This window comes from Notamacropus eugenii, chromosome 2 (assembly GCF_028372415.1).
Source record: "Notamacropus eugenii isolate mMacEug1 chromosome 2, mMacEug1.pri_v2, whole genome shotgun sequence".
NCBI classification, from domain to species: Eukaryota; Metazoa; Chordata; class Mammalia; order Diprotodontia; family Macropodidae; genus Notamacropus; species Notamacropus eugenii.
This window is the reverse complement of record NC_092873.1, coordinates 171,442,687-171,580,582: the sequence shown is the minus strand read 5'-3', so window position 1 is coordinate 171,580,582 and position 137,896 is coordinate 171,442,687. Positions and strand designations below refer to the sequence as shown.

The following is a 137,896-nucleotide window of genomic DNA, read 5'->3' as shown; positions in this document are numbered from 1 at the left end:
CTTTACACTATCATTGCCCTTCAAGAAAATCTTAATTTCATTTTTTTGGAGATTGAATTATTCCTTGCTTTGCAGACCTACAGCAATACCAGCAGAATATTAGTATAAGCCATTGTTTCAGGTAGAAGCTTGGGATGATTAAAAGAACTGTAGTACTTTCCAAAGGCAATCTAGCCAAATCTATCAAGTGTTATAATAAGGTATCTTAAGGAAATGGGAATTGAATTTCAATGGCATTTCATAAATACCTTCTAATAACTGTATTATCTAGAGATTTCTTTTTGAATAAATTACTGTAATGTGTTTAGCGAAGGATTTATAATAGTAATGGCAAATCTAATTTATACAAGACTGGCATAGTCAATGTCAAGCCAACCTTGCAGTTAGGCAAATCTGCATTCAAATCTTGACCCTGTCACATAGTACCTATGTAACCACGAGCAAGTCACTTAATCTCTCTTGTCATCTCGGGCTGTAAGTCACAGAACAGGTGCCAGGTTACATCAGGAAAGGGAGTTTCCCATTAACAATGAAGTGGGACCAGTCTAGAAATAGTTAAGAGATTTATCTAGATTATATTCCTTGGATTTATTCAATGTTTTCTTTGCCCCAAAGTGATTGTCAAGTATATTACTTCCTTTTATACTAACACTGTGAGGTAAGAAAGGACTATTTTCTCTTTAAATCCCAGCTCTGACATTAGCTATAAGACCCCAAGTCCTTTAATTGTATTTACATCTACTACCTAGAGTTAATCTTCGAAGTCATAGGATGAAAGATTTTTGAGCTAAAAAGGATTTCTGAAGCCATCTAGTTGTTTGTAAAGAAGGTAACAACCACCCAGACAAGCGAATTGTCAACATCACAAGGGTGGCAATTAGCAGAGCTGGAATTTGGACTCAAGTCCTCCTGACTCTAAATCCAGCGCTCTTTCTACTACTACACTCTGCTATCTCCCTATGTGGATCCCAACTGAGAGAACTCCAAGGCAAGGCAAGAAAGCCTGCAACCACAAGCTGCTCTCCCCAACCACTTTGTTCTTTTTTCTCCCTTCCTCTGACTGCTTGACTACTCACATGGTTTGGATGAAATAGAAGACACAAATTCCTATTCAGTTGAAATGGAAGCCTACCAGGCCTCACCATCTGCCTTGCCACTGCCTCCAGCTATCTAGGCTATGACATCTACTCTGTCTCTTATGTCTGGCTTATCCAACTTACTGTCACATCTAACCTACTCAATCTAACCTAAGGATGCCTAGATCTTGCCAATAGTTTCCTTGTTGAACGATTGGAACTTCTGTATTTTTTCCATCTGCCTTGCTGCTGACATTGCTTTTATATATTGTCTCCCCTATTAGAGTATAAGCTCCTTTGAAGTTTAGCTTTTTCTAGTTGTATCCTCAAGGCTTAGCAAGTGATTGTCAAATAGAAAGCATTTAATCAATACTTTTTCTTTTTCATTCAGAGATTATCAGTCTGTATTGGTTGAGATATCTCCTACCTGGGGAATGCTCACTCTTAGAGATTATGCTGAAGAAATCATAGATCTTTCAGGTATTTGTAAAATAAGATAAGATAGAGCATCAGATCTAGAAGGGACTTAATTAGCATAGGTTTTCAATAAATGATCTGCAAGAGTAATATCCTCAGTTAATACATAAATTGGAATTAGTACTAATGAATTTTGAGATGGTCTGTACTATGTGCATGCAAAACATTTCTTATTATATGAGAATATTTTGTGTAATATTATAAATCAATTCTATGAGAACTTCATTTTAGGGGACATTCTTTGTCAGCCATTACAACAATACCATAAATGGAAGATATGCTCCTAGGCAACCAAAATTGCAATTATGAAAGCTTAGAATCAGAGATTCAGCATGATGACAGAATAGAATAAGAACTGGTTAGGGATGGGGGATTCTTGAATACCTTAGAAGGCAAATGGTATAAAATCCAGGCTTATCAAATTATCAATCTCCCCTGAAATTATAACTAGTCACCAATTAAATTGGGATTGGGTTTGGGATAGAGTAGGGGTGGCAATAGTTAGCTTAAGGATAAGAATCAAAAGGAATGGGAATAGGGGCTGTCTTTCCCCAGAAGTCCTCTTATTTAGTGTCTAACTATATGTAACTTTCAAATCAGTTTGGACATTAACTTTTTTCTTTTTTGAGTTTATTTTTAGTTTTCAACATTCATTTCCACAAGATTTTGAGTTCTAAATTTCCTCCCCATCTCTCGCCAAGACACCATGCATTCTAATTATGCCTTCCCCCAATCTGCCCTCCCTTCTATCACAGCTCTCTCTTCCCTTATCCTCATCTCCTCTGTTTAGGAGGGCAAGATAGATTTCTGTATATACCCTATTACCTGTATTTCTTATTTCCCAGTTGCATGTAAAAACAGTTTTTAACATTCGTTTTTAAAACTTTAAGTTCTAACTTCTCTCCCTTTCTCCCTCCCTACCCATCCCCACTGAGAAGGCAAACAATTTGATATAGGTTATACATGTGTAGTTAAGCAACAGACTTCCATAAAAGTCATGTTGTGAAAGACTATATTTCCTTCCATCCTATCCTGCCCCCCATGTATTCCATTCTCTCTTTTGACCTTGTCCCTCCCCAAAAGTTGGGGTGTAAGGTATGTTCAGGGAGGACCAGTACCTTTGGTGTGATTGCTGCCCAGTCCATTTCTGGGCTCTTTCCACCTTTGGTGTCCATCTATGGCCCAGGCCATAGGGTCTTTTCTCAATGGAAGTGGCAGTGAGACTTGGCAGTACCCTGAGTATCTGAGCAGCCTTTTAAGGATCACACTGTTCACCTTCTGGTGTGAGGAAGGGGGCTAGAAAAGGTGCCCTAAACAACGTCTGCTTACCCAACCCTGGCCTGAATGGCGCGGCAGGCAGGGAATCCCACTTTGTGGTCAAAACACAAAAAAATATACAAAATATACGAAAACATCTGCAAAGATGATTCTACTCATCATCAGCACATGGAATGTGCACACACTAATAGACAACACAAAATCCAGTAGACCTGGAAGAAGAACTGCTCTTGTTGCAAGAGAACTCAATAGGCATTATATCGAAATAGAAGCTCTGAGTGAAACTAGGTTGGCAAATGAAGGCCAGAGTACTGAAGTTGGAGCTGGATGCACCTTTTTCTGAAGTGGGTGCAGTGAAGGAGAGTGCTGTGAAGCTGGCATGGGTTTTGCAGTCAAAAGTAATCAGCAAGCTGGTATGCCTGCCAAAAGGAGTGAATGAAAGACACATGACAGTGCAATTTCCAAACACAGGAAAATGCCATGTCACCATCTTCAGTGCCTGTGTTCCCACTATGACAAACCCTGATGAAGTCAAAGAAAAGTTTTATGAAGACCTAGAGACTGTTATTGTCAATGTGCCAAAAGAAGACAAGCTTATAATTCTGGGTGACTTTAATGCTAGGACAGGCTCAGAGTACCAGACTTGACAGGGAGTCTTAGGGAGGAATGGAATTGGAAACAGCAACAGCAATGGTCATTTACTGCTGAAGACTACTGTCTTGCATTTACCTAAACACAACAAAACTTCATGGATGCACTCTCACAGCAAACATTGGCATCTAATAGACTATGTGATTGTAAGGACAAGAGACAGACAAGATATGAGAGTGACAAAGGCAATGTGTAATGCAGAGTGCTATACTAATCATAGACTTATCCTTTCCAAGCTAAATATTTGCATTCATCAAAAGTGCCACCCCCAAGGCAAAATGCTACCAGGAGAATTAATGTCAACAAATTAGAGCTCTTCTCTAAGTGTGAACAGTTGGTTGCTGACTTGGCGGGAAAGTTGAGGCAACACATAGTTGGCAACAGTGGAGTAGAAAAGGAGTGGACAACTTTCAGAGATTTGATATACAGCACTACATGTGCTCATCTGGGTCAGAACACTCACAAACACCAAGACTAGTTTGATGAAAATGATGGGGAAATTCAGAACCTGCTAAATGAAAAACACGAACTCCACAGAATTTACCAGCAGGATAGCTCATCCATCTCTAAGAAGGCAGCATTTAATTCCATCAAAAGCAAAGTAAAAACAAAGCTTAGAGTTGCAGGATTCCTGGCTCAGTAACAAGGCAGATGAAAGTCAGTTTTTTGCTGATAGTAACAATCCAAAGGTCTTTTGTGATTCTCTGAAAGCTATTTATGGACCAAAAACCTTTGGTGCATCACAATTACTCAGTGCTGATGGAGCCACATTGATTAATGATAAGACACGATCCTAGAGAGATGGACTGAATACTTCCATGGTGTTCTCAACAGACCATTATCAATCAATGCTGAGGCCAATGCCCATTTACCTCAGTGTTGAAGTCAATCCCTCCTTAGCTGAACTTCCAACTGAAGAAGAGGTTTTGAGGGCCATTAGGCTCCTTTCATGTGGCAAAGCATCTGGTGCTGATTGTATTCCAGCCAAGATTTACAAGGTAGGGGGACCATTGCTCATACAAAAGCTGACTGAAATTTCCAGGTTATATGGCAAGAGAAGGTTATCCCCCAGGAGTTCAAGGATGTCTCCATTGTCCATCTCTATAAAGGTAAAGGGAATAGATTGTTCTGCAACAATCACAGGGGGATCTCTCTCTTAGTCATTGCTGGCAGAATTCTTGTTAGAGTCCTCCTTACTAGGCTGATCCTTCACCTGGAAGATGGTCATATACCTGAGAGCCAGTGTGGCTTCAGAAAGGGACAAGGAACAGTCAATATGGTGTTTGCTGCCCCACAACTCCAGGAGAAATGCCAGGAACAGAATAGAGGTCTATACACAACATTTGTACATCTGACCAAAGCCTTTGACATTGTTAGTAATGAGGGCTTAATGGAAAATTATGTCAGAATTTGGTTGCCCAGAGAAGCTCATCAATATTGTATGTCAATTTTATGATGTCATGTTTGCCTGGGTTCTGGATAATGGACAATGCTCTTGTGCCTTCCCAGTCACCCATGGAGTGAAACAGGCCTGTCTGCTTGCTCCCATGCTTTTTAGCATGATGTTTTCAGCCATGTTGTCCAATGCTTTCAATGAAGATGAACATGGCATCAAGATCAACTGCCATACTGATGATAAGTTCTTCAATTTGACAAGGCTACAAGCCAAGACCAAAGTGGAGGGAGTGCATAGTTTTCTGTTTGTGGATGATTGTGCACTCAAGGAAGCCTCTGAAACTGAGATGCAACAAAGTATGGATCAATTCTATACTGCCTGTGCTAATTTTGGCCTGATAATTATGACCAAGAAAACAGGTGCTCCATCAGCCACCACTGCACCATCCATATGTGGAACCCTTGGTTACAACAAATAGAGAAATTTTGAATTCTGTGGATAAGTTCATTTACTTTGGTAGTGTACTTTCCAGGAATGTACACATTGATAATGAGGTTGATGCACACATTATCAGAGCTAGCTCAGTGTTTGGGAGGCTCAGAAGAAAAATTTGGGAGAGAAGAGGTATTAGACTGACTACCAAACTGAAGGTCTTACAGAGCCATTGTGCTGACCTCATTGTTGTATGCCTGTGAAACATGGACAGTCTACCAGTGCCATGCCAGGAAACAGAATCCCTTCCATTTGAACTGTCTTAGGAAGATTCTGAGGATCACCTGACAAGATAAGGTACCAGGCACTGAAGTCCTTGCTCAAGCTGAACTGCTAAGTATTCAAACTATGCTTCAGAGAGCGCAACTCAGATGAGCTGAACACATTGTTTGAATGCAAAAATATATGTTTGCCAAAAAGGCTATTTTATGGAGACCTTGCATGGGCCAGGCGATCACATAGTGGTCAGAAGAAGTGATACAAGAACACTCTCAAAGTCTCTCTCAAGAATTTTGAATTTGACTGTGCAACATAGGAGACACTGGAACAGTGTCACGCTCAGCATGGCGTGTCCACATCAGAAAGGGTGCTGTGTTCTTTGAGCAAAGCAGAATTGAGACAGCACAAAGTAAATGCAGGATGCATTTGGGATCCCAATTTGGGATATCCACCCCAAATATTCACATGGACTATGTGTGCCCAACCTGTGGTAGAGCATTATGAGCTATATTGGTCTGGTGAACCACAGTCAGACACACTGAAATTTCACTTTATCATAGTGATATCATTATAGTCCTTTTAGAAGAGGAAGAACAACAACCACCACCACCCCTAAAGTATTTACTTCTAATTCCTCCCATTTGCCCTCCCTTCTATCATTCCCCCCTACACCGCACATATCCCCTTCTCCCCTACTTTCCTGTAGTGTAAGATAAATCTTCATACCAAATTGTGTGCACGTTATTCCCTCCTTAAGCCAAATATGATCAGAGTAAGGTTCACTTTATCCTTCTCACCTTCCCCCTTTTCCCTTTCATTGAAAAAGCTTTTTCTTGCCTCTTTTTTGAGAGATAATTTGCCCCACTCCATTTCTCCCTTTCTCCTCCCAATATATTGCTCTCACCCCTCAGTATAATTAATTAATTGTTAGGTATCATCCTTTCCTATTCAACTCACCCTGTGCCTTCTGTCTATATGTATATAATCCCTCCAACTACCCAAATACTGAGTAAAGTTTCAAGAGTTACAAATATTGTCTTTCCATGTAGGAATGTAAAGAGTTCAACTTTAGTAAGTCCCTTATGACTTCTCTTTGCTGTTCACCTTTTCATGCTTCTCTTGATTCTTGTGTTTGAAAGTCAAATTTTCTATTCACCTCTGATCTTTTCATCAAGAATGCTTGAAAGTCCTCTGTTTCATTGAATGACCATTTTTCTCCTGAAGTGTTACATTCAGTTTTGCTGGGTAGGGGATTCCTGGTTTTAATCCTAGCTCCTTTGACCTCTGGAATATCATTCCAAGCTCTTCAGTCTCTTAATATAGAAGCTGCTAGATCTTGTGTTATCCTGATTGTATTTCCACAATATTCGAATTGTTTCTTTCTGGCTGCTTGCAATATTTTCTCCTTGATTTCTGGAATTTGGCTACAATATTCCTAGAAGTTTTTCTTTTTGGATCTCTTTCAGGAGACAATCAGTGGGTTCTTTCAATATTTATTTTACTCTCTGGTTCTAGAATATTAGGGCCATTTTCCTTGATAATTTCATGAAAGATGATGTCTAGGCTCTTTTTTTAAATCATGGCTTTCAGGTAGTCCCATAACTTTTAAATTGTCTCTTGTGGATCTGTTTTCCGGGTCAGTTGTTTTTCTAATGAGATATTTCACATTGTCTGCTATTTTTTCATTCCTTTGGTTTTGTTTTATAATTTCTTGATTTTTCATAAAGTCATTACCTTCCATCTGCTTCATTCTAATCTTTAAGGAATTATTTTCTTCAGGGATCTCCTTTTCCATCTGGCCAATTCTTCTTTTTAGTGCTTTCTTCTCCTCATTGACTTTTTGAATATTTTTTGCTGTTTGGGTTAGTCTATTTTTTGAAGTATTATTTTCTTCGGCATTTTTGGGGTCTCCTTTAGCAGGCAGTTGACTCATTTTTCATTATTTTCTTGCATCACTCTCATTTCTCTTCCCAATTTTTGCTCTACTTGCCTTACTTGACTTTTCAAAATCCTTTTATAGCTCTTCACCTGAGACCAATTCATATTTTTCTTGATGGCTTTGGATGGAGGAGCTTTGACTTTGTTTTCTTCTGTTTGCATGTTTTGGTCTTCTTTCTTTTAGAATCTTTTCAGATTCTAAAATCTGATTCTTTTTCTGGTTTTTGCTTTTTTCTCCAGCCATTTACTTGACTTTTGAGCTCTTTGTCAAGGTAGTTCTCTGCTTCCTGTGGGGGTGGTGGGTATACTGTCAGCCACTTGATCTTCCCACAGTTTATGGGCCTAGACCTCCAGAAACAGTGGCTGAAACTGCCTCTGCTGCTGCTGTGGTTGCCACAGGTTCCTCCCCCCCTTACCCCCCACCACCCTGGGCCTGGGGCCAGACCATTCCACTCTCCTGCACTGGTCCCACAGGGTTTTTCCACTGACCTTCCAATTTATCCTCAGTGTTTTGAGGTCATGAAGTCTGGGAAGCACCACAGGTGAGAGAGATTTATTCCTCCTAAGGTCTGCTCAGGTCCTGTCTTTGCTGGTCTATTCTCTGCTCCTAATGTGACGTGAAAGACATTTCTTGGCGATGTTCCAGGCTGCCTTGGGCTGGGGATTTTCTTCACTCCATCATTCTATGAGTTCTGCAGCCAGAATTTGTTTGGAGTAATTTTTTACAGGTATTTGTTTGGACTTGGCTGTTACTGCACCATCTTGGCTCGCCTCCCTCCCCCTTACCCCCATTAATTTTTTTTAAAGGAAAAGAATCAGTTGCCCAAATATCAATTTTTATCTTTAATCTATGATGTTAATCTTTATTCTATGAACTTTTTATTTTGGACCAAGTAGAAACAAGAATAACAAACAAAAAATATTAATTATACATAAAGTGAACAATTTTATTGTCATGTCCTTTAAGTGAACATTACCATTATTGATGCCAATAATAAGGTCAAGAAGAAAAAAATTTAAACTGGGTTTCAACTGAGGTTACAATATATTAGTACTTTGATGAATCTGTGATTTTATCTATTCCTGTCTATGTTGTTCTAAGTAAATTTTATATACTTTGCAATCCAGTGACACTGGCCTCCATGCTATTCCTTGAACAAGACTTTCCATCTCCTGACTAGACATTTTCATAGCTATCCTCCATTCCTGGAATGCTCTCCCCTCTTGTCTCTACCTCCTGGCTTCCATGGTTTCCTTCAGTTCCCAGCTAAAATCTTTTCTCCTTAGACACCATGGGAGCCCTGAAGCTGCAAGGCCTGGGTCTCATCACCATGGACAGTTTGTTTTTTGGTACCTGTAGGGCAGAGGGAGAGGAGACCATAACCATTCAGATGAGAGCAGGATGGGCATGGGAAAGAAAACAGCTGGTGCTGGTGATGGAGGTGTCCAGACTGACCTCCACTTCTTGCCCTCCCCCAGCTATGTGGGGCCAAGGGGAAACATGGTGATTCCCCCCAGATCTTTGAGGTTGTGAGCTGTCTGCTCAGGCTAAGTCCTATACCTTCAAGGTAGAGAAGGAAGACAATACAGCACATGTGTTGGCATTGACCATACTCTGCCTCACAGAAGATGCTAAGGAGAAGTGCAGTGCTGTGGAGGAGATGGCACAAAACTGAGACAATAAGGAAATTGTTGTGCCACTGGCCAATCTGAAACTGTCCTGCCAGTCCATGCCTAGCCTAGGTGACTTCCTGCTCCAACCTCCAGTGACCTTCTACTTGAAGTCTGGCTCTGGCCCTGCGCATTTCACTGGGAGACACACTGTGTCTATGAAAGGCAGTGAAAAAATAAAATAAAATCTTTTCTTCTACAGGAAGCCTTTCCTATTTCCCCTTAGTGCTAGTGTCTTCCCTTTATTGCTTGTTTCCAATTTATCTTGCATATATCTTGTTTCTGCATGAATTTTTGCTTATTGCTTCTCTCTTAGTATCCTGTGAGCTTCTTGAAAATAGGAACTGTCTTTTGTCTTTCTTTGTATCCCCAGCACTTAGCATAGTGCTTCGCACGTAGTAGGTTCTTAATAAATATTTATTGATAGACTATCCCCAAAACAGGATCCTTTCTCACTATTCTAGAGCTAACCCATGTAATGATAGTTGCCTGCCTAGATTTTCTTCTCAGCCAGAATCCCCAAAATTCTGTTCCGCTTACCAGCCAACATGCCTGTATTGCTTAAACTCTCTTATGATCATGGACTTCTTTACCTATTTCAGACTTCTTCCTCTCTCTTGCTTCTTGGATCTCCTTTAATTTCTTGCTCCTTCTCTGTGAATTTATCAAGTACCTAAATGTTGAACCAATCTACTCTAGATAGTCAGGGACATGGCAGATAATAAATTCAGTTTGAGTTTGAGATGCTAGTGAAATGCAGTTTCCAGTAGTGATAGAGTGGAAAACCTCTGGATTTATAGTACAAGAACGTGGCTTTGAATCTTGTCTGTTCTACTTGCTGCCCATGTGACCCTGGAAAATCAGCTTTTCTGAGACTCTTTTTCCTTTTCTTAAAGTGATGATCTCAAAGTACATTCCAGTTCTAATTCCTATGACCTAAATTGTAGGGAAGAATTAGAGTATAATTATAGGAGCACTACAATTGGAATCAGAAATTCCAAGTTTAAATTTGGTCTATGCTAACAATCTATGAGACATTGGACAAATCCTTTAACTTCCTTAGATTTTAGTCTTCCCTTTTGTAAAATGAAGAAACTAAATTAGGGAGCTTTTGAGCGTCCTTATAGCTCTTGATCTATGATCTTTTGTGGTACTGAAGCTTAAAAGTTTGTGACTAGACTATGACTGACGCTGTGTTATATCTCTATAAAGTTCTGTGTTCTCAGTAGGTCATCCATTTTTAATTAAATTAAATTAATTAAGATAACTTAATTTAATAAAATTAAAGAATTTGGCTAAATGATTTCTAATGATTCTTCTAACCTGCTAGTTCTATGAACTCATGATTTTAGCTAGGAGGAGAATCAGGATGGTAGAGTACAGTAGAAGCCAAGGGCGGGTAAACGTCCAAGTGAAAACAAAATAAACTAATTGATAGGAAATAAAAATGGCATAAAGACCAAGAAAATAAGAATTTGTTTTATCTGTTAGAACTTCATGGTATCCTTGGAGACATTGATTTCAGTCACTACGCAAGATATTGTAAGATTTCCAGGTATACAGAAGTAATCTAACCAAGAATTCTAGACTAGCTTTGAAAAATTTATCAATGAAAGGGGAAAGAAAATCAAGTTTATCAGAGTCAGGGGATTTTTTTGGGGGAGAGATGAGAACTGAGAATTTTCTAGTTGAGGAAAAACAGATAGGGAAAAGGGAAAAAAAATGAAGAAGCAAGGGTAATTTATGGAGTAAGGTCCTGCATTAGGCATGAGGAAACAGTATCAAGAGTAAAAGTGAAAGAATTAAGAAAAAAATGTGATTTGGAGAGTTGAGATTTGATTTTTTTCCATAAAATAATCAAGGTTATCTGCTGTGAGGGAGGAAGGAAGATATTAGGGATTGAAGTGCAGATGTAAGAGTTGGTGAATAAGGAATAAGGTCAGGATTTGCTAAGTGGCTGTAAGATTCTAGGAGACATTAAACAGTGTACATTTGTAATGGACCCAGTAAATAAGACTTTGTGGCTTTCTCCAATAATCTCAACATCCCAAGAATAGGCCTAGAGAAAACAAAACAAGGCTGACCTATTGTTGAGAAACGATGTGGAAAAACATCAAGAAGGAAGGAATTCAAAGGCTTTTGTTTTGGGGAAGCTTGAATGGAAGGACATTAATTGACAATTTAAGCTGATAGAGAACATGATTGTTACATCTAAAGATTTCTAGAAATGGTCCAAGATGAGTATTCAGTTTACCATTTCCACTTTTAGTTAGTTTATAGACCTTAGCTTGCTCTTAAAACCCCAGGTAATAGAGATACCTAAAGCAAAGCTGAACTGGGTGACACCTAACTCCTGGATGGTGACAGACATTTGAGTGACAGATATAAGGAAGCTACAAAGATTGATATAGATTTTTGCTCACTAAAAAGTCTTAAGACCAAGTCATACATTATATAAATAACACTAGTGATTAACTTGCTTCCAAGTTCCCTTGAGTTAATGCCTTCCAAAATCCAAACTTACTTAATGCAATCTACTGATGCTATTTTGCATTTTTCATGCTTCCTAATAAATGATGAGTACTAAATTAAAGTTTGCTGAAGGGACCCATTAGTTTAGCATAGATCTAGTTCAGAGAGTTAAGTCAACCCTGATTAAAAACAATTAGTATGCAATTATGATCTGATAATCACAACCATCATTTAACAAATAATTTTTCATACATCTGTCAGGGAACCAGCAAACCTCTCAGTTGTGCAGACAGCATCACTGGAACCTTTGCCTCTGGAAGATTTTTATTGTATTACTGCAGCATTTTCCACTGAGAGTTACTGTTAATTTCAGCCACAGAAGAATTCATCAATTTATAAGTTAAGGACCCACACCTACCATATGGAACTTGAACCACTTGTGCTACAGTGCTAATATTTACTGACCACTTTTTTTTTTTTTGAGGAAATTTTGAAAAAAGATTGGTTGGTTCTTCATTTTCAAAGAGAACCAAAATGACATCACCATGATAAAGTTAAGTTTCAGTGTGTCCAACTATAGCTGATCAGACCAATACAAGCTCGAAATGCTCTACCACAGGTTGGGCACAGATAGTCTGTGTGAATATTTGGAGTGGAAACTCCAAATTTTCGTATCCTATGTTTACTTTGTACTGTGTCAGTTCTGCTTTGCTTGTAGTGCACAACACCCTTTCTGATGCGGGCATGCCATGCTGAGCAGTCCTGTCCCAGTGTTTTCCATCTCACACAGTCAAATCCAAAGTTCTTGAGAGAGACCTTGAAAGTGTCCTTGTATTGCTTCTTCTGATCACCATGTGATGGCCTACCCCATGTGAGTTCTCAATAAAATAGTCTTATTGGCAAACATACATTTTGCATTCAAACGTGGTCAACCCATCAGAGTTGCACTCTCTGAAGCATACTTTGAATACTTGCTAGTTCAGCTCAAGCAAGGACTTCAGTGCCTGGTACCTTATCCTGTCAGGTGATCCTCAGAATCTTCCTAACACAGTTCAAATGGAAGGGATTCTGTTTCCTGGCATGGCACTGGTAGACTGTCCATGTTTCACAGGCATACAACAATGAGGTCAGCACAATGGCTCTGTAAGACCTTCAGTTTGGGAGTCAGTCTAATACCTCTTCTCTGCCAAATTTTTCTTCTGAGCCTCCCAAACACTGAGCTAGCTCTGGCAATGTGTGTATCAACCTCATTGTCAACATGTACAACCCTGGAAAGTACACTACCAAGGTAAGTGAACTTATTCACAGCATTCAAAGATTCTCCACTTGTTGTAACCAATGATTCCATGTGTGGATGGTGCAGTGGTGGCTGATGGAGCACCTGTGTTTTCTTGATGTTAATTATTAGGCCAAAATTAGCACAGGTAGCAGAAAACTGATCCATACTTTGTTGCATCTCAGCTTCAGAGGCTGTATTGAGTGCACAATCATCCACAAACAGAAAACTATGCACTCCCTCCACTTTGGTCTTGGCTTGTAGCCTTGTCAAATTGAAGAACTTACCATCAGTATGGTAGTTGATCTTGATGCCATGTTCATCTTCATTGAAAGCATTGGACAACATGGCTGAAAACATCATGCTGAAAAGCACACATACTAAAAAGCTAAAAGAGCAAGTAAACAGTCCTATTTCACTCCATTGGTGACTGGGAAGGCATGAGAGCATTGTCCACTATCCAGGACCCGGGCAAACATACCATCATGAAATTGACATACAATACTGATGAACTTCTCTGGGCAACTAAATTTTGACATAATTTTCCATAAGCCCTCCTGACTAATAGTATCAAAGGCCTTAGTCAGATCTACAAGTGTTGTATACAGACCTCTTTTCTGCTCCTGGCATTTCTTCTGGGGTTGTTGGGCAGTAAACACCATATTGACTCTTCCTTGGTCCTTTCTGAAGCCACACTGGCTGTCAGGTATATGACCATCTTCCAGGTGAAGGATCAGCCTAGTAAGGAAGACTCTAGCAAGAATTTTTGCCAGCAATGACTAAGAGAGAGACCCCCACTGTGATTGTCACAGGACAATCTATTCCCTTTACCTTTATAGACATGGACAGTGGAGGCATCCTTGAACTCCTAGGGGATAACTTCCTTTTGCCATATAAACTGGGAAATTTCAGTCAGCTTTTTTATGAGCAATGGTCCTCCTACTTTGTAAATCTCAGCTGGAATAGAATCAGCACCAGGTGCTTTGCCACATGAAAGTAGCCTAATGGCCCTCAAAGCTCCTTTTTCAGTTGGAAGTTTAGCTTGAACTTGAAGTGAATGACAGGGTCATGACAACGTGATTGCCACTCACAGGAAAATGCCACAATCATCAAAGCCTATGCTCCCACCATGATGAATCCTGATGAGGTCAAAGAAAAATTTTATGAAGATCTAGAGACCCTCATCATTAATGTGCCAAAAGAGGACAAATTTATAGTTCTGGGTGACTTTAATGCTGGAGTAGACTTAGACTACCAGACTTAGCAGGGAGTCCTAGAGAGGAATGGAGTTGGAAACAGCAACAGCAGTGGTCATTTACTGTGGAAGACTTGTGCATCACATGATCTTATTAAGGAGAAGAGGCAGATAAGATGTGAGAGTGACAAAGGCAAGGTGTGATGTGGAGTGCTGAACTGATCATAGACTTATCCTTTCCAAGCTAAATATTTGCATTCATCAAAAGTGCCACCCCCAAGCCAAAATGACTACCAAAAGAATTATGTCAACAAATTAGAGCTCTCTCTAAGTGTGAACAGTTTGTTGCTAACTTGGAGGGAAAGTTGAGCCAACACAGAGTTGGCAACATCAGAGCAGAAAAGGAATGGGCAGCTTTTAGAGAGTTGGTATACAGCACTGCATTTACTCTTCTGGGTGAGGACACTTGCAAACATCAAGACTGGTTTGATGAAAATGATGGGGAAATTCAGACGCTGCTAAATGAAAAATGAGAATTCCACAGCATATACCAGCAGAATAGTTCATCCGTCTCTAAGAAGGTAGCATTTAATTCCATCAAAAGCAAAGTACAAGCAAAGCTTAGAGAGATGCAGGATTCCTGGCTCAGTAAGAAGGCAGATGAAATTGTTTTATGCTGATAGTAGAAATCCAAAGGGCTTTTATGATTCTCTGAAAGCTAGTTATGGACCTACAACCTATGGTGCATCACAACTATTCAGTGCTGATGGAGCCACATTGATTAGTGATAAGGACATGATCCTAGAGAGATGGGCTGAACACTTCCATAGTGTTCTCAACAGATCATCATCAATCATTTCTGAGGCCATTGACTATTTATCTCAGGTTGAAGTCAATCCCTCCTTTGAAAAAGGTACACTTTCTTCAAAGGCAGGCTGTTTCCCAATTTCTTCACTTGGAAGGTATGGTATCTGAATTCTGTCAAATGACTTAGACATAACATAGGGCATTTTTTTTTTTGCAAGAATCTGAGTGACTTTTACTCTCCTGATAATTTATTCTTTTTATGAATTGTTTTTTTTTTTCATTTGTTGTTTTGTTTTATTTGGTTTGGTTTTGGGTTTTGTCTTTGTGTCTCTAGAGCCTGGAACATTTCCTGGTATATTATGGACAATGAATAAATGATAGTTGTTTGATTAGTGGTATATGAGCTACAAAGTAATGGGGCAAAACCATGATTTTGTAAGTTGGTATACAAATATTTCAGATAATTTAGAGCTAACCTAATCAGTCTTTTCAGTGATTTCAGCCTATTGCCATTACATCAAATCTCATATTTAGATACAAAATTCCCTGTGGAAAAAAAATCAGCATTAGGGATCCATATTTCTGAATTATATGATTGTGTTTAGATATTATGGCCATGTACTTCATAACATTGTATTTGATTCATTCCTGCACACTGACAGCTACTGATATATACCTAGTTACTTAATACTAATCAATGATAGAATTCTTTACTTCTTTATTTAGAGACAAGTGATGCTCTAGTAAAACTCTTCTCTAATGACTTATCAAGACATAGAAGTGATATTTGCTCATGAAAGATTATGCAAGGGGGCAGAGCCAAGATGGCGGAGTAGAAACACACACATATGCTAGCTCTGATCCCACCGCCCATAAAATATCTGTAAAAAAAGAACTGCTGGTGAATTCTGGAGCAGCAGAAGCCACAGAACAGCGGAGAGGATGAGATTTCTGTTCCAGAGAGCCTGAAAACCTCCCGCAAAAGGTTCTTCGCGCCGCAGACTGGGAGCTGAGCACAGCCCTGCCACAGCCACCTGGTGCTGAGAGGAGCAGATCTGAGCAGGCTTCAGGGACAGAATCTCTCCACCCACAGGGGACAAGGGTCAGTGAGAGGGTCTCTTTGGTGGGTCGAGAGGGGAGTGGGGTGCCCCCATAACTCAGGCCCCCTCGGGAGGCAGCAGCGGAGACAGGAGCAGACCAGGGCTCCCCAAGCAGGCAGGAGCCTGGATCCATTGTTAAAGGTCTCTGCATAAACCCCCTGAAGGAACTGAGCCCGGGAGGCGGCCCTGCCCCTACCTGAGCACCTGAACTTAATCTCACACTGACTAGCAGCCCCATCTTGGCCCAAAGCCCTGAGGCTGGGGAGCAGCATTTGAATCTCAGACCCCAAACACTGGCTGAGTGAATCGGGAGGTGAAGTGGGTGTGAAGAGGATATTCAGAAGTCAAGTCACTGGCTGGGAAAATGCCCAGAAAAGGGAAAAAAACCCAAGACTATAGAAGGTTACTTTATTGGTGAACAGGTATTTCTTCCCTCCCTTTCTGATGAGGAAGAACAATGCTCACCATCAGGGAAAGACACAGAAGTCAAGGCTTCTGTATCCCAGCCCACTCATTGGGCTCAGGCCATGGAAGAGCTCAAAAAGAGCTCAAAAAATTTTGAAGATCAAGTTAGAGAGGTGGAGGAAAAACTGGGAAGAGCAATGAGAGATATGCAAGCAAAGCATGAACAGGTCAGCACCCTACTAAAGGAGACCCAAAAAAATGCTGAAGAAAATAACACCCTGAAAAATAGGCTAACTCAATTGGCAAAAGAGGTTCAAGAAGCCAATGAGGAGAACAATGCTTTCAAAAGCAGAATTAGCGAAATGGAAAAGGAGATTCAAAAGCTCATGGAAGAAAATAGTTCTCTCAAAATTAGAATGGAACAGATGGAGGCTAACAAGTTTATGAGAAACCAAGAAATCACAAAACAAAACCAAAAGAATGAAAAAATGGAAGCTAATGTGAAATATCTCATTGGAAAAACAACTGACCTGGAAAATAGATCTAGGAGAGACAACTTAAAAATTATGGGACTACCTGAAAGCCATGATCAAAAAAAGAGCCTAGACATCATCTTTAATGAAATTATCAAGGAAAATTGCCCTAATGTTCTAGAACCAGAGGGCAAAATAAATATTGAAAGAATCCACCAATCACCACCTGAAAAAGATCCAAAAAGAGAAACTCCTAGGAACATTGTGTCCAAATTCCAGAGTTCCCAGGTCAAGGAGAAAATATTACAAGCAGCTAGAAAGAAACAATTCAAGTATTGTGGAAATACAATCAAGATTACACAACATCTAACAGCTTCTACATTAAGGGATCGAAGGGCGTGGAATAGGATATTCCAGAAGTCAAGGGAACTAGGACTGAAACCAAGAATCACCTACCCAGCAAAACTGAGTATAATACTTCAGGAGAAAAATTGGTCTTTCAATGAAATAGAGGACTTTCAAGCATTCTTGATGAAAAGACCAGAGCTGAAAAGAAAATTTGACTTTCAAACACAAGAATGAAGAGAAGCATGAAAAGGTAAACAGCAAAGAGAAGTCATAAGGGACTCATAAAAGTTGAACTGTTTGCATTCCTACATGGAAAGACATTATTTGTAACTCTTGAAACTATACCGTATCTGTGTACTGGGTGAGATTACACACACACACACACACACACACACACACACACACACACATGCACACGCACATGCACACACACACAGAGACAGTGCACAGAGTGAATTGAAGAGGATGGGATCATATCTTAAAAAAAATGAAATCAAGCAGTGAGAGAGAAATATATGGGAGGAGAAAGGGAGAAATGGAATGGGGCAAATGATCTCTCATAAAAGAGGCAAGCAAAAGACTTTTTTAGTTTAGGGAAAAAGAGGGGAGGTGAGAGAAAAACATGAAGTTTACTCTCATCACATTCCACTAAAGGAAGGAATAAAATGCACACTCATTTTGGTATGAAAACCTATCTTACAATAAAGGAAAGTGGGGGATAAGGGGATAAACAGGGTGGGGGGGACGATGGAAGGGAGGGCATGGGGAGGAGGGTGCAATTTGAGGTCAACACTCATGGGGAGGGACAGGATCAAAAGAGAGAATAGAAGTAATTGGGGGCAGGACAGGATGGAGGGAAATATAGTTAGTCTTATACAACACGACTATTATGGAAATCATTTGCAAAACTACACAGATATGGCCTATATTGAATTGTTTGCCTTCTAAAGGGAAGGGGTGGGGAGGGAGGGAGGTAAAGAAGTTGGAACTCAAAGTTTTAGGAACAACTGTCGAGTACTGTTCTTGCTGCTAGGAAATAAGAAATACAGGTAAAGGGGTTTAGAAAGTTATTTGGCCCTACAGGACAGAGGAGAGGATGGAGACAATGGCAGAGAGGGATGATAGAGGAGAGAGCAGATTGGTGATGGGGGCAATTGGAATGCTCGGTGTTTTGGGGTGGGGGGAGGGGATAAGGGGGGAGAAAATTTGGAACCCAAAATTCTGTGAATATGAATGTTAAAAAAGTTAAATAAATAAATAAATTGGGGGGAAAAAAAAGAAAGATTATGCAAGCAGAAAAAAATACTCTGGTAGATACTGTATAGGAAAAGTCTCAAATACCACTACAGGAATGGACTGTTCTGTGTACCTGGACTCTGATGAGAATCCTTACCCTATGAGAACAGACATTACTAGAAGGTTGACTACTAGCTGATGAATTTCAAGCATTGAAGTCTTTGAAGCAAAATTAATTATCTTAGGCCCCTCAATTTAACACTTTGAGTTAGGTAAAGCAAATATTATTATACTTATTTTGTAGATGTGGAAATTGAGATAGAAAGAGGTTAAGTGACTAGATCAATGTAACACATTTAGAAAGTGTAAAAGTCAGAATTTTTACAAATCTTCTGATTCTGAATCTAGCACTATTTCAACCACACTCCACATAAAGTGACTATGAGTTTGGTACACAAAGAGTAAAATTTTGCCATGAAATAAATACTAGCTATCAGTAAAAATACTTTTTATTGACAATTCATCTGTAACTTGAAAAGAGGCGTAACAGCAACGACCACAGCATGTGAAAGTTTTTTCTAGTAGACTTGGAACTTCATTGCAATGCAAGCACTTAAAAAAATCCCCAAAGGTCTTTTAAGGCAAAATGCCTTCCACATCCAGAGAAGGAACTATGAAATTCAATCACAGAATGTAACACATCATTTACTTTTGTATTATGTTTGGTTTGTTATATGATTTCTCTCACTCATTTTGATTCTTCTACACACCATGACCATAAGGAAAATGTATTTAATAGGGATGTATGTGTAGAACCTATAGAAAATTATATGCTGTCTCGGGGAGGGAGGGGGAAGGTAGGGGGCAAGGAGAGGAAAGATAGGGGGAGGGAAGGGAAAAAAATCTAAGTTACATGATAGTGATTGTAGAACACTTAAAATAAATAAAATTAATAAAAAATAAATAAAAATTAAAAAAACAAACAAAAAAGAGGCATAAGCTAGGTTTTTAATGAAATTCAGAAATCTGCCACCCAGCATTAAGGTAACAAAGTTGCACTGCAGTCATAATCTAATACTCAAACTTTAATTTCAACAAACACCTTGTGTACAATAAGATATTTTCTGAAATTACTTTAAGTGATTCCTTAAATCAGAAATCAAATCAAAGAAGGTTGTGGAAATTTAAAATTGAGATATCAGGACCACCTGCTGTATGATTCTCAAAAATCTGATTGTGCAGAGATATTTTTGTCAAGTGCCTAATGTAAAACATCACATTACTGTCATAGTGATCAGGGAGAACATACTTCTTAGTAATCTGCAACTGCTTGGCATTCAAAAATCAAAGGTAAAAATATTACCATATTTATCTAACTACTTGAGCTATTATAAATCTGCTGTACTTTTCATAATTAAATAATTGGTATTTATTTTCCTTAAGTTCAATTTTACTAAAATGAATTTTATTTATGTCTTCTGTTTTTATATCCTGATCATATATTCCGATCACAGAATCACCATCAAAAGTATTACCTTTCCTTACCTGTAGCAAAGAAAATGTTAATTAAAACATGGATATGGCAACTGGATCTGGCTTAGATTACATTTTGAACCACCTTCCAGCTGAGAAAATCAAAGAAACATTGGATCGTAGATTTAAGAGTTTGAGGGGACGTTAGCAATCATTTAATTCTCTTCTATCAATTATAGATGAGGAAATTGATGCCTATAGAGGTCAAATGACTGGCTTCAGGACATACAGTAATGAACAGAGGTAAGGAAATGGTGTGTTTTAAATTTTTTGTATGGGACTAAAATTGGTCATTATAATCATTCAGGATATCATTATTATTTTCATTTGTATAATTAAATGTAGTAATTATATTTCTCTTCTGGTTCTGCTTATTTCATTAAATCATTTCATATGTCTTCCTAAATTCTCTGAAATCTTCATATTTGCCATTTCTTAGTTTATAATATTTCATTACATTAATAACACCATAGTTTGTCCATTAATTTTCCAATCAAAGAATACCAAACAAAAAGAGCAAGTATAAATATTTGGTATGTGTGGAGATTTTCCTTCTGTCTTTGACCTTACTGGTATATGCCCAGTAGTGAAACCTCTGGGTCAGAGTTTATAAACAGCTTAGTGATTGCTCTGGCATAATTCCAAAACCTCCAGAATAGTTAGATCAATTCACAGCTCATCAATAATGTATACCCATCTTCCCACAGCCACTCCAACACTGATGATTTCCATCTTTTCCAATTTATTGAAATTTCCATATTAATTTAAGCTTCCCTTATAACACTCAAGCATCTTTTTGTATGATCCTTCCTGCAATTCTTTTGAAAACTGTTCATATCCTTGGATCCCTTACTTTCGAAGGAAAAATTGTTGGTCTTATATAATAGGGTTAATTTCTTATGCATTTATATGAAATTGTTGTTAATGATGTTTGTTGCAAAGATTTCCTCCATCTCTTTACTTTCCCTATTTATTCTAGCTACATTTGTTTATTTTTTGCCAAATCTTTAATTTTATAGAATTGAAATTTTTTATTTTGCCTTTTTGATCACCTATATCCTGGTATTTTTGATTACTACTGCTTTATAATTTGAGATCTAGGAAGTATATAACCCCTGTTTATTCTTTATCCTTATTTCTCCAGACATTTTGTTCTTCCAAGTGAAACTTATTACTATTTATATAATTTTAAAGCAACCATTTACTAGTTTGATTAGTATAGCACTAAAAATGTGAAATAATTTAGATAGTATTATTATTATATTGGCATAACCCAAACATGAACAATTTAATATTTTTTGAATTGTTTTACATTTATATCTGTAAAGTGTTTTGCAATTATACGTATACAATCCCTGAAGTATTGAAAAATTAGTTAGCTTGTATGTATCGTGCATTTTTTTTGGAATGACATTTTTCTTTTGATTATCTCTTTTTGGTTTTTGTTAGTATATAGTATGCTGATATGAATTTAGTTTAAATACTGCCATCTAAAAATAGATCATAATTCATAATAATAAGAGACATTTACCAAGTGATAAATGGTCAGAAGTTATAAACAGACAGATCTCAAGGAAAGGTATTGAAAATATCTATAGTCACATGAGAAAATGTTTCAAATCCCTAATAATGAGAAAATACAAACTAAAACAACACTGAAGTTCTTCTTTGCCCCCATCAGATTGGCAAAGTTAGTTGGCAAAAAACAAAGGGAAATTGGTAAAGGTTGAAAGGACTGTAGGGAAAAAGCAAATGCCCCCATGCACATTGATGTACTCATTGTAGAGCTATGAACTGGTATAGTCATTCTGGAAAGCAATTTGCAGCTATACCTCCAAAGTTACAAAACTGTGCACTCTTTCACCCAGAAATACCACTCCTGGACTTCTATCCAAAGGAGATTAAAGAAAGGGGGGAGAGCCCTATATGTGCAAAAATATTTGTAGAGTTCTTTTTTTGTGATGGCAGAAAACCCTCGAAGTTAAGGGAATGCCCGTAAGTGGAGGAATAGCTGAATAAATTATGATGTATAAGAGTAATAGATGGAATACTATTGTACAATAAAAAATGAAATGGGCTGTTTCAGAGGCCACAGGGAGTGGCCTGGTGTGAAATATGTAGAATACTGGACTGATGGAGAATGCAGTGAGCAAAATCAGGAGAATGATTTATGCTTAGCATCAGCATTTTAAAAATAACTGATTTCAAAAGACTTAAGAACTCTGATTGACACAATGAATGATCATGATTCCAGAGGAACAGTGATGAATAAAGCTTGCCTAACTTCTGACAGAGAGGTGAGGGACTAAATATTCAGCACGAGACACGTTTGGAAATGGCTAATGTGGGAACTTGTTTTGCTTGATTTGCTTATTTGTTACAATTTGTTTCTTTTCTCAGTGACGGGTGGTAGAGGGAGAAAAATATATCGTGGATAATTTAAAAGTTAATAATTAAAAAAGTGAAAATTAAGTAACGATAGGCTAGGGGTTTAGACTCATGCCAGAAACTCGCTCACTTACAATCATAATAACTCATATTTCTGTAACACCTGATGGCAGGAGAGGATTTTAAAGACTAAGGTCACTGGAGCCTCAAGGCAGTCCTAAGAAGGAGATAGGAATTGTGCGATGCTCCTTATTTTATAGGGGAGTATAGCAGAGGATCAGAGACATTAAATCATGAACTGAAATTCATATGGAATGTGACAGAACCAGGACCACCACCTAGAAGTCTAGATTTAAAGCCCAGGAATTTTGATACACTATCATTCTACTTCTTCACTCTAATGTGATAAGATTTAGGTTCTCTATAATTTAGGGTCTCTATAATTCTTCCAAATTTTAGTCCTCTCTAAATTAGTGTTATTTTCTGAGGTTTTGGTCAGAATATGTTTTGAGAATTGCATCCATTTCTTGGAACCACATTGTAGTAAGTATATTGTCAAACTTAAACATATACAGAAAAATAAGATGTGAATTGTAAGAGAATTTTAAACCATGATCATCTGTTGAAACTGATGCTATTTATCCCAGAGGAAAAAAAGACAAACTAGAACTGACCACTGTCTTCAAGGATACAGTGAGTATTGAAATATTCCTTTCTCTTCACTTTGCCACAACCAGGTTTGAGGTCTGTCCATAGAGATATGGGTGCACTGCTCTACAGGGGGAGGAAAAAGCCAGTGATAGTGAGAGAGCAAAGGCAACAGGAAGAAAAGAAAAAGAACAATGAGAGGTTTTTTTTGCTGCCAACTTGCTCCCAGGGGATGTCTTTAAGGATTAGAGAATTGTAGATATTTACCAACCTCATCTGAGTAACTAGCACATGGTGTACTATGGAGATCAGAAGACAGACAGAGTGAGAGAGAAGTAAAGATGAACATCACTGCCTCCAGTCCTTACCTTGTTTACATACCTTCAATCATCTGAGGGCCAAGACAAGATTTTTGAGAAAAAAGCTTATAAATGAGCTTTGTGAATGATTATGAAGATTTATATACATCTTTGTGATTAATACCATTAAGTCAAGGATTTCTCTCTTTTTTAAAAATATTTTTCCTGTAATAATTTTGAGCTACATTCCAGCAAGTCCAGAATCAGCCTCATCCCACTATGAGTACTATATATAAAAGTTGTTCCAAATTTCAGAGGTGAGGTCTACAAGCTAAGAGAATGATACAGTCTCCCAGCTCAAAGTATACCTGTGTCCTCTGGGTGATGAGAGTTTGTTATAAAGATTACAAGTTTTTGAAGGCCTGTTATATAGAGAAGGAGTGAGATTGCTCTTGGCCCCAGAGGACAGAATAGCAATGGATAGACATTGCAGACAGTTTTTTTTCCCTTGACATTCAGGAAAAATTCTAACAAAGTTATCTGAAAGCAGACAGTTTGCTTCAGAGGTAGGGAATTCCCTACTGCTGGAGGTGTCTAAGAAGGACACTGGTTAAACTCCTTGTCGAAGATATTATAAGGTAATGTCTATTCATTAATGGGGTTGACTAGATGGCCTTTGAGATTCCTTCTACCGCAGAGATTCAGAATCACATAATCACAGAATCAGAACAAAAGAATTTTAATATACAGAATTTTAGACTTGTTCAATGTATGTCCCCAAGAGAATCTTTCTACAATAACCTTTATAAGTGGTTATCCAGCCTTTGTTTGAAGATCTACAATGAAAGAATTTCTCAAGGCAGTCCATTCTACTTTTGGACAGCTTTGATAGAATTTTTTCTGTCATTTATACTCTCTTAATCTAGCCCAAGATTGAATTACCTTTTTTTTTAAATTCCCTGTTCTTACATTGGCTCATACTGAGCCAATTGTAGTTGATTCAAACCTCCATGTCTTTTTTCAATAAACTACTATCTAACTGGGAATCTCCAGAATATTGCTTGTGAGGTTGATTGTTTTTATCCAAGCATAATACTTTATTTTTGTTGCATTTCATCTTATTAGATTTTGCCTAGTGTTCTAGACTGATAATATTGTTTATTGGGGGGATCTTTATGTTATCATCTAGTGTGTTACATTTGTATTATCTTGTAAATTTGATAAACATGTCATCTACTGCTTTATTTAAAACATCGGAAAATGCCAAAAAGGAAGGAATGAAGCACTGATCCCAAGAGCACTCCAATGAAGATTTCAAATTGACTTTAAAGTATTAATGATGATTCTTTGAGTTTAGTCACTCAATCAATTCTAAATCCATTTAATGGTCCTATGATCTAACCTACCACTTTTCATCTTGACAATGGGAAGAACACATGAAATTTTATCAAATGATTTGCTAAAATCTATGTGGATTATAACTGCATTCACTCTGATTGAGCAATCTAGAGACAGTCAAAAAAGATATTTGACATCATGCTTGATGTTTTCAATGACCATTAGATAAAAGATGTAATGAAAGGTATACCTTTATTTGCCTTCTCAAATTCTGATTAATACTTTCTAAGATAAATTTTCTGATGGGAGATTTCAAGATTGTATTTTCTTCTATTATGCTAAAAATTTAAATCGAAAAGTAATTGGACATATATATTATACATGCATATATATACACATATATTTTACTACTTCTCTATATAACTGTGTATGTATATCTATCTATCTTTAACTAGGTGGTACAGTGCCAGGCTGGGAGAGTCAGGAAGACTCACCTTCCTGAGTTAAAATCTAGCCTGAGACACTTACTAGTCATGTTACCCTAGTTCTCTCATCTCTAAAATGACCTGGAGAAGGAAATGGCATTCCAGTGTCTTTACCAAAAAAAAAAAAAAATCCCAAATAGGGTCACAAGGAGTCAGAGAAAACTGAATGACAAATACATATACATATATACATACATACACATACGCATCTACATGTGTATATATGCACATATGTGTGTGTTTGCATGCTGTGATACTCTGGGCAAGCCATTAATTTCTCTTTGCCTCTGTTTCCTTAACTGTAAAATGGGGATAATAATAGCACCTAATTTGAAGGGTTGTTGTGAGGGATAAATGAGATAATATTTATGAAAGGTGCTTAGCATGGTGCCTGGCACATAGTCGGTATTGTATCAATGCTTAATCTTCTCTCTTTCACCTATATACTTCTCAGTTTGTGGTTATAAAATAATGGCTAGTATTCATGCAGTGCTTTAGAATTTGTAAAGCACTATACACATATGCATATATAATTTTATTTGCTAAGGATCTAGTTTGCTATAGAAAATTAGCCGTAATAAACTGATTTTTATATTATAATACTTTTATTGAGTATGCACTCAATGTCTGATTCTCATAAAGAGTGTATAGAAATTAAAATGTAATATATAAGGTGCCAGTAACCGATACCTTTTTGGTTGCTTTAAAAAAACAGATCTCATTTCTAAAATATATAGAGAACTGACTCAAATTTATAAGAATGCAAATCATTCTTCAATTGATAATTAGTCAAAGGACGTAAACAGGTAGTCTTCAGATGACGAAATTAAAGCTATTCATAATCATATGAAAAAATACTCTGTCAGTATCGATTGAAGAAATTCACATTAAAACAACTCTAAGGTACCATATCATAACTATCCAATTGGCTGATATGACAAAAAATGAAAATGATAAATGTTGGAGAAGATGTGGGAAAATTGGAACACTAATGCATTGTTGGAGTGGTTGTGAACCAATCCAGTCATTCTGGAGAACAATTTGGAACTATGCCCAAAGGACTATATACAATACCACTACTAGGTCTGTATCCCAAAGAGATGATAAGAAAGGGAAAAGAACGCTCATGTACAAAAATATTTATAGCAACTCTCTGTGGTAGCCAAGAATTGGAAATTGAGGGGATGTTCTTCAGTTGGGGAATGGCTGAACAAGTTGTGGTATATGATTATAATGGAATACTATTGTGCTGTAAGAAATGATGATGAGGCACATTTCAGAAAAACCTGGAAAGACTTATATGAACTGGTGCTGAGTGAAGTGAGCAGAACCAGGAGAACATTGCACCTAGTAACAGTAACATTGTGTGATGACCAACTTTGAAAGACTTAGCTCTTCTCAGCAATGCAATGATCTAAGACAATTCCGAAAGACTTACAATAGAAAATGCTATCCCTATGTAGAGAAAGAACTATGGAGTCTGAATTCATATCAAAGCATACTGTTTTCTCTTTCTTTTTCCTTTCTCATGGTTTTCCCTTTGTGTTATGATTCTTCTTTCACAACATGACTAATGTGGAAATATGTTTAATACGATTGCACATGAATAGCCTATATCAGATTGCATACCATATGGGGGGGGGAAGAGGAAAGGAAGAATAATTTGGAACTCAAAAATCTTAGAAGAGTTAATGTTGAAAACTATCTTTACATGTAATTGGAAAAAATAAAATACTATTAAGGGTGGACAAAAATAACAACCACCAAACTTTATTCCTGATCTTTTCTCTTTTTTTCAGAATGTTATTAGACATGCCTTTAAACTCTCTATCTCTGAATAGCTTTACATTTGTAGCGTTTCTTCTGTTTGTTCTTGGTTAGCTCTGGCAGCTTATTTTGCCTTAGGAAGCAGTAAAAATTCTTCATCCACCATAGTGTCTCAGCTATATATAGAAGTGGTAGAGTACAAATATAGCAGTACCATTATAATTACTGATGAGAATAGATGATGGTAGTAGATTCTATTCCATATTCTCTGCATTCCTTCCGGTTTCACCTACAAATGATTTTGGTATAATATAGCTTAGCTACAATGATACACATTGAATTTCCTATGGGCTTATTTCTCCTCAACTTCTTTTGTTCTTCTGTGAGGCTGTCCCACTCTAAAAAATTTGTAACCTCAGCCAACATTTTTCTTGGCTTCCACAACTTTCCATTTAGCAAGGAGATTAAATATTTGTTCCCTAGAAGAGTTTCTTTGAGAAAAATAAAGGACCTCTTTGTTGTCCCTCCTTTGCATTGATTAAACTTCTCTAAGCTTGGTATAGAAGTCCTGTTCTATAATGCAGCAATTCTCAAAGTGTGATATAATCCTTTGAGGTGGTCCATTAGGACAAGAAATGTTTTCATAATAATACTAACATCTTAATTTTAACATCTTAAATATCTATATATAACCCTCATAAGCAAAAGCTGTTTGAGGAGTGCTCAATAACTTTTAAAAGTGTAAAAATGTCTTGAGACCACTAAGTTTGAGAACTACTGGTGTAATGGATAGAGAGAGCCCTTGAATCAAGAAGACCTTTGACACACACTTCTTGTGTGATCTTGGGAATTTAATTCAGATTTTCATGTTCCAGTCAACTCACTAAGATTGTAAGTTGGAGAACAGGCACTAATGTGCATTAATGAACAGTTTCCTCACTGGGAGTTCCCTATTCTGGTGAGATTACAGGTTCAGTGAATAAAAAGAGTAATAGTCAATGTCCCTCCTTTGATGCATTTTCATTTTTCAGTATTGACAGCTTGTTTAAACTGGTCAGGTCAGAACTGTGGCAGTCTAATTTGGTGCCTTTTCATGTGATTACATCTCCCTCTCCCAGTGTTCACTTTGGTCTTACCAGCTGATGTTCTGCCGGCACACTTAATACTGGTCTCTAAATCTGTGACCAGCGTGTTCCCTTTTGCTTAGTTACAGATACTTTCATTTGTGTGTGCATATGTGTGTGATGGCATTGGGCACATCTTATAGCAAGCACCTTTCTTCTTGAGTCTTTATAGTATCTAAGTTTAACAGTCTTGAGTTGTTTACAAATAGTAGAACTCTGTCATCCCCTATACCTACTTTAGGGTTGAAGTAATCCTGGGCATCAAAGTGAATTTTGACATAGTTTGAAAGATCAAATTTATTCAGTTCTCCATCAGACTTAGGCTTCTTAATACATTGATCAGAGTTGACAGGTAAGCTGTAACCTTGTCTGCTAGCATTCACCATGAGCTCTGCAAGGTGAAATGAGTAAGTGCTTAAAGGAAAAGATTTTTTTATCACCCTTGAGTAAGCAATAAAACGAACTTATGCCAGCTTCTTATTCACCTCTGTGAGGAGAACCTGCAATGTGTCTTTGCACTTAGTTTCAATTTCCTTATGTATTTTCATTTGATTTATAACCAGAATATTAATAGGACTAGGCTTCAGAGTTCCTCCAGGAATGTGTCAAAGCATTAGTAATTGGATAGCGATTTCCCACTAAGTACTAATTAATACTTCATGATTGTGTGATTCTCGGCATTCTTTTTCTCTTTCTGAAAGGCTGGTACTCTCATTATGTAACTAGAATTTGGTTGCATGAGAGTGAGGATCATTTTTAATAAGATATCTTTATTTTAAATACAATGGTTCAATAAAAGCAAATAACAAAAATAACAAAATAAAGAGTATATTACATAAAATCCTTAACATTGATAAGATACCAAATAAATTAAAAAACAAAAAACAAAGAAAACATTTTAATGCCATGTTCCCTTACCTTTATGCTTCCTCTATCTTAGCCTGCCTTCCTGCCTTCCTTCGTTCCTTCCTTCCTTCCTTCCTTCCTTCCTTCCTTCCTTCCTTCCTTCCTTCCTTCCTTCCTTCCTTCCTTCCCCTTTTCTTATTCTCTGTTTCCTTGCATAACATGCCTGTCTTAATGTAGTCAAACATTACTTGAGCTTTTTTTGACTATTGTACCATTCTGATGAATTATGCAGTCCAACATATTCTTTGTTTTTTCCACTATGTCCTTTTCAGATGTCCATTATATCTAGTATGTTTAGCTCTACAATTTTTTTAAAATTTGTTTTTTCTTGCCTCTATCAGATGTTAAGAATAGAGTATTAGTCTCCCACTATTTTAATTCTATTTTTTTCTTAAAAGTTTAAAACTTTTCCTCTATAAATCGCTAGGTTCTTATAAATGTGTGTATATATATGTATTTGTGTGCATCTGTATGTTTGTGTGTATGTGCATGTATGTGTGTGGATACATATATATAATATACTTTTGTACATATATAATTGATACATTGATTTTGTATAAATTCTTTTATTATATTTATATTATTATATTGTGTTATATTAGTCATATTATATTTATGTCATATAACATATTACATTATATTATATTATACTATATCACATTATATTATATCATATCATATCATATTATTATATTATATTGTGCCCTTGTTTGTGTTTTCTTATGTTCTATTTGAAATTCAATTTTATTAAGTAACATAACTATTCCTCCTGCTTTTCTGTTTAGTCAGTACTATGGTAACTTGTAGATTACTCTTTAATTTTGAATTGTTTTTCTGGTTTAAATGTGTTTTCTGTAAGTAGCATATTGATCACTTCTTCTTTTTGTTCCATACTATAGTCACTTTTATTTTATTGAGGATTCTACTTCATTTGCATTTAATGTCACATTTATTAGCTTGGTTTTTTCTTCAATCATCCTATCAGAAAGGTTCACATGGATTCTTATTCTTATTTATGTGATTAATCATGGAACAAACTTCCTTTGTCTTATATTAGTAACCAATACATTGCTTTTGCTCAGACTTCATTTTGGGATTACTCTGATTCCTACCCCATGCCCATATCTTCTCTCCTCTTATTTCTCTTTTCATTGTATACCTTTCTGTTTCTTTAGAAAAGGCTTTTGAAACCCTGAGTTATTTAGATAATATAATACTCTGAAAATTCTCACATTTTGTTTGAAAATGTTTTAACTTAATTGTTTTAAACGATTATCTTTTTTTTTTTTTTTTTTTTGTCTAGGAGACATTTAGTATTTGAATGCTTTTTTTTTTGAAGTGGACAAAAAGTCTTTATGCAAACTTTTCAGACTCTTTTTGCTTCTCAATTTTCTTTTCTTTTTCCCATTCTGGGTTTTGCTGAATAGATAATTCTGACATTGTGGATCATGACTCTGAGTTTTATAAATGTCATATTTCAGTTCTTGTGATTCTCTCTTGTCCTTGAAAACTCAATTATGCTATTCATTATTAATTTTTGTTCAATCATAGCTGATTTTTGTATTACTCTGGAAGTTTGTAATAATACTTAACATGGTATTATTGCAGTTTATTATTGATTAGGTATTTAAATCTTAGGTTTTTCTTCAGTAGTATAATGTGAATTCTCTTTGTATTTTTTAGTTTTCAACAATTCTGTAAAATTTCATTTCCATGAAACATGGTATCCAGATTCTTTAGCTTTTTCTAAATTATCTGAAATATTAGTAATCCTGACCACTGTACCATAACTCTTTTCACCCTATCACCTGTGTGGTTTGTAATAGATTGGATGATTCAATGCTTTTTTCTGAGTCAGTATTTCTAGACACAAATCCATTTTACATTGTAATTTGCCTGTTTTGCTCTTTTTTTTTTTTTTTTTAGTTTTTCTACTGTTTTCCAAATATTGGTCTTTTTTATTTATATTTGCTTAGTTTTTAAAAGCATTTTAAAATCCTCATTTGTTTGACTGCTATGGTTAATAATGTTCATATTTTGCTTGGTATTTTGATTATCTTTAGCAATGCCATTCTTTGCTTAATTTTTTAATCTAGTTTTTATTCATTTGAGGATACCTTGTATGGTTTTTTTGGCCACATCTTTTACTTATGATACTGTAGTTTCCATTTATCTCTTCATTCTCTTTTAATCCAAGGTGTCAATCATGGATCAGGCTCTAAGGATCATTTTTATGTATTTCATGAATTTCCACAGTTTTTCTCCTCTTCCCTCCAAAAAGAGTTAACAAGGAATAGACAAATTTTTGTTAATGAATTTCTGTGCACTTAGCTAAAGTGGATCTTGATGGAAGACACATCATCTACTCAAAACCTTTATGGCTTTGTGGGACTTGCAAGAGTTTGTGCCTTTACAAATAATCCTTGCTGATAGTTTTATGTAAATGCTGTTTTATCAATTTATAGGAAAAAACTATTATTCTTTCAAGTGTTTTTAATAGAAATGAGGGTTCTATTTTATCAAAACTTTTTAATGCATTTACTGATATAATCATATGATTTTTGTTACTTTTGTTATTGATATAATCAATTATGTTAATAGTTTTCCTTATCTTAAACCAGCCTTCCTAACATAGTCTTATATAGCATCACCTTCACACTATAATGAGGTATCACAGTCATATTTTACTGGAGGGCTACAAAACTAAGTTGGGTAAAATCCCATTCTAGCATTTGTTGTGGGTTATAACTGCTGGAACAAAGAAAAAAAGCTGAAACAAAAAAGAACTCAAAAGAATAAAAAGAGCAATATTGAACCACAAAACTTATTGGCATATACACATATCAAATGTTTTAACTTTTTCCTCAGCAATAATCCATATTTGTATTTTTAGAATTCCATTATTTGATAACCACCATTTCTTGAATTCTCTTTGCTTTTACCCGCTTTTCTTAACCATGGAGTCACTCCTATTATTTCTTTGAGCTTTTTGAAGTCTGTTCCTCTAAACTCTAGGGTAAACATCTGACCATTATCAGCATCTCTGTTTTTGGCTGGAACAAATTTTCGGGTGTTGGGATATTTTCATCACTTTTTTTCATCATGTTTTTTTCTTTCACTTCACCAGTTAGTTACCATTGTTGGTACTTTGGAGCTGAGTCTAGAGTGTCAGCTGCACTTACTGAGTTCACAAAGTTATGAGAAGTAAGTTAATGATATTTTTTTTTCTAGGATGATTAACTTAGTGGGTGTTTTTTCCAATAAATTGCCTTTTATGTAGTAGGTACTCAGTAAATATATGTTGGATCTGAATCAGTACAATTAATAATTAGACTTAAAATGTTGCTTCTGTATTATATAAAATTAGTCTTCTTAATAGTATTTTATTTTTTCCCCAATTACATGTCAAGGAAATTTTTGGCATTAATTTTTACAAGATTTTGAGTTCTAAATTTTTCTCCCTCTCTACCTCCCCTCCCAATCTTCCAAAAATGGTGGACAATTTGATATAGGTTATATGTGTACTGTCATGGAGAACATATTTCCATAGTAATCTCAATTTTGAAAAAAGAAATGGATTAAAAGGAAAAATAAAACATGAAAAAGAACAAAGTGAAAAAAGTATGTTTCAATCTGCATTGAGCATCCATCAGTTCTTTATCTGAAGTGGATAGCATTTTCCTTTGTGAGTCCATTGTATTTGTCTTGGATCATTGTGCTACTGAGAAGAGCTGAGTCCTTTATAGCTGATCATCACACAATGTTGCTGATACTGTGTACAATGTTTTCCCAGTTATGCTCATTTCATTTTGCATCCATTTGTACAAATCTTTCAAGAATTTTCTGAAAACTGCCTGTGCTCTCCTCAGTTTCTGATATTTTGACACCACAAATAGGGCTGCTATAAATATTTTTGCGCATATAAGTTCTTTCCCTTTTTTAATGATCTCTTTGGGATACGGACATAGTAGTGGTATTGCTAGATCATAGGGTATGCTATGCACTGTTTTATAGCCCTTTGGGCATAATTCCAAATTTCTTTCTAGAATGTTTGGATTAGTTCACAACTCCAGCAGCATTGTATCAGTGTCCAATTTTCCCACATCTCCAACATTTGTCATTTTCCATTTCTGTCATGTTAGCCAATCTGATAGATATGAAGTGGTACCTTTGAGTTGTTTTAATTTGCATTTCTCTAATCAAAAGTGATTTAAAGCACTTCTTCATATGGCTATAGATGGCTTTGATTTCTTCATCTGAAAACTGACTGTTAATATCCTTTGACCATTTATCAGTTGGGGAATGGCTTGTATTCTTATAAATTCAGTTCTCTATATATTTGAGAAATGAGAACTTTACCAGAGATACTTGCTATAAAGATTGTTTTCCCGTTTTCTGCTTTCCTTCTAATCTTGGTTACATTGGTTTTGTTTGTGCAAAAGCTTTTAAATTTAATATAATGAAAATATCTATTTCATAATGCTCTCTATCTCTTGTTTGGTCTTGAACCTGCAATTCACTTGACTTCTCCTTTAAGAATTTGGATATTATAATATTTGGTACATAGTTTAGTAAGGGATTTAATGGAGTATTAATTTAGTATTACTATTACTTCATTGCCTATGGTACTTTTAGCAAGATGTAGTTTCCTTTCTTATCTTTTTTTAATTAAGTTCTACTCCAGTCCCTTACCTTTACTTTGTGTGTATCTCTCTGCTTCAAGTGTGCTTCTTGTAAAAAACAATAACAACATCAGCAATGTAGGAGTCTGGGTTTTGACTCACTCTGCTGTCTCTTTCCATTTTATGGGAGTGTTCATCCCATTCACATTTAAAGTTATGATTATTAACTGTGTATTTCCCTCCATCCTATTTTTCTTCTTGTTTGTCCTCTCTCTCTTTTCACCTTTTCCCTCCTCATCATTGTTTTACTTCTGGTACTTTAGTGTTGTGGCTGCTAAATCCTATGTAATCCTGATTATGGTCTCCAATATTTGAATTGTTTCTTTCTGGGTACTTGTAGTACTTTTTATTTTAACTTGATAGTTCTATAATTTGGCTATGATGTTCCTTGGAGCTTTTATTTTGGGATCTCTTTCCTGAGGTGATGAGTGGATTTTTTTTCAAATTTTATTTTAGACCCAAACACCAGAAAATAAATACAGAATAGAGAAAAGAAACAAAAACATATCATAAACTTAAATATCAGAATTTAAATACAAATTTAAAAAGAAAAAAACATATCACATGCATAGCAGAACATAAGAGAGGATTCAAATTATGTGACAATATATTTTCATTTCAGGAAAGCCTGGATGATAAATACTTGTGTTGAAAATTGTCCATCTTTTCTTTGCTTCCTTGTGAGTTCTTTTGTTCTCTTCTGTGTGCTTTTTTACTTTGTTCTTTTTGCCACCTCCCCTTACCCCTCAGAAGGCTACAATTCGGTTTAGATGTTTCTCTATAGCTATAGATACATACATACACATATACTTATACACACACACACACACACACACACACACACACACACACACATATATTTTCCCAAACCTATTCTACACCTAGTCTTTGGTTTTCATGTGTGTGCTTATCTCTTCTTTCCTATCCCTCCTGCCTCCTCTATTTAACTTCTACCTACTACCTTGCCCTCCTATTACTTGCCTACTCCCCTCTAAGGATCCCTCTCCTATCCTTACATTCCCATAAATCTAAACATCCTTCTATACCCCCCTTACCTATTCCCTCACCCTCCCCTCTAAAGATGCATCCCTTGTTCTTTCCCCCCTCCCTGTACTCTGACCTTTTTATTTCCTCTGAATTTAGAAGATTTCTATATTCTTTTTATTCTTTTATTTGTTTTCACTGTTCTACAATCACTTCCATATAATTTAGATTTCCCCCCCTCTTTTCCTCTTTTCCCCCCTCATTACTCCCTCCGTCCCCTAGTTGGCATACAATTTTATATAAGTTCTATACATACATTCCTATTAAATACATTTTCACCTTAGTCTTGTTGCATAGAAGAATTAAAATGAATGGGAGAAATCATAAAACAAACCAAAATGTAATAAAAAAGAAAATGATCTGCTACATTCTGCAATTGAATTCCATAGTTCTTTCTCTGGATGTGGAAGGCATTTTGTCTTGAGACCATTTCAAATTTTTTAAGTCCTTGCATTGCAATGAAGTTCTAAGTCTACCAGAAAGAATCCTCGTATACTGTGGTTGTTGCTGTGTATAAAGTTCTCCTGGTTTTGCTCCTTTCACTCAGCATCAGTTCATATAAGTCTTTCCAGGACTCTCTGCAGTCTTCCTGTTCATCATTTCTTACAGCACAATAGTATTCCATTACATTCGTATACCACAATTTATTCAGTCATTCCCGAATTGATGGGCATCCCCTTGATTTCCAGGTTTTGGCCACCACAAAGAGTGCTGCTATAAATATTTTTGTACATGGGAGACCCTTTCCCATTTTTATGATCTCTTGGGGATACAGTCCTGGAAGTGGTATTGCTGGGTCAAAGAGTATGCACATTTTTGTAGCCCTTTGGGCATAGTTCCAAATTGCTCTCCAGAATAGCTGGATCATCTCACTGCTCCACCAACAATGAATTAGTATTTCAACTCTCCTACATCTTCTCCAACATTTATCATCATCCTGTTTTGTCATGTCAGCCAACCTGATAGGTGTGATGTGGTGTCTCAGAGTTGTTTTGATTTACATCTCTCTAATCAAAAGGAATTTAGAGCATTTTTTATATGACTATAGATAGCTTTGGTTTCTTCCTCTGAAAACTGCCTGTTTATATCCTTTGACAATTTATCAATTGGGCAACAACTTGTATTTTTGTACAATTGACTCAGTTTTCTATATACTTTAGAAATGAGATCTTTATCACAGACACTAGTTGCAAAAATTCTTTCCCAGTTTTCTCCTTCCCTCCTAATCTGGGTTGCATTGAGTTTGTTTGTGCAAAAAATTTTCAATTTAATGTAATGAAAATTATCCATTTTGCATTTCATAATGTTTTATATTTTGTATTTGGTCAAAAATTCTTCCCTTCTCCATAAAACTGATAAAAAACACTAATTTGTTTATAATATCAGTCTTTGTGGATTTTTTCAATGCCTATTTTGTCCTCTGGTTTCAGGATATCAGGGCAGTTTTCCTTGATATCTTGAAAGATGCTGTCCAGGTCTTTAATTATGGCTTTCAAGTAGTCCAAATGATTCTGAGATTGTCTCTCATGGATCTATTTTCCAGGTCAGTTGTTTTTCCCTTAAGATATTTTACATTTTTTAAATTTTTTCATTCTTTTGAATTTCATAGATTCTTGATATCTCACAGTCATTAACTTCCACTTGCCCAATTCCAAATTTTAAGGAGACTTTTCCTCAGTTAGTTTTTGTACTTCCTTTTCCATTTGTCCAATTGTACTTTTTAAAGAAATGTTTTCTTCAATGGATTTTTGTATCTCCTTTTCCATTTAGCCAATTCTATATTTTCAACTTTTGTTTTCTTTTTACACATTGTGATTTTTTTAATTCTCTTGCATTGCTCACATTTCTTTTCCCAATTTTTATTCTACCTTTCTTATATGATTTTTAAGCTCCTTTTTGAATTCTTTCATAAATTCTTTCTGGGTTTGAGACAACTTCTCATTTTCTTTGGGGTTTTGCCCATAGGTGTTTAGACATTGTTGTCCTCTTCTGAGTTTGTGTCAATCTTCCTCATTACCATGGTAACTTTCTATGGTCAGATTATTTTTTCTTTGTTTTTTGTTGTTTTATTCATCTTTTTTTAAATTTTTTTCTTTCTTTTAAATTTGAGCTCTACTCCTGGGGTGGAAGGGGCATTGTCTTAGGCTTCTTGTGCCAGTGATTTCAGGTGTGCTGATGTTGTCCTGAGGCCCATGGGGGACCCTCAAGTCTGGTGCTGCACTGAGAGGGTGGGGGTGGGTGTTTCTGGTGCTGCTCAAGATCATAGGTGTCTGGTTGCTTACCTCATACTGAGTCAAGGTCCTAGTGCTGGTGTCTGGCATGTGCTGAGGCTTGTGTGGCATTTCCCTAGGACTACACTGAAGCATGTGCCTATCTGGCTGCTGGAGGTTGCCTGCTTTCCCAGGGCTATGCTGAAGCTCTTCGCAGTTCTTGGAGCTGGAGTTTGCCCATTATCTTGACTATACTGAGGCATGTGGGGGAAGGGAATCCTGGTATTGGCATTTCCTTGCTCTATTGCACTGGGGCTCAGGATCTCCTGCTTTTGCTGTGATCTTTCTGGTCCTGGACTGTGATCCCCTTTTACTCAAGTGAGACAAACTTTTCTTGTGGTTCCTCCTAATTTCTTGGACTAAAAGATTGCTTCACCCCATGTTTTTGCTGGTTCTACTGTTCCAGGATTTGTTTTGGGGGGCACTACGTTATGGTTGTTTGGAGGTGAATATGGGAAAGTTATGGTGATTTACTGCTTACTCTGCTATCTTGGCTCCTGGAAGTCCTCATGCTCAAAATTAGTCTTTTGAGTAGAGAATACATAATTTCTCCATAATTAAGAAACATCTTTCTTATCTGGTGCAATCTGCTCTCTGCATTTACATTTTGCATTATTATACTGTAATTTGCATTTCCATCTTGAATCACTACAACAGCTTTAAAAAGGATTCATTCATTCATTTGTTCATTCAACAAAAGGAGTTATTGAAATAGTCTTGTTGAAAGAACGTTGAGACTTAGAACTGTTTCTGTATGTAACTCACTGTTTTAACCTGAATTTTAAATTCAAGTTCAGTTTTTTCTCTGGAACTGTTTTTTCCAATGTAAAATGAACCTAATGGATTAAAGAATCTACAAAGTACCTTTAAATTCTAACATTCTGTTTATTGAAGTGAAATTGCATTTTTAGATTAGTAACAGTGAAGACAGAAGGAAGGCAAGTGAAAAGGTCAATATTTGAAGTTTTGAATTCTGAGACAATCTGCAGGCAAATTTACTGCAAGGCATATTTCTGTGAATAGATTCAATCTTTTTCCATTATGTGTTGGGATTGTCCTATTCCTTACTGAGATCTAAGTAACTCAGAGACAGATATTAATACTATAAATTGTGTATGTGTACAAACAGTTGCCTTCAAATCCAAAGCATCACATTCTTCTAATTTCATAAATCATGTATTTTAGACAACAAATTTAAAGCTAAACTAAACTTACCCTTAAACTTTGATTTCTATGTTTATGAGGATGCCTTCAAATAAAATGCCAAAAAAAATGTTCATTGACTTAGGAGAAAGTGTCAGTTTTAAAACTTTACACTTCATTTACAAGTGTCTAGCAAAGTTTGCAAACTTCTAGTTTGTGTGAGTAGTCAAGTTCCAGCCATTGGCTATCAAAGATCTATAGGAAGAATGGGGATGCTGTACTCTATCAAGCACCAAAAATCAACCCTCTGTCAACTATTGTTATTCAAAGTGGGCTCCCATTAGTGGAGCTGGTGGAGTCATAATTCCTGTCTCTATTTTCCTGCTTCTCTGATAAATGGCTTATCAATTAATCCAAGGATATGCTTTCAGCTATGCCTGGTGTCAAGTTTACTTCTTGCTCAAGGAATCTACCCAGGACCCAGTGCCCTAGACCTTTGGATTTGCCTCTGTCTTGACTCTTCATTCTCTCTTATCTGCTGTTTGCTGACTTGATGAAATTCTCAGCTCACCTTTAGGAATCCAGCCTGATGAAAGCTAAAGAGCCTGTCCATCATTTAGCCTATTGTTCTTTTTGCCACATTGTGAGACCACATAGCCCTATACTGTTATAAGCTGGTTCATCTACCTATGCATTATCCTGCCAACATCTTCCTCTCTCTATTCTAGAGAATTCCAGAAGAACATCCTAATAATTATAAGGAACATTTAAAAAAGCCATATGAAGAACGTGGAAGCCTGGGTTGATTTTTTTCCTGCAAGGTGGCCTGCATTTCCTTTAGCCACAGCAATTAATCAATGATCCTCTGATTATTTTTGAAAAGTACAAATGATAGCTTTGTAATTTTTTCCCCTATGCTTACAGGATATCTTACAATAATAACTCCTGTGGAGAACCAGCATAATTTAGTGAAACTAAACAACATAAATTTATTTGCAATGTAGGTAAACAGATTTGCCAATACACAGAGGCTTTTCTTTTGCTCATAAATATATGATCTGGTTCATTTTCTAACTCTTTTGACTAGTCCTTCTCTTTAGTTCTTTTCCTCTTTTCCAGCTTATGAAATGGTGTTTGTGTTCTACAAATTTCTGAACTAGGTGTGCTTCATTGCTATATAAATCTTCTATATGTTAGCTTTGATTGTATCACTGTCATTTAAAAAAAACTATAAAATAATGATATATGCATGTATATATATACATATATACACACACATACATGGAGTGTATATTCACACACACGTGGAGTGATATAAATTTTTATCAGTCAGACTTATGATATCATCAGTATAGAGAGCTCCTAGTGGGGAAAGCTTTCCACTAACACAACTAATCATGTTACTTTTACTCTTAGAGAGTTGTCTGAGGCTTTGAGAGGTTGAGCGATTTGCCCATGGCAGCCAGTATATGTCAAGTGTATGAAGTGAAGCCCTGTTGAACTTCCTTATTCTAAACTGACTCTGTCTGTCCACTGATTCTCTCTCTCTTTCTCTCTCTCTCCCTTCACCCACCAAAGGAGAGGCAGTGTGGTACAGTGCCAGTAACAATAGAATGTGAACCAGAGGACAGAGTTTAAATATAACGTCTACCAGTAACTTTTGACAATTACTTAATGCCTCTGATCTTAGTGTTCTAACCAGTCAAATGAAGGAGACTGAGATAGACAATCAGTAACATTCCTTCTAACTCTAAATCTATGATATCAAATCTTTATCCACTATATATACCACAGAGTCTCTCATCTACAATTTGTACATATGAGAAATTTAGGTTTGAAATCATTAAGTGACCTGTCCAAGGTAACAAGAGTTAAGTAAAATTCTAGTGCTCCTTTCTCTATACAGCACTTACGGCAACAATGTAATATATCCTGACAAAGCATTTACAGAACCAAGATGAAAATCAGCAATCAAAATCCTCCCTGCTGTTATGGAATATTGCTTAGATAAAATGTCATTCTCCAAATCACTTCTCTTGCTCTGTGAATATTAATGGAAAACTGCCTAGCTACCTTGGGTTTCAAGTATCAACTCATCCCAAGAGGTCATAAAGTCTTACTCATATCAGTAATGGTGATTATTTGTTTGGTGATTGCTTGGAAAATAATTTCAGTGCAGAGAAAACTATAAGCAAGATGAACTAATACAGTATGCATTAAATTGCAAATGAAAAAAATGAAGGTGGTGAAAATGAAAAAGTAGGGAGTGAGAAGAATGTACAAGAATAGAAAATATGACTGACATAGATAAAGTATTTTATTCTGACTTAGTGAAAAACTAAAAAAAAAAAAAATCATCTGAGAATCTTAGATGTAGAATACCATAGAAGTCACTAGTTTATATCAGGTCAATTCAAGAGGAAGTTTTAATATACCATTTGGGAATTGAATAAGTGATTGAGCTACTTCTTTTGATAGTGTATTCTATTACCTTTGGGTTGTAACATTTTTGTTTTCCCCAAGAATTTTCCATATGCTAAAACAGGTGAAATTTCTGGTTATTCCATTAATGTAGTATGTGTTGTTAATGAAAATACTTTCCCAAACTCTGAATATTTCTCAATTATGAATAGTTTGAATATAACATAACTCAACAGCTACTGTCTTTTTTGCAATATGTCTTTCCTCGAAAAATATTATTGTAAAAGCACTTTTGGACCCAAGTCCTGGGCATTAATTCTGAAGCTAACCATTACTACCTGGTTACTTGAGGCAATACATTTCACTTCTTGGGTCCTCAGTTTCCCCATTTGTGAAATGGGAGCAATAATATTAGTATTATTTACCTTACAGGGTTATTGTAATGGAAGTGATGGGGTGCTTGGACCCCAATTCTAAAATCACATGTCTCTCAAAAAAATCCCATTTCTCCCTAGCCTCAAAACACTTATCTCAGGCAGTTTCTACCCAACCCAAAGACAGGCTGCCCTAGCAAAAACCATTATCCCTCTTCCTGATGCAGTAGCAAGCTGCACCTATAGATTTTATTAGTTTGAACCAGCTGTGTACTGGCTGAATGGGCTGTGTACTGGGTCATAATGTTATTTACTACTCACTAATCAATTGTATGTATTCTAGACTTAGACATATACATATACATATATATACATATATATACATACATACATATATATGTATGTATGTATGTATATGTATATATGTATATATATATATACATATATATATATATATATATACACATATACTCCCTTACATTTATCTTGTCTAACAAGACATTGATGAGAGCAGTATTCCTCAGTCAGTCCTGACTATTATTTGACTTAGTTTCAGGCCTAAAACCACACTTCCATGTAGTCCCCCTCTCCCTTGGGTTATTTCCCAATGAACTCTGGGTAAAATACCTGTGCAGTAGATACTAAAATTGCATGTTCCTTTAAGAACCAACCAGTACCTAATCCCACCCTGAATCACCTAGGTAGTATATTTGGTACATGTTGTACTATAGAATATCCTATATGAACTTTAATTGTACCCCTCTAAGGTTGCAGGTTCCCTAAGAACTCTTGCCCACTGAAAAGCATAATAAAGCTTTACCTGGACTTAAAGAATGCTTGAATCTGCTACTTCATTCCAGGCAGCCCATGACCTGCCCCTGCACTCTGCTCTTTGAGAGATTTCAGTATTTCATTCATCCCATCTCCCTTTCCAGCCCTCATCAGAAGCACTTGGCCAATCTTTAAAGTGTTATATAAATGTGTTTTATTACTACTACTACTACTAGTACTACTACTACTACTACTACTACTACTACCACTACTATTACTCTTAGTACTATTTTTGTTTGGTTGGTTTTTTTGTAGTAATAGAGTCATGGGAGCCCTCAAGATATGCTTTTAGATAAAGACCTGGTTAAAAAGATATTAACCTTTTTCATGTCAAGAACCCTTTTAGCAGTCTGGTGAAGCCCAGGGATTCCTTATCAGAATAATGTTAACAAATGCATCTAATAAAAATGTAGACATTTCTGCATTGTATGGCCAACAAAATAAGGGACTGGACATTCTCATCTATCTTTACAGTCTCTCAAACCTCTCCAAATGTGTAGAAGAGAGAAAGAAATTCCATCTGTTTCTGCAGTTTAGGGCACCAAAAATCCAAACACAATAAAAACTCAATGAACTAACAGCAAAGAAGGCTAATCTCTAACTTCTAATGCATTTAACACTTTTTTACCACACTTTATGCCACATGCATAAGGATGCAAAAGTTTGCCTGTGTGTTTACCATGGAACTCAACTCTTTCTCTCCTTATGTTGCCTGAAAAAACCAAAAGGAAGAACCTTACCTTGGCTGAAACAGCATTGTGTTGGCACTGTATTGCAACAGACTTTAGCAAGAGAACTGAGGAGCAGAGGGAACTGGGGCAGGACAGGTATTGTGTGACTGTGGGAACACTCCACTAAGCCTGATGGAAAAAAACCAGAATGTAACTGGACCAGTTCTATTCCCTGCTCCCTATCTACCCCACCAGAAGAGATTTGGGGTAGAGACTGGAACAGTAGATTATACATTTCTCAGCATGGGAGAAAGCTGAGATAGTTTCAAGGTCCAGATCCCAGAGAAACTGCCATTGGAGTTGTCAGAAAATGAGGAATAAAGGAATAATATTACATTTACCAAAGATCTCAGGAGGAATAAAACTCAAACACCTCGAGTGTAAGCAGATAAAAAAGTAAGATATTACCAATAAAAGGGAATAAGGCATCCAGATCAACTAAAAATGTTGACACATCTGTAAATAAATATTGCAAGAAGGAAGAAAATGAATCAACACCTAATGAGGTAGAAGACTTTATGGATTTTAGGAGATCATAAAATCACAGCAGGATGTTCTTGAGTGTTTAAAAGAGAAATAAAAAAATTGTGAAAGTAAAATTTATGGCATCTACAGTCAAAATAATTGGCAAAATAGAAAATGATTTCAATTTATGGTGACAAGTCTTGTCAAAGAAACCAAAGAAGGTATAACTAGCTAGGAATGCAATTGCACACAAGTGAAGAACAATCAGCAATAAAAAAAAAAAATGATGTTAAAATGCATTTCCTTACAAGCAAAACATATTGATCTTGAAGACAGAATGTGGAAAGACAACACCATGCCAGAAATTATACAAGAAAACTGACCACACCTTCTTAACACAGAAAACAGGGTATCCATTGAATGAATCCACAAATATACTCTAGAAAAACAAACAAAAAACCTGTACTGCAAATTCAAGGACACGTAACAGTTCAATTTAAAGGCTGATACTATAAGCAAATTAGGAGAGCAAGGAATAGTTTTTCTGTCAGATTTAGGGAGAATGGAGGAATTTATGACCAAACAATAGAGAACATTATGAAATGCAAAATGTATAATTTTGATTACGTTAAATTAAAAAGTTTTTGCACAAACAAAGCTAATGCAACCAAGGGAAGTAGAAAACTGGGAAAGAATTTGTATAATCAGTATATCTGATAAAGGCCTCATTTCTAAAATATATAGAGTATTGAGTCAAATTTACAAGAATACAAGTCATTCCCTAACTGATAAATGCTCAAAGGATATAAACAGGCAGTTTCCAGAGGAAGAAATCAAAGCTATCTATAGTCTTATGAAAAAATGTTATAAATCACTATTGATTGGAGAGATGCAAATCAAAACAACTCTGAGTTACCACATCATGCCTATCAAATTGTCTAACATGACAAAATAAGAAAATGATAATTGTTGGAGAAGAGGCGGGAAAGTTGGAACACTAATTCATTGTTGGTGGAATTGTGAGCTGATGCAACCATCATGGAGAGCAATTTGGAACTATGCCCAAAGGGCTATACAAATGTGCATACCCTTTGACTCAAGCAATATTGCTTCTAGGACTGTATCCCAAAGAGATCATAAAAATGGAAAAAAGGACCCACATGTAGAAAGATATTTATAGCAGTTCTTTTTGTGGTGACCAAGAACTGCAAATTAAGGGGACGCCCATCAATTGGAAAACAAGTTGTGGTATGTGAATGTAATAGAATATTATTGTGCTATAAGAAATGATGAACAGGCAGACTTCAGAAAAACCTGAACTTACCAGAACTGATACTGAGTGAAGTGAGCAGAACCAGGAGAACATTATACACAGTAACAGCCACAATGTGAGAGGACTGATTTTGGTAGATTTAGTCTTGCTTAGCAATGCGAGGACCTAAAATATTTCCAAAGGACTCATGATGCAAAATGCCACCGACATCCAGAGAAAGAATTGTGGAGTTGGAATTAGTTTGAGTGGTAATTGCAGATGAGTATAGGGCTTTTATTAATGACAGTTTTTTACCTGGTGTCTGTGAAATTAAAAAAAAAAAAGATATAACACTGTTTTGTTATGATTGGGTTTTTGCATATGTATTTTACTTTATTGTAATGTCCTTATGGATGTCTTTCATTTTTTTAACACTACCATTATTTCCCCAAATATCCTTCCCCCTCCTTCCCAGAAAACCATCTCATATAATGAATATCTTTTTAAAGACAAAATAAATGGAAAAAAGAGGAAAAATCCGCATAACTGATCAATACATCAAAAAAAATCTGAAAATATGTGCAATGTTTGTATCTTGCTACAGATACTGGCTTTGGTACTATGGACAAATCATTTAACCTTTCTAAACCATTAGTTCTTTCATTTGAAATATAGGATAACAATACATGTAGCATGAACCTCATAATGCTATTATAAGAACTAAATTAGATATTTTTAAATAATTTAGTAAAATAAATATTTTATGCATTTAAAGCACTATATAATGTCAGTTAATATTACTACAACATGTCAGGAGCAGTTGGCCTTCCTTTATCCCTTACAGCACTCTCTCCAAGCTCCTTTTGGTCAGTGTTCATAGACTGGCCCAGAGAAAGATAGTAGTGGACAGAACAACTGAAATGGAGATGAAGTACTCCTTTTAACTTCCAATAACTAAGTAGAAGTTGGTGACAGTGAGAATCATGCTAATTGGATCCTGGAGAAGGGAGAGAATAACTAGGCTAGGTTTGTCTTAAAGGCTCTAAGTATAGGAAATAGAGAAAGTTTCAAGTCATATGAGTAAAAGGTAATTCCTATAGCTCTTCAAAAGGCCCTTTAATTGTGGGGTGGGACTGTGGAATACAGTACAAAGGAACAGGAAGAGCTGTGAAAGATTTGCAGCACTGTCAGCTAGGATTCCAAATAATCCCTCCATCTTGTTCAGCTGTAAGAGCGATGACCAGTTTGTAGGGAGACGCAACTGCAGAAAGTTTTGAAAAGACAGTGGGACATCCCCTGGATAGATAAAAGAGGAGGACACACACACACACATATACATATGTATATATATGTGTGTGTATAGCCTGATAGCTAGTAGGCACTTAATAAATTTTTATTCACTGAAGAAAAGTGGAGAAGAATAATCCTATCATAGAATTTAGTTGGAAGAGATCTCAGCAGCCATCGAGTGTCATCCATACTGTAAGGAATGCCCACTATAGCATGCTTGACAAGTGGCTGTTCATCCTGTGATGGAAGACTGCCACCTCTCCAAACAGCCCTTTCCACTTTTTGACAGCTAGAGTTATTAGGAATTTTCCCCTCAAAACAAACCTAAATTTTTTTTCAGGTTAAACAGTAACAATAATAACTAGCATATTATACAGCACTTCAAAGTTTGCAAAGCACATGATGAATATAACTCATTTTTTTCTCACATGGGAAGTAGGTGGTGGTGCAATTATTATTCTCATTTTACAGATGGAGAAACTGAGACAGACATGCTTAAGTGACTTGCCCAGGTTTCAAGTGCATGAGGCCAGATTTGAACTCAGGTCTTCTCATCTCCATGTCCAATGCACTATCCACTGCACCACTTAGTTGCCTCCTCACACTATTGCCCTTTAGTTGAAGACAACTATCACATCTCATCTAATTCTTCTCTTATCCAGCCTAAACTCCCTTCAGTTCTTAACATGGAGGAGGAGGATACAAGATACTTGCTAGTACAGACACTGACAAGTAGATTAATGAAGTATTTTTGGATAAATTGAGAGCTGAATAGAAGAAGTCAATGAAGCAGAACCAAAGACAGCAACAATAGAGAGAAGAACCATTTTCTTGGACTAGATGTGAGGACAAAAACCATGACAAGATGGAAGAGCAGATGCCTGCCAGGAGCTCTTGTTGAGCAGTGGGAAAAAGATGTATCACAGTATGCAATGGAACTTTAGTCTTCTTTTTTAAAAAAAAATTAATTTGTTTTTAGTTTTCCTCATTCACTTCCATAAGATTTTGCACTCCAAATTTTCTCCCCATCCCTCCCCTGCTCCAAGACAACATGCAATCTACATATACATTCATATTTTTCACATTGGTCATGTTGTAAAGAAGAATTAGAACCAATGGGAGAAAGCATCAGAAAGGAGAGAGGGAGAGAGAGAGAGAGAGAGAGAGAGAGAGAGAGAGAGAGAGAGAGAGAGAGAAAGAGGAAGAGAGAGAGAGAGAGAGAGAGAGAGAAAGAGAGAGACAGAGAAAGAGAGAGACAGAGAGACAGAGAGAGAGAGAGAGAGACACAGAGAGACAGAGAGACAGAGAGAGAGTACAAAGAGGATACTTTAATCTGCATTTAGATTCCATAGTTTTTTTCTGGATGTGGATATCATTTTCCATCATGAGTCATTTGGAGTTGTCTTAGATCCTTGCATTGCTAAGCAGAGCTAAGTCTATCAAAGTTAGTCATCACACAGTGTTGCTGTTACTGTGTAAAATGTTCTTCTGGTTCTGCTTACTTTACTCAACATCAGTTCATCTAAGTCTTTCCACATTTTCCTGAAGTCTGTCTGCTCATCATTTCTTATGGAACAATAGTATTCCATTTCATTCATATACCAGAACTTCAGTCATTCTCCAGTTGATGGGCATCTCCTCAATTCCCAATTCTTGGCCACCACAAAAAGAACTGCTGTAAATATTTTTGGTTTTTGCTAGGGCTACACCCAGAGTAGATGAATGGCCTTGTGTGTCATGGGGAAAGCTTAGGTCTCTGAAGTGGGATAACCTCCTAAAAGAGAGTGAGGGTCTCTCCTGATCCTCAGGGGACTCAGATGTAGTCTTTATTGCAAACTTGTTTTCCTGCTTGATTCCTCATGAGTTTGAATGCTTGTAGGAGTGATTGTTGAAACCATGGGGAATGATGAAGCAAGAGATGGTTAAAACTCCCCAAACATAGCTGGGTCCTTTGACACTAAGTTTATATTTTTTATTACTTACAATTGCTTCTTTTTCTTGGTTCATGGCTCCTATCATTGGCACAAAAATGAGAACCTCATATTGATTGATGTATTTATAGAGACTTATAGTATTTTGCCTTCTATTGTATTAAAATTTTTGTATACTGGACTCTGATTTGGTTTAGTTAAATAGTCTGCCAAGAAACTTAGGAGTATACATTACATAGTTATTTCACCATGTTTTGGCAGAATAGTAGCAGTTAAAGTTTGGTTGATGTTCAAATACTTTTTTCTGGCTCAGATTTCTTCAAGTTCTTTTCTAGTTCAGAACAGTAATTTTTGTGTTTCTTATAAAGATTTACTATCCTAGCTAAGTGTGGGAGGGTCTTATCACCTAAAGCCAATAGCTGATGATATTTTTGGCTGTTACCACTCATGAAGATCATTGCCTTGCCTTCTCTTCTCTTTTCTTCTTTCTTTTTCTCCCCATTTCACTAAAACTGGGCATGGAGTAGCCATTCACTGGTCCAATATAACTGATGATTGTTACGGGAACTTTGCCCTACACACTTGTTTCTAACCTAAACCAATTAAATCCTTGTTAGGTAACCTGGTATTCCCTCTATTCTATAGGCTTACCATATTGATACTGGACTTCATGTGTAAATTCTATTGTCTTTAGTCCTTTAGCAGCTCAGGACTCCAAAACTTAAGTGATCAATCCACCAACACCAGTAACAGAGATTATCGGAATACACCACTGCATCCAGCATGAAGATCATTTCCAAAGTATGGAGGCGTTGTGATCTTCATTGGCAGAAAGCTGACCCATGCCAAAGGAAGCAGATATTTGTTTAATGCATCTGTGTCTCAAGGATAAATTCTAACCCTCCCCTCAATTATCACACTTTACAAATTGATGACTCTGAAGGAAGTTTAAGTGTGATAACATTTACATATTTAAAAGTTTATACTCACTGATAAGGCAAGACTGCCAAAACAGAAAGTCTGTGTGAATATCTGGGAAAAGAATTTACCTGTATGCCTTCATTTATTCCCATAGGAAAGAATTTTTCTGTATAAAAGATTTCTTCAGAAGATTTCCTTAAGGAACTTTATATTCTTCTGTGCTAAGGGGAAGTAACCTGGTCAAAAACCTGATGAATGGCTATCTGTATTACAGAATGGCTGACCTCCATGGCCTCAAGCAGTGTTGTAATATCCTATTCCTTTCCATCTTTACTAGGCACACAATACGTTCTGTTGATATGTAATAGCTTCTCTGTCTCCATCAGGAATACTGCTGGGTTTTCTCAATGATATTTTCAATTTAGTAGGTAATTCAATCTCCTCTGCATAGATTCTACTGACTTAGACCCCAGAGAGTCTTTGTTTTCAAATACTACTGACACTTATAATGTTGCCTAATATGATTGTGAACAATTCATCATATATTTAATAACAATAATATTTTTTTTTCTAGCATGGGCTTTAAACAGATTTCCCCACTAGTTCTGGAAGTATCCCCATGAGGAGAAGGCTGTTACATTATGATCTTCGTTTGAGAAATGAGAAAACTCTGGTATAGAGGGTGGTGAAGGTCATGTAAGCCGTTGGTTAAGTGAGAAATAAAATTGCAAATCCAGAGCTATTATTGCTCTAATCACCAACATCATACAGTTTCCCTTTTGATGTATTTGAGATGTTAAGAAAGCAGGGAAAAAGGCCTATGTTGACTTCTCCCATTTAAAAATTGGTATCACTTGTAATCCAAACTCTTCTTAAAAGTTAATATTGGTGCTTTATGAGAATGGTGAAACTGACTGACTTTTCAAGGGTACCTTAATTTAAGCAAATGATAAGAAAATTCAAAATACAAAACAGTTAAATTATGGTAATGATCTCTCTCTGTCTCCATGTCTGTCTCTATCTCTCTTTTTTTTTTGTCTCTATCTTTCTGTCTCTGTCTCTCCACCTCCCTCTCGGTCTCTCTCTTTGTCTCTGTCTCTATTTCTTTCCCTGTCCTTATTTCAGACCTTATTTCATCCAGACTGCTGTTTGCCAGCTGATCCCATTTCTGATGCCATAGGAGTGTTTACCTGTTTCATTTCTGACTTGGTGGACTCTGCTCCCAGGAGTTCACTATTTTGGTGCCAGACAGAATGGATACTTGATCAGCTTTAGCCTACTGCAGTTCAGAATTCCTGAGCTCAAATAATCTATCAGCCTTAGCCTCCATGTACCATCATGCCCAGCCAATAATTATTTCCTTTACAAAAGTATTTACTGTAGAATTCTTTTGAATGAAAAGTTTCACATCATTTCATCCTATTTGATTAAAAAAAGTCATTTATACTACTTTTGTGTAAACAAATTTATTACAGAGAAGTATTGATATTAAATAACAAGAAGGCTATATTCTTTATTGACTTAAAACTATTTGAGCACAAATATTACTTATTTGTCTCACTTTGAAGTCTTAAACCGAGTGATAATACATTTAAATTAAAAAAAATCAAACAAACAAGCCAAGTCTGTGCATATTTCTAGACTGCCAATTGAAACTAGTGGCTTCTATGGATGTGATGAAACATTTAACTAACCTAATTCTCTTATAATGTTAATACCAATCAATTAGAAAATGATGATTACCCAGTTTTGAATCACTTAAAAGTGAATTGATATATCTTACAAATACACTTACAAACTAATTGGTTCAAGGCATTACTTTTAATTAGTTTGGCTCCTTTTCTTGCTGACATGAGAAAACCTTCAACCTGTTTTTATCATATCAGCTCTTTTCCTTTTTGGTATGAAAAAGAACTTTCTTTCCCCCAAATAATGAACATATTTGGCCTGTGGTGACTTATTTTTACATTGATTTGTCTACAGGCTGCCAATTTGGATGAATTAATACTGACATGGAACAAAAATTGCAAGAGTTGGGCATATACTATCTATGTGCAGACACATATTATTGTTTAATCACTTTCCATTTGTTGATAATAACTAATAGTAATAACTAACATTTATGCAGCACTTTGAGGATTACAAAACTCTTTACATATATCATTTCATTTGATCCTCACAACAACCCTCTTATTGTCTGTGTTTTACAAGCCTAAGCAAGATTAGATGAGTTGCCCAGATTCGCATAGTTAAGTGAATGACTGAGGCAGCATTCAAACTCAGGTCTTCCTTACTCTAAGTCTAGCATTATATCCTCTGTGTTACCTAGATGCCCAGATCTACAAGGAAAATTATTTACAGCTCATTTGCCAGTACTTTGACATTAGGAACTACCACCCTATAAGGTTAAAAAAAACAACCCACCTATCTGACAAATGATAATTATAGTAATTTATAATTATGGCACATTTAATTCTCACAAGGTACTTGTTAACTGATCCTGTTTGATCCTCATGCACATCCCATGAGTGAGGTGAGTAGTGCCAGGATAATATTCCCATTTTCAGATAAAGAAACTGAGGATCAAAGAAGTTAAATCATTTGTCTCAGGTCATAAAGCTATTAAAGGGTAGAGTTGGAATTCAGAGGACACTGAGTTCTTTGCACTTTCTGCTATGCATTTCAGAGACACCTGGGCTCACATTTAATTATTGAAGTATTTTATTCAAAAGCAGAAAATTAATGAGGAAAAGGATTTTCTGTTTTCATGAAGGTTTCACCATCACTTTCTGACAAGCTAATGGGTGAGGTTGCACTTAAATTTATTTTTCTTTGAAAGGGATCTGTAATAGTAATTTAAATGGAAAGATCTTTCTCATTCATTAAGAGGCCCATATGACCTGCTTTTTAAATCACCTGGAGTCACATGTTGTGGGAGGAGCTTGGTGAACAGGTGGAATAGGAAGGGTAGAGCAGAATCAGGAGGAAGTGAGTGAGCAGCAGCAGTAGGGGCATAGGAGAGACGATGCAGGTAGGCACAACAGGGCTCAAGCTCATGAGTGTTTGCTTGTGACAAGGCTCTGGCAGAGGTGGGGAATGACTTTTCCCTGTGCGGTGATCATGTTTATTAACTTCTTGGTCACCATGACAGATTTTGCTTTGTGTTTCTGGAATTGGACTTTCTGGTGTCTAAATAAATGTTTTTCTTCTGCCTTCTATATGGAAAGTCTTTTATACTTTGCAATTGAGAACTACACAGGCATATTCATAGTTACCACCAGTGTTGTGAATGTTGTCTAGGTGATAAAGGATCCTTACCATAGATACAGAGAGAACTTTTGTGATATTTTTAATGAAGTATTTTATTCAGTTCCAAGCAGAGATCCCTTTCAAAGAAAAATAAATTTAAGTGCAACCTTACCCATTAGCTTGTCAGAAAGTGATGGCAAAACCTTCATGAAAACAGAAAATCCTTTTCCTCATTAATTCTCTGCTTGGAACTGAATAAATTTTAATTTCACTAACCCCCTCCCCCCCATTTTCCTGATAATGTGCATGTATGGTCATAATGGAGGCTCAAGATTTAACTTCCTATAAAATGTTTTAATGTAATTTAATATTTTATATTATTTTCAAGTGTCAGTTAAATGTATATCTATTTAGAAAGAAGTGAATAAGTTTATTAAGTGCTTGCCATATGCCAAATACTGTGCAGTTTCTAATACTATCTCCTTTTATTCTTATAACAATACTGTGAGGTAGGTGCCATTATTATCCCCATTTTACAGTTGAGGAAACTGAAGTTTGCTTACTTTGTGTTATTCAGAATATCTAATTTCCTAGAGGAGATATAAGAATAAAAGATAGCAGTGATTAACAGTCAGTTAATTGGGCCTTCAAGAAATGAACCTATTTGTGGCAAAAAGTATGGTCCAAATTGTGATCCAAAAGGATAAACAGAAGCCAAGGAACTTCAAGCTAAAATTCTCAGAATAATCAAATTCAAAGAGTATTTACCATATGCAGCTGAACAGACTTTTGTAACAATGATTTGAAAGCTGGGCACAGGGCAATATGTCAGAAATAGCACTAAGAAAGAGAGTAATGAGTAACTAGAAGATGTTTCTCCTAATCAATATAATATAATATATGAATATAAAATATGAATATATAAGTATCTACTATATACCAGAAATTGTGTAAGACTATGATATAGAAACAGCAGTGAAACATTTGATCTTACATTCTATTGTGAGAGATAACACATGCAAGTAGAAATATAATAAAAAAAATCAAATCTTACCCTCTTTTGAATTTCTTAATACCACGATGCTTCCAGGCAGTCATATTCACAACCTCAGTGTCCTTCTCAGCATTGCATTCTCACTCACTATATCCAGAAACTGTGAGAATCCTGTCACTTCTACATCTTCTACATACATTTTTATATACAATCTCTTCCCTCCACTCACACAGCTACAGCTGTAGTTCAGGTTCCATCATTTTTTGACAGTATTACCACAATTACCTTCTAAATGATCTCTGTGTGTCAAGTTTCTCTCTACTCCAAACCATCTTTTGTTCGGCTGTCAATGTGATTTGTGACTTTTCTAAACTGAAGGTCTGATCTTACCATCCACTATTTAGTGATTCCCCCAGCTTCTTGTCACCTCTATGAGCAAATAAAAACTCCTCTATTTGGGATTGAAAACTTTTCATAACTTGGTCACTTTCCAACTTTCCAGTTATATTACATTTCACTCCTTTACATTCACTGTTTGATACATCAATGTTGGCCAACTTGCAGTTTCTCTAATGTAACACTCCATCTCTCAGCTCTATATTGGATAATCTCTCACACCTGGAATGCCCTGCCTCCTCACCTCTATCTCTTAGTTTCCTTAAGGACTCAGTTCAATCAGTTCCCTCTAAAGTCCCCATTCCCCATGTCCAACTTTTAGGACCTTCCTTCTGAGGTTACCTTGGATTTACACTGTGTGTATGGGTACCTAGTTGTTTATTTGTTATTTCTCTCATTAGAATGGGAGCTCTTCAAGGTCAGTAAAGAGTTTTGCCTCTTTTGTGTGTATATTGTGTGCTCCCAGAGCTTAGCAGAGTGCCTGGTACATGGTAAGGACCAATTAAATCATTCTGATTATTCACAAGACATGGCAACTATTTGGATATAAGGGAGTGAATAAGAGTGAACAATCTAGGACAACTTTTGGAAAGATGATATTGTCCTCTCAACAGAAATATGGAAATTAAGAAGAGAAATGAATTTGAGAGTGGGGAAGGGAGGACTGAGCATATTTAATTCTGTTTTGAATATGTTGAGTTTGAGTTGCCAGTGAAGCATCATGGGAAACACAGTCAGGAGATAATGTTGGACTGGAGATCAGGAAGGAGACTAGGAGCCAATATATTGAGATAGGAATTTGGGAATCATTGTCAAAGCTGATTTCATGACAGCCAATAAGATCATGAAGAGAGATAATGTAGAAAGAGAGGAGTGTCCAGGATTGAACTTCAGGGCTATACCCAGAGTTACTAGGAAGAAAATAGATTAGGATGTAGTAAACACACTGAAAATCAACAGCTAGATAGTAGCTGGGTGGCACAGTGGCTACAGTACTATACTTGAAATCAGGAAGATTTGAGTACAAATTATACCCAGAGAGATACTAGCTGTGTCACCAGGCACAAGTCACTTAATTAGTCTCAAACTCAATTTGCCTATCTACAAAATACCGATAATAATAGCTCCAATCTCTGAGTGTTGTGAGAATCAAGTTGCTTTGCAAACCTGAAAGCATTTTGAAATGTTAGCTGTCATTGTTATGAGATAGGAAAGGAAGAGAGAGCAATTAAAAAGAAAACAGAAGGAAGAGGTTATTTAAGAAAAGGTGGTCAATAATTTCAATTTTTCAGAGGAGCACAGAAAGATAAAGGAATGAGCATATGAATAATTATTAATAGATAACTGGTAACTTTGGAAATAGTAGTTTTAGTTGAATGATGAGATCAGAAGCAGGATTGTAGTAGCTTGAAAAGAGAGGAAATGAAGGCAATAAATTAAAAAAAACCTTATTTTCAAGGAGTTTGACTATGAAAGGAAAAAGAAACATAGGATGATAGTTCAAGGCAATGGTAGGATCAGGCAGGAGATTTTTTTCTATGTGTTTTAAAATTTTATATTTTCTTTTTTCAGTTACATGTAAAAAACATTTTAAACATTAATTAAAAAAATTTTGAGCTCCAAATTTTCTCCCTCCTTTCCTCTTTCCTCCCAAAATATATTCACATATAAGCCATGTTGTGAAAGGAAACACCGAAACCAGAGAATCAAAAAAATATGCTTCAATCTGCTTTCAGACTCCATCAGCTCTTTCTCTGGAAGTGGATAGCATTTTTCATCATAAATCCTTATGAACTGTCTTGGATTAGTATATTGCTGAAAATGTTTAAGTCATTCACAGTTGGTCATTGTACAATATGGCTTTTACAGCTTACAATGTTCTCCCCATTCTACTCACTTCACTTTGCGTCAGTGTATGTAAGTCTTTCCACGTTTTTCTGAAAGCATCCTGCTCATCATTTCTTACAGAACAGTAGTATTCCATCACAATCATATACCACAACTTGTTTAGTCATGCCTTAGTTGATGGGCATACCCTCAATTTCAAATTCTCTATTACCACATAAAAGCTACTAGAGATATTTTTGTAATGTAGGTCCTTTTTCTTTCATCTTTTTTGGGATACAGATCTAGTAGAGGTATGTGCTGGTATGTACAGTTTTCTAGCTCTTTGGGTTTATTTCCAAATTGTTCTCCCAAATGGTTGTATCACTTCATACCTTTACCAACAGTGCATTAGTATCCCAATTTTTCCACATCCCCTTCAACATTTGTCATTTTCCTTCCTGTAATGTTAGCCAGCTTAATAGGTGTGAGGTGTACCTTCTGGTTGTTTTAATTTACACTTCTCTAATTAATAGTGATTTAGAGCATTTTTAATATGACTATAGTTAGTTTTGATATTTTTCTTCTGAAAACTTCCTGTTTATATCCTTTGACCATTTATCAGTTGGGGAATTCCCATAAAATTGACTTGGTTCTTTACATATTTGAGAAATGAAGCCTTTTTTCAGAGAAAGTTGAGATTAAAATCCCTGCCCCCTCCAGTTTTCTGCTTTATTTCTAATTTTGGCCTCATCAGTTTTATTTGTGCAAAGCCTTTTTAATTTAGTGTAATCAAAAGTATCTATTTTACATCCCATAATGCTCTGTATGTCTTGTTTGGTCACAAACTCTTCCCTAATTTATATATCTGACAGGTAAAATTTTCCATGCTCCCCTAATTTGCTTATATCACCCTTTATGTTTAAATCATTCACCCATTTCGATTTTATCTTGTTGTATTATGTCATATAACTTGTTTCTGCTGCACTGATTTCCAGTTTTCCAAACAGTTTTTGTCAAATAGTGAGTTTTTGTCCCAAAAGCTTGGATCGTTGCATTTATCAAACACTAGATCACTATAGTTATTTACTAGTGTGTATTGTGTAATTAATCTATGCCATTGATCCACCACTCTGTTTCTTAGTTAGTACTAGATTGTTTTGATGATTGCCACTTTGCAATACATTTTGAGGCCTGATACTCCTAGGACACCCTCCACATTTTTTTTAAAATTGATTTCCTTGATATTCTAACCTTTTGTTTCTCCAGATGAATTCTGATATGATTTATTTTTTCCAGATCTTTAAGATAATTTTTGGTAGTTTGGCATAGCACTTAATAACTAAGTTAATATAGATAGAATTGTCATTTTGTCATATTAACTTGGCTTACCACTGAGCAATAAATATTTCTCCAGTAGTTTAGATCTGGAAAAGTGTTTTCTAATTGTGTTCATATAGGTCCTAGATGTGTCTTGGCATGTATACTCCCAAGTATTTTATATTGTCTGCTGTTATTTTAAATTAAATTTCTCTTTCTATTTCTTACTATTGAAGTTTGTTGGTAATATATAAAAATCCTGATGTTTTGCTTGAGTTAATTTTATACCCTGCAACTTTGCTAATGTTGTTTATTATTTCAACTAATTTTTAGATGATTCTATAGTATTCCCTAAATATACCATCATATTTTCTACAAAGATAGTTTTGTTTCTTCACAGTCTATTCTAATTCCTTCTATTTCTTTGTCTTCTCTTATTGCTAACATGTCTAGTACGGTATTTAATAATAGTGGCAATAATGGGTATCCTTAGTCCTCACCTGGTCTTATTGGGAAGGCTTCTAGCTTATCCCTATTACATATGATGTTTACCGAGAGTTTTAGGTAGATAGTACTTATCATTTGAAGGAAAACTCCAGAATACATATCATATTTTGTCAAAAACTTTTTCTGCATTCATTGAACTAATCATGTGATTTTTGTTTTTTTGTTAATGCTGTGGTCTATTATGCTGATAGTGGCCCTAATGTTGATGTCTTGTATTTCTGCTATAAATCCTGCCTGGTCACAGTATATGATATATTGTGTGATATATTGCTGTAATCTTTTTGCTAATATTTTATTTAAAATGCTTGCATCAATATTTATTAAGGGAATTGGTCTATCTACAGTTTTTTTTCCTCTGTTTTTGTTCTTTATGCTTAGGTATCAGCACTACATTTGTATCATAAAGGAATTTGGTAGGACTCCTTCTTTAACTATTTTCAAATAGTTTATATAATATTGGAATTAAGTGTTCTTTAAATGTTTGATAGTATTTGGTTATGTATCCAGCTGGTCCTAGAGAATTTTTTCTTAAGGAATGCAATGATAGATTATTCAATTTCTTTGTCTAAGATAGGGTTATTTACATATTCCATTTTCTCTTCTGTTAATCTCGGCAGTTTATATTTTTGTAAAGATTCATCCACTTTACTTAGATTGTTAGATTAATTGGCATATAATTGGGCAAAACAATTCCTAATAATTTCTTTAATTTCCTTTTAATTTGTGGCGAATTTGTCCTTTTCTTTTTTGATACTGGTAATTTGCTTTTCTTCTTTGTTTTAAAATCAAATTAACTAATAGCTTCTTTATCTTCTTGTTCTTTTTCATAAAATCAACCTCTAGTTTTATTTATTTGTTCAATGGTTTTCTTACTTTCACTTTTATTAATCTCTCCTTTTGATTTTCAGGTCTTCCAATTTGTTGTTTAATTAGGTATTTTTAATTTGTTCTTTTCCTAGTTTTTCTATTTGCATGACCAATTTATGAATTTGCTTTTTCTCTGTTTTATTAATCTAAGTGTGTAGCAATATAAATTTTACTAAGTTCTGTTTTGCCTGTATCCCATAAATTTTGGCATGTTGTCACATTTTCATAATTCTCTTTAATGAAATAATTATTTCTATGATTTATTCTTTGACCCTCTCATTCCTTAGGACACAATTATTTTATTTCCAATTAATATCTTTCTATAGCCCATTATTGAATGTATTTTTAAAAATTGCACTGTGCTCTGAAAAGGATGCATTTAATATTTCTGCTTTTCTGACATTCTTCATCAGGTTTTATGCCCTACTAATTTTTTTGTATGTTCTGTTTGCCACTGAGAAAAAAATAATTCTTAAATTATCTCTCCTGAAACTCTTTTCCAGGTGAGTTTTTTTCCAATGATATATTCTAAATTTTCTACTATTTTTTCATTCTTTAGATTTTGTTTTATTGTTTTGCAATATTTTATGGAGTTATTAGCCTTGACTTGCCCAATTCTAATTTTTGAAGAATTATTTTTAATGACTTTTTGTTCCTCCTTTTCCATTTGGCCAGTTCTGCTTTTTAAAGAATTATTCTCTTAGTGGAGTTTTGTGCCTCTCTTAGCATTTGTCCAATTCTGTTTTTTTAAGCTATTATTTTCTTCAGTATTTTTTTATGCCACCTTTACAAACTTTTGACTTTTTTTTATAACTTTCTTACATCATTCCCATTTCTTTCCTCAAATTTTCCTCTACCTGTCTTGTTTGCTTTTGAAAATTATTTTTAAACTCTTCTAGATCCTCTTTGGGTCTGTTATCAATTCAGCTTTTTCTTTAAATTTTGCAGTGAGCTGATTTGACTTTGCTATTTTCTTCTTAGTTTGTGTCTTGATTTTCCCTTTCACCATAGTAACTTTCTATGGTCAGGTTCTTTTTTTTTTTTTTTTTTTTTTTTTTTTTTTGCTAATTTTACAGCCTATTTCTTGACTTTTAATTTTATGTTAAAATTGGGTTCTGCTCCCAGGGTGGAAGGGACACTGTCCCAGGCTTCAGGTTTTTCTTGCTGCTATTTTCAGAACTAGTTTGGGGACCTATAAAGTTTTTGGTTCTTCCAAAGTTCTGTGTTCTAAGGAGAGGTGTGGAGAGTGCTCTCCTGGCCTATTCTACAATTGGTGACAGATCACAAATGCTCTTCTCTGCCCTGGAACTATGACAAAGGCCCCTGCTACCCTGCAACTATAACTACTTTTGCTCCTTATGATCCTAGAATTATGACTTTGTCTCCTCCTATCCTGGGGTTGCAAATATCAGTGTTCCTTTATGCTTTTGACCAGAGACTGGTGCCCATGCTCCCCTGTGAGTGATTTTGCTGCCCTGGAATCATGACCAGAGTTACTGCCCCTATACGGTACAGGGGCTAGTAACTAGTGTCCCTCTTCACCCTGGAACTATGATACAGAACTATATAGGGTAATGAATACATCAGGGTTCTGCACACAGTGCCAGCAAAGGGTCCTTTGTAATCTCCTTCTGACAAGTTGCCTGACCTCGTTACTATCTTTGGGCTGAAAACTGCTATACATGCAGCAGCTTCCTAGACCTTCTGCTGGCTTGCTGGGGTATGACCTGCACCCTGACATTTTACAGGCCTGACCACCATCCCAGTGAGATAAATCTTTTTTGCTGACCTTCTAAGTTGTCTTGGGCTGGAAAATTGTTTTGCTCTGACCTTTCATTGGTTTTGCTATTCCAGGATTTGATTTTAGGCATAATTTTATTGTTTTTTAGAGAGGAATTTTGGGAAGCCCAGGTGAGTCTCTACCTTTACACCTCCGTTTTGACTGTGCTCCTCAAAGTAGGAGATTTTTTAATGATGGCAGACAATTGGACATTTATGACAGAATGGAAGCAGAGAAGGGATTAGAAAAAGTCTGAAAATGAGAGAAAGAGACTTCACTAGGAGATCCAAGGCTCAATGAAATTACAGATCCAGATCTTCTATCTTTATTTTATTGGTAGTCACTGGTAAAATTACATTTTTCAAATTCTGAATTTTGTACTTTAAATAATCCATATCTATATTTATCTGCATTATATATAATATATCTGTCTATAATCTATATCCATACTTATAATATCTGTTATTTCATATCTGTCTATCTGTGCCAGTTATAGATAAACACTACCCTCTCTCTTTCCCCCTCAAAGTCTATTTCCTCAATATTTTAGGGAGAAAGGATCCAAGGTGATACTATTAAAATACCAATGATGTACATGAAAATAGTACATCTAGATGAGGGTATTCTTTTTTGTTAATTTCTTTGGATGTACATAAACCACAGATACTTCCATTATTCACCTACAAATCCTTCACAGTTTCTAAAACCACCCAATTAAAAGTGTCTAGAAAAATGTCTTAAAATAGTTCTACTATATGGCCATTCTCATGTGAGTGTGTAGGTTACAATGTGTCCAGATAAAGTGTTATTGACTATAAGCTCAACCCTCTAAATAAACCAAAACCTGTTCTGGAAACTAAGAACCAGGATATTTCTAGAGAGGATTTCCTAAGGTGGCTCTGTGTTAGTGTGTGAATCCCAAGGAGAGCAGAGCATTTTTGAAACCTGGGGAAAACTTCTTAATCTCTCATAGTATGCCTGGGGAAAGCATCTTGAAACTCACCCTTGAATTAACTTTTTAAAAATAAATTTAGTTGACTTCAGTGAAGAGATCTTAGGGTATTAGCCCATGTGGGCAGAGATTTCTGGACACTGTGGGGAAAGGAAAAGAGCAGGCTTCAACACTATGAGAGGAAACATCTGGCAACTTCCTGTTTTAACTATTCTTCCTAAGATCTAAGACTAGTTGTTTCAAGCTGCCAAAGGAGTTTAAGTTCTGTTTGCACCCTCTAAATTCTGGTGCCATGGTGGGGGGGCAAACAGTTATCTCTCTTTGGTTGTAGTTTTGTTCCTACAGTTATACTGCTTTTGACTGACACTCTGGAACAAAACTGGTATGGATCTGACTAGAAACTCATCTACAGGGAGTATGTTGCAGGGGAAAGTGTACCACACTGGAAGCATAGAACTTGAGTGTAGATAATGATCTTCTATCTATTGATTGTTGGATTGTGGGCAAGTCTATCTCTTTGCAGCACAATTTCATCTTCTACTAAATGAAAGGATTAGACTGAATAACTTCTGAGGATCCTTCCATGTCTACATCTATGATCCACTGCATTGTGGACATATAAATATCCTTTTAATTTCTATCAACCTCTTTTTTTTTTCTGGACTGAAAATTGACCCCGAAACCCTCATTATTCTACATAACATAGATTTAGATGCATTTTATTCAATGTAAAATAAATGGATTGAAGGTACAGACTTTCTTCTGGCTCATGTTTTCCTGGATACTTTTACTTTTAGGGAGTGATGTTACTAGTGGAGGCTTGCAGTGATTGATTTTATTTATAGAAGTGCTACAGCACAGCTTAATGGTGAAGTCAAGTATTGATAGTCTAATGACTGATTTATCAGTGACAAAGAATCAAAAGATGATTGATTTGATTTCCATAAAAGACCAAGTTTGGGGGAAGTTATTAAGTCCAGTGTAAAGTAGAGAATATCTGATATATGGATGCCAAACTAGTGTCTTCAATAAATGCTTTTATCTCCCTGTTCGGCTGTATCATCTTTTGCCTAATAGAAAAAATAAACTGTTTTATATTATTTCCACTAAGAGGAAACTGGTAGGATAAGGCTCAGCAATGCTACAAGCAATGACTTGATTTTTCAAAAAAGTCTTTAAAACATATTCTTCTTATTAAAATGGGACTTTCATTACCTGTCTCTCCTGGCTACTGAAAGAAAGCTGGATTCCTGCCAGTAGAGCTCTGTGGGAATGGAGTGACAAGTTTATCAAGAGTCAGGTAAGAAGGTCAAGGATGTGATGACTGAAAGATAATAAGGAAAGTTATGGTACCAAGAACAAATCTGATACAAAAGAATGTGGACTTAGACTGAATAGTAGATTAAGCCGTTTATCCATGAAATGAACAGGCTTAATGAGAAGTTAATGAGTTTGGAAGACATTAGAAATATATTACTAGGACAGAAGCTATCTTTGGTAGAGTAATCATTATAAGTGAAATATTTCCATTATTTTTTAAAGTTATAGTCACATTAACAAGTATATAAGTGACCTTTAATTCAGTCCATCAACAATATTGAAATGCCCACAGTGTGTATGGAAGCAAAAATCACTTACAGAGGTGCAACTTTAGAATGGAAAATGATCTTGTAGTTGAGAGTTAAAGAGCAACAAGTGGGAGAACAGAAATAGAAAAAAAATTAGTTATGAGCAGTTGGCATTTAAGGGGCCGTGTCCCTGGATGGACTGGAAAGTTGGATGGAAAGTTTCATAATTTCAGAAATGTTCTCAGAACTTATCCAAGACATTTCTGCTTTTTAGATGAGATAAACAAGGCCTTGGAAGTGGCACTATTTGCTTCAGATAGTAACGTGAAAAACCAGTACTTGATCCCAGGTTTGTTGTTTTCATACCCCAACATTCTTTTGGTCCCAAAGTTATGCTGGTTTTGTACAATGTTGCCATTTGGAAATTTCCAAATAACCCGAGGTGACCCAGTGATTGGCTCCAGTGACTGGTCAGTTGTGTCTGCAGAACAGTGGCAGCCTTGGAGTTAATTTCATCTCTCTTATTTTCTCTCCAACACCTCAGATCTTTGTCTAGATATACCTTAGAAAGAAGGAAAAAGTATCTCTACATCTTGTATATTCTAGTAATAAACTATGGGTGCATCCTTTTGACAGAGTCCAAATTTTACAGAATAAATTCTTTTATTAAGGGGATTTGTTCTGTGAAGTTTGGAGTCTGTCAAAGGGCCACACTTGAAGACCTAGAGGGCCACATGTGGTCTCAGAGCCCCAGGTTCCCCACCCCTGGTTCTAGTTACTTATTTCTACCTTAAGGTAGAGATAATATCAGTGCTGAAGCACACGCAAAATATAAAATTAACTGCAAAAAAACTTGTAGCTATGAAGCAATGGGTCACATAATAGTAGCAAGAATTTCTATAATGCTTTAAGAAAGCTTTAAGAAAGTTGTTTAAATATATTATCTCATCTAGTCCTGTGAGGTAGGTGTTATTATTGTCCTCATTTTTACAGATGAGGAAACTATGCCTGAGAAAGGCTAAGTCACTTGTCCAGAGTCACAGAGCTAATAAGTAGGATTTGAACTCAGGTCTACCTGAGACTAAACTCAGTGTTTTAGTCCCTACACCAATGTGGTTCCCTTGTTTCCTGTACTCACATCTCCCAGAGGGGGTCGAGTTAATAATCACCAAACCAGAGTAAAAGTCCTTCCAGGGAAAGTAGGAGTGGAGTCCAATCCAGGATTCAAGGAAGAGAATAAGTCAGAGGCTAGGCCATATCTAGAACCAGATTTACTGAAGTCCAAGGGGTGAAATGGAATTTGGGAATGGGGTTCTGGGTTTGAGTCAGGAAAGTCTTCATGGAAATAGGTAGCGATTGAAATATGGTGATAGAAAAATGACTGATACACTTTTCCCCTTTAAGACTCTACTCTTTTATTGAAGAGATGCATTTTTTACCTCTAATCTCATTTTGATCTGTTACCTGTGACCATTATGGTGTGGACACCAAAGCTCCCTCCTTATCCTGTCTTATTAGACTTTTTTAAGATCAGCCTTATTTCAGTCATGTGGGGCATAGTTTGGCTCCATTCAGTCATCTGTTGTCATATGCCATTGCATTTTTAACATAGGTAAGATAATGCCCCTTTCATTTCTGAATAGGTTAGGAGCTGAGAGGGATTGAAAAAATATTTGTGTAAGGACAATTGATAAAATCAATTTATGAAGGAAAAGTCTTTTGGATAGAATCTCTTTGAGGAGAGAGATAGCCTGTTCTGAAGATTAAAGATAGAATACTTCTCACATGAATGCATTGAGAGGATCTGGTAGAAGACACTTCATGACTGAGGTGAAGATGGCTTATATGACATTGTGATCTATTAGCTCATTTGCTGAGGTAGTGAGATTAGTAGCCAAACTACTGAACTTGTAGTCAGGAAGGAAAATTACTAAGTACCTACTAGATGCTGGGCACTGGCTAAGTGCTTTACAGATATTGTCTCACTTAGCCCTTAACTACAATCCTAAGACATAGGTGCTAATATTATCCCCATTTTTACAGTTGAATAAACTGAAACAAGCAAAGTTTAAGTGACTTGCTTAAGGTCATGTAGATACTGTATCAGGCTGTATTTGAACTCAGGTCTTCCTGACCTCAGTTCTGGCATTCTATCCTTTTTTACTCAATCTATTGTATCACCTTGCTGCCCACTTAGTTTGAATTTAAAGTCAGATACTTACTAGCAGCGTAAGTCCCCTAACCCCATTCAGGTTGTTTCCTCATGTGTAAAATGGGGCCAGGGTAACAATAGCATGTACTTTAAAGGGTTGCTGTGAGGATTAAATGGGATAAAGTGCTTTATAAACCTTAAAAGTACATATAAATGTTAGCTATTTTTATTATTTATATGTGTATCTTTTTGGAATTGTAAAGTTTCTAAGTGATAAAATTATAAATTAAATAACTGCTTAAGGATTGTTGGGTTCATACCTAACAGAAAGGTAGATTTCTTAATTTTACCTCATAAGGCAAAAATGACTTACTGGCCACCTGAAGACTTTAATTTGAGATATTAAAAGATACAGTAGGGGGAGAATCTATAAGAAGAAATAGAAGAAAAAGCAGAGGAGTAAACTGACTGGAGGAAGAATAAAAAGAAGTCAGAAACAGAAAGCTTAGAAGGCTTCCAGCTGAGACAGATAACTGTCTCCTCAATTGCTCTTCTGGGAACTTACTGATTAGAAGAGGGTCATTGCCTTGTGACTGGCTGGAGAAAGGTTGGAACAGCTACTGGAAGCCTATTGGAAAACAACTGAATCCTGTACTGTGAACAGCCATTGGGGCTTATTGCTTTCAGATGCCATCTATAGCCTGAAAAAAGGGAACCCTCTCAGGGGTGATGTGTTTCCCTCTACTGCCATTTCTGGTCTGAAATAGAGAAATAGAGGAAGAAAGACAGGCTTTGCATCTGTTTTGCTGGGAGCTATGCTTTGCTCTGAGAAGAGGCTTATTTCAAGTTGGACAAAACAGAATCTCTTCTATTTGCAAATCTGAATAGCTTGGCAGTTCTCCAACTTTAGGAAACTACTTATCACCACAATAGTCTAATACTTTCTCAGTGCCCTGTAAACAGTGGCTGTAGGAATTTGCCACTTTTGTTCGATTGACAGAAAAGGAGTAGCTTTGCTCAGCAAAAGAACAGTCAGGACCAAAGGGGAGTAATTAATAGAGAAGTAGCTTTGTGTGGTGCTGATTTTTCCTGATGGGATCGAGGATATCTATATTCTAGAGTTAGGAGATGTTTGGAGCATATGGATTTTCCTATTCATGTGCGTCCCTGTTAGATTTCTTCAAGTGTGTCTCTACTCCCCTCAATGATACTATGTGTATTTGTGAGATAATGTGACTAAAAGTTTTGGGTGGATTGTTAAGATTTTCCTACTCTGGTCTAGTGAGTAAATGTTAAGATTGGTCTTGTTTTTGTCCGATCACTAAGTAAATGTTTTATGTGTTGATATCAGACTAATTGATTTTATCTAAATGGGAGCACAGGCCCTAGAGTGATAAATAGTAAGACTATATCCCAACCATACCATGACTGAGTTGTAGCAATATAGAATACTGTCCCCCATGAAAAGGAAAACAAAAGTTTTGGAAAAGCATAACTAGACATGCCTGAGTAAAGGCAAGTTGAGATTTAGAAGCCAACTTAGAAAGAAGAAGGGTGTGGGCAGTGATGAGTATATCATGTGCCCCATGTTCATCAGCAACAGTAACTGCATGTAGGCCATGTCTTGGCTGTATGTATACCAAATAATCATGAAATGTTATTTTAAAAAAATCTAATAAAATAAACCATTAATTAACGTCATTTAAAAGAGGGAGAGCAGGGGAAAGCTAAAATCATCTTTCTGTAGAGAAATTAAATTTCTTATATTTGATCTCAGAGAAAAAGAAGTGTCAAATCCCAGCAATTACATAGACACTTTGTCCTATATGATATGCTGAAGGCCTCTTTCTGGAGCATAATAACTAAAATGCACACACTGTTCAAAAATTAACAAAATGTTTCCTACCTCATTTGAACTTCACAATTACTCCTTGAGGAAAGTACTATACATATTATCTCTTTTATAGAAGAGGAAATGGGCTCAGAAAGGCAGTGTGATGTGTCTATGATCACACTGCTAGTGTGTGAGAGGCATGATTAAAAATCAGGTCTTCCTACCTACAAGTCAATTCCAAATAGTTTTGATGATTGCTGCTTTATAATACAGTTTGAGATCTGGTAGGGCTAGGCCACCTTCCCTAGCATTTCTTTTCCTTAATTCACTTGATATTCTGGACCTTTTGTTCTTCCAGATGAATTTTGATATTATTTTTCTAGCTCTAGAAAACAATTTTCTGGTACTTTGGTATGGCACTGAATAAGTAAATTAATTTAAAATTGTCATTTTTACTATATCAGCTGGGCCTACCCATGAGCAAATAATGTTTTTCCAGTTTCTTAGATCTAACTTTATTTGTGTGAAAAATGCTTTGTACTTGTGTGATTCTATTTATTTTTCTGCTTTGTTATTTTAAAATTTTATTTATTTATTTGTAATTTTCAACATTCACTTCCTCAAAATTTTGAATTTCAAATTTTCTCTCCATCTCCCCCTCTCCTACCCCAAGAAAGTGTGCATTTTGATTATCCTTTCCTCCAATATGCTCTCCCTTCTATCACCCCCCTCACCCCCACCTCTTTTTTATTCCCCTTCCCTTCTATTTTCCTATAGGGCAAGATACATTTCTATATCTCATTGCTTATATATCTTATTTCCTGGTTGCAAGTAACATTCATTTTAAAAGCCTTGAGTTCCACATTCTCTCCCTTCTCTCCTCCCCTCCCCTCCTCATTGAGAAGGCAAGCAATTCGATATAGGTTATCATGTTTAGGCATGTAAAACACTTTCATAACAGTCATGTTGTGAAAAAATGCTATATTTCCCTCTATCCTGTCATGCCCTCTATTTATTCTATTCTCTTCTTTGACCTGTCCCTATACCAAAGAGATTTTTTCTGATTACCCCTTGCCCCAGTCTTCCATCCCTTCTATTATATCACCTTCTCTTATGCCCTTCCTCCCTATTTTCCTATAAGGTAAGATAAACTTCCACATTCAAATGAGTGTGTATATTTTTCCCTCCTGAAGCCATATCTGATGAAAGGAAGGCTCAATTGTTCCCTCTCACCTTCTCCTTCTTCCTCTCCATTGTAAAAGCTCTATTTTTCCTTTTATGTGAGATGATTTTCTTCATTCTACCTCTCCCTTTTTCTTTCTCCTCGTACACTTCTCTCAACACTTAATTTTCTTTTTTAGATATCATTGCTTCATATTCAGCTCACCCTGTGCCCCCTTCTTATTACACACACACACACACACATACACACATTACATACATGTACACATATACATAGTATGTGTATATATATATACATCTATGTATGTATATATATATGTATGTATGTATGTATTTCTGTATTCCTTCCAACTATCCTAATACTGAGAAAGGTCTCATGAGTTACAAATAACATTTTTTTCCATGTAGGAATGTAAACAGTTCAAATTTAATTAAAGCCTCTTATGGTTTCTCTTTTCTGTTTGCCTTCTCTTGCTTCTCTTGAGTCTTGTGTTTGAAAGTCAAATATTCTATTCAGCTCTGGGCTTTTCAACAAGAATGTTTGGAAGTCCTCTATTTCATTGAAATGCTATTTTTCTCGTGAAGTATCATACTGAGTTTTTCCTGACAGGTGATTTTTGGTTTTAATCCTAGCTCCTTTGACCTTTATAATATCATATTCCAAGTACTCTGATCTCTTATAGAAGCTGTTAAATCTTGTGTCATCCTGATTGTATTTCCACAATACTCTAATTGTTTCTTTCTGGCTGCTTGCAATATTTTCTCCTTGACCTGGGAAGTCTCGAATTTGGCTACAATACTCCTAGGAGTTTTCCTTTTGGAATCTCTTTCAGAAGATGATTGGTGGAGTCTTCCCCTTTCTATTTTACCCTCTAGTTCTAGAATATCAGGGAAGTTTTCCTTGATAATTTTTTGGAAGTTAAGGTCTAGGTTCTTTTTCTGACGTTGGCTTTCAGGTAGTCCAATAATTTTAAAATTATCTCTCCTTGATCCATTTTCCAGGTCAGTTTTTTCAGTAAGATACTTCACATTGTCTTCTATTTTTTCATTCTTTTGGCTTTATTTTATAATTTCTTGGTTTCTCATAAAGTTATTAGTTTCCATCAGCTCCATTCTAATTTCTAAGAACTATTTTCTTCAGTGAGCTTTTGAACCTCCTTTTCCACTTGGCTAATTCTGCTTTTAAAGCATTCTTCTCCTTATTGGGTTTTTGGACCTCTTTTGCCAGTTGGGTTAGTCTATTTTTAAAGGTATTATTTTCTTCAGCATTTTTTGGGTCTCCTTTAGCAAACTGTTGACTCGCTTTTCATGATTTTCTGGCATCACTCATTTCTTTTCCCAATTTTTCCTCCACCTCTCTTACTTGATTTTCAAAATCCTTTTTGAGCTCTTCCATGGCCTGAGACCACTGCATATTTATTTTGGAAATTTTGGATGCAGAAGCCTTGGCTTTTACGTTTTCATCTGATGGTATGCATTGTTCTTCCTCATCCAAAAGGATGGAAGAAAATACCTTTTCACCAAGAAAATAACCTTCTATAGTCTTATTTTTTCCCCTTTTTGGGGTATTTTTCCAGCCAGTTACTTGACTTTTGAGTCCTTTGTCAAGAGGAGAGTATACTCTGGGTACTTGTAAATTTTCAGTTCCTCCAAGATGGCACAATCAAGGGAGAGGAGTTTACTCCACTCCTGGACTGTGCTCTGGTCTAGGAGCAACCATTGGCTTTTCTGCCTGGGATCTGCAAGTAGCATTCCCTCTCCAGAGCCTCCACCAGCTCCACCACACCTGCCAACACTCCTCCTCACCCCAGGACTGTCACTCAGGTATGAGATCCAGATCAGTGACTCGATTCCCCTAGGGGCTTTGGACTCAGGGCTCCTAAAATGGATGCTGTGCCACAATGACAGTTGCCTCCCTGGGGCCACCAGGGTCAGACCACATTCCATTGCCACCCAGGTGAAAGAGCTTTCTCACTGACTTTTGAAGCTGCCTTTGGTGTTTGTGGCTTGAGTAATCTGGGAACTACAGCTGCTACAGGGGATTCTGCCTGCTCCATGTCTGTCCCTGTTGAGGCTCTGCTGCAATCCCTGTATGATAGACCTTTATTGTTGACCTTCCAGGCTGCCTTCAACTGGAAATCTCTTTCACTCTGTTGTTTTGTGGCTTTTACTGCTCTAAAATTTGTTTAGAGTCATTTTTTTCAGGTATTTTATGGGCTACTGGGGGAGAGTTAGAGTAGGTGCATCTTTCTACTCTGCCATCTTGGCTCCTCCCCCTGCTTTGTTTCCTAAAATCTCTTCTTGATACTCCTTGTTCCCGACTGTTGAGTTTGATGCAGTTCTCTACCAAACTCTGTATATGTTTGTTCAAGTAAAAATAAGGTTCATGTAATGCCTACTCCACACTCTCCTCCTTCCACATGTATATTTTCTTCTCTCTCCAATTATGAAAAATAGCAAACTCCTTCCTAATTTCTTCCTAGTGTATTCCTTCCCCTGCTTCTCCTAATTTCCTCTCTTAAGACTATAAAATTAGAACAAAACACCTTTCCCTCATCTTATTCAACATCCTTTGTATTTTTCAAAATATTAAGAATCTTGTCTCTTCTCTGCATATTAGAATGTGAATGTGTTATTATCATGTAGCCCCATCCAATTGCTCATATATATTTATCTTTTATTGTTTCTCTTGACTGCTGTATTTGAACTTCAGACTTCCTTTTTGCTTTGGTCTTTCCATTAGGATTCCCTGAATGTCCTCTATTCCATTAAAGATTCATTTCTCTCTCTCCCCTCCTTTCCCTAGTAGAGTTATACTATCTTTTGAGGTACATTATTCTTGGTTATAAGCTTTTTTATTTTGTCTTTTAAAATTTAATATTCCAATATTTTTCCTCCTTCATTGCACCTCTGCCAAGTCTTGTGCAATCTTTGGTACTTGAAGTCTTTCTAACTCCTTGCAATATGTTTTCTTTGACGCGGAAGCCCTGAATTTAATGAAGACAATTATGGGCATTTTTATTTGGGTTGCATTTCAGGAAGCTATTGGTATATTCTTTCTACTAATTTTCTAACTGGTTCTAAAATATCTAGAAGGTTTTCATTTATGATTTCCTGAAATATGGCATGTTGATTTTGTTTTGTCATAGATTTCATGGAATCCAATGATTCTTAAAATATTTCTCCTTGGCATTTTTTCCAGGTCACTTGTTCTGATAATAGCTGCCTTATATTTCTCCTATTTTATTAATCTTTGATTTAAAAAATAATACTTATTCTTGTTTCCTCAAATCATTTAATTGTACTCTTTCCTTTCTGATTTTTAGGACATCTATTTTTAGGCTGTTTTTCAGCTCCTTAAATAAACTATTTATTCTTATTCCAATTTTTTCTTCCATCACTCTGATTTCATTGTTCATGTCTTGCTTCATTTCTTCTAGGTATTGTGGTAATTTTTGTGATCAAGCCTTTTTTTTCTGTTTACATTGTGGGTTACTCTCTTTTTTTGAGTTTATCTTTAGGATATCTTTTGAACCACAACATTTTTTCATAATGTTTAATATCACCTTCTGATATGTTTACTCCTATTTGTAGTCTTCATTTTCTATCTGTCACTTTGTTTTAGGGATAGACTTTGCCTCCTTTTATATCTTTGCATCATCAGGCTCTATTTTGTCCTAATATTGATTTACTGGACTACTATCATTAGTTCACATGTTCCCTTGAGTGGCTGAAAGTAAAGGACTGGTAAGTTTCAGACTACCCTCAATTATTATGGGACAGAGTGTTTTTTCTTCGCTATCATCTCCATTCCAGGCCTTTTAGTTCAGAGTCATGTTTTTTAGAGCACTATGCACTTCCAGCCCCAGGAGAACTTTTCTGTTAAAGCATTAGAGAGTTCTAAACTTCTTCCCTGCCTTTTCTCTCCCCCTACTAGTACAATCTTCAGGTGCGCTTGGTTCTCAGTTCAGAGTGTTGGCACAATGTTGTGATAAATATAGACTAATGTACATGAATACAAAGTTACATGACTCACTGTTTTCTCGCCTTCTCCTCAGGTATCTGAACAAGAAACTATAACTTGTACCTGCTTGAAAAATGACCAATATAATTTCAATATATTCAAAGACTTTATTCACATAACATCCAACTGTCTCAAACAGGACACATATAAAATAAGGACAGGGATTGGAACTTGATTTTGATTTCATTGATTAAAAGAGCTCTTGTATAATTAGTTCCCTTTATCAGTACAAGCTGTTACCTTCTCTATAACTAATATTCTTAGGGAATGATCTAAAACATGGGGTTGGTAAACCAGTGAGGCTGTATCAGCTTGCTACCTATTTTTAAAAATGCTTTTTATGTTTTCAGACACAATAAAACAATAAATACAAGAAAACTTTACCTATTTAAAAATCTAAGAAAGCATCCTTAGCTCCATATTATACAAAAGCAAGTAGCAGACTAAATATGGCCATAGTCCATAGTTTGCTGACCCCTGACCTAAAAAACTGGGAAGTTAAGTGACTTGGTTGGAGTCACACAGTTAATGTCAGAGGTAGGACTTGCACCTAAGGTTTCTCAACCTTAGGCTATTATATAGCCTTTCCAGATAACAGACAACACATAATAGACTTTATATAACATGAAAGCTATTGTAGGCAATACATGAATGTATTTTTAGTGGGCACAATTTGTCTCAATTTAGAAAGATTTAGAGTTTTACTCAATCTCATACCAAAGACAAAGCAATCAATCAATCAATCATAGCTGTTTTGAAGCTGAATTGACCTTTCTTGGAAGTGTTTTGTAAAAAGGATCATTGTTCAAATAATTCAAAATATCCTTTGCAGTACTTACTTTCTTTTAAATTATTTTTTATCAACTAAAAAGCATTTTTCCCCTCTCCTCCAAGATCCCTTACTCAATTGAATAAACAAACAAGAGTATAATGTGCACTACCTTGTCCTTTACTGCTTCCAAGTCAGGCAGATTACATTTCATCTCTCTCCTGGGGTTCTCTGGTAACCTTAAAGAGCTTTTTTCTTTTTGGTATCTAGGTTTTCTGTGAATGTCTCCAACATTCCTAATGGTATTCCTCCAAGTGTAAGAGGGTCCTCTGCACCATATTTTCATTTAGCCACTAGCAGTTGGATTAGCTTTTACAAGGAAATATTTATTCAAAGGTATACTAACAAATTTAGAAATTTACAATAACAGATAGGAGATAAAATATCCCTTCCCTTTTACATTCCATAGTCTCTGGGGAGTGGACAGGGGATTTGACTCACAGCTTAATTCAATTACTATAGAGGATACAGTCCCAATTTTAAGTCTAAAGTCCTGCTTGGTCTTGAGTTCTGCATATTGTGGATTCTCTGAGCTTCTTGCAGGTTGACTGGCTGCAGTTTTACTGCCAAGATTACCATCATTCTAACTCCTGGGTCTGGTGGGGATGACTGCAGGCACTGGAAACTGAGGACAAAGAAAATAGAACAGACAAAGAGTCTAGGCCCATCTCTCAGAGGTGGAGTAGAGGAAGGGGCAGGGGAAGAAAGCCCTTCCCCTCTCACCAGTTCACTTCACAGTGCCAGCACGGTGGGTGAATAGTGATCTTCACTTTCTGGAAACAGAGGAAAGTATGGGCAAGAAAAAGTGAAAACCAGAATAAATGACGATCTTAGTTTCTCATGTTTTAAAGACACAAGTTGTTCCAGTTAAACAGTCAATCAAAAGAAGGCTTTACATCCATGTGGTTGGGGACAAAGAACACCTTCATCTTAGAAGGTCTGGGCATGCCCAGGCAGACCCTTGTAGAAATGTCTCCATTTTAGATAATCTGAGATTGTTCCAAAGACCCTGTTACAAAAGAAAAAGGAAACTTTTATAACAAATATTTAGCCTATTGTAGCAAATTTCCTCATTGTCTATGTCCAAAAATGTATAAAACTTTAAATTAAATGCATTTAATTGATTCCTGATTATTTCTTGAAGAACTCAGTCTTATACTTTTAGTGAGGAATTTTGTTTTTTTATAAAGTATATTGCTAATTAACTTATAGCCAGTAAGGTTCCTTGACAAAGTTATACAGGCTTTGAAAACCTTGAGTGCATGTTTGACAATCCTCATTACTGTTGACAAGCTCTAATTTTTGCTTGACAATGGTATCTTAAAAGATTTCCTAAAAATACTCACATTTTCTTCAAAAAGAATTGAATTAGCCATTAATTAATTCACCTGAATTTCTTCTCTTGTCACAGATAATTATTCTGTCAAATTGGTAAATATCCACCTCCAATTTTCTCTGTGTGGCATGTACCAGTAAGGGTGTGGGTACTAGAATTTCTGTCAAATTAAGTGGCACAGCTCCCATTAGCTGCATTTACAGGGCATGCATTACATTTCAAAGAATGCTAGATTCAAAATGTTTTTAGTAGTAAATAGAAGGATGTTTATGATAATTTTTATATATAAATGTGAGTTGCCTTTGAAGCTCTTTACATACTTAGTGCTAATTAGAATTCTAGTATAAAAAAAGAAAATATACATCTTTAATCTACTCTGTTGTTTTCTACTAATGATGCCTATTGCATAGTAATAACATCTGATGCTAAAAGTTACTGATCAAAATGAAACAGGGAAGCCTGATTCTGTTTGTCTTTCTCAATGAACTTTAATTAAATACCTATTATGTCCAACACTGTTCTAGGCACTGAAGATAGAAGGACAAAAATAAAACAGTCCCTACATTTGAAGAAGTCACATTGCATCAGGGCAGATAAAATTTTATACACACATACACACAAATATGTATATATATACACACATACATACATACATATACACACACACACACACACACACACACACACACATATAAATTACCTCTTGTCTGCCCTGATAGAATTAAGGGCAGATTGTTTAACTTTTATCTTTGTCTCTCCAGCAACTTGCCAAATAAGCAGTTAATAAATGCTTATTGATTGAATTGTTTGGTAGGAAAAATTTAAATTCCCTTATACTTCTAAATCTGTGATCCTGTGTATCTGTAGGGTTATTATATAGAAGAGAGAATAGATTCATTTTATATAAATCAAAGTCGAAATTAAGGTAAAAATTTGGAAATTATAGGGAAATATATTTTGCCTCGATATAAAGAACTTACTAACAAACAGTCATGCAAAAATGGAATGAAATATCTAATCAGATAGTCCTTTGTTCCTGAAAGTATTCAAGCAGGGGCTGAGTAACCATATTTTGGGGATATTGTAGAAAAAATTCTTGTTTTATGTGGTCAAGTTTTTTGCTGTGAGAGTCTACAATTATAAAATTTTACCTTGCCCATTTTCTGAAAAAAAAAGTTGGAGACAACCTTTTCTCAATTGTTTAATACACTCTCTCATAATGAAATCCTTTGTTCTTTTTAATTTTAGAAACAAACAGGTACAACCATAGTAAATTGGCCAAGATGAAGTCTAGTTAATATGAGTAGAAAAATGGGATCTAAAGCTCTTAGCATTTAGGTCAGTGCTTTATGAATGTTCTTTTGGATTCCTTAAGCTTTTACTTTTAAAAAAATGTTCATTATAATGAATTTGATGATATCATATGAGAATTGCAGCAAAACTTGTAAAAGTAACCATCTTAAATAAAAGCCACAAAATGTCTCTGAATAAAAGCTAAGCCTAACTCACAACTGATAAAACAACTTTTAAAAATAATTTGAGAATTCCATTTGGAGCAATATGTAATTATCTACAGCCCAGGTTCTAAAATTTTACATTTTCTCATGTCCTAATTCTATATAGAAACTTATAAAACTAAAATGGGCCTAAAATTTTCTCAGAGATAGAGAAAACCAATAGCAGATTACTTAATTAGGAAAAAAATAACTTTCTAAAAAGAAATTATATTTCATTTTTAATAAAAACAGCAATTTTTTCTTCAAAGCTTCTACATCCTATTATTTGTCAAAGTACACAAAGTAATCAGGTGCAACTACAAAGTACTTGAAACTACTTTGTATTGAAATCCATTACATTAATAGTCTAAGGAAAATAGGTCCCTTTCTCTACTTAAGTCAATGGACTGGAAAATCATTACCAAGCTCTATTAGATATATTTTCTGCTGCTGAGTACTGAAAGTCTTCTTTTAGGACTATGACTTCATTAGGTCACTTGACTTTACTTATTTCTTCTTCTTTTTTTTTTTTTTTTTTTGAGGGGGGTTATTCCTTCCTCTTTCTCCCATGGATGTGGAATTAGGCTGCGATGTTTTCTTTAGAAGATTCTGGAATATATACAAGGATGCATAATTTAGTGTTATAAGGAAATTAAACTGGAGGGTTCTTATTACATATTTTTCATTGATAAGGTCTACGTTTTTACAGGAACACTATCTAAAGGTAATATTTCTGCTACGCAGAAGTGTATACAGGCATTCATTGAGCTAGCAACATCTGCTTTACCAATATACCATGTATGCAATAATTTACTACTCATTGCTGGTATAAACTTCCTTATGTGCTCCCAATAGGATTGGACTATACTGAAATAATAGTATCAGCAGATTCCTGGTATGGGGAATGATCAATGGGATTCAAAGTTTCTTCCTTATCATGTATTTTTGTCCCCCCATAGGGGGATTATGCTTATGGACAAGCTTTCTCCTGTTCCTTTGTCTTTCACAGTTCATTGCTAGTTCAGATTCTCTCTCTCTCTCTCTCTCTCTCTCTCTCTCTCTCTCTCTCTCTCTCTCTCTCTCTCTCTCTCCCCTATTTCTTTTTTTCTTCTTCTTTCAATAAATTTTCTGAATTTATTCAGCACAATCTCTCTTCCCCTGTTTCCCTCATTTTCTCTTCTTTTCTCTACCATTTTATTCCATTTATTAACAAAAAAGTACCCTAATTGTGACTGAAAAGTGAAAATAATATTAGTAGTATCCACAGCAAGAGAAAGGAAAACCATAAGTTTTGAAGTGAAATTTGACCCAATAGAGTTTCTGAAATCTTTGACATTGTTCAGATGTTTCCTTCTGAATATTTACCAAACTTCATTTTTTAAATCTTTTAAAGAAGCTTCATATTCCTGGAACATATATACACATATACACACACATACATACATATATATACATGTGTATTCATACATATCTAAGTTTTAATACATTTTATTAATTTTTAATTATTTAATGTTGATTATTGGCTTTTTTCAGAACTTTTTAAAAATATTTATCTTGAAGTAGAGTTTTGGCTATATTCTGGGCTAAGTAGGCTTTAGAAATCAGAGATAGGTACAGCTTGTCCTGGTGCATTGCTGGAGGCCCCTGTTTTGATCTGTGCTGCCAACAGATTTTTGTTCTCTCCCTTAATCTTTGACCTCTCTTGGCCATCCCAAAGGAACTCTGAGCCCAGTCTCCATGCTACAAAGCTTTACTTGGGCCTTCCTGGTTTGGAACTCCTCCACAGTGACTAAAGGCTTCTGTCTGTCTTCTTATGCTGTCCTTTGCCAGAAAAGTGACCTACTGTGGGTTCTTCTTGCTTTGCAGGATCACCACTTGGCCTGATAATCTTTCTTGATCTTTGTTGGAATAGTGGGAGAGAGCAGGGTTATATTGCTTCCTCCTACACCACTCTTTTTTCCAGTTTCCTTATAGTTAGCTTAGAATTTTAGTCTGAAATACTTAAATGAACCTGTGATTTCGTTCACTTGGAAATTTTCTCCTATGATACAATTCATCCACTCCTGCCTCTGCCATGTAACCCCTACCATCAGCTTGACATAGGTAGTCACTTTTGGAGGTAAGATAAAAGATAAAAAGATAAAAAAAGTTTTTTTTCATAAGGATGTGATATGCTTTCATCTTCCAAGTCTATTGAGATGAGACATTTCATTGCTTTCAAAATAGTGTTACCTGCACCATTGTTGGCCCTCTCTCCACATACTTGATCTAGTCCAATGATCTTCCCACTTTTTTTCCCACAGTGACATTACTCCTAACTTCTGAAGCCCATTGGGGAACTATTATGTCATGACTGCTTTGTTGGAAATGCCCAGATCCCCTAACATAGAGGCACCCTCCTTTTAGGAAAAGACATTTTGCATTCCCCTATCATATGGATGGGAACAGCTTTTCCAAATGGCTTCATAGCCAATACAGGCTGTATCTTTAAAAATTATAAGAACTGGGGCACTCTTTTTCCTGTAATTTTTGGTGGGGGTGAATATCTAAATTCATTCTTAGCATGGGTGCAATGAACTAAGTGAAGTGGATTTCCATATGAGCTTGGGTTTATTTGGTCTGTTTTCTTTGTTTTGTTTTGTTTTTTTTTTTTGTTTTTTTTCAGTTCTTAGCACAAGCAGTGGAATCCTCACTTGACTCAAAATTGACATGGCAACTTTGGTCCAAGATTCTAGACTAGTTCTGTAGTTAACCAATTCAGCAGGGAAACCCTGGGCAGCCAGGGTACCTGGGACTCAAGCTCAAGGACAAGTTTTGGATGAGTCATTTGGGATTCTATTACATAGGAACCAAGATGAATTGTGAACCTCATCCTCTTTCCTTTGTGCAGACTGAGATGCTATAGGGGTGTGGGATTATGTCCCCAAGGTTCGGGAGTCTATTTGTATTTTTTCTTCCTCTGTTTTTAATGTAAAGTTATTCCAATCACAAAGTAATTAAATGGAACTGGGGTTCAGCAACCCTTACAATTGGGAGAACACTATTGTACATGTTAGAGCTAATGTCAGAGAGCCTAGATACTCACATATATTGTTAAGTATACTGGAAAATGGTGGGGTGGAGGAGAGGTAATATATGATATACCTGGCCATAAGGCAATAGGGGTTAGGGTAACCATTGATATAATTACAATGGAGTATGCAAGTCATGGCTCTTCTGTTGCTGATGGATAAAATAATAAGCCAAAACCATATTGGCAGGTCTTTTCATCTAAAATTGTTGGTGTTGTTCAGTTGTATCTGATTCTTATTGACTCCATTTTCATGTTTTCTTGGCAATGATGATGAAGTAGTTTGTCATTTCCTTTTCCAACTAATTTTATAGATGAGGAAACTGAGGCAAACAGGGTTAAGTGACTTACCCAGGGTCACACAGCTAATAAGCATCTGAGGCCTCATTGGAACTCAGGAAGATGAGTCTTCTTGACTCCAGGGCTGGTACTCTATCCACTGTACCACCTAGTTACCATAAAAGTGTCCTTAGTGATATATAATTTTGGCTAGTACATTCCTTGACCAAGGTTTTTATAAATATGTCTTTCTCTTTACTGCTTCTTATTGTTTTAAGAGATGCTACTATGTACTGCTAATAACTCCCTTTGTAATATTATATATTATATTACTTTATTAATATTGTGTTAACTTTATCATAATATATATAACAATAATATTACATATAATTATATAATATATTGCTTATTTCACATATATTCATATTATAATCAATACATTATATATTACTTATATTATTATATATAGTATTACAAAGTGAGTTATTAACAGTGCCATGTATATATATGTATATATGTACATGTATGTATAAGCTTGTATTCTAAATAGTGTTACCCTTGACTGATGTGTCATTATACTTGGCAATGAGGTCTAATGTTTGCTAGTTGAAGTTTTTTTCATTGTGGTGCTTGATGTTCATCAGTTAAAACTCCCTGGAAAATGGTGCCAGTCTTGTCCTTTTATATTTTTGGGAAAATATATATTTAAAAAAAATAGTTTCCGTTAGAGTTGTCTCAATTATGCCATTTCATTTTTGTTTGTTTTCTAATTTGATATTGATTTTGATCTTTCCTTTTATAAGACTTTCTCACTGCAAATAACAGCTGATATGTAAATGGTTTATTGTATGTTAAAATATAATGTTTCACATTTTTAGGATGTTACTTTATGCTTGATGTATCAGGCTGCTATCTGATCTAGAACCTTCTCCCCCCACTAACAGATTTTTCATTGTCTTCCCATGAGTTCGACATTTTTTTTAAAGTTGTTCTAGTATGTTATTTGTTAGTCACTAGACAAAGATTTCACATTTGTAGTAATAACTGCTAAACTAATATTTATAGATATTGTTAAAAATTATGTGAAGCATTATATCACATTATTCCAGTCTTACAAATGTGCCCATATGAGGAATGAGGGCAAGCCTGTGCTTCAGAGAGTATTTATGATAGGCATAAATCTAACTCATCATTTCTCCATTTAAGAGGAGACTGTGCATTTCAGTTCTGAATAATTGTCAAATTGGGATGGACCAACACAGAAGGCACACAGAATTGCTTGGATCAGGAAAGAAATAGAGACTTCCTAAAAGTCGTCATTGTTTTTGTTCGTTCTTTGTTGTTTTGTTCTTGAGGAGGACCATGTCATCAGGGAAATGATGCCATGACATGGAAGTGAATTGGATTTAAGTGAGGGAGGGCTGTGCAGCTCACCAGCCTTACTTTCTCCTCTGGAGTCATCAGGGTCCAGATAGAGATCAGGACAACTGGAGATAGCCCTGGATACAGTGGGAGACCTCAGCCTTTTTAAGCTAAGGTCTTTCACAGGTATCAATTTGACTGAGGCAATGTCCAATAAGTGGTTAAGGCTGACTTGGTAAAAAAAAAAAAAAAAAATCTATCTGAGAGGGTAAGACCCTCAGGCTTTCTTGTCAAAACAGAAACAATTGTTATTTACATTTCCTCTGAGCCAATCAGGGCCCAAACAATGACCAAGTAGAGCTGGGCCTGGGGCTATTGTTGGCCAATCAATGAGAACCAGAGTGATTTGGTTTAAGGCATGGTCCTTAAGACAGCAACTTAGCCTGTAAACCCCTAGATATTTTGGGAAATTTCAGCAGTCAAAATTTACGTTCCTTTGGACAGAGCACCTGCAGATAAGTGTACTGATGCCCAATATGGTCAGAGGAAAGTGAAGGAAGGGAAAGAACAGAGGAAGAAAGAGAGAAAGGGAGAAAGAAAGAGTGAAAGAAGGGAGGAAGAAAAGGAAGGAAGAACTGTGTTACCCAGTTGGCGAGTTCCAGTTAGGTCCCCAGCACTACTCAAAGTGTTTGTTGTTTGTCCTTAGTTCTCGAAGTGGGGCATGTCATCAGTGGGAGTGGGAGGTGAGGGAATGGGGGATGTCATGACATGCAAGTGAATGGAATTGCTTAGAGAAGCCCTCGTCATGATGCAAGTGTCCTGTAAGAAGAGAGACAGAAGGAAGGAGAAGAAATATCCAGATTGTAGAGAAGTGGTGAAACTGGGGCAAGCTAAATGACAAAATCAATTTGATGCATGGACAAAATTGCCAACCAAAATCCTGTCACACCAGAATATTTCCTAAGACTTTCTCTACCCTGGATCATGAGTGTTTTAGGGAAGTTTCCCAGCCTTTCCCTGAGGAACTGTGGAGGCAGCAAGAACAAGTTTCAAACTCAAAGATACTTATATTGAAAGTAATGCTTATTTCATTATAGTCCCATTCACAAAGGGAGAAGGAAGAGAAAAGAGACAGAGGAAAGTGTGAGATGGAGAGCAGAAGAAAGTAAACCAGTGTGTAATTTGCCTCAGCCAACAAATACTTTAGGGAGACAGGGAAATCTTTTTGATATTTCAGAATCAGGAGTCTTAGAGATACAGTTTCTTTGGGTATAGACTTGCTCTCACATCCAGGAAAGGGTGTTGAGATGTGTTTTGCTAATTGTTTTAATTCCCTATCTGGTCTGCTAGTAAAATGCAGACAATTTTAGAGGGTCCCGTTTGAGTTGGGATGGGGATTTGAAGCAATTAAAGTATACTTAAAACAAAAGTTATGCTTCACTGAACTCCTAAATTTGTTTAAGTCTAGAGTAGAGTGGAACATAGGCGTCATATAAATAATGCTCTTTGTACCAAATATGTATGTATGTATGTATGTGTGTGTGTGTATATATGTATGTATATATGGGAATATGTATGTTTGTGTATATATGTGTGTGTGTATATGTATATATATATATATATATATATATATGTATATAGAGTAGTCCATTATGAAGTTGGAAAGTCTATTTAATTAAGGCTCTTTCTCAAGAAGGAGATGTGTACTGGTGGGCTATGCCCTCTTCTTCATGTGTCTGATTAACTATTATGCAATCTTAGATTTCTGAGCCCTCTGTATCAGATTTTACATTTATAGAATGGAGGGGGGACTACCTTCTCTTGCATTCCTACAAAATTATGAGAATGAAATGAGTCTAGCCTATGTAAATGAATGATCAAAAAATGCTTTTTTATAGTGTCAGTGCCTAATAGTCAATCAGTCAGCAAGCATTAAATAAACTTTCATTGTGTGCTAGACATTGTGCCAAGTTCCAGGAATACAATTAAAATCACATGTCTTTTGCCCTTAAAGGACCCACATTAAAATGGGAGAGACAACATGCAAACAACTATTCTCTCTTTTTCTTTCTCCATATATGCTCAATGTTTTATATGTGAAACTATATGCTACATATATGTAGTTACCTATAAGACATGCAATATAATATTAAATATATGCATGTATATATGGAGATATTCTCAGAGGGAGACACTAGTATGGGGACTAGGGTACAGACCATGAAAGTCCTCTTTCAGAAAGTGGAATTTGAGTTAATACTGGAGTGAATCCAGGGAAGCCAGGAAATGGAGAGAGGGGGACAGCATTCTAGGCATGAGAGCCAGTCAGAGAAAAAGCACTTTCAGGAGATGAAATGCCTTGTTCATGAAACAGCAAAGCGGCTACTGTCAGTAGGTCATAGAATATGTTGAGGGGAATAAAGCATAAGAAGACTAGAGATGGAGGAAGAGGCTAAGTGAAAAAGCTTTAAAATCCTAACAAAAGGGTATTATATTTGATCCTAGACTAAGAAGGAGTCCACCTAGCTTATTGAAGAGGGGAGTGGCATGGTTATACCTTTACTTCAGGAAGATTATTTTAGCAGAACAGGGGAGGATAGACTGGGAATAAAAAGAAGGGTTAAAACCAGTTCTTACTTTCAAAGAACTCACAATCTACTTAGAATGACAACCTAGAACCAATTATTTAAATACAAGATATGAGGTGCTAGGGAAAGGCTTCTTACAGAAGATGAGATTTTAATGGAGACTTGCAGGGAGTCAGGAGGTAGAGATGAAGAGGGAGAACATTCTAGGAATGGAGAAAGACTAGTGAAAATGCACAGTCAGGAAATGAACTCTTATGTAAGGAACAGTAAGAAAGCCAGAGTCACTGGATTAAAGAATCTGTGGAGGAGAGTAAAGTATAAGAAGACTAGACATGTGCAAAGGGACCAGATTGTGAAGGGCTTTAAAAGCCAAACAAAAGATTTTATCTTGGGTACTGGAGGCAATTTGTGTTCATCCTTCATTTTCAAAGAAGACCATGACATCTGAGAAATGATGACATGAATTTCACTTGACTTTGTTTTGAGCGAGGGAGGGCTGTGCAAGGTCACTAGCTTCACTTTCTCCTCTGGAGCCGTCTGGATCCAGTGATAAGATATTCATCAGGATGACTGGAGATGGCCCAAGATGCAATGGGAGGCCTTGATCTTTTTCGGCTAAGGCCTACTCAAGTACTCACTTAGAGTGTCGTGATGCCCATTCAGTGAACAGGCCTCTTTAAGAAGTAATCAGCGAATGTCCCCTTTCATGAGCAAAAGAAAAAAAATATATAAGTAAATCAAGCTGGGAGGGAAAGAGCAACAGTTACTATTGATAAACAGTTTGAAGCCAGGAGCATCCAGAAAACAGTCATTAAGTGAAATTTGGACAGGAACCTATTGTTGTGCAGTATATGGGCTTCAGAGTGCTCTGAATTTAAGGTTTTGGGAAAGAAGGAAGGAAGGAAGGAAGGAAGGAAGGAAGGAAGGAAGGAAGGAAGGAAGGAAGGAAGGAAGGAAGGAAGGAAGGAAGAAGGGAGGAATCAAGGAAGAAATCGAGGAAGGGATCTAGTCAGTAAATCCCAAGTTAACTGGGCATCCTCTGGCCATCCAAATTTACCTTCTTTTGGAGAGGAAAAGTTGGGGGGTAGGGTAGACAGAAGGGAGAGGATGAGCTGAGTTACCCAGTTATTTGTGTCCCCATTCAGGCAGCTCGATCTACTCACAGGTTTATGTTTATCCTTTGTTTTCAAAGTAGACCATGAAATCCAAGAAATGACGACATGACTTGCACTTGACTTTGTTTTGAGTGAGGGAGGGCTATGCAAGGTCATCAGCCTCACTTTTTCACCCTTACCAGAGGTAATAGATAACCAATGGAGTGTATTGAATATGATGTAGTTGGGATTTGCTTCAGGGTAAATATTGAAGTGGGGAGAGCTTTGAGGTAGGGAGACCACCCAGAAAGTTACTATCGCAGTATTTTAGTCATGAGGTGATGAAGGCCTGTACCAGAGTAGTGGCAGTTTCAGGGGAGAGACACATCTATCTATCTATCTATCTATCTATCTATCTATCTATCTATCTATCTATCTATCTATCTATCTATCTAAACTATACAAGTATGTATATGCATATAATGTAGGTATCATGTACACACATGTATATATGTGTATGTATATGTTTATAAACATGCATGTATGTATATACACGCATATATACATATACAGTAGAATGTTGGTTTATGAGTAACCTGGTTTTACATATGCTTTGCTGGATGAGAAAAATTTTTTCACAAAATTTGTCTTGCAGGATGAGCAAAAATTCACAGTATGAACATAAAAATTTTGTTAAAAAAACATCAATGAGCAATGAAAGCCACAAATATTTTTAATGATAATGTAATGTCAGTGACATTATGAAAAAAATCACAAACATGTGATTTCTAGTCAGAAGCAAATGTAAAGAAAAAAAAATCAGTGAGTCAAAACTTGAAAATGATTCTAAAAAATGAAAAATAAGTGAAGGCATAGTGTTAGTCTTACTTTTAGTAAAAAGAGCATAAGAGAGAACACTCCCAATATTTAAATCCCTGATGTTCTCATAGAAGGAGATTCTCCTTCCAAGCAATAACCCTTCCTCCTTCTCCTCCTCCTTCTTGTTTCCCTCACATCAGCCATGACTCTTCTCAAAGGTAAAGTAAAGGTTAATTTATTTTATTTTTTTGTTTATATTGTGTACTAATTATTGCCATTGTATTTCAGGCTCATTAGGGACAAAAAACTTACTTAAAATTATAAATAATTATTTTCATATGAATATTTTTGGGTATGTGGTACCAATCATGTGACTTTATGTTCTATGGAAAAATTAGCTTTGCAATACCAACAAATCACATGATGAACACAATCTTGTAACAAATAAAATTTGTAAATCGAGGTTCTACTATACACATACACACATATGTATGTGTATGTATACATACATGTGTGTATGTATATGTATATGTGTGTGTGGAGTAGAGAAGACAAGAATTGACAACACATTGGATATGTGGAGTAAGTGCAAAGGAGGAATCAAGGATAGCATCAATGCTGCAAGTCTGTGTTACTGGGAGGATAGTGGTGTTCTCCACAGTAACAGGAAAGTAAGGAATGGAGAAAGGTTTTTGGGGAAAGATGCTGAGTTCAGTTTTAGACATGCTGAGTTTAAGATGTCTACAGGACATCCAGTTTAAGATGCCCACAGGACATCCAGTTTAAGATGCCCAACAGGTAGTTGTTAATGAAAAACTAGAGCTTGAGAGAGAGGTTGGAACTACATAAATAAATATGAGAATCATCTACATGTAAATGATAACTGAACCCCTGAGAGCTAATAAGGTCAACAAGTGAGATATTATAGAGGAGGAAAAGAAGAGGTTTCAGGGGAGAGCCTCGGGGGACATGGGCATGTCCTAGAGTAAGAGTCAGCAGAGGAGACTGAGAAATAGTTGTCAGACTTAAGAGAAGAATCAGAAGAGGTCAGAACAAGAACTAAAGGGGAGTGTCAAGGAGAAGAGGGTGACTGACAGGGTCAAAGATTATAGTGAGGTCAATGATAAAGACTGAGAAAAGATCATTAGAATTTTTAGTTTAGATCATTGGTAACTTTGGAAATAGCAGTTTCAGTTGAATAATAAGGTTAAATTTCAGAATGCAGAAGGCTTAGAGGAGAAAATGAAGAGAAAAAATATAGGCAGAGTGCATATTGCATTCTTAAGGAGTTTCTACATGAAAATGACGAGAGCTGTAGGATGACATTTAGCCAGTAGAGTTGAATTGATTGATTGAATGTTTTTTAAAAGGTGGGAGTGATATGGATGTGTTTGTAGGTAGCTGAGAAATAGGGAGAAACTGAAAATTAGAGAGAGGGGATGGTAAAAAAGGAAATGTGCTAGAGAAGATGCAATGGAATGGATTAAGGGTACATGGAGAGGTTTTTGCCTTAGCGAGGAGAATTGTTTTTATGTATGAGATGGGATAGAGAGGATGGTGAGAAAAGATATCTTAGTGGTATCAGATGAAGATGGGAAAAAGACAGTCCCTGACCCTTGGCTAATGGTTTCAATTTAGGGAATAAAGTATGAGGAAAGGCTCTCAGATGAAAGGGAACATAGATGGGTTACTATGAGATGCACTTAGTAATTGCTTAGAAGAGATGGTATTGAATGGTGGACATTGTACTCAATTAGAAACCCTTGACTCTAAACTCTACCATTAATTCCCTGGGTGCACTTTACCAAATCACTTTGTCTTTCTGTGTCTATTAACCTGATCTGAAAAATAAGAGAATATTGGTGTTATGGCATAGTGGAAAATGCATCAGTTCTGGAGTCAGTGAACCTGACCTGGAGTTTTGTGCACCTAAAGTACTATGTGACTTTGGGGAAATCACTTTCTAGGTTACAGTTTCTTTATGTCTAAAATGAAATGACTGAACTTGATGGTCCCTATGATACCTATTAGGTCATGAACTATGATTCTATGACAGAATTATCTCTAAGGCACATAGTCATTAAATTTAACAATTTCATCAGCAAAAACAAAATTGGAAAAGAGATATTAGAAAAGAACTTGAAATATGAAGGAAAGATAATTGAAGAATGTATTTCTGTATGAATGAATGAATTAAAAAGTGTAATCCAAAATTATTTCTAGAAATTGGAGTAGGGATTGGCACAGTACTTCCCCAAAAGTAAGAGAATTCAAGCTGTAGCTCCAAGTGACATGTCATGCAAAACTGAGTTCAATCAAAAAATTGATGTATGTCTATCAAAGAAAAGCATTTAAGACATTCTTGCAAAAAACCTCCAGAATTAAGCAAATTATTTAATTTGCAAACTCCCCAAACAAGAAATATACAAGAAAGCTAGATAAGTGCAATTATTAAGAAGAAATTCATTAATGAATTTAATTTTTGTGATAATCACTTATTTTGAATAAAAAAGAAAATGAAGAAGGAATGAAAGAAAGAAGGAAGGAAAGAAAAAAGAAGGAAAGAGGGAGGAAGGAAGAAAGGAAAAGAGGAAGGAAACACAAAATGGATGAAGGAAGGGAAAAAGGAAAGGAGGAAGGAAGAAAGCTAGTGAGAAAAGGAGGAAGGAAGGGAGAAAGGGAGGGGAGAAAGAAGGGAGGGAGGAAGAATTCTACTGAGCTTTTCTAATATCTTATCTTACCTGGCATATATACCTAGCAGTGGGATCTCTGGGGCCAAAGGTATGGATATTTTGTTTACTTTCTTAATGCAACTCTAAAATATTTTCTAGAATAGTCAGTATGATTCACAGCTCTACCAAAACCTGAAAAAAACATCCTAGAAAAGAATGACATGGTCCTGGCAGTACATTTTGTACTGGCAAAGAAGTAGAAATGAAATAGAGAGCCATCAACGAGGCAATATCTAAATAAATTATGATTCTTTAATGGAATATCACTTCACTGAAAAATTATGATTATTAAGATTTCAGTAATGCATGGGAGGATTTCTATGAACTGATATAGACTGAAGTAGAGAGAATAGGCAAAACTATACACTCATATATATGCATAGATGATATATGTAAGTATGTGTCATGTATACACACATGCATATATATTTTTTTCCAAATGTGAAAAGAGGATAATTTGAAGAATGTATGTCTTTTTTATGTATATGTGTTTTCTACTATGAGAATATAAGTGAAGTAATGACAACAAAACCCTGTTAGACTGTACATTGTTTGTTTAAAGGACCAAGCTTGGTCTATAACTACAGCTTCATTTTCTCTGCAGAGGTGGGGAACTCTGAGTATAGAATATAACACATACTGTTAGATTCAATTAACGTTTTAACTGAGTTTTGTTGAATTTTTATTTATTTTTTAATCCTTATTACAAAGGATGGCTCACCATGTGGGGAAGAAGGGTTATATTTAGAATAGAGGGCAAAGCAAATTATAAAAGATTGACTTAAAGAAAAGAAAAAAAATACAAGAAGGGGAAGAAACACAAGTCTGAGATATGTGGAAGAGAGAAAGAGGAATCAAAAAGGAAATAAAAGAGAAAAAAGATGCTGTAAAAGAATAAGTAAAAAAATAGAACACAATTTAAAAGTAGGAACATAGTATTAAAGTGTAAAACACTAGTTATCACTGGTGTTCTGATTAAAAAATAAACTATGCAATTTTTTCATAAAATCAGTATGAATTAATGTGAGGAAATGAGTATTGTCTATTCAGGGATTAGACTTGGAGTAGCAAGAAAGAAAGGGAATGAAAGGATGTGGCATATGACAGGCAAGACAAACCACCTCCATTTCTTTATGCATCATCTCTGCTCAGATCCTACAAGGGTGAATCCATTTCCAGCCCAGATCCTAAAGTTATCATTAAGGGTGAAGTTAGTGAGAAGAGGTCCTTATTACTATGCCAATGTTTGTATGCCAAAATGTATCTTCTCTCTAGAAAGAAAGATAATCTGATACACAAAAAGATCAGATCTGAGGCAAAATAAAATGTCAGTCACTGATCGACTGCCCCCAATGGACAGACAAGTTCAAGTTGGAAGTAATAGCACCCCCTAGATCATAGGTTCTGCTTCTGACTCAGGCTTCACAGCTATCATCCTAGAAAACAACCTCATGGGAGATATGGCTCAGCATTTGCCTTTGCAAATACTGGAGAACTCACACAGGGCAAGAATTCACGTGGTGATCAGAAGAAATGATACAAGGACTCTCAAGGTCTTAAGAACTTTGGAATCGATGGGTGACATGGGAGACACTGGCACAGGACTGCTCACCATGGTGTGTCACACAGACTATTGATGTCTGCCCTGTGGTAGAGCATTCCGAGCTCATGCTGTTCTGATCAGCCACAGTCAGAGACACTGAAACTTGACTCTAGCATAGTGATATCGTTTTGGTCCTCTTTGAGAATGAAGGACAACAACCAAAGCTATAACCACAGTTGCTTAAAATCTGGCAAAGATAATTCTTACTACCTAAAACCATGGTACTGATTCAACATAAGAATAATTATATTACTTTATCAGTGGAAATAACATTAGAATGATGCTTTACCATCTCCTTTAGCTCTACACTTTAAGGTCATAAGACCTTTCCATCTGCAAAGAAAATGAAACCTTCTATGCATGTTGTTCCCTCTATTAGAATGAGAACATTTTGAAAGCAGGGGCTATCTTACTTTCCTATTTGTATCTCCAGAGTTTAGCCCTGTGCTTGTCACATAGTAAGTACTACGAAAATATTTTTAATTCATTCATGCATCTACTTATTCATCTATTCATCCATCCATCCGTTCCTACCATTGGTAAATAGGAAAAAGAGATCTACGTAGTGCTAGGATAGAGAACTAGCCTTTGAACCAGAAAGACTGAGGTTCCACTCTTACCTCTAAAAATACTAATTGTGTGACCCTGGGAGAGTCACTTATCCTCTCACTGCTTTAGGCTACCCCTACAAGTCAATAAGTTGCAGAGATGTCAACATGTATTAATAGAGGAAGTCCCTTGTCTGATACTCTCCTTGCCAAAATAAAATAAAATCACAGGGACTGTTCCAATTCAATCCTTATCCCAATATGTAATTCAGATAGATGTTAGTAAGATATATGGGATTTTAGCTAAGAGATGTATAATCACAAATGTAAATTACCAAAGAGAAAGGTCAGATTTATGAATGTATAACAATTAGAAAAGAAATGTGATAGGAAGGAGTTGCTTAAGAAAATGACTCCTTTTCTGTATACAAATGGAATATAAGAAGGACATTTTATTTGCAATTCAAGGAATATAATAGAGCTAGAAGTAGTGGGAAAGCAACAAGAAAACACAATTTAGAAAGTGATTTTTTTATGAACAGAGCACTAAAAGGTTATTTGCTCAGATAAATATACTAAGAGTTAGAAAGCTATTTATAGAAAAGAGTGGACCAGTAGCATTGATAAGATTTCAGTGCTAAAAAGAGTAGAAAATTGTGTCTTGTAAAATGAAAGGTAGTTTTTCTAATAGTGATATGGTACATCCCAAAAATTATTCCTTAGAAGCTGGGTCACATAGAGGATGAAAAATTCCTATTAGATAAGGAATAATTTAAAACATAAAGAGAAAGAAAGCTCTGCTTCCTCTGAAAGATTCCAGACAGCAGTGTGGAATATATGATATGCAAATTCTATGAAGAAAGTTCTCAAAGGAAAGAGTAAAACCACATTATTTAAAGAATGAAATAAGCATTCTCATCCGCAAAAGAAATTGATGGAGAGCACAAATGGGAAAAAAAAGATGCAAAGAAATTGAAACAGAAATGACAAGAATCAAAGAATAGAAATAAAAGTCTATATAGAGAAAACTAAGATGTTGAGGAACAAAAGTAATGGTTAAATAAGAATAAAATTCACTTTAAATGACTTAGAATACACAGAAAGAGGGAGATTCTTTTATTTATTATACATGTATCCTTAGCCTCTTGCACAGTTCCTGGAACATGGAAAATGCTTAATTAATGCTTATTATTTAGTGATAAACCTGAAGAAATTAGAAAGTATGGAAAAAGAAAACATTGAAAATAAAACTTTATAAAACTTTCAGGATCCAGAAAAGGGAGAATAAGATGGTCTGTGATATGAACTAATGACAGGTAACCAAATGGATGAAAAAACAAATGACTGTTACAGACATCAGAGCATAAGAAAGGAGCTGCATAATCAGTGATAAAGAGGGAATGAACCCCTAGGTCTCAGCGTTCCATGAATTTCAAAATGGGGGTGATACTGAGAGTGCTCCACCTGACATGACTAGGTAGCTTCCATGATCTGGTGATAAAGACTAACACAGGTAGGGACAACATGAGGTTCCCTAGTTTGTAAGAGTCTGGATGGGTTATGATGATAGACACTCAGTTTTAAAGCTCAGATGTATCTATTCAGACTTTGAATCTAACATTTTATTTCTGCTCTTTGCTACTTCCTATTAGAAATCTTTCCTGTTCTCTTGTCCTCCCATTACCCCAGGCATGTATTCCCTCTCCTTCTCAAATTTGATATGTACTTTGTTTTTGCTTACTTATGTATATGGTATATCCCCTCAGCAGAATATTAGCTCCTTTGAGCTCAGAGACAATTTCAGTTTTTTACTTTGGATCCCTAGCAGTTAGTCTGTGGTAGGTGCTTAATAAATGTTTGTTGAATTGATATCCAAGCTATAATCCTATTGATTTAATTACTGTTTCCTGAGCAAGAGTTGTAAAATGTGTCTAGGGATAGAGTAACAAAATGGTCAGTGTGGATGAGCATATGTCCCATGAAACATGATCTCAGGTCTGGGGACATTTGGTTTTTTGGGTTATATGTTTTTTTTTCTTCTTCTATCTCACTAAATATCAACAGCAGTCCCAAGACAGTAGTTCCAGTGAAAAGAACATGATTTTTTCCAGGCATGGTTGTAGGACTCTGATGTTCCAGAGGTTTTTAGAAGCACAGCAAATGACAAAAAGATGGATAGGGTGAATCATTATTTGGGGTGTAAAACATAATTGTGGGTTTTCTAGAGTTGTTTCATCTATTGGTAAACCTTTGGGTGATAACACTCTATAATGTAGTCAGACTAATCTTCAGAAGACACATATACAGCCTTCTCTATTCTGTTAATATAGAGTATCTTTTTAAATTTAATTGGAAAATTTAAGGAAAGAGAATGGAGCAGAATGCTAATAGCAATAGACCGACCATATTGCTAAATTAGTAACTCAGATTGAGGCGTTATTCCATGACTCAAGAATGTCATGGCTCCATCGGAGTGATTACATGGAATCTTTCCTAATTTGAGAGTGTCTTTACAAGGATTCTAATCCTGGGGGAGGAACCAGGGAAAGTACATGTCTATTTTTTCACTCTCTCTGAGTGACTTGTACATCATGACTGTGACTGATTATGCTTATGTGTTATATGTATAAAGTTTGAGGAAGACCTCTGTTCAAAGCCTTCCTAGTTCTACCAGAACTTATTTGGATAGCTTTTAAGAACTTCAAGTCACCTCTATGTCATAATAGATCTTTGTAGAGAAAATCAAAAGAAGATAAAAAGGGACATGATATGATATGATAATGTGAAGTGTGAAGAACAGAGGCCAAATTCCTTGAAAGGAAAACTAGGAAAGTATTGTATAGAGAAATATGCAAGAGGTAAAAATGGACATCAGTTTTTTTGAGAATGATATGGAAAAGTTCCTTAAAAAGCTATAAAAGTGAGACAAAATGGAGATTCTGTTTTTTACTCTTTACATCTGTTTTTTACATCGTTAGTGCCTCCAATTAGCATCACATTGTTTCTTTGGGGCTCTCAATCACGTTTAAAGGTTAATGGGGAAGAGTCTCAGAAAGGTTCACCCAGGGTGTTTCAACCTATGTCTTAGCATTACACGCTTGGGTAGTAGCAGAAAGCTTACTATTGGGGAAACCAATTGAGGCAATATTCAAATTATAAACATAATTAACCATAGCTATAATAATTTGATGCCCAGAGAGAAGGAAAAGCAGACGCATGTGCTTCCCATGATCACCTCCCAAGAATTAGTATCCTAGGAGTGACTTTCCCATCTTTGGAAAGTTTCCCTTGCATCCTTACAACATACCCATGGTGTTACTCAACCATGGAACAGTGCCTAGACCTGAGTTATCCTCCAAAAGTGGCTGAATCTGCATGAAGTTTCATAAATGAGCAGTCTATTTCTTTTTTTTTTCAGTTTTTTTCTCTTTTTTTAATTTTATTTTTTATTTTTTTATTTTTTTTTTAATATTTAACAATCACTGCCATACAATTGAGATTTTATCCCCCCCACCTACCCCCCACTACCCCCTCCCTTCCCACGACTGCATACAATTCTGTATAGATTCTACATATACTTTCCTATTGAGTATATTTTCACTATAGTCATGCTATGTAGTCAGACTAAAATAAATGAAAGAAATCGTATAACAAATCAGAACATGATACACAAACACATACACATACACAAACATGATCTGCTACATTTTGTGAGTGACTTCCATATTTCTTTCTCTGAGTGTGGAAGGCATTTTGCCTTGAGAACCACCTTTGGGATTTTTTTTTTTTTATAAGAAGTTTTTGCGTTATTACAAAAATCCAAGTCTACCAGAAAAAACTCTCACACACTGTGGTCGTTGCTGTGCACAAAGTTCTCCTGGTTCTGCTCCTTTCACTCAGCATCAGGTCATATAAGTCCTTCCAGGCCTCTCTGAAGTCTTCTTGTTCATCATTTCTTATGGCACAATAGTACTCCATTACATTCATATACCATAATTTATTCAGCCATTCCCCAATTGATGGACATCCCCTTGACTTCCAGTTTTTGGCAACTACATAGAGTGCTGCTATAAATATTTTTGTACATGTGGGACCCTTTCCCATTTTTATGATCTCTTGGGGATATAGTCCTAGTAGCGATATTGCTGGGTCAAAGGGTATGCACATTTTTGTAGCCCTTTGGGCATAGTTCCAAATTGCTCTCCAGAATGGTTGGATGTGCTTGCAGATGAGCAGTCTATTTCTATCAACATTTAGCTCCATTATTTCTTCTTAAACTTCTGAATAAATATATTTCCATTATGCCCATAATGCTGTACCCCTTAGATCTGCTCTGAGTGTCTGGGCACTCTTCTTTACTATAGTGCTGACTCACTTCATAATAGTTGACTTCATCTTTGTTGGTTTCCCTGATCTTCTTGCTTATACCCACTGTTAACTGCTAAAGTAACTATAGAGATAAGTAAGACAATTTCTTTGCCTTATCATCTAGGTTTTAATCTAGCATAGATGATAATATATCTTCAGATAAATCAAATGTAAATCAAAATATTATACATACATACAAAACTTCAAGAAGCTAGTGAGAAAAGAATCAATGGTATTTTTAAAAGCAAAATAGATTTTATGTAAATGTGAACTATGGACTTCCTTACAACTTTTCACTATCTCCAGATGCTGTGACTTTGAATTTATTGATCTTACTTTTAGTCTTTTAATATAGGATTTTAAAAAGTTTATTTAAATATTCTTAAAAAAATTTGTTTAGGTTAGAAGTACCATATAATTGCAATTTTATCCTTATTATAAAATGGTACAAAAGCAGAAAACAAGAAAAAATTCTCCTACTGTTAAAAAAATCTTTAAATAAGAAAGGACAAATAAAGATCTTAGAGAAAAATGGGAAGACTTCCATGAATTAATCAGAGTAAGATTATCAGAAACAGGATAGTAACATGCACAATGTCTATAACAATGTGAATAAAAAGAAATATAAGATGAAGATATGAGGGAATGTATCTAGGGATCTGGAATATTTCAATACATGGTCACACTTGACTGATATTACTTACCTCTTTGTTTTTTTCTTCTTTGTTAAATTAGAACATTTGTTAAATGCAAAGGGAAGAGGAAATCATTCACAAAGGACTGTGATGAAAAAACTCACAATGCATAAATAAAGTTTTAAGCAGATACACAAATAAATGCATAAGTAAATAAACAGAAATCTTTGTGGATCTGGCTACTTGCTTGGAACTCAGATGCTCTATTTTAAATCTCAAAATTCAAGGTCTGTTCCCTACCTCTTTCCTAACAGTGAATTCAAACCTTGAAACCAATCAGGGGTGTTCTGGAACCACTCCAAGCAGACTCAGGGGAGCCTACTGTTAAAATTTCATTGGGGGCATTTGCTACAAAATTGGAAATGGCACAAATTTGGACTTGATTTATTATTTTATTGATTATATTTTAAAGTTTTAATAATGCAGATTAAACTTAAAAATGTCCAATGCACATTTTTTTTTCCTGGAAGGATGGTTATTAAAGATTTATCAGTATACTCCTGAACCTAATCCATATCTATATTCTCCACTTTGAGTCTGCCAGTGATCTCTTGTCCAACTTGGATTTCTAAAAAGAAATCTAATTCAAATATTTTGTCCTATATTTTTACCTGTGTCACTTTAAACTTAAAATTATTGACACCAACAAAGAAAGCATGTGTCCTCCAGTTTGACCTGAATTCTCATATCATGGTCTTGTATATTTTTAAAATTCATGATGAATATATGATCTATCTATAAAAACATCCCCCTAGCCAATATCTATAGTCTCTGTACTACTCTAAACATTTCACCATTTTATATCCTAACCTTACCTTAATTCCTGCACTTGATTATCTGAGATCAGTTTTCCTTTAATTGGTGTTGATAAAACTTTTTGGAAGTCACAAAAATAACTACAGAGGGCAATAGGACAGAAGGCATTTAGGCAACAAAAGCATTGTATGCTTATATTGACAATGAAATAAGCAAATTATATATTTTAATAATTGGAAATAAAAAGTTCCATTTTTAAATTTAAAAAGAGCTTCCAAGCAAAAATTCAGCTGACGTTCTTAGACTTAAAGCAAATATTTCTTGAAAGATTATGATGAAAAATGCTGTTCACCTACAGAGAAAGATGGAGTCTGAATGTAGATCAAAATATACTTTTCAAAACTTCCTTTATTTTTCCTGTATTTTTTAAAATTTGGTCTGTGTTTTGTTTTACAACATGACTAAATGAAAATATGTTTTGCATGAATGAACACATATAATCCATATCCAATTTCTTGCCTTCTCAATGAGGGGGGAAAGGAGGAAAAGGAGAGAATTTGGAACTAAAAATTTTTTAAGGAATATTAAAAATTGATTTTACATGTAATTGGAAAAATATTACAAAAGAAAAAGTATACTGAAGAGATGAGTAATAAAAGTGATAACAGTAATTCCCTTAAAGCCCAGCTGTTGCCTAGAATTTATGGTCTGGAGGGCTTTTTTGGGGGGTAGGTGGGAAATGGAAAAATAAAAAAGAGTGTCTACCATAGTGATACAAGGAAGTGCCTTCTTATGACCTGAGACCACTATGATAGCTGTGAAGTCCTCACTAGAACGCTGAAATGCTCATCCAGTTGGATTCCAGAGATACCAGTGATCAGGGTTAGCACTCCAGAAAAGTGTGATGAAAATGCTTCCATGAATCTAAGAAATCGACAAGGTGATGGAGGGTTGTAGGCTATCTCTACTTGAAACCTTCAGGTTGATCAGCTTGACACAGAGGAAACCAGAGAAAGTGGTGCTGCTTTGTGTTTTGGTATCCTAAGAAGTTAAGATATGCTGGAATAAGTCATAAATTGCAATATCCTACCTGCTTAAAATGCTTTGGTACAGAGGGTGCTGATCACCAAAGGCAGGCAAAGTCCCAGAGTTATCAGTGCTTTGAAACAGACTGACAATATGCATATGTTCATTGTGTACCAATGCTATGTACATTATAACAAAATTGGAAACATATCATTAGTTAGAGATAAGAGTTCCATTGCTTTTTGTTATCAGTACCTTCAGTTTTAAGGCATTAAACAGCTATCACTGATCAGTGCAAAGCAATAGTAAAACTGATCACTAAGTCTAGATTAGATAATGAAATAAGATATGCAACCAAAGAGTTATTAAAATCTGAAGAGGGAAAAGATCAAAACACTTAAATCACTAAACTTCTCAATGTAATGTAAATTACAAAGTTTCTACCTAATTTAAAAAATGACAAAACAGCACAAAACTCTCAAGTAGTTTTGAAAAAGAAATGGACATATTTAGAAGGGAATTCCAAAAGCCCTGAATCTAAGTAACAGACAAATTATATCAAAATGGGCTAATTTAAAAAAGCTTATGTCTACTATAATTGTGATGAACGAACATATCCTCGCAATATTTGACAGAAAGTATAAAAATATTTCATGATTGTATCAACAAGCACCCCAACTTAGACATGGGGGCCTGATATCACAGGTTCTCAGATTTGCATTTCTAAAAGCAAAGCAACTTTTCAGGGGTCAACGTTCACTTTAATCAAGTATACGTATCATTCACTTAGTTCAGGAGAACAAGTCAGCACCCTGAACTTCAGAGAAAATACAGAGAAATCTAAATCAACAGACAGCACTTCCAAACTGTTTGACAGTAAGCAATACATATTTCACAAATCAACAGACAGATGCAACTGCCTGGCTGTACATACATAGTTACCAGAGAGGGAAGCACCAATATCTGGGTTTTCAAAGCTGGGGGGCTGCTTAGTGGCTTCCCAGAGTCTCATCTGGAACACAAAGCTTCCCAAAACTAAGGCCCAAAGTGAAACCTTATCTCAGAATCTTTATATACTTTTTAGAGATGGAGCGCATCACAGCCCTTGAGAACCAGTGCCTCATTAACAAAAGGTGTGGGCCTTCCTACAAATCTTTCCAGGCCCTTCAATGGGTAGGGAAGATCTTCTTTAATCAGATTATTCAATCAGAGGCACTTGATTATACTAAAACAAAAACAGCAAAAGATCCTACTTTGCTTTCAACCACAATGATTACAAAGGTACACAGCGGTATTAGATAGCATTTGTGGACAGTAATAACTATAGAAGAAAATGTCTAGTAATCAAGGAATAAGGAAGATCATAAAACACTGAAATGGCAAAAGATTCTTGAGAGAGCTATCAGAGAACTGCAGGAAGGCATTACAATATTACATTAATATATAACTGGTACATAGGTTAGAAATCTTGAATGCCAGATTGATAAATTAAAGGCAATGGAACAGAAGCATGTGGAAAAGGGCCCACAAAAAAAAAAGCATATAAAAATCCCAGAACCTCTTAATCATCATTTGAGAGCAAAAGTTAAAAGGTTAAATTGACATAAGAAGTTAACATAGAACAAAGAACAAAATAAAAAACATTCAATTTCAAAAAAAAAAACAAAACTTTACCATGGAGACTTGAAAAGTAAAGAAATCTAGGACGACAGATTCCCTGAAGAAGGAAGATATTAACATTTTCTTTTCATCAGTATGATCATAAGAAGTCAGATACAATGAAAAGAGAAGTTGAGTTAAATTAAAAACGTGAAGACTACACACCCTTAATATAATAAATAATCAAACAGCTACATCAAGGAAAATAACTAAAACTATATATCCTTTCTGAAAAACTGAAAAGTGATGTGTTGAATAATATCCATAATTATTGACTCAAATGCATCACAGTGTTTATGGGTTATCAAGAAAGATACTTTATTCAATCCCTCTCAGATGTAAGCCTGACTGCAACTTTTGTTAATAGAATATGTCACATATCTATTATTAAAAGATGAGAACACCAGTGGCCTTTTGAAATATAGACCAGCTTAATGGGTTTGTTTTTTTTTAATTCTGTAGAATACATTCAGGACTTGTAATGCACTCTCCAAATAAAATGTATAAACACTAACAAGAAAACAATATATTAAATGAGAAGAAAGAGCAGTGAGCTGCTAAAAAAAATAAATCCCAGGGAATGTAAAGAGCAATTTCCTATCAATTTAGTAGTTACTGAACAGGTTACAAGAAAGCATCATACCCATGTATATATACTGCTTTTGTTGGTCATCACAAAACCTTTGAGTCAGTTCTGCACTAATGGCTTATTCATTAGCTACAAAGATGTAAAATTGACCCAAGTATATAGAAGATGCTAGCATTATTTGATATCCTCATGGAGTACAATTTTCTGCTTAAAATGTGCCCTTCACACAATTTTGTAAAGAACAATTCATATAAAGCATGATATTTTCAGAGTAACAATTTAGGCCCAGTGTGCTTCTATCATGAATCCACTATTCTTCTAAATAGAAGTAAATATTGCTTCTAATTAAAGATGTCAAGCTAAAATTTTTATTAAACCTTTTGATGTATGTGGATAACGTATCACTCTACCTAGAAACAAATTCAACAGTTTTTTCATGTCCTGGAATTTTTCTCCAATGATCTCAAACTGTCATGCAGATTCAATAAATAAAATATTCTTAACATACATCAAAGAAAGGTAGGAACTTAAGACTTTGAGCTTATATCCACAGTGTACATTGAGTCAATAGATTGAAGTAGTAAGTACAAATTCATTTGGGAAGACACATTAATCACAAAGATTTCAAGAAGACTGTTCCTGAATATATTAAGAGATTCAATGACATTCAGAAATCAAAATTTAATAGCAAGAACCCAGTTAAAGGAATGACCACCTATGCAATACCATATTTGAAGTATACTTTCAAAATTATAAAATGAATCTTCATAAATTTGGCAAGTACTATGATAAAAAAAATTTTGTGCAATATTAATAAAAAACAAAAACATAACCTAGTGGTTATAGAAAAATTAGCAATTGAGCACAAAATAAAGGAAGAAGAGAAATGATGGAGAGACTTAGTAACAGAAAATACTTTGGGAATAAGTAAACATCACTTCACTGAGTAATAGTGAAAGTAGCAGAAACACTTGGTTGAATTTATTTATTTAATGATTGGAGACTATGATATGACCAAGATCTAAGAGCAGAAGCAGAAGGTCCTTCAAGGCCAATATATATATAACTAGTTTCTGGTAGAAGTTATGATGATCTTGAGTTACTATCATAAAACCCTCCATTTCCATAAACAAATTCATGTGACAGACATCGTGAAAATAGAGAGGATTTTAGTAAGCGCAAGACAGTGGCACTGTCACCAGAGATTATAGCGCTATCCACATGGAACTCAGCCTTAGTGATCAGTATAGTTTATTCAAGGCAGCTGTGGAAAAAAAAAATATAACACAATACTGTGCAGGCTCTAAATATTTAGCACTGGCACAGGACTGTAATCTCTGCCACTGGGGGAGTCTAAAGCTAGTGGACGCTTGAATTTGAGAGTTACAATTTTCACTAGGGTTAAAGCCAAGCAAGTGTTCACATTAAGTCCAGCACAAGATGGTGACTCTCTAGATAAGGGTGTAGGAAACTGGTTGCCCAAGTCGTGTAAACCAGAACAGGTTGAGAAGAGAGCAAATCAAAGTGAGTCTGGGCCTATGAGTAACTGCCAGAATTCTAGGTTGGGCAAATAGGGAGATCTAGTCTCATAAGAAAAAATGTTACTCAATATCTAGGAAGACATTTGGTAGCTAGAATTATACATGAGAATATCCCTTTCATGCAAGGATAGACAATAAATCTCCAAACTACAAATACAGACTTAAAAACACCTTAAAGAGCTCAGTTAATAAACTGTACTGGAATTTCTAGATCATTATCACAACCTAAATGGTAGCCCACAATCAGCAAGGCGTAACACTGATTAAAAAAAGAAACAAAAAACCTTAAAAGAACTTTTTTAATGGATGATTCCACATACCCGCATCTTCCAATTTATATGGAATAAACAGCTTTCAAAGTTTGAAGATGTGGCCAAGGATATAACAAAAAATCATGAAGGAATACAAGGAACTACATATTGCCCATATTGTCTTTTCTGCTGTTGGATTTGTATCAAGGATACTTTCAGTGATCTTACAGAGGATGAATTTAAATCCTAATAATTTTCTTTACCATGAAAGGCAGATATTTTATGTATCTATGTAGCATTCTATAGGTCATTCAATATACATTAATAATAGAAGAATACTAATTTGTCCTACAGGCACTTCTGAGTTAACTCCATAAAATATGAAAATATAATTAATAACTTGCAGAGACTTTTGTATATATTCTCATTTGAACCTCATCACTGTCCTCTCAAATATATTCTGTTGGTACTATTATCTTTATTTTTATATATAAATAACTATATATGTCTGTGGTCACACAGCTGCTATGCTGGAGGTGGGATTTTAACTCAAGTCTTCCTGACTCCAAGTTCATCATTCTATTCACTCTGCTATATTTCGAAATATTTTAAAATAATCTTTTGAGAGATATATTTTAGAGCATCAAAATTATGGAAATATTTTTATGTACCTCACTACTAAAAGTGAAGAACATTTTTTTTCTTGAACTAATGCTTTCAGTTTATGGCATTCATACAAAATAGCTCTATATCCCATTAGTAATGGCTCAGAGATAATAAAATTCTTCACCATGGCAATACTTGTTCAACATTGTTTAGAAAAGGAAGGAACCAAAGAGTTAAAAAAAAAAGCCCTACCTAGCACATTCCTGTCTTCCAAAAAAAAAAAACCAAAACAAAACAAAAACCAAAAAATCCCCCAAAATACTGAGATAATGTAACAAGGAAAAAATCAAGAGTAAGGATCATCTTCTTAAGAGAACAAAGATAACTACTGGTTGGTTTCCAGTGACCTTATCTGTTTTTAATATAATTGGATAGCCAAAATTCTGAGAATTATGGAATTTTATTAAAAAATTCCTTTGCCTATAAAAGTGAGCAGCAGAATGTTTTTATCTCCATTTCATCTTTTTTTTTTTTCTATGTAGAATACAGACACAACAGTCAGCCTGGATGTAACTTCAAGTGTGAGAGTTTTGTGATCAGACAGATCAGAGAGTTAAGGGGATTTCCTGAGCAGTAGACATTTTAGAGAAATAAAAAGATGGCCCCTTATTCCGTGGCCCCTGTAGTTAGGAGGAGCAATGACAAATTACTTTAAAGCCATGAAATGGAGAAGACCTTTATTGACCCTGCCCTCTAACAAACACAATGGATGCTGACTCCTGTCCAACTATCTACCAAGGTGTTGAGTCCTACCCAGCATGCACATCTTGCCATCTTCCCTAATTCCATGCACACAAGAGACCTCATTTCCTTGGAAGTAGTAATCAAGCAAATACTACTACTGCATTGAACACAGCCTCACAATACACAACCTGTGACTTCCTAGAATGAAACTCCCTTCCTTGGCTACCAGCGCCCTCATTGGTGATGTATTCACTGATTAAAATTTAAGTTCCTTGAGGGAAGAGGTTGTTTCACTTTTGTCTTATATCCCTACCATAAGTGTCTGTAACAGAGTAAGTATTTAATAACTATTTGTCCATTGACTCATTGGAAAAGAAGTCTCTGTGGGCTATTGCTACCCTGGCTACTGCTTCTCTAGATATGTGATCCCTGTTGGATGCTGGCACTGAACATATGGCAGGGGAGCATCACTTTGTAGATTCTGGTTTCTTCTGAAATCATTGAGTGCAGTACTATCTTTTCTTAATTAAAAAAATGGCCCTATCTTTCTTGGTTAGTTCAAAACCCTAAGATTTTGTGATAGCTCTTTAGAAAAGCACCCTTCCCTTAGCTGTTAAGGCAACAAAAAAAAGTGACTGGGGGAGAGAAGGGGTAAATAAAACCTCAGAATTTTCCTGGTTATTGAGACATTTGCCTTTCTTTCCCATAGATTCTTTGCTAGAAGGCAACTCACTGCAAGAGGAGATTCTTTGCTTTAAGTGCCAGTCCTTTTAGTACCTAGAGTCTCCCTAGCTAGCAGTGCTTAATCTTTTCTTTGGATTAAACTTTCAGGTTTGTCTTAAATCTTTCGCTCAGAGGGAGTTCATGATTCCATTCTCTCCACGTGATTTTAATATCTGAAGTCTGACTGACTTGTGGTCATTATCCATCTAATTACTATTTTCCCAACAACTACCAAATATTTCTGGGGTTAGGGTTACCCCAACCTTCCAGTTTCCACTCCTTCATTCAGATGAGTGCTCTAGGAAAAGACACCAAGGCAAAGCTAAGCCCAGGGGGCTCAAGACACTGTTACCTCCAAGCATCTTACCATAGTCTTGTCCTTTTATTTGCAGATATGGCCAGAAAAGCTCTCAATGTCTATAACTTCACACTTACAAATAGAATACTTTGTTTTCTGTGTCTGTAAGTATAGGCTGCTACATATCCAGATGAAAACTAGACAATTCAATTATAGGAAACAGAACCAAACCAAATGCATATGAATAACTGACTAAGCTTTTCACTGAGCATACAGGTACTTCTACTTGTGCAGACACAATTCCCATGTATTTGTATTGTCAACCAGACAGAGACAAGAGAGTCAGGAATCAAACAGAAGTTTAATTTCAGAGTGAGGGAAACAACCTGCAAGCAAGGATACATGTGATGGAGCACCACTGCTAGTGGTGGTGGGGAACCAGAGGCAGTGTGGGATGATATCAATACTTATATGCTAGTGGCTGTATAGTGAGCTATAGCTCTAACAATGACAAAACTTGATTTACAGCAGGGCTCCATGACCACAATATGGGTACTTGTCCAGTGCTTGTCCAAATTCAGAGAATATTGCGTCCTGGTCAAAGTATGTGATTTTGTCAGGGGGTGAGATCATCTAGAGGATGAGCACAAAGGATTGTTGTTATGCTAAGCGCAGGGTACAGCTTGCTTGCTGGACATTAGCTCTGGAAAGCAGGGTGTCTCCTAATATCTTGACAGAATTAAACCATAACAAAGAGCATTTTCCTTGGGAACTTTAGGTGGTCTCCTTAAGCAGATTTCACAGTAAGAATAAAACAAAATGAAAGTTGAAGTTGATGAGAAGTGCAATTCTGAGCCTCCTAACAGCAGGAAGCTGATTGTTGAGCATGGAGCATACAGAATAACAGTACCAGTGTCAAAGACCCTACAGCAGTTTCTCCCTTTTTTCAATATTGCTTTATTAATGAGAAGAGAAAATTCAGCATTTAAACTTTGTTTAAATATTAAAGATAAAAGTCTGTTTTTAAACCATAAAGTGATCCTCTTTAACTTTTTAAAAATTGATCCATCATTATTTTTAAAAACTGTGCATCTTTCTCTTGGTAGATTTTTTCAAGTTGTCTAGACCTCTGATTTCCTTTGTGTATGGAATTCCCTATAAAAACTCTTCTACAGATGCAGAGAAGCTGCTGTTGTTCAACTCTGAGTCTTGGAGAATTATTTTGGGCACTGAGAAGTTAAACGACTTGGACAAGGTATTTAGTCAGTATATGTCCAAGGTCTTGAGTCCAGGTATCCCTGACAGGCTCTCTATGTACTATGCTCTTCCATGCTGCCATATAGATTTTAAAAGTCTCCAATACTGTCATGAGAATCAAGTGTTATATTACTAGGTGGATTATTAGCTGTCAAGTCAAGAAGGTCTGGACTCAAGTCCTACCTCTGAAACATCCTAGCTATATGACAAGGAAAAAATTAATAACAAATTCTTAGTGCTTCATGTAGCTCTCTATAAAGATTAAGAGCAGAGGAGCTTGTCTATAGTTGTGGAGGAAATTTACTAGAATGATGGAATTACAGAGCTGGAGTCTTCACCCATACCTCAATATAACTTTTTCTCATTTTCCTTTCAAAGTTATCAAATAAAGTTGTTTTCTTCTCTCTCTTGACAATTCTCAGACAGAGAATTCCAAATGCTTTCGATCAATCAATCAATCAATCAATCAATCAATTAACATACATTTATGAAGGAAATAATATACACAAAACATTATGCAAGCAATACAAAGAAAAGGATGAGAAGCTGTTGATCTCAAAAAAGCTTCATTCTAAAGGAGAAGACAATATGTACATTCACTAGCATATAAGTAATGTGTTCACAATAAGTACAAGGTTTTTTAGCTGTATGATTAAAGAATAGTGTTTCTAAGGCTCAGGCTCTAATCAAGGTTAGTAATAAATAAAAAGTTGAAAGCTTTCCTGTTTTCTGAATAACAAAAAAGGAAAGCTTTTTGGTTAAATACTTTGAAAGTAAGGCAATGGAGTATGCAAAATGATGGTTGTTAAAATATAATTCTTACATAAAAGGAAAAATACACTGTATATTGATTTGATGCTTGTTTTACGTTTAAAGAGTTTTAAAACTTTTAAAAATTTGTTTTGCATTTGAAAATTATGACAAAGAAGCAGAAATATAATTTAAACTTTTTCTTAACATGTAAGGAAAATGTATTCATTGGCACCTTTGAAGAAGATGATATAGAATCTAATGGATTAAATTGATTCAATGCACATAAATCTCCCTGAGATTTGATACATAAATAATGTGTGGTCTATGACAGAATTTGTGTCTATATATTCTTGATGCTTTAAAAAAAGAGATGTTTAATTTCAATCTTTCTATTAATGTTACAAAAATGAATGCATTTTCATTGGTTGATAATTTTTATACTTTGGAGATGTTGTTTGTCCTTCATTTTCAAAGAGGACCAATGACATCATCATGTAATATCTTGATTTGTACATGAACTGAATTTTAGTGAGGTAGAACTGCATAAAGTTGTTAGCTTCTCTTTCTTTTACACAGTCATGGAAGTCCAATGCCAATATAAAAGCCAGGAATGATTGGTGATGGCCCAGATACAGTGAATGACTTTGGCAGCTTTGATGTCTGTCCAGTCTCTAAGCACTCTTCTGAACCCTTTTGCTTCAGCCACCTTCATGGCCATTGATGCAAATTGTTCTCATCTGTTCATTCTTCCAGGGGAAGTCTTCACATGTTTAGAGTAGAGACATCCCCATAACTCACAGGTTTATAGGTTTGAGACTTGTAGATCATTCTCAACATGGTTTCGATTGTCTATAGAGACAGTTTTACTAGGCTGTGATTGCTGCACATATTTCAGTACTTTGGAGATAAAGACATATCGTCCTCCAGTATGAATGGACTCCAATGAGGCCAGGTGACTTGACCAAGATCATATACATAGTAAGAGAGTCAAACTTAATATTTGGGTCTCACTATCCAATGCCCTTTCCACTATACCACAATCAAGTAAGGAAGCACTAAGGAATAACTAAAGAGGCTGAACCTGAAGAATTAGGAAGATTGAAATGAGTAGAAATGTGGAAGGAGTTCATTTATATAAGATGATTGATCTATGCAGAGGCATAGAGGCAAGGGATTGTAGGGCCAGTTGTTCTGAAACATGGTGTGAATGAAGGAATCACTGTGAAAATGCTAGAAATGTAGATTACAGCTAGGTTGTGGAGAGTCTTGAATGCTTAAACAAAGGAGTTCGCACTTTAATCTCTGTTCATCTGGGATCCATGTCAAATGGAAATACAAACAACTTCTGGCAACTTGAAACTTTTAAGAAATCTAGTAAAAGCACAGGTGGGGAGAGGGAAGAAAAATAGAATTTACATGCTAATTCTGTTTTATATTTGAAAGGACTAGCAAGTTGTGGAAAGCTAATTTGCAGTTTCACGGACAATTATCTTTTTTATTGTACTATGGTATGGAAATTTTTTTTATTCCATAAATTAGAATAAAATAAAAAAAGAAATAAAGTAAAAGTCAGAAATCATGCATTGTTCTATTATCCTTATCTATTGTGTCTTTCTCCCATTCAAGTATTTGGTCAAGCAGAGAATATAGACTTTAAACTTATCTTTACAGATCACAGAATAACAGTTTACCAAAACACAGTGGTCATGTTTTATTTCTTGTTTGGTCCCAAAATGCCTTCATGCCTTCAAAATACATGTCATTTGCAGGCAATAGAATGTAATCCCATTAAGCCCAGGGCCTCTTTCAATTTTGTTTTTAGATACTCCACACTTAGTACAGTGCTTTACATATAGTAGGCACTTAATATGTGCCCTTTAATTTAAAGAATTGACACCGAAATATTTAAAGAGAAGAAAAAAACAATTCAATTAATCTCTTATTTTGCCTATACAAGTTTAAACTTCAAGGTGACTGGATGATTATTTTGCTTTTCATCTAAAATACCAAAACAACGTAAATGTGGACAGTTCAGTAAAAACAAACAGGTAATTTTGTGGAAAAAAACAGTTTAATTTTCTTCATTGAATTGCCCAATTACTTAGGGAAGCAGGGTATTTTGGTGGTCCTTTTAATAAATACATTGTCAGTCAATCATCCTTATTATGAGATGGTCCTCCAGAAAAGTCATTTGCCATTCATAGCTTCTGAAGGTGGAATTATTTACACTAATATGTCCCTCTCACACATGTAATAAAGCCAATTAATATTTATTAAACATTTACAATGTGCTAAGTTCTGGGAATACAATTAATAAAGAGAGTCCCTGACCTTGAGCTTACAGTCTAATAGAGGGAGATATGCAAAAAGAAAACAGGAGAGGTGAGACACCAGGGTGTACTTGACATGGAGGCGTCTTGTTCCATGAAACTGAAAAATACCTGGCAGAGGCAGCAAATACAGAATGGAGTCAGTCTAAAAGTCTGGTTTCTGCCCTCTATAAAAAAAGCACTGGGAGGAGTTTGGTATTCCATTCTCTAACTCTTCCATAAGTGGGAGGAAGAACCTGAGGGTGAAAGTCAAGGCTTGAATTAAAAGAATGGTGATGAGAGTAGAGGTGATGAATTTAACTTTGGAGGGGCAACATTTTCCTCAGAGTTGAAAAAAAGAACACCAGGCAGGGTACAGAAGCAGAGCCAAGACACCATCATATTTTAGAATCTACAGAGTTTGGGCTATGTCAAAATATAGAAGATAATGGAAATATCTTACTAAAGGGATTATAGAAAAACCTTTATATCATTTTTTAAATGTTTTGAATGATCTCAAAGAGGAACAAGACTCTTGAGAAGGTGTTTGAATGATCACATCTGAATTCACGGGAGCAGTATGGTAAAATGGAAGCAAATTCTTATAAGGCAGATCTAGATTAAAATCTCACTTTTAATGCTTATTAGCAGTGTGATATATTGGTTTTCTCATTCACATAATGATAATACTGGACTAGATAACATCTGAGATCCCCTTCAGCTCTTCATCTATGACCATAAACCACAATTTTGGTGTAAAATTGCTTTTTCATAAAGCTTCCATCATTTTATACTTAAATATTTTGGGATATTTCTAGATTATTTTATCTTATAAATAAGAAATCTAATCTGTATCTCAAAAGCTCTATGTCATGGACCTCCCAAAATGAGATACATATTAAATTCTCAGTCCTTAATGTTTCTTCTTTTAATTTCTTTTCATTGAACCAATGCTAAACACCCAAACTCATTAAAATTTTAAAATTTCAGCAGACAGTAGGATGGAGCAGTTTGCTCAGATTTTAACATTAGTTCAAAGAAACATTTGTTATACATAAAATCACATCCATACTATTTACTAGTCAACAACTTTTGATAGTATAGAGCTTTGATTCCACCATTATATCAGATAAATTATTTTTATGATGCTAACCTTCTATGATTTGAAAGAAATTCTATATTGGAAGATAAGACAAGTCATTATAAACAGAATTTTTAAACCCTGTCTCTATACTCAAAAGAGGAAATGCTTTTTAAAAAGGCAGAGATATCAAAGGGTAATTACAAACATCTTGGCCAGAGACAATTACATTATGAAGGCAATTTGATTTTTGGAGAATTGCAGGATCTGAGTTAATTTGCATCCTCACTTGGAGACTTCTGGTCTTTCCTTCTGTTGACCTGAAAACTTTGTTAAGAAAAGGCAACATGGCTAAATGCATACATTTTATGATTTAATTAATTAATCAATTCCCTATTAAAGAAAACAGTAACATAATGCATTATGGAGCCAGAAATGTTCTGGCTACCCAGTGCAGAAATCTTCTGGCCTATATACATTTTGCCGTGAGAAAAGAACTCTCCTAGTTGAACAAATCATAAATTCAGTAAGACAGGACAATTAACAAAGCAATATTGGTCAGGCCTTGGGATTCCAAGCTGGGTAAACATATGTCTCGGAAATCCCACCACTAGTAAGTGGTAGGCTTCCTGCCCTAAACAGATAACTGACATAGGAAAGGGTAAACAAAGTTCAATAGAAATTACAACCTAAGATGTCTGTGTTTTCTTTACCATTAACATGCCATAACATAGTGTAGGTCTACAAATATTAAGATATGGAAAACGTCCCATTATTCAAGATAGTGTCTTAGGTTAAAGGTCTCCTTAAGGAATGTAGAGTCAGCCTTGGCTGGCTTTTGCTGACATAGGAAGAGGCACCCTCTGAGTTTGCTTCAGAGAGAACAAAGAGATTATTCCAAAATTTTATATTAAACATTATCACTTCTTTGCTCTAGGATTCTCATATCATTTCTGTTAGCTGCCTTCATACTGACATTTCTGATGCTGCTGTTTTCTAGATATCCATAGCTATGATCCATTTTTCAATGTACCTGTGAGGCATTTGTGTTACCTGTGTAGTTTATCTGCCTCTGTAGATTATCATTATCCCACTCATTAACATTGTCTCACTGCATAGAAACTACTTAAAAATCTTCATTATAGTCATAGAATGATCAGTTGAAGGAGAAGAGGCAATTAGCCTGGAGAAGAGAAGACTTAGGGAGCGCATGATAACTCTTTTCAAATATGTGAAGGGCTGCAATGTTCAAGAGAGATTAAACTTATTCTGCTTATCCAAAAAATGGCACAACTAAGAGATATAGTTGGATGCAAAAAAGAGAGCACTTAGGTTTGGATCAGAAAAATAATCTTTCTAATAATTAAAGGCATCTAATAGTGGAATAGGTCATCTTGGAAAGATGTGGGTTTCTCAAGGAATTAATGCATGTGTGACACCATCTTTCGCAAATACATACATATAGATATTATCATGACTGTCAGTTTGGGTTTACTTTATACTTTGATAGTACCTTTAATTTATATTGTCTACCAGAATAGCAAAGGGCACTGGTTTTCTGAAAAGGGAAGCTAGTAATCCTTGTTGATATGGGCAATGGAACAGATAGGCAGCAGAAACTCCTTTGAATAGAAGCATGACCAAAAATCGCATATCCTGGTGCTAGGGACTGTTCCTCAATTATGTGAAAAGAGTGAGGAAATGGGTGATAATCCTTCATGTAGCACCAGGTACTGTGCTAAGCACTGACAAATATCATCTTATTTAATCCTAACAACCTTTTGAGGTAAATACTATTATTATCTTCCATTTTACAGTTGAGGAAACTAAGGCATACTTTTTCATGATCACAGAACTAGTAAGTGTCTGAGTTCAGGCCTTTCTGATTCCACTCCAGTGCTCTAAATGTATCACCAGATGATTCAGTGCTTCAAGGAGAAGACAATAGAGAAGATAACTTATAATTGTCTTTATGGGCACACTTTTCTAATATGTGCTGATGAATCTGCTAATGAGTCATTTTTCTAAACAGATCAGTGTCTTTTTAAAAAATCTCATAGAACAATTTGACTTGTTAAATATTTTTAGTTCTTTATGATTATAACAAGGAGGTAATTGTGGAAAGTAAATGATTCAATGACAATCAAAATTACAATCTTATGATCCAGATGCAGAATTTTGGGGGACTAATGATGATTGATAGTTGCCTATGTGAAATTAGGCTGAATGAATAGTTAAAGATTGATTCATATTCCATGTGCTTCTTTTGTAAGCCAAAATATGTAATTGAAGGGGAGTCTGTTCTATTGAGAATCACTCTTGTGGTAAATGTCTCCTCTGAGAATTCATGTCCTTTCTTATTCTTGTTACCAACAAGGGCTTGGGCATCAGTGACTCCACCTTTAAAGTATTCAGGCAGGTTGAGTGGCATCTTGAATATAACCATCTGTTATATGATTTTCTGGAATCCATTTATGAAATCAATTTAGTGCTGTGCACACTATAATTTTTGAAATGTTTTCCATCTCAGGAAAATGTTAATTTTATTTTGAATATTTATGCATGAAATATTTTATGATTGTATCATTCCATTAGGGAATGTGGTGTTGCCGTCTTGCAAGTATCCATTAAAAATGAAGATGCCTATCATTTCAGTGGATTTTTTAAAATGACCAAACTCATTAACATTATTGATTTTTAATAATACGGCATCATTCAGGTTATTTATAAAATTTTGGAAATGCATAGAAAATATGCAAACAAAACATTTCCATTTTAAAATATTACTTCAAAATATTCCCTATTCTATGACCATGTATAGAAATTTAGACATCTATTACACTATTTGCAATGTGAAAAATGGTAATTGTTTGGTAAATAATAATCAGAGTGAAAGTTCCAGCAAAAGAGTGAAGTTTGTCTATGTTTCCCTCTCATCTCATAGGTTAATGCCTATCTCTCATTTCACATTCCTCCCCTGTTGGACAACCAGTGACTCATGGTACTATGATGCTAAAGCATCCTGTTTAGGTCTATTATTTTCCATGCTCAAAATAATTTATGTACCCCCCTCTTACTGCCTATCAAAAGTTACCTTTCTGTGTTCCAATCTCCCTCAACTTGTCATGTTGGTGGCTATTGAATTATTGATAGTTCAGAGTTAATTTGTTCATTTAAGCAAGCCCTTAAAAAAAATTTAGGAAGCACATACTATTTACACATTACACCAGAAGACAGGATACATAGACAGAAAAAAAAATCTCTGACCTCAAGGAGTTTACATTCAATTGGATAAGGCAACATGTGTGAATATATATATATGTGTGTGTGTGTGTGTGTGTGTGTGTGTGTGTGTGTATGTATGTGTATGTGCATGTATTTGTGTGTTTTCAAAGGTAATCTTTGGAGGTAAAGCACTAACACCTCATTGGAGAAGAGGGTCAGGCAAAGCATCATGTAGATATAAAGTGACATGAGTTAAGCTGTGAAGTAAACAATGGTTTCTAAGAGGCAGAAGTGATGAGAATATATTTCAGGCAAAAGAGATGGATTGTGCAAAGGAATGGACATTGGACATATAGTGTCACATAGAGACAGAAGGAAGTTCTAGTTTACTGTTATTTTCACATTGTAATAGGACAGAGAGAGAGAGAGAGAGAGAGAGAGAGGAATATATGAGGCTAGAGGATATTTTCTTAATTCTCCATAACAGCCATACTGTGTAGATTACTGTTATCATATAGGAGGCCCTGGAGGCAGGGGACCTTCACTTTCTGTGACACTAAGCCTTGTTCTTCCTCATCTGGAAGGATGGGAGGAGACACCTGTTCACCAAAAAAGTAACCTTCTATGGTCTTATTTTTTTCCCCTTTTTTGGGCATTTTTCCAGCCAGTTATTTGACTTCTGAACCCTTTGTCAAGAAGATAAGTCCTATTGCTCCTTCTCTCCCTTATGTTATGTTCAAGGCTGAGATTGGACTCAGCTGCTCAATTTCCCTGGGGCTTTGGGTGGGGGTGGGGCTGTCATTCAGGGCTGGAGTTTAGATTAGCTGCTCCCTGCTACCAGAGGCTTTAAGCTGAGCTGCCTGGACAATGGATCTAGGTTGCTTCCCCACCACAAGAGCTGCCTGCAGTCCTCTGCTGCTTTGCTGCCATTGCCTGGGGCTATTGCTGGATGAACCCTGTTCCCCTCTCTCCCACTTGGGAAAGCCCTCCCACACTGACCTTTGGAACTTTCTTTGTTGCTTGTGGGTTGAGGTATCTTGTACCCTCCCTGCTGAGAACTCTGCCCTGGAAGTCTGTTCAAGTCCTGTTTCTCCCAGTGCTGCATAGCCAGGGCGGGGCTCCGCCCTGCTCAGCATCCCATGAGATAGACCTTTCCTGCCAGCCTTCTAGGTTACCTTTGGCTGGAAACCTCTTTTGCTGTGTTGTTCTGTGGCTTCTACTGCTCTGGAATTTGTTGAGAGTCATTTTTTACAGGTATTTTGTGTGCTGTGGGGGAAGCGCAAGAGTATTCCACCATCTTGGTTCCGCCCCCCCCCCCCCCCCCCCAAACTCACGTCTTTTGATCAAATACATTGCTCTTTCCCATCATACCTGCTATTTCTCTAAATAGATGACTATTGTATAATTTTGACTTTAAATTCATTTCAGAAATTTTCTTTTTTCTATGATTTTCCATAACACATTTGTTCTTGTTATTTTTAATTGTGTCTGACTCTCTGTGGCTCAATTTGGAGTTTTCTTGGTAGAGATGCTGGAGTGGTTTGCCCTTTCCTTTTCTAGCTCAGTTTACAGATGAGGTGTTGAGGCAAACATGGTTAAGTGACTTGCTTAGGATCACATAGCTAAAGTGTCTAAGGCTGGATTTGAACTCATGAAGATGGGTTTCTAAGCCTTGTGCTCTATCCACTGTACCATGTAGCTGCCCTAACACATAATTTCATGTAATTCTTGGAAATTATATTTATATTCTATAGCTCAAATAAGTGTCTACAAATGTGAAATATTACCACTCTATATAGATAATAGTTTCCATCAACACTATTATCTAAATCATTTCTCGTTCAGAAGTAAAATATTTGGGGAAGCATATGAACTATTTTAAATATTTATCAATAAAAATGAAAAATTTTTTGCTACCTTTTAGGTAGCAGAAATAAAATAGAATATTGGAATAATATTAAATCAACTCAGAACTTGGAAGATTATCAGAAATCGCCTCGTCTAACCTATATGCCTTAGCGGTATTTATAGAATATCTGTTTAGAAATTTTCAGGTAGATTTGTTTTGTCTTCAAAGAAATGCTGGTTATGAAATTCCCTAGCAGTCTGACTTAGAGCAGGAAGATACAGTGGGCAAATTCATCCTTCCCTGAAACAATGGTGGGAAAAATAATAAGATTTAGAATCTTCACCTATTTTTTTCTCCATAAGAAAGCTGGAGGATAGCAGGTATTTACTAGTCACCTAGTTATTCTATTCTAAATTCTTTAAGATTAGGGAGTCTCCTCCCACATTTTTTGGGTATTTGTTTCCACAGCTCTTGACACAGGTGACTAATAAATGCTTATTAATTTGTTGTTCATTCAGCACTTTAATTTCTGCTTTCTAAGTATGCTTTCTACAATATGCCCAATAAATGGTCATCAAGACTTTGCCTGAAAACTTTGCAGCAATGCTCAGTAAAATAGATCGAAAGGATGAAACTATAAGACTCATTTCTTCCTTGTTATGGATCAGTCTTGTAGGTATGTTTCATTTGGCAATCTTGCTGTTAATTATTTCAGAAAATTTTGGTATAAATTCTAGAGCAATACACAATTCCAGTACAATGTACTGTCTTGGACAATGAAGATATTCTTACAGAATGCAAGGATACTAATGGAGAATATAAACAATCCATGTAATTATGTCTTAGAACTCATGCTAGGTGAGTTTCCCATCTTGTTCTAGCATACCTTTTGTTGATAGTATCCTTTACTCTAGAGGTGTCAAACGTGCTGCTGGCAATATGTTGGAGGGTGTTTTTAACTAGTTTAAATGTAATTGAAAAGTATTTAGGAAAATAAATTAAAAATATTATAAAACATTTATAATGTTGATTTGTGGTTTTTCTAAATCAATGTGTAGCTCACAGGCATCCTTATGTACAATTTAGTGGCCTCCATATTTATGTGTATTTGATACCACTGCTTTACACTATTTCTCCTACACAAATCCTGATGTATAAGGTTTTGTCACATATTCATGACCACAGCATACCTCTCTTGCATCAACAATTCAATACCTTAAAGATCTGAAATTTTGTTGTTGTAGAAAATCCCTCTATCAACATGAATCCAAACTCTTTTATGCCTGTCAAAATTATACAATATATATAACACTAACATACACAGGATAACCCAATTTAGGGATGTGCTTTATAGTCTAATAGACATTAACACACAAGCAATTTGGATTCCATGTTCCTCTGAATGAATCATTAGACTTACTGAGGACATATATGATTGAGAGGATTAAAACAGGTCCCAGAAATGGGAAAATCATAAATGGCAAATATTTCATATTAACAGTATGATTGGTTAGAAGAAAAGACTCTTTCTATGTAGAATAAGAATTTAAAAAGGGGTGAGCTAATTTCCTTGCATTAAAGGAATGAATGTCTTAACTTCTTCACATAATTTAAGAAAGTAAAATATGTCATATTCCCTGAGAAAAAATGAGTTTTATATATGGTAGTTTGGATAAAGAAATGACAAGGAAGAAGCAAGATTGTATTTTTATCTTTTCCTCTGTGTACAATAATTCCTTTAAATTTCTATCTAAGGAGTATTTCACAGATGGAGGGCTTACCTATCAGTCTTTATGGCATGAATCACTAAAATATAATAGTCATTCTTGAAAAAAACCCAACAACTTCTGACTGATTTGTGGCTTGCAGCTTTTGTTTCCATGTTGAGTAGATGACTAAACTTTAATTTAATATAATTCAACACAACTGATTTCAAAAAACATTTATTAAACACCTACCATATTCAGAGTGTTTTGCTGAGCAATAGGGAAAGTGAAAAGTTTGGATAAGAGAGTCCTTGTTCTTATAAAGCTTACAGCTTAGTGATGGGGGGGATTAAAACATATATAACTATATGTAACATATATAACTATAAAAACAGCATTATGGATGAGTGCATCAAAGTACAAACCTAATGTGATATGAGGTCTTGCTTCAGTGTTTGTATGTGTTGTGGGAAAGTTATTACATTAATTAATGTTTAGGTAGGGACAGTACATTTAAAGGAAAAATAATTTGATGGCCATTAAAGTGCATTTTTGTTCTTCATATCTTTGTCTATCTTAGTTTTGTGGATCCCATGTGAGATTGAGTAGAACAGTACCAGTCTGCACAATTGTAAAATTTCAGAATTGGGAGATATATCTGTAGTTTTAGTCTAACCAACAATGGAAGGGAAAAGTATGCTTTCTACAACATGCCCAATAAGAGGTCATCAAGACTTTGCCTGAAAACTTTCAGTGAAAGAAAACCCAGTACCTCCTGAAGTAGTCATTCCATTTTGGGATGGCTCTGATTGCTAGGAAGTTGCGCTTTACCATAAGTCTAAATCTGCCTTGTAGAAATTTCAACTCATTTCTCCTGGTTCCGTCCTCAGAGATATTCTGTGTCTATGCCTTTGTACAAGCTGTCTTAAGCCCTAGAATTGTTTCCCCTGCTCACGTCTGCTTCCAAGAATACATCCCTAGCTTCCTTTAAGTAAGTCTCAGTTTACTTAGCAACCCCTACATGAGGTCTGTTCTGGTCCCTTCAGTTACTAGAACCCTCTCTCCTCAAAATGCCTTGTGCTTACTTTGTATATATTTCTATTTGTACATGTAATTTTCCTCCGACACAATAAAAGTTTCCTGAGGTCAGGAATCATTTCATTTTTTCCCTTTAATTCCTTAGCACCTATTTCTGGCAAATGGCAGATATTTAGTAGATGTTTATTGAATCAATGAAGTCAATCATGTAATCAGTAACCGTTTATGAACCTCCTACTAGGTGCCTATATTGTGCCAAATGGTAGGCTACAAATACAAAAGTAAGACAGACACTACTTTTAAAAACTGTGCATTTTACAAGGGGGATACAGCAATTAAAAAAAAAAAAAGTAAATAAAGGATAGTGACCAAATAAATACACAGTAATGGGTCATTAACAACTGGGTTAAGCAGGAAATGCCTCTGAGGAGTTTGCCCTTGAGCTGAGTCCTGAAAGGATCTCCAGTTTTATGAGGTGGAGCTCAGGCAGAAGAGAAGCACAGACTTAGCATACGGCCAGGGCAAAAGCACAGAAATGGAAAACAGAGGATTTTTCAGGGAAGAACCCGTTGACCATTTTGGCTGGAGTGTAGAGGGCCAGTTAATTGCTGACTCTGCTTGCTTAGTAATAATAACAAATGAATAAGCATAGCCCATTGATTCAGAATTTTCAGTTCAACAAGTGTTTATTAATTAATTGCCTACTATGTGCCAGTATTCTGTATACAGTGACATAAACAAAATAGCACCTACTCTGAAGGAGCTTGCATTTGGAAGGGGGCAGGTTTAAGGAAGGGGAAGCAGGTAGAAAACATTTACAGAGATAAGTAAATAAGAGTCAATTTTAGGGGAGAGGGCACACTTATAACTAGGAGAATCAGAAAAGCTTCTTGAAGGAGATAGCAGAAGGCCTGTGCTGGAACAACACAGATTCTGAAAGGTAGAGGGAAGGAGGGAGTGCTTTACTAGCATGTGTGGGGGAGAAACTGTGTGAAGGAATGGTTAAGGAATTCTTTATTATGTCATATAGTCATTCCTTTTCCTACTTTAGATGGAAATTCTTTAGGTGAAGTAGTAGAATATAACAGAAAGGACACTGGGTCAGGAGTTGGAGGAACTAGGTCTAAACCCTCTCTCTGATGACTGCATAACAAAGTGATTTGGGCCAAGTCACATAATCTTTTGAAACCTCTGTTTCTCTCTCTATAAAATGATGGGGTTGGACTGGATGGCTTCTGAAGTCCCTTCCAACTCTAGATGTAGAATAAGCTAGAATCTAGAACAAACCAGCTCTAGATCTAGAATAATCCCAGAAAATTTCTTCCTTAGTTGTGCTATCTGTAGAATATATTTCTCTTACAGGTTTATAGTGAAAATTAATATTAAAAAATTTCTTTGCCAATGATAAGTTTTCTATATGACATCAACACAAGGTTGTAGAATTTTGCCTAAAAATGTAAAACAGTAAGACAGATCATTTTTTTGAACTGTGTACTCAGTTTGTAAAATATGATGAAAGCTTGACTAATAAACTACACAGTACATTTAATCTCACAAGTCACAAAATTCCAAATGAGAAAATGCACACTACATTTAACCTCACAGGCTAGAAAACTCCAAATGAGTTCCTGTACATTGGCACTGATGCGGTACAGAAATGCTTTCCTCAGTGTATGTTCAGTGTTCAATTTCACTTTTACTTTTCTGGTGAAAATACTTTGATTTCTTCTTTATTTTTTGTCTTAAAAAATTGTTCCTTTCTATGTGCAGTTACAGCTTTTGTTTCCATGTTGGATAGATGATTGATGGAGTAGGATAAAGACTGAACAGTTGGTCTGGGGAAGAGAATACTAGATTTGAAGTCAGAAGGTCTGGGTATGACAGCTGCTTTCATTATTTATTCCACACGAAGCCACAGAAAAGTCACTTCCCATTTTTAGATTTCAGGTTCCTTATCTGTAAAATGAAGAGGTTGGACTAGATGATAACTAAGTTTTCTAACTCTGAATCCAAAAATTTGAGTGAGAAAGTAATTTTAAGTAATTTTCTAACACCTGAATTTATGGAATAGTAATTCCACATATGTAATTTTATGTGGAAGTTCCACATGATTCATTGGGATTAGTGACAAGTGGTCATTATACAGATAAGGAAAAAATAAGAAAGAAAACTAGAGTTCAGAGAGGAGGGCTACAGACAGCTCCAGGGTAAGGTATTCACCTGATGAGAGGGACAGAGGAAGCATTCACCAGGTCAGTCAATTTACTGCCTCCATTCAACCATCACCTCTGAGACTCTGGTAGATATAGCTTGCTACCCTGTATTCAGAAACTCCAGAAAGAGGAGTGTCTCTAGTGCTATCTGTTTTCTTTCAGGTTCAACCTCTGCAACCATCACATAGGGTAGCAACTCTAAGAAGAAGAAATCTCCTGACCTAAATACAACCACTACCACCTTCCAAAAAGCTTCCACCTACGGCTAAGTAAGACCAAGAGCTTTATGATCAAGAACATCTCTCTCTCCCTAATACACACATACCACAGGTATTACAACTTAATTATCAAGATGATATCAGAAGAGTTTAAGTCATAAAACTGACATACCATTTCCTCTGATTTTCCAACAAACATTAATCAACCAAAGCTCACGAGGAATGAAACCTGAAAAACTGGTATTTGGATTTTTGTCTATTAATTATTCTTTTCACACTAGTTCTCAAAGATCCTTTAATCTAGGAAACATAGAATCTATTTTCTGGCCACAACTACTCTAGGAACTGTTAGTAGTTACAAAGACAAACTTTACTGAACTACAGTGCATAACAATTTTATAATAAATCAAGTAGTCTGTTTAAATGCAGAAACAAAGAAAAGAAATGAGTATTTCTCAACCTACTGGCATATTAACGATGCAGACACTATGCTTCTCATATTAGTCTCAATAGCAATAATTTTATAGAATTTAGTGAAAGCAAATATCATTTGTTAAACATTAATGAATCAACAAATGTAAAAGTCTGTAAAAATAATCTCAAATGGAATGGATTTGTAAGAGAAATACAATCCTGAAAACTACTTGTATAATTATAGCCTAAAACAAAGAAAAAAAATAACCAAGATTCCCAAAACTAGGGCCTCCAAAAAGTTAAAGTCTCAGTTGAAGAATCAGGGGTCCCTGAAAATTTGAAGGTCACATTATGATCCCAGTTGAGCTTTTACATGTGTTGAATATAGTCTGACCCACTATCCTAGAGTCAGGTGACTACATCTTTTTCTGAGCTCTAGGGGTATCCTGAGGGAGTTGTAGTTTCTCTCTTTTTTTAATGCTATTGACTTGAGTTATCATTTATGTCATTGTTAGTCTACAGTGGCTTACTAGCACAATCGTTTCATTTAAACATTTATCAATTAGCTTTTACAAAGACATATTTACCTCAACGCTGTAGCAGCAATTGCTAAAGGTATAGCGATAGCAACACTTTCCCAACAATTCAGAAGTGTACTCTTCCCTATGCCATTATAATCCCTAAGGAGAAAGGGCTTAGATTTAGTTCACATGGGTATGTCCCCATGCTTCTGTTTTAGGACCTCTCTCTCTGTCTCTCAGAATATCTATCTGTTACCTACCTATTGATTCCTTTCCCACTAAACAATCCTCTAATATCTCTAAACAAGACCAAGTCTCAACTCCCCTTTCAGAAACCCTCTCGAGTTCCCACCATCATGACTGTGACCTCGCAGGTTGTATTTTCCCTCCTAGAGTCAGCTAAAGTCTTTGAAAAAGCCATTCATATGCTTATTCAAAGTGCATGACTTTTTTCATGGAATTTTGATAAAATGTCAAAGCATGCTATCACCACCTTAGAGAGGGATGAGGAACTCAAGGTACCAAATGAGACATATTTTTGAACATGGCAAATGCAGAAAATTGCTTTGCTTGACTATTACTATTTGTTACAAAGCTATTATTTTTCTTCTTTTTCAGTTTTTTTTAAAGGTTAGGAAGGAGAGAAAATTAATGCTTGTTAATTGAAAATAAAATTTCAAAGACATAGAAAAAGGGTGAGGAAAAAGCATTTATTTAGTGCCTACTATATGCCAGGCACTGCACTAAGCACTTTATAAATATTACTTTATTTGATTCTAATTATCCTGGCTACTAATGCATTATCATCTAAAGCTACCTTCACATACGGTATTTACCAGCTCATGTAAATAATGATCCTGCCATTACAATGTAGGCTTCTTGAAGATAGAGACTTTTATTTTTTCTTTACATTTTTAGCACTTAGCACAGAGCCTGACACATACTATAATGCACTTACTTAATAAATAATTATTGATAGGCTTTTCTCTCTTTGACAGTATTCTTATTTTGTCTAACGATCCTCTGGCTAGTAGGATCTCCCATTACAATGTCCTGTTTAGATTTTTTTGTCTCCTTCAATATTGCCTTATTCATAGAATTCTCAGAATTTCACAATTACAAATGATTACAGAGGCCATCCAGTCCAATTTGTATCCAAACAAGAATTTATAACATTTTAGTGAGTTAAATTGATTATTCTTGAAATAATTAAAATAAATTGAAAGGGAAAAAACAAATTAAGATTGAAATAATGATGTGAATGAAGTACCTTCATATTGAAAATTCTTATATTCTGAGGATGCTGCTATGATGGTGATGTGAAATCCAAAACCTCTGACCCTTCTAAGCTCTCAGGGTCATCATATGACCAAAGGGATAGAGGTGAGGTAGAGACGAAAACTAGGGCTAAGGCTGAGGCAGGAGTTGAGGCTAAGTGAAGCCCAACTTGAAGAACTGGATGACTTAAATTAAAAACTTGAGGCTAGCTTAGAACATTATTTTGATATCTGAGCTTTAATTGCCTGTATGTCTGCCAAAGGTTTCTATTTGTGAACAGTGGAAAATCTGATAAATTCTTGGCTTCCTTACTGATAATTTTATCTTTCAATAGATATATGAAGTGATCACCTACTATTCTGATCCTTACCAATGAAGAATAAGTAAATGGTTGATGAAAACCTTAAGAGATGGTCCATAATGATTCCTTAGTTTCAGATAGATGAAAAAGCTTAATTTTGGGCAAGTATTTGAAATGATTCCTGCATTTTAGAAGAGCAAATTCCTGAACTAAGAGATACGATTGGTAGCATCCCTTAGACTGAGGTTCTAAAAATGGAAGCTATCTGCAGAAGATTGTAAATGTCTATAGAAATAAAACTGGTCATACAGTCACAATGTATTCCAATGAGAAAGAAAATGAAATTGAAATGTGTTTAAAGGGAAAATATTTGAATTCAGATTTGAAAAAGATATGCACACAATCTGGAAAAAATTTCGGGTAACCTAGGACAAATAGCAAAGATCTGTAAGAGTAATATAAGGAAGGATAAAGCATATTATGATTTCAAGCTTTCAATGAAGGGTGAAGCAGAGAAAAGAAGGCTCTCTTTCCCATTCCCTGTAGGGTCCTATGTTAAGGATAAGATTTGTGTTTGTCCTTCATTCTTGAAGAGAACCATAACATCAGGAAAATGATTACATGACTTGCAGTTGACTTTGATTTGAGTAAGGGAGGGCAGTGCAAGGTCACCAGCTTCACTTTCTGCTCCAGAGCCTTCTGGATCCAGTGACCTGATACTCATCAGGATCACTGGAGATGGCTCAGGATGCGATGAGAGACCCTGGCCCTTTTAGGCTAAGGCCTTTTCAGGCACTTGGAGTAAGGTAATGCCCATTCAGTGAAAAGGCCTCTTTAAGAAGTAGTCAAGGGATGGCCCCTTTAATTAGAAAGAGAAAAAAAAAATAAAGTTGAGAGGGCAAGTTCCTTAAGGTTGCTGTTCCAAAGAGAAACAGCTGCCATTGAGATTCACTCTGACCCAGGAGGATCCAATAAACAGCCATGAAGTGGAGCTTGGGCAGGGACATATTGTGGTCCAATCTATGGACTTCAGAGGGAACTGAGTTTAAGATTTTAGGAAAGAAAAAGAAAGGAAGGAAGGAAGAAAGGAAGAAAGAAAAAACAAGAGTAAAATCAAGAAAAAAGACCCCTCTTGCTTACCATGCAGGAAGAAAACAACATGGCAGATAAAGTTGCTAAATTCAACTTTTGCATCAGTTTTCTCAACTAAGGAGACCAATTATCTGTCTGGAATGTATGGAATAAAAATGGCTGACGAAGATCTGACTGAAACACTAGTCCGATAAAGAGGTGGTTAGAGAAAATTTCCCTGCTCACAATGAATTTAAGTTCCCTGGATCTGGCTAGCTACATTCCAGTGTGCTTAATGGCTTTGTTAATGTGGCTACTGGGAAAGCCATTGGTGACTCTAAAGAATCCTAAAGAAAAGGGCTAGAGTTGTCAATTGTACCAATTTCCAAAAATGTGATGGAGTGCTTTAGACACTGGAAAAAATGAATCTTCGTTATAGTCATGGAGATGAGGAAATCATAGTCTCATTGATTTTGAACTAGAAGGAATCTTAAAGGTCATGGAGTTCAACTCTCTAATTTTACCAATAAATAAACTAACCCCTAATGAGGTAAAGTTACTTGTCCATGGTCATATACCTAATAAGTGTCTAAAACAATATTCAAACCTGTCTTTCTGACTCTAAGTCCAATACTGTATTCACTACACCACAGGACCACATTATGTGAAACAGAAAGCGGAAACAAAGTCAGGAATACAAGAAATCAAAAACAAATTGGTAAGACAAGGTCAAGAACACCAGATAGGAGAATCAGCAGTAAGGTTAAGAGAATAGGTAGCATCACAATTCATACTCAGATTAGAACAGGTTGAGAAAAATAAAATAAAAGCAGAAAACCAACAGGAAGGTGTGTCTAAATTTTTAATGCATCACTATCCCTCCTTTTCTAGAAGACCTTGTTTAATCAGTTAAATCTTCTTTTCAATTCTTGTTTTCTGCAGAATTTTGGAGCTTTGATTATGCTGGATTATCTACTTTATCCAACCTGTTCTCTTTCATTTGCATTAAATGTGTTGATGGACCATGAAGGAGGAGCACTCTTCATCATGTCCCGATTTTCAAAAAGAGGGAGAAGATGGATTGTCCAAACTAAAGGCCAATGAGCCTAGCAAATGACTGGTACAATTCTTGAATCTTTTATTAGGGATGTTTTGTGAGCATTTAGATATAGAAGTAATGAGCACCATGAGCCAGTATTAATTTCATTAAGAATAAGATATGCCCGGCTAAATTCATTTTTTATTTTGATGGGTTCACCAGAAAAGTAGGGTAAAAGAATACAAAAGACATAGAATATTTGGATTTGGCAAATATTTGAAAAGTCCGCCATATAATCCTCATGGTCATAAAAACAAAAAGAGGAAATTATGGGGAAGTCTATTAATTAATGAATGACTGATAAGTTGTAATATGAATTTAATGAAGTATTACTGCATTGTAAGAAATGATAAAATAGATGACTTCAAGATATGGAAAATATATGAACTGATACTCTACTACCAATATTATAAAAATGAACAATTTTGAGGACTTTTATAAAGTGGTAAGGAATGAAATAATAGGAACCAGAAAAATTTATACAATGTATAAATGTAAAAAGTAAACAGCTCTGAAAGCTGTAAGAATTGCAAGCAATTCAATGATCCTTCATGCTTCCAGAAGACCAGTGATGAAACATCCTATTTATGACAGAGAAGAGATGATTTTAAGGCAGACCTGCACAACTTGGCAGTAGGTAAGGGCCAAAATTAAAATAGACTGAACTTTTTTGGGCTGCAGATAGGTTTTTTAGCAGCTCACTTTCCAAGTAAAGGTATAATTAATGATTAAGCTATTTTGCAGATAAGCCATTTTAAAAAGGGAAATTTTGATTAGTACTAATTAATTATACTTATTAGAATTTTTATCCTGAAATATCATTAATGTTAAAAAAAATTACTTTTCTAAGTGGTACAAGTTTTCTACTTTCTTTTACATCCTTTAAATTTTTTGCAGGTCACCTGAAATCCCATGGCAGGCTCAAGTGCCCTGTGGGTCATATGATTTGCATGCCTGATTTAAGGTGAAAAATGAGAAACACAGACTCACACACAATATGTATATGCATACATCCATTGAGGGCATTTGTTTTGCTTGATCATGCATATTTGTTATATGAGGTTTTGAGGAATACAAAATTATCATGGGTTAAAAATGATGTATGATAGCCCAAAAAATTAATGTCAACTAAGGCTGCCTAAATGTAAGCTTAGTATCCAGAATGAATACAATACTACAACACTTTGTCTAGTCAGTTCACAACTGAAATATTATTCCCTGTTCTGGGTTCTGTGTTTTAGATTGGATATTGATGATTTGGAGCTTTCTAGAGGAGGTGTACCCAGGAGAGTAAGGGAACTAAAATAATTTGAAACAACTGGAGTTGTTTAGTCTGGAAAAGAGAAGTCTGAACTGGCTTCAGATATCTGAGTGATTATCATGTTGAAATGAATTAGAGTTTTTCTCCTTGACTACTAATATGAGAACTAGTACAAATACATGAAATCTATAAGGGAGTATACTTTTGATTCCATGTAAAGAGAAAGAAACACTTTAATAACAACAAAGGCTATCCTTGCATAGAAAGTGTTGTTTCTCTGGTTTTTTTCTTCAAGTCCCAGCTAAAATCCTGCCTTCTATAGGGAATCTTTCCCAATCCCACTTAATGTTAGTGCCTTCCCTCTATTGATTATTTCCTGTTTAGTCTGTATACAGCTTGCTTATTAACAATTCTTTGCATGCTATCTCTCTAACTAGATTGTGAGCTCTTCAAGTGATAAGACTATCTTTAATCTTTTGTTATATCTCCAGTATTTAGCACAGTGTTGATTGGTTGTTGTCCATCTTAAAAGAGGATCAAAATGATATCACTATGTCAGGGTCAAGATACAGTGTGCCCAACTGTGCCTGATCAGATCAGTACAGTCTTGGAAGGCTGTACCACAAGTTGGGCACAAATAGTCCATATGAATGTTTGGAGTGAAGATGTCTCTACATTTATCCATCATTTTTTTTTTCTAGCTACTGTAATTCTTTTTCCTTGGGAGTTAGCTCTGGCAATGCATGATCAACCTCATTATCTATGTGTACATCCCTGGAAAGTGTATTGCCAAGTAAGTTAACATATCCACAGCATTCAGAATTTTTCCATTTCATGTAAACAATGGCTCTACAACATGGGATGATGTGGTGCAAGCTGATGGATAACCTCTATTTTTTGGGGGTGCTAATTGTTAGACAAAATTACCCCAAGCAGCAGAAAATCATACTTTGTTGCATCTCAGCTTCAGGATGTCTTGAGTGAATAATTACCTGTAAACAAAAAAGTCATGCACCAAATCTCTACTTTAGGCTTAACTTGTAGCCTTTTCAAGTGAAATAATTTGCCATGAGTGTGATAACTGACAGTGCCATTTTCATCCTCCTTGAAGGTGCCTGGAAACATCACTGAATATATCATGCTAAAAACTTGAGGGCCAATACATAGTCCTGCTTCAATCCATTGGCACCCGGGAAAGCTCAAGAGCATTGTTCACTCTCCAGAACCTCTGCAAGTATTCCATCATGAAACTAAGGTACAATACTGATGTATGTCTCTGGGCAATCAAATTTTGCCATGATCTTCCACAAGTCCACATGACTGATAACACCAAAGATCTTGGTTAGATTGATGAACAATATGTACAGATCTCTGTTCTGCTCTTAGCATTTCTCCTGGAGTTGTCAGGTAGAAAACATCACATTTGACCATTTCTTAACCCTTTCTGAAGTCATATTGGTGTGGGTAGATGACCATCTTTTAGGTGAAGGATCAGTCTATTATGAAGGATTATGGCAAGTCTCTTGCTGGCAATGAGAGAGGGGATGGAAGAGAGGGAGAGAGAGAAAGAGAAGGAGAGAGAGAAAAAGAAAGAGAGAGAAAGAGAGAGACCATCCCCTCACTGTGATTGTCATAGGACAACCTATTTCCTTTTCAGTTATAGAAATGTTATAGAGATGGACACTGGAACATCCTTGAACTCCTGGGAATAACCTCTTGCCATATAACCCATAAGACTTCACTAAGCTTTTGCATAAGTAGTGAACCCCTTGCCTTGTAAATCTCAGCTGAAACAGAAACAGTACCACATGCTTTGCCCTAGGAAAGGAGCTTTATACCATTAAAAAAAATTCTTTTTCAGGTGGATGTTTGACTAGAGAGGGGTTTACTTCAACCTGAGGTAAATGATCAATGACTTCTGCACTGTCTGTTGAGGACATTATGGATGTGTTCAGTCTCTCTGCACTGCACAGTCTGTTGAGGACATTATGGATGTGTTCAGTCTCTCCAGGATCATGTCTTTATCGCTAGTCAATGTGACTACATCAGTACTGCAGAGTTTATATGGGTCTTTAACCCATAAAGAGCCTTCAAGGCATCATAAATGGAATGTTTGGAATATAAAACTGAATTTCACCTTGCTGAGCCAAGAATTCTGCACTTCTCTAAGCTTTGTTTGCACTTTACTTTTGATGGAGTTAAATGCTATCTTCTTAGAGATGGATGAACCATCCTGTTGGTAAACCCTTCAGAGTTCTTGTTTTTCATTTAGCAACCTTTGAATTTCCCTATCATTTTTTGTCAAACCAGTCTTGATTTTTGTGATTATTCTGACCCAGATGAACAAATACGTTGCTATACATCAAATCTCTGAAAGCTACTCCCTCCTTTCCTACTCCACTGTTGCCAATTGTGTGTTGGCTCAGCTTTCCCTCCAAGTTAACGACAAACTACTCATGCTCAGAGGAACACTCTCATCTTTTGACAACACTTTAATCTTCTGTTAGTCAGTTAGTAGCCTTTGGGCCACACCTTTTGTTGAATGAGAACTTTTGGCTTGGTTAAGATAAATCTAAGGTCAGTCCAAAACTCTGTGCCACATGTTGTCTTCATCACTCTCAGATCCTGTTTGTCTCTTCTCCTTACAATGGCTTACCCTATTAAGTGGCAATGTTTGCTCTGAGGGTGTGTCCATGAAATTTTATTGCATTTAGCTAAACAGAAGACAGTGTGGGTATTGAGAAGGTTATGAGATACATGAGTATTTCATAAAAAGTGAGTATATGTTTCTTATTCCACTCTTTCCAAGGACTCCGTGCCAAACCTGATAATCTGTGCTGACTCTGGCATAAAATCACCCAGAATTACAAGTTCATCTTCTTTTGACACATTAATGATGAGGGTCTTCAGGTTTTGATAAAATTGTTGTTTTGCCTCATCAGTGTTCATGGTGGGAACATACACACTGATGATTGTGGCATGGTTTTTTCATGACAATTGTATTGTCATGACCCTGTCATTCATTTCTTTTGGGAGGCATTAAAGCGTCTTGACTAAATTAGTTTTGATCATGAAACCAATTCCAGCTTCACAACACTCCTGATCACTGAGGCCATTCCAGAAAAATGTGTGTCCACCTTTGACTTTGGTAAGCTGGCATTAACGTGTGACCCTTGTCTCCTTGTGACTCAGGGCTACTATTTGAATGTGATACCTGTTAAGTTCTGTTCCAACAGGAGCTTTTCATCTTTTAGGTTTCCTGGATTTCTTGTAGTCTATGAGTATTTATACATTCCATGAACCAATGCCAAGTGGAATCATTTTCACAAGTGTTTTTGTACATGTTTTTAAATTAGTACCACAGGGTGAGACTACTTGCTGTGACAAGCAGTCCAGCATTAGATTAGGTGAAGCAGACAATTTTTAGGACACCCTTTCTAGCCTTTTCCTCACATGAGGAGGTGAGCAGTTTGGTCCTTTAAAAAAAGGCTGCTCAGACATCCATGGGGCTGGCAAATCCCACTGTTGCTTCAGTCCTGTAATAAGAAGATTCTATGGCCTGACCCACCTTTGTGTAGGCTCGTGACTACATCACTTGCCCATTGCTACAGTGCTTTGATAAGGTAGGTAAAAATGATAAAATTATATAGGTGATGTCTTTTGACATGCATTAATTTGATTTAAGTAAGTCAGAGTTGTGTGAACTTATTGGCCTTACTCTCTCTTCCAGAGTCATTGAAGTCCAATGGCAGGACAAAAGTGAGATGACTGATGATGGCTCGGATGCAGTGGATACATTGGTGTCTTTAATGTCTAACCGAGGTCTAAGGGATCTACATGGCCTGCTTCAGCCACTTTCATGGCAATTGGAACAAATTTTTCTTATTTGCCTATTCTGCAAAGGGAAGTCTTCATGTGTTTAATGCAGATACCCCACCCCCCAACTCACCAATAGGTTTGAAACCTCTTGGTTACCCTCAACTTAGATCTGTCCACTAAAATTACCAGGATGTGACTGCTGTGCATGCTACAATTTCTTGAAGCTGAAGGTGAGAATTGGTTGAATTAGGTGGACACCAAAGGTTGAAATAGCCCTGCAAAGTTTTCAGCGGCCCTCATCCTAGAGATACTAGTCTTCCCTGAATACTCATATATCCCTAGCACAGTGTAAGAACATAGTAGATACTTAATAAATGTTTAGTGACTGACTGGGGATGGTAAATTTCGCATTATTGGAGGTTTTCAAGAATACTATTTGTAGATGTTAAGATTATAGATACAATTTACATTTTGGTTTGGTATTACACTATGTTTTTTTCTGAATATATTCCATATAATTAGTTTCCGTCCTAAAGCACAGTCCCAGAACAGAGAAGAATGTTCTAGATGAGATTGATTGAAACAGAATAAAACAGGACAACACCATCTCTCATTTTGGACCCTAAGCATTCATTTTAGAACTCAATTTATCATTAGCTTTTTTTTTGGATGTAACATGACATTGAAACCCTTTCAATTCCTTCTCTGGTTCAGTCTAGTGTCATCTCACGATTCCATCTATGTGTTCATGGAGAAATGCCCTAGTGTCTTTCTAACCATGGTAGTTTATATTCTGGAAGGGGGCAGAGGTCTTCTCAATTGAACTTGTCTTAAAATTATTCAAAGGTACATTTTATGATACTTGTTTCAGGTAGCTATATTGGTAGTATTTGGCTCTGATTTTGTAGTATTATTCTAGAGAAATTGTGTTGTATACTATTATAATTATATTATAGTTCATGTTGATTTATAGGCCACACAAAGCATGTACTTGAATTGGTAAAAAAAAGGGAAGGTGAAAACTATGGGCAGATCTAGACTAGTGCTGCTTCTGAATTGCATAGTTAGATTTATTCTGTTTTTCTATACCTAAAGATGCCTAACATTAAGCCTCAGGCTTCTATAAAGGTATGGTGACCTCTATTAAATAAAGACAGTGGACATGGCCAGAGTACATGCTACCATAGGGATTAGATCTCATATATACAGACGTGACATGGGATCTTATGTCATTGCTTGATAGTCATCTAGTAATCTGTTGAAAAGGAACACTTAAGTAAATTTTCAGCTCAACTAATTTCTACACTATAGTCCAAATTCCGTTATTTATTCTACACACTTTGGTTGTAATGAAGTGTAAAAAAGCAGAATATGTTGTAGCATTCTTCCATTTCCCTAGTCCTTGTTGTTCAGGCCATAGGAAACATGAGGCTATATTTTAATATTATTATCAACAACATTCTTCCAGGAGATCTCCCTCTTCTACAGGATTGTCACATTTTTTTAGTGGATTCCCCTTATTAAGGAAGCATCGTATGAATGATTTAGGGTAAAATCTCTAAACCTGACAGCTGATACATATTTTTTTCTTAGACCTCAGGACATGATAGACATGAGTCAAGAATATCTACTTCAGTCTTTCTGACAAAGAGCCTTAAATGCTTATGAAATTTAGTGTATAGTCAGTTCTTCTTTTTGAATAAATTGGCAGCTCTAGATGTAATAGCAACATACCACCCAAAAGTGAAGAAAATTAGAAGACAAGTCACAGCAGAATCAATCATTTTTGATAACCAGGGTTAAGACTTGTTATGAAAAAAAGACAAAATTTATGTTAAGTCAAATTGGGCATTGATTAATAAAATTCTGTGCAAATAAAAATGAAGTTAAATTATTTTTAAAAGAAATAATTTGAAAATTGTATTGTGAGTCTTAATTTTTGGAGATAATTAGACATTCTTCACAGCTTAATAGATTCTGATACTCACATGTGCAGAAAAAAAACTGTATTTGCTACTTTATGCTGATACTGACTTCCAATCTCATAAAATATTTTTCTTAAGTTATACCTCTACCTATGGTTGTATATCCATGCCAAAATTGACAAAGGATCATATAGTCATAACTTAAAGACTGAAAAAGGATTTTAGAAGCCATCTAAATCATACATTTTTCAGATGAGGAAAAAATGCTATTTTAGTAGGAACTCTCCCTCCCTCTCTCCTTCATCGTCCAACAAATAAGCAACCATGATGTAAGACCTTTGGTCTCTTCTCTCATCAATCAAAGGTAAGATGTTTTCAAAACTCAGTTGAGAAACTCCAGAATAAGATGAACCTGTGGGATTATCTTTTTTTGAGAATGGTACAAGGCAGAACTAAAGTTCTGGAGAAAAGGCAGATACTCTCTTCTCCAAACCCCTCCAAACCCCTTTAAATGAAGCCTCAAAACAAATTCTACAGTGGCAGAACCTACAAAAGAATGGAGTTTGGTAAAAGGCACAAAAATATTGAAGAAACAACACTTTAAAAATACAATTGTCTAAATGGTAAAAGAGTCACAAAATTCCACTGAATAGAACTACTTAAAATCAAAATAGGAAAAAAGGAGTATAAAACTCATTGAAGAAAATATTCCTTAAAATTAGAATTAGACAAATGACTCCATGAAACATTAAGAAACAGTAAAAGTCAAAAGAATGAAAAAGAAGGAAACAAAATATCTCATCAGAAAAACAAATGAACTGGAAAATAGATTGAGGAAAGATAATTTAAGAATTATTGGACTACCTAAAAGTAATGATAAAATAAAGGCTAGACATCATATTTCAAGAAATTATCAAAGAAAACTCCTCTGATATCCTAGAATCAGAGGATAAAATAGAAATCGAAAGAATCTACTGATAACTTCCTGAAAAAAATCCCAAAATGAAAACACCTAGGAATATTGTAGTCAAATTCCAGAGCTCCAAAGTCAAGGAGAATGCAAGCAACCAGAAAGAAGCAATAAAAATATCACAAAGCCATAGTCAGGATCACACAAGAGTTAGTAGATTTCACATAAAAAAGGGAAGAGATCTTGGAATATGATACTGTGGAAAGCAAAGGAGCTAGGATCACAAATCAAGAATAACATACCTCAAAAAACTGAGTACAATCGTTCAGGGAGAAAATGGATCTTTAATGAAATAGAGGATTTTCAAACATTGATGAAGAGACCAGAGCTGAATACAAAATTTGATATTCAATGCAAGATAAGAGAAGTATAGAAAGGTAAGCAGGAAAGAGAAATCATAAAGCTCTCAATAAGGTTAAACTGTTTACATTCTTTTTTGGGAAGATGATACCTATAACTTCTAAGAACTTTATTAGGGAAGCTAGGAGTATAGACAGACAAGGGTGTTAGTGTGAGTTGACTATGATGAGATGATTTGTTTTTTAAAAAAATAAAGGGATGAGAAATAGGAATACACTTGGAGAAGAGGGAAGAGAAAGATGGAAAATTATTTTACACAGAAGAGGCATGTAAGGAAGTGCTTTTATAGTGGAGAGGAGGATGGCTTGTAACACTTCAATCTCACTTTCATCAGAATTGGTTTAAAGAGCAAATAGCATACAGTGATGATTTTTTTATAATAGTTGAGGAATTTAATTTGAGCTATGCAATTTATTTGCAAGTCATATAGTTGTGTTTCTACTAGAACTTGTTGGATTTTTTAAAGGTTGGTTTTGATTTTTCCTGATTAATTAATGTGGGAATATGACTGATCACAGCACAGGCCCCTGCTTCTGAACCTGTAATAAGGTCTAAGACTATAGGATTTTGTAAGGCCATTTGTGTTAATGAACCCGCCCTAGTTCAGAAAGAGGAGATGAGATTTATGGTTTGGGTGAGTTTTTCAATTTCATGTGAGAGGTTCCTAGCAGCCTGCTCCAATGAAAAGACCCTAATATATGGAATTAGGGACCAGTGGAACTTTTTGTTTTAAATGATTTTGGATTGTAAACACACCTTTTTTTCTAGCAGATTTCTTTCCCACTAGACTTTATGGTATGATTATAGAGTGATGCTGATGTGGCCAAATAAGTGACCCCACAAGTCTCAAATCAGTTAGGAAGAATGGAGAAGTAAACCTCATCACCACAGACAAAGAACTGTCCAGGCATCATTGATTGCCAAGGAGTTTAAATGAAGTGGATAGTCATTTTTCAGATAGTTTAAGTGGTCCTAACTATCCCAGCAGGATGATAGCCAATAAATACCCCAAGTGTCTTCACTAAAGGTGCCCGCTATAAAGCCCTTAAAGGCCATGTTGCCAAGAAAAACATAATTTGATGTGGTCTTGATTGGATGAGTAGAATACCCAAAAAGCACTTCAGGAGGAGATATGCATAATTCCCACATGATGCTCAGATAAAACAAAGCAGAGGAAGTATATCAGGACACAACTATGACTGTAAGATAGGGGACTAAACCTTACAACAAAAGACAAGGGAACTCATAACTGTGGTTATGAGTATTACAAGTCAAAATTTTACATTGCCTTCAATACACTAAACGTTGAACAAATTTATATAAACAAAGTTAAAGTCTCATATATCTTTTAAAGAGACAGACCATGTTAAATATGCTGTATAGGTAAAGGTAGTCAGATTACAAATTAAGCCACTTATAGGGTTTACCATGTACTAATTAGAGAGGGGAGATTTGCATATCAGCAAGGTCATCTAGAAAAACCAGTAAACATAAACACATGAAATATAAGACCAAACTGATATAATAATGATCATCAAGGCTCCTTGTAAACTGCGAGATAACCCACTCCCAATGTCCATTTAATTAGCAAGTTTCATCTAGAGACCCAAATGTTCTTTATAATCATCTGGTTTCTAGAAACATCTTCCTTGGAAATTCTGAAATAGGTCTCATCCTCAGGGCAGCTCTGAAGGCGGTTCTCTTAGATCTAATTCTGTGGTTGCAAGTCAGCTTCAGAAACTCCTAGGTTATCTGTTCAAATCTTCCACTAACGAAACTTAATAAAATTTGGTACAACCTCCAAAATTTGCTTTTAATTAATTAATAACCATAGAGATCTAACCCAATTAGCAACAGAGTTATAAGAAGAAGAACAAATCAGGAATCTATAATTCACCTGAAATTCAAGAGAATTTCCATTTTTAATATACACTGTGTTCTTTCTGTCTTTACCTGGTATGGATCATGTCATCCACAAGCTGAAGGAAGAGGGCCTGACTTGCATATGAGCCATACTATCCCTGAATGTTATCATACAGATATTTCAAAATAAGGAGAAATTGATCTAAAATTCTTCAAAATTATTAATGCAACTATAACTTGCAATGCACATATGTATATTTTCTAATTTTGAGATTTATAACTAAAACATATATCCCATTCAAAGTATCTGGAAGGTACTTATATATGTGTATGCATGTATAAACACATGTACATAAACTATAAGCATATATACATATATGTACATATATGTATAATACACATACATATGCACATATATGTATTTGTATATACATATACACATGTACATACATATGTATGCAAGTGAATATACATACATACATGCACACATATATCCTGCATCTTAGAGAAAACATTTCAATCTTATTGATTTCTCAAAGTTAAATTATTTCATTAAATTTTTGAAGACTTTTACATCTTTGTCCTATCAACACTTTTTAGAGAGTGCATATTATCCTCATATCATCTTGAAAGAAAGTGGACCTACTCCTATACATGGACATATAACTATTAGCGAGGGGATGACAATTGTAAGAATTCACTTACGCAATTACATAGGATATGGAGTTGAATGTAAATACAGATTAACATCAGTAAAATCTTTCATACTTGCATCCTATTATAGTAACTCAGATGTTTTAATATGTATCTATTCAGTGATAAACTTCTAGTGTTTACCTCGCTGGATCACAGAAATTTGCTGTGAAAGGTAGGGAATGGACATGGTTATGACAGTATCAAGATAATTTCTTCATGGGCACATATTGATTTGATATGTCATAATGAGTGAAGAATTCTTTTAGCTTTATTTTATTCCAGGCAAGAGTCATAGTTAACAGACAATCTCACAGCAAAGTTCCAGTAATTCCCAGGGAATCAAAAGCCAGGTTTAAAATTAACCAAGTGGGAAATTTTCCTGTTCAGAAAGGAAATATCGCAAAGGGGAAATTGAGTCAAGTATTTATATTTTCCTTTGCCAAGGTTATCCTTTCAACTTTTCCTAGGGACAGACAACTATTTGTAGAAGTCTCTGGACTGCACTTCCCTTTTGACAACACCTGGTATCCTCCTTGAATGATGAGCTATTGGCCTCATGGCAATTCAGGCGACCATACTTGAAATCAAAACCAACAACAAAATCAGATGATAGTCCCATGAGATTTCTCCTCAAATGACAGAATTTCACTTATCACAGCTTTGGGTTATGGATGCAATTATTCCTTTTATGTTTCAATAAGTTAACAACGAGACCAAGTATAAGGACATTTCATATAACCTTCATTTATAAATTAAGAATAACCATGGCCTGGAGTTTCACATATTCAATGAACAGTTGGTTCAAAACTCCCAGAAAACTTGCTGGTTGTTACAACTTTACGGTGTAATATATCTATACTGTCTATTAACTATAAGGCAAAATAAAATTTTGGATTCTAATGTCTTTTTTTACTACATTTGTTCAAATACTCATTATTAATAAGCACAATTTCATAATTTTCATAAGTGATAAACAAAGGTTCTTAGATAAAACTCACTATTTACTATAAGCAAATCTTTAAATTTTCCTAGATTGACTGGGAATAGTCCTAATATTTCAAACTTCAACATCTGGTCAGCAGGGCTGATAAGATTTTATGTCCCAAACCAAGTAGAAGTATCCAATGAATGATACAGATAAGAATAACTCAAGGGGTATGTGGTATTTTTCTCCCCAAAGTAAGATATTATTATTACCCACTTTGAAGAAAATATACCACATTCAATATTTAACAGTGTTTAAACATTTTTACCACATTCTTTTAACAGATAATTTCATGATCTAAGAACATTCAGATTAAAAGAGAAGTGGATTTTCTAACAATGCTTCTGATATAAGGGTTTACCAAATTTCACAATATGAGCAAATTTAGAAAAAAACAATAATAATAGCCTATACAGTATTATGAATTTGAAACATTAAACAAAAACTTATAAAATAAAGAGATGACATCAATCCAAATTATTTTACAGAGAAAACCATTCACCTTACCATCTTTGGCATTTTATACTAATCATATCTAAAACTTAGTATAGATTTATCAGTATGAAATGATTACATTCCATTAAAGACATAATAACGAAAAGAATAATAGTTGACATTTATATATTTCATACTGTATGTCAGGCACTGTTAAACATTTTGCAATTATATGATCCTCACAACAAACCTGAGAGGTGAGTGTTATTGTTGTCCCTTTAAAGATTAGGAAACTGAGGTAAACAGAAGTGAGTCAACTTGAATAAAGTCACACATTTCTGAGATCAGATTTGAACTCAGATTTTATGATCCATGTGGTTAGCAAATATATTTGGTATTTAGTTCTCATTTACCACAACAATCATCCTAATAGGACAACATACCTCACTGTAAATGAGTCCACATAATTTAGTTTCAAGGCAATATTAAATCAAATCACATTTGAGTTTACAATCTTCAGTTGAACCTCAGTTTTTTCCAAGGACTATTTACTACTAACACTTCAAAATATAGAGCCCACCACTTTCAGTTAATCTACTGCCAAAAATTTAAAGTAGCAGTCTATATTCTCCACTCCCTCTTTTAGGGTCCATAAGGATTTTGTATTCTGCATCTAAGGACTAAAATATACTCTCCTAATGGTCCTTCAGGGACAGAATTGTACTGTGCTATTCTTCAATAATTCAATGCTGCAATTATATTTCTATATTTTCCATATCATAAGGAATAACCAAATAAAATGTCTCATATCCATATCTGAATGAGATTAAAACCCTTCCTCAATTCTTACTTTAAACCCTCTATTCACAATCAGTGCAAATTAAAACTTCCTGAACTTTCTACCCATTTCTTCTTATCCCTATTTTCCTTCTACCTTTATTTTTATCTTTCCCATGAACTTTGATTAAAGCTCTTTAAAACTTGACCTTTCCTGTTCTCTTTTCATATTCTGATGTAACACTTTCTTCTATTTCCTTAAATCCTCTAGTCTTTATTTCCCAATCATATCCCAGATTGTCTATAAAACTAAATTTCACTGTCTGTTGAATTTCTCCTTTTTAGCATGTTTTGTTATACAATGCCAAGTAATTACAATATTTTACTTTTTGGTTCTTTAAAGCTTGCAAATTAATGGTCTATTCCAATTTCTTTTAGTGACTTTACTTTTAGTTTATCTAGGAAATTATATTCTGTTGTATCATTCACAGAAGATAATTCAGAGTAAAATATTATCCCAAATTAAATTTTATTTACTTTTCAAGTTGCTCACTGACTTAAATAAGTTTCTCTTTTTTTCTGGTCAAGTGAAGAGTTAGTAATAGACAATTTTTAATTGGCAGATAAATTCAAACTGTAGACCCATTTTTTTTTCACTTTGCAACTTCACTGATACTACTTTGAAACTATCTTCAGTTCCTTTTTTTCCCTTTAGTTAATAAAGTAACCTTACTCTCTTGTACAAAATCAACAAATCTGTTGCTTGCCAGGGGAAAATGTGATAAAAAAAAGTCTAAGTGCTCTTTCCCTGTAATTTTCATAAAGTTTTTATTATTATTTCATCCTTATTTTATTCTAGTTTTCCTTAAAACAAATTTTACAGAGTGGTACCCCAAAACTCACTAAGATGTTTTGGCATTTATAAAAACCACAATTTGGAAATTCATAGTAGAGAAATTACATTTCATTCATAAATTTAGTTGCAAATTAGTTTACAATGTCACAAACATCTACTGTCTGGGAATGAACAAAGACTACCTTCCTTTTTCATTTATGTTTTTTGTCTCCCCCTACTTAGAGTTAAAAAGACAAACACACACACACACACACACACACACACACACACACACACATAAACAGAGTTCTTTTAAAGCCTTTAAAAGTTCTGCAGAACAAATTTTCTTCTTCACACTCTTTTTCCTTTGGCTAATCAGACCATAAGAAAAGGTGAGTTTAATATACTGACACACAAATACAGACAGTACAAGACAGACACATATTCCCACATGGCTTGGGTTGGACCTTGAAAATCTCTCTCTGTCTTTTATTTACCATTTGAAGGTATTGAATCAAAGCCACAGCAAATTATCAGCTGAATCTCTCATAGGTTTAGATCAAATTTCACATAACATAATATAGTATTTCTTGGTCATTCCCAGCTCAACAAAAAACTTACAAGGGCCCCATTTGTTAAGAAATTTTCTGGAGATCATGCTATTATAAGATCCATTTATTACCTTAAAAGTACTTCCTCAGTGTGTGGAGGCTTATCTTAATTTAGAAGAACTGAGATAAAGGGGAAACTAACATCTGGTGTAGCTTTCTATGAAAAAATTCTCAGTGAGAAAATCAACCAGAGTGTTTTCAGGAGTTTTATGAAGAGGCTCTCCCTGAGATCTGGGGTCTCCACTAGATCTCTTGGCTGCCCTTGTCAGACCTGCAATGAGTAGTTTATAATAATTGACTAAACAAAATCTGACCTCAACAATTTATTTACAAGACATGTGGTTGCAGAACAAATCTAGTCCAGATTTGTAGGTCCTGGAAGGGATATTTAAATAGTTTTTTATAGCACAGTTATTATTTTTTGTATTACAATTTTAGATTTAGAGACTTTCCAGAGTTTGGAGACTCTAGTTTGTAGCATTTATTTGCATTCTGCCAAATAGTAATAAAGTAATAAGTGACTCCCTTGAAGTGATGTGACTTACAGGAAAATTAAACTTAACTAAGGAAAACAACACTTGATTCCAGCAGTTATATGATATTTTCATAATGAGACAAGATGGAGTCAGTTTGGTTTTCTCAATGCATACTCATTAGGGTACACAAATATATCACACCCAACAGGAAAGGCAGAGGGGAAGGAAATAACAAAAGGGTGACAGTAGTGAGAGCATATTAAGGGACTCAGTGGCCAGAAGCAGAACAAACTTTTGAGGAAAGACAGAGAGGAGACAGACAGACAGACAGACAAAAAGAAAGTGAAAGAGAGAGAGAGAGAGAGAGAGAGAGAGAGAGAGAGAGAGAGAGAGAGAGAGAGAGAGAGAGAGAGAACAATAGGATGGAAGGAAATACACACTAATCATAGCTACATTTTGAAGAGACTAAGAGGTAGCAATAATGCACAAAAAAACTATGCAAGGAAGATCTTTACATCACTAAAAATCATCCAATA

General features: G+C 35.6%; 2 long non-coding RNA genes across 2 annotated transcripts; both read left to right on the top strand.

Annotated features, from left to right (window-relative positions):
• Positions 1 to 19,463: 19,463 nt before the first annotated feature.
• On the top strand, positions 19,464 to 123,093 carry LOC140526551 (uncharacterized). The gene is made up of 3 exons (XR_011974424.1): positions 19,464 to 20,286; positions 122,191 to 122,368; positions 122,909 to 123,093. It is a non-coding gene; the product is annotated as an uncharacterized lncRNA (long non-coding RNA).
• Positions 123,094 to 124,522: 1,429 nt separating this feature from the next.
• Positions 124,523 to 127,815, top strand: LOC140526552 (uncharacterized). The gene is made up of 2 exons (XR_011974425.1): positions 124,523 to 124,863; positions 127,339 to 127,815. It is a non-coding gene; the product is annotated as an uncharacterized lncRNA (long non-coding RNA).
• The last annotated feature ends 10,081 nt before the right edge of the window (positions 127,816 to 137,896 follow it).